General features: G+C 42.2%; 1 protein-coding gene across 3 annotated transcripts; it reads right to left on the bottom strand.

Annotated features, from left to right (window-relative positions):
* Positions 1-36,064: 36,064 nt before the first annotated feature.
* On the bottom strand, positions 36,065-131,860 carry LOC124711128 (retinitis pigmentosa 1-like 1 protein). Of its 3 annotated transcripts, XM_047241020.1 has the most exons (6): positions 131,781-131,860; positions 90,381-90,542; positions 55,091-55,843; positions 54,779-54,979; positions 44,786-44,968; positions 36,065-36,912 (listed from the first exon to the last, which is right to left on the bottom strand). In XM_047241020.1, the coding sequence occupies exons 1-6, from the start codon at positions 131,817-131,819 to the stop codon at positions 36,673-36,675; spliced, it is 1,578 nt and encodes a 525-aa protein (XP_047096976.1). In that variant the 5' UTR covers positions 131,820-131,860; the 3' UTR covers positions 36,065-36,672. The 3 variants fall into 3 exon arrangements, with proteins under 3 accessions (XP_047096976.1, XP_047096975.1, XP_047096978.1); XM_047241019.1 differs by having other exon boundaries at positions 54,779-55,843; XM_047241022.1 differs by lacking the exon at positions 55,091-55,843.
* Between the last annotated feature and the right edge of the window lie 12,319 nt (positions 131,861-144,179).

Genomic DNA, 144,179 nt, shown 5'->3' with positions numbered 1-144,179 from the left:
TCATGTAATGTTACTTCCCTTTCATTCAGGACAGTAATGTCATCAGCGAATCTTATCGTGGATATACTTTCACCTTGAGTTTTAATACCACTCCTAAACCTTTCTTTTATTTCCACCATTGTTACTTAGACGTAGAGATTGAACAGTAGGAGCTAAAGACTACATCCTTGTCGTACACCCATCTTAATCCGAGCACTTCGTTCTCGGTCGTTCACTCTTATTATTCCGTCTTGGCTCTTGCACGTCATGTGTACTACCCGTCTCTCCCTATAGCTTACTCCTATTTTTCTCCCAATTTCGAACATCTTGCACCATTTGACATTGTCAAACCCTTTTTCCAGGTCGACAAATGCCATGAACGTGTCTTGATTTTCTTTAGTCTTGCATCCATTACCAACCACAACGTCAGAATTGCCTCTCTGGTGCCTCTACCTTTCAGAAGGCCAGACTAATCGTCATCTAACACATCCCCAATTTTCTTTCCCATTCTTCTGTATATTATTCCTGCAAGTAACATTGATGTATGAGTTGTTAAGCAGATTGTGCGATAATTGTCAGTGTTTGCGGTCTTCGGGATTGTGTGGATGATATTTCTCTGAAAGTCATATGATATGTCGCTAGACTCATACATTCAACACACCAACGTGAATAGTCGTGTTGTTAGCACTTCTCCAAGGCTTTTTGGAAATTCTGATGGAATGTCTTCTATCCCTTCTGCCTTATTTGATTTTGAGTCGTCCAAAGCTCTGTGAAACTCAAATTCTACTACTGGCTCCCCTATCTCTTCTAAATCGACTCCTGTTCCTTCTTCTATCACATCAGACAAATCTTCCTCCTCATAGAGGTCTTAAATTCCACTTTCCACCTTTCCAGTTTCTCCTCTGCGTGTGATAGTGGAATTCCCGTTGCACTCTTAATGCTGCCATCCTTGCTTTTATTGTCACCGCAGGTTGTTTTGACTTTCCTATATGCTGCGTCAGTCCTTCCGACAATCATTTATTTTTCAGTTTCTGCATATTTTTCATGCAGCTATTTCGTCTTAGCTTCCCCGCATTTCCTATTTATTTCATTCCGCAGCGACTTGTATTTCGGTATTCCTGAATTTCGCTGAACATTTTTGTAGTTCCTCCTTTCTTCGATGAGGTGAAGTATTTTTTTCTCTTACCCATGGTTTCTTCACTGTTAGTTTCTTTGTACCTACGCTTTTCTTTCCGGCATCTGTGAGTTCTCGTTTTAAAGCTGTCAATTCCTCTTCAACTGTACTGCCGACTGAGCTATTTCTTATTGCTGAAGTTACAGACCTAGAGAACTTCAAGAGTATCTCGTTATTCCTCAGTACTTCCGTATGCCGCTTCTTTATGTATTGTTTCTTCCTTACTAATCTCTTAAACTTCACCCTACTTTTCATCAGTACTAGTCTGTGAGCTGAGTCTATATCTACTCCTGGGTAAGTATTACAATCTACTGACTGATTTCGCAACCTCTGCCTGACCATGATGTAAACGAACTGAAATCTTCCCATATCTCGTGGCTGTTTCCAAGTACACCTCCTCCTCATGTGATTCTTGAAATGAGTATTCGGTATTACGAGCTGTAATTTATTACAAAACACAAATAGTCTTACGTCTCCCTCATTTCTTGTCCCAAGCCCGTATTCTTCTGTAACCATTTCTTTAGATTTTCGTCTCGATTTACGTACTGTATTACCGTTTCAGTACTCTCGTATATATTTTCTATTCCTTCGTCTTCAGTTTGCGACGCCGGCGTGTATAACTGAACTATCGTTGTCGGTGTTGGTTTGCCGTCGATTCTGATAAGAGTAACCCTATCACTGAACTCTTCACAGTAACACACACTCTGCTATACCTTCCTAATCATAACGAATCCTACTCCTGTTATAACATTTTCTGCTGCTATTGATATTACCCTATACTCATCTGACCAGAAGTCTTTGCCTTCTGTCCATTTCACTTCACTGACCACTTTTATATCTAGCTTTAGCCTTTCCATTTCGCTTTTCACATTTTCTAGCTTCCCTACCACGTTTCAGCTTCTGAAATTCTACACCGCGACTCGTAGAGCATTATCCTTCCGTTGGTTGCCAGTATTTTTCTCATGGTCACCTCCCCCTTCGGATACCCATCCCTGATATCTGAATGAGGGTCTATTTCGGAATTTTTTCCAATGGAGAGGTCATCATGACACCTTTTCAATTACATTACTAGCGCATTAGATCTTTAAAATCCAGAGCTGACTGGAGGGCTCTGCCCACAATGCTTCGAAGGTTCTCAGTTGCGGAGAGATCCGGCGACTTTACCTGTGATGGTACTGTCTGCCAGGCTTGAACCCTAGCAGTAGAAATTATCGTCGTGTGCGTCTGACATCCTCTGCCTATATCCAGATCCCGCTACAGCTACTGCCGGGTCTGGGTGCTGACGAGTCCTCTCCATTTGGCTCGGTCCTCCCACCACTTTTCTTCCTCCACTTGCTGCCAGGTCACACCTCTCCTTTCCACAGATATTCTCACTCCCATTTTTCACCGTGTTCTTGGGCGCCCTCTACGTCTTTTCCCACCCATCTTTAGTTCTTCCATTATTTTCGGGAGCCTCTGCCCAAGCATCTTCTTGACATGCCCATACCATCTTAATCTCCCTTTTTTCAATTTCTTCTCTCTTACTTTCTTGTTTAAGGTCCTTTCTAATCTCTACATTCCTTACTCTGTCCGTTCTTGTTTTTCCCTTAACTGCTCCGAGAAATTTCATTTCCTCTGCTTGCAGTCTGCTCCAGTCCCTTTCTGTCATTGTTCACGTTTCTCCACCATAGGTGACAATAGGGAAGTAATAATTCTTATACATAAGGAGTTTTGCTTTTTCTGAAACTTCGTCATCCCAAATCAGGTGTTTTATTGTTTGGTAGAAATTACCGCCCTTCTATAATCTCCTATTAATTTCGTTAGTTTTTCTTCCATCCCTAGATATTTCACTCCCTAGATAAGTGAAACTTTCTACCACTTTGAGGGGTTCTCCATTCAAGGTAATATATCCGTTGATCCCTTTCTCTCTTCCAAATACCATTATTTCACTCTTATCTTTATTTATTTTTAATCCATACCTTTTCATTATTTCCTTCCATCATCAAGTTGTAACTGTACATCTACCTCTTTATCACCCCATATTACCATACATCTGCAAAAATCATCTTTTGTCTTTTTCTTTTACTATATCTTTAACTGTCCTATTGATTCTCCCCATCACAACATTAAAAATTGCAGGAGATAGAATACTTCCTTGTTTAAGTCCTTGTCTCATTTCGTAGTATTCACAATTCCCCAACGGTGTGCTAATTCTACAATTGTGTCCTCTGTACATTGTCTTTATTACATTAATGTATCCATCTTCTATATCTATCTACTTCATTTATTCCCAAAGTCTTTCCCTGTTAACTGAGTCATATGCCTTTTTAATGTCTATAGAAACCATTATCATCCTTTTGTTATACTCCCGATTTTTTTCCTTCAGTTGACGGATAGAAAATATCAGGTGGATCGTGCTTCTTCCTTTCGTAAACCCATGCTGTTTTCACTCTGCTCCTTTTCTATCTTTTCACTTAATCTATTTAGTTAAAATCTTGCTTAAATGTAAGCCAGGATGGTTGGCATGAAGGGCATCAAAATGGGGGGGGGGGGGGAGTGGAGAATCATCGACACACCACTACGGTGTAAGGTTGACGCGGATGACAGCCGAAGGGGTCCTGTTACGAAATGAAACGTCACCGCTGACCATCACTCCTCGCTGTCGGGCCTTTTGCCGGGCGACAGTTTCCTTGGTAACCGACCGCTGTCCGGGGCGTCTCCAGTCACATCTTCGCTGGTCGTCACGACTCATTTCGAAGCGGGATTCATCACTGAAGACAACTCCACTCCAGTCAATAATATTCCAGGCCAAACGTGTTACACATCACTGCAAACGAGGTTGCCTGTATACAGAGGTCAGTGCTGGCCGACGCAATGGGCGCTGTGGGCTCAGCACCCTTTCTGTGAGACGCATGTTAAAAGTCCTTGTGGTCACTGAAACACCCGTTGCACGTCGGATTGATGATAGTGATGATTTCGGGGCTCTGATGCCTCTCTGACGATTGCTCGGTCCTCACTTCTGACGTCTCACTAGATCAACCGCTTCATTCTTGACGCTTTGTTCGACTATAGTTCACCCACTCCTGCCAACATCGTGAAGTAATGGCATCGCTCCTTTCCAAATGTCGAGCATCTTTGAGGGCAACTACACATCCTCTCTCAAATGCTGGTATCTGAGTGTGTTGTTCACTCGCTTGTCTGCGAGGCGTAGTTACTGTCCAACTGAGTACACACAATGGAATTCGCAAAGACTTTATGCCCTGGTATCGACATGGCCCCTGTTTTCTATGGCTGCTAGCCGCGTGGCTGCGCTGCAGCGTCACACGTTCATCCATCGGACGCTGAAGTTTACAATTTTCTATTTTCCGTCGAATTTGGTTTTTATTTTTTGAGTCGTTAATTTTCTGGTTGGATGATGCGGCCCTCCACGAATTCCTATCCTGTGCCAACCTCTTCATCTCAGAGAAGCATTTGCAACCTACTTTCTCAATGAAATGAGAGAAAATATGGAGAAAGGAGGAGTTGCCATATATGTCAAAAGTTATCATTGTGCAAAAAGTATAGAAACAAAAAGTTTTGTGTAGAGAAACATATAGAAGCATGTGCCTGTGAGCTTAAATTAAATAAAGGCACATTCATAATTGTAGCTGTATATAGGTCCCCATCAGGAAATTTTCATCTATTTCTGAAAAATTTGGACTCCTTGTTGTGCTATCTGTCAGACAGGGGGAAGCAAATTATTATTTGTGGAGACTTCAATGTAGATTCTCTGAAAGAGGGTATTACTCGGTTCTTTCAATTTGACACCCGTTATTGATTTTCCTACTCGGGTGGTAAAGGATAGCAGCTCACTGATAGATAACTTCTTTATAGACCAAGATAAGTTTAACCAGATAAATGCTCAGCCTGTTGAGAATGGTCTTTCTGATCATGGTGCACAGCTAGTTACAATATATGACATAGCTCCATTCAGCAATACTAAACAGTCCTCCAAAGTAGTACGTTAAGTCAACGATTTAACAATTGCAAATTTCAGGGAAAGCCTACAGCAGTTAGACTGGGATGAGGTGTACCGTGAACCTGATGCCAATTTAAAATATAATTTATTTCATGACATTTTTGTAAATGCATTTGAAAACTGCTTCCCCAAGAAAATAGTTAAATATACTCGTAAGAAACCTTGTAACAAACCATGGCTTACTAAGGGTATAAAAATATCTTGTAACCGGAAAAGGGAAATGTATCTGACAGCAAGAAAGAGTAGTGACCCAGAAACTATCAAAAATTATAAAAACTACTGTGTTTTATTAAGAAAAATTATTAAAAAATCCAGGAGTATGTGTATCATGTCTGAAATCAGCAACTCTGATAATAATATTAAAACAATTTGGAATATTATTAAAACAGAAACAGGTCAACCAAGAGCAGAGGAAGACAGTATTACCATCAAATTGAATGAAAACTTTATGAACAAAAAGTCAGAAGTTGAAAATATTTTTAATAATCATTTTCTAAATGTTGTGGATATACACTCCTGGAAATGGAAAAAAGAACATTGACACCGGTGTGTCAGACCCACCATACTTGCTCCGGACACTGCGAGAGGGCTGTACAAGCAATGTTCACACGCACGGCACAGCGGACACACCAGGAACCGCGGTGTTGGCCGTCGAATGGCGCTAGCTGCGCAGCATTTGTGCACCGCCGCCGTCAGTGTCAGCCAGTTTGCCGTGGCATACGGAGCTCCATCGCAGTCTTTAACACTGGTAGCATGCCGCGACAGCGTGGACGTGAACCGTATGTGCAGTTGACGGACTTTGAGCGAGGGCGTATAGTGGGCATGCGGAAGGCCGGGTGGACGTACCGCCGAATTGCTCAACACGTGGGGCGTGAGGTCTCCACAGTACATCGATGTTGTCGCCAGTGGTCGGCGGAAGGTGCACGTGCCCGTCGACCTGGGACCGGACCGCAGCGACGCACGGATGCACGCCAAGACCGTAGGATCCTACGCAGTGCCGTAGGGGACCGCACCGCCACTTCCCAGCAAATTAGGGACACTGTTTCTCCTGGGGTATCGGCGAGGACCATTCGCAACCGTCTCCATGAAGCTGGGCTACGGTCTCGCACACCGTTAGGCCGTCTTCCGCTCACGCCCCAACATCGTGCAGCCCGCCTCCAGTGGTGTCGCGACAGGCGTGAATGGAGGGACGAATGGAGACGTGTCGTCTTCAGCGATGAGAGTCGCTTCTGCCTTGGTGCCAATGATGGTCGTATGCGTGTTTGGCGCCGTGCAGGTGAGCGCCACAATCAGGACTGCATACGACCGAGGCACACAGGGTCAACACCCGGCATCATGGTGTGGGGAGCGATCTCCTACACTGGCCGTACACCACTGGTGATCGTCGAGGGGACACTGAATAGTGCACGGTACATCCAAACCGTCATCGAACCCATCGTTCTAGCATTCCTAGACCGGCAAGGGAACTTGCTGTTCCAACAGGACAATGCACGTCCGCATGTATCCCGTGCCACCCAACGTGCTCTAGAAGGTGTAAGTCAACTACCCTGGCCAGCAAGATCTCCGGATCTGTCCCCCATTGAGCATGTTTGGGACTGGATGAAGCGTCGTCTCACGCGGTCTGCACGTCCAGCACGAACGCTGGTCCAACTGAGGCGCCAGGTGGAAATGGCATGGCAAGCCGTTCCACAGGACTACATCCAGCATCTCTACGATCGTCTCCATGGGAGAATAGCAGCCTGCATTGCTGCGAAAGGTGGATATACACTGTACTAGTGCCGACATTGTGCATGCTCTGTTGCCTGTGTCTATGTGCCTGTGGTTCTGTCAGTGTGATCATGTGATGTATCTGACCCCAGGAATGTGTCAATAAAGTTTCCCCTTCCTGGGACAATGAATTCACGGTGTTCTTATTTCAATTTCCAGGAGTGTAGTAGGATCCAGGTGTTCATTAGAAGATGCTAGGCTGTTAATGGAAGAGGCCATACCTATGCAATTTGATACAATTGAAATCTCACCCACTTCTCCCTCTGAAATTAGGAAAATAATAAACTTGCTTAAAAGCAAAAACTCAAATGGAATTGATGGCATTTCCAGCAAAATACTAAAAGCTTGTTCTCAACAAATAAGTAAGATTCTCATCCACCTGTGTAATAGCTCTCTGGAACAGGGCATTTTCCCTGATAGACTGAAATATGCTATTGTTATACCTTTGCATAAAAAGGGGGATAGATCTGATGTCAACAATTACCGTCCAATCTCCCTTCTAACAGCTTTATCCAAGATTTTTGAGAAAGTAATGTATTCAAGAGTAGCTTCACATATCTGTAAAAATGAAGTACTAACAAAATGTCAGTTTGGTTTCCAGAAAGGTTTTTCAACAGAAAATGCCATATATGCTTTCACCAGTCAAATTTTGAATGATCTGAATAACCGAACACCACCCATTGGGATTTTTTGTGATCTCTCAAAGGCTTTTGATTGTGTAAATCATGAAATTCTGCTAGACAAGCTCAAGTATTGTGGCATGAGTGGGACAGTGCACAAATGGTTTAATTTGTACCTAAGTGGAAGAGTGCAGAAAGTTAAAATAAGTAGTTCTCGTAACATGCAAAGATCAGCATATTCCCCAAACTGGGGAACTATCAGGAATGGGGTTCCACAAGGGTCAGTCTTGGGTCCTTTGTTGTTCTTATTATATATTAATGACTTACCATTCTATATTCATGAAGAGGCAACGTTAGTTCTCTTTGCTGATGATACACATATAGTAATCACACCTGACAAACAAGAATTAACTGATGAAATTGTCAATACTGTATTTCAGAAAATTACTAAGTGGTTCCTTGTAAATGGACTCTCACTGAATTTTGATAAGACACAGTACATACAGTTCCGTACAAGGAATGGTATGACGCCATTAATAAATATAGACCTTAATCAGAAGCATATAGCTAAGGTAGAATATTACAAATTTTTAGGTGTGTCCATTGATGAGAGATTAAATTGGAAGAAACACATTGATGATCTGCTGAAACGTTTGAGTTCAGCTACTTATGCAATAAGGGTCATTGCAAATTTTGGTGATAAACATCTTAGTAAATTAGCTTACTACGGTAATTTTCACTCATTGCTTTCATATGGCATCATATTTTGGGGGAATTCATCACTGAGGAATAAAGTGTTTATTGCACAAAAGCGTGTAATCAGAATAATAGCTGGAGTCCACCCAAGATCATCCTGGAGACATTTATTTAAGGATTTAGGGATATTCACAGTAGCTTCTCAGTATAGATACTCTCTTATGAAATTTGTTATTAACAACCAAACCCAATTCAAAAGTAATAGCAGTGTGCGTAACTACAATACTAGGAGAAAGGATGATCTTCACTATTCAAGATTAAATCTAAGTTTGGCACAGAAAGGGGTGAATTATACTGGCACTAAAGTCTTTGGTCACTTACCAAATAGTATCAAAAGTCTGACAGATAACCAACAAGTATTTAAGAAGAAATTAAAAGAATTTCTGAATGACAACTCCTTCTACTCCATAGAGGAATTTTTAGATATAAATTAAGAAAAAAAAAGAAAAAAATATTTAAAAAATAAAAAAAATAAAAATAAAAAATAAAGAAAAACAAAAAACACAAAAAAATAAAGTTGTTATATTAACTTAAGTATGTTGTTAAATTAACCTAATTATGTCATGTATTAGAAAATTCGACTCGTTCCACATCATTACGAAATATCGTATTTATGATCCATGGAACTAGTATTAATCTAATCTAACCTACTCTAATTTGTTGGATGTCTTCCAATCTTCTCTTTCTATACAGTTTTTACCGTCTACAGCTCTCTCTAGCACCGTGGAAGATATTCCCTGTTGCCGTAACAGATGTCCTATCATCCTCGTCTCTGTACTTGTCAGTTTCATCAGTTTGTGACCAATTTGCAGTTGTACTTCTCTGACACGCGAAATTCAGTACTGCCGACGTATTATAAGGAATGAATTCTTCCGCATTTACTATGTGCGAAATGGAAGTAGCCTTGTTCCGAAAAGGTGTGATGTTCTGATATTTTTCTAAATTTGTTTGTGGACTGCACAGGATCGATTCCGTGTACTGTCTGCCGTCCTGGGTGTGATCACGCGGATTTGTTCTTTACGTAAGGTTTCTTGTCTTCCATATGTGCACAAGTTTTCGTTATCATGACTAACGCAGCTTTATCCTGTGGTCAACTAGACAGGTAGCAGTTTCAATCGTTAATACGTCAGCTGATTTCTATTACAGAAATATTTGATATCTCTCTGGCAAACGAAGAAAGTTTACATACTTCCAGTGGTCCTGTAGACATCATACTGACAAAAATATGGCAGCAAAACAAAAGATTTTTTAAGTGCCTTGGCTTCCTTATCTCGCTCACAGGCTAGTCACCAGCCAACGAGAATCTGTTTCTGTATTTACACACATAAAATATACAGTGTATAGTGAAGGGTTAGTGTGGCCGGATTTTTGTCCGATACCCTCGTGGAGCGACATGCGAAATATGAACCTTGCCTTGGTGGCGTGCCTTTAGTGTTTCAAAGATACACGTAGCTGCACTCTAGGTGGAGCCACATCGGAAGGGTATCACTGGAGTGGCCACAGTAACATGTGATTCCCGAAGGGAGGTGCGGTGTTTTCAGTAGATACTCGGGAAAAGAGGGCAAAATTTAGGCTGGACGACTGATGTGACGTGGCAACATTGGCCAACGACGTTGCTTTGTTGGTAATGCAGACTGGTAAATGTAAGGAGATCTACAGCGTTATATTTTATGACGTCCAGATCTATCGTAAGGTTTAATGACAACATCCTCTTAGGTGAGTTACACCGGAAGTAAAATTGGGCTTCAATCAAGTCTCTGATCGGAGCCTATTCAGGAGGATGTTGTCTTCAGAAAAAAAAACAGTTGTCCTGTGTTTGTATGGTGTCTGTACAGTGAATAAATATTGCTTACAATGTTGACTGCAACACTTTGTGGTCAGAAAGTTCCAAATAAAGTTTGCACTTCCATCAAAAATGAATAAGGTCCAAATCAACAAGCTGCAATATGACTATTCTTAGTTACGGCTCTACAGACACCCTTACTTATACAACGCAATGTAAGACTTTAATATCTGTAATACTTTCAATATTGCCTTTTGGTTAACCTTTGCGTTGTTGAATCCAACTTGAATCCTCCTAGCAACATTTAATATTTGCCTGATAACCAACACAGAAATCCAACCTCAAGTTTTCGTATATGACGATACTAAATTTCGCTCAGCAACGCCACAGCATCGCGAACCCAGTACTTAAAATGTCGAATAGCCGCAGACTCAAAACTTTCGAAGTAACTTACCATCTATGATCTGAAAATGATGTACCAAGAGTGTCTTCGTCAACATATACCAGAAGCGAAATTCGATTGATCAAGCCGATTGGGATTAGGAAAAATAAAATTTACTTTAATTTCTTCCATATGGGCATTGTGCTATACGTGAGAGGTGTTCGTTTCTACTATCTGATAAAATTAGTACTACAGTTAATTAAACTTATGGCCGGCGGCTGTGTCCGAGCGGTTGTAGGCGCTTCAGTCTGGAACCGCGCGCCCGCTACGGTCGCTGGTTCGAATCATGCCTCGGGCATGGATGTGTGTGGTGTTGGTTAGGTTTAAGTAGTTAGGTTTAAGTAGTTCTAAGTCCTAGGAGACTGATGACCTCAGATGTTAAGTCCCATAGTTCCCAGAGCCATTTTTTTTAAACTTATGAAAGGTGTGAATTTGAAATAATGATTTGAGATTTGCGTTAGCTTTATAATTATAATTGTGTTTTAAAATTTCTAACGTCTGACATAGTTCAAGATTACTGTTATTCGAAATAACTATTACTCCCAACACAGTCGCACAAAGGAAAGTTTGTTAACATACGTCTGTGAAGGCATAGAAAACGTAAAAAGTATCTGGTGAATGAGATAGCGGCTTGCTAAACCCGATCATCAATCAAAACAACACTTAAACAAAACGGGATCCACTCCACATTGATTGTAATTGCGATCGCCACTCTGATACCCAATCGATAACATTGCTTAAGCAACCACTCTATTCCAATATAGCTCACCAGTTCCTAAAGAAACATGTTACCTCGTGTTGCCGATTCGATGTATTAGAGAGGAGCTGCATATACTTGTTATAATTACTTCGGCAATGTAAGTCCCTTATCGCTTTCACGCATGGTTCCCTCTCTTGCTCTGAGAATATGTTAACCCTGCTACCCTTATTACCACACCATAGCACTCACGAGTAAAACTCACCTTCCCTTCGCAGCAAACCAAACGGAATAGACTGAAGCAGAACGCATTGTTTTCACCTAAAACGAGCAAGCCATGTGTGGCGACCACGTCCTCCCTTTTCATTTGCCGAAGCCACATATGCCTCGCACATCTCATTCTGGAAACATTCCCCAGGCTGTGGCTAAGCCATGTCTCCGCAGTATCCTTTCTATCAGGAGTGCTAGTTCTGCAAGTTTCGCAGGAGAGCTTATGTACATTTTGGAAGGTGGGAGACGAGATACTGGCAGAAGTAAAGCTGTGAGAGCGGGTGTGAGTCGTGCTTCGGTAGCTCAGGTGGTAGAACACTTGCCCGCGAAAGGCAAAGGTCCCGAGTTCGAGTCTCGGTCGGTGCACACAGTTTTAATCTGCCAGGAAATTTCATATCAGCGCACACTCCGCTGCAGAGTGAAAATCTCATTCTGGAATGTAATCAATAATAATAATAACAATAATAATAATAATGATGTAATAAATTCCCATGAACTGGTGTGAAGAGTGTAGTGAACTTATGGTCACACCCATGATGCACCGATGACTAAAATATTATTACTATTGCAGTCCGCGGGATCGAATGCTTCCAGATAGCGTCGCTGGCGCGTGGCACAGTAAAGACTGTAAAGACAGTACTCGTGGAGTACACTGAAAATAAAATAGTTCCACTTTCTTCCAACATGTGAGAACATGACACTGTAAGAAATCATAGGTTCACCCTTCGTTGCCGGTGGTGAACCGCCAATGGAGGGTGAAGCTTCGACAATGCCAGCCACTCGTGGTAGCGAAATGTCAGTAAAATAATTAGATGAACGTCGGTCGAAGAACCCGATACAAAAGCCACTAGGCAGTTGGCCAACAAGTGGCCACAAAAGCCTTAACAATTTTGTAATATTTTGAAAATTAATTGAAAATAATTAAAGAAATATCATACAGCAAAGGTTATAGTCCTATCCTAATTGACAATATACACAGCAGAAAGAAGAGACAGAGGGTAAAAGCACTTCAGTATCCTCCTCAAAAAGCGTCAAACGACGTTGAAAACACATGTGCCCTATTCTATATACAGGAAAGACCAAACAGACAGTCGCCAGCAAACTAAAGTCCAGAAAATATACTCCAGCTTTTTATGCAAGGTTTACTGTTGCCCACGTTTTGTTCAACAGTGAAGACAAGATGCTACCCTTCGAATAGAGTGGAATTTGTAGGATTTCCTGCAATCTGCCTGGCAAATTATATGTAGGTCAATCAGGCAGGGCTATAACTATTAGACTGAATGAGTGTGATAGGAGCTGGAGGCTGCAAAAGAAACAGTCTCTGCAGAGTATGCCGTGAATGAATGTCATTCTTATCATATTAAATGTGATATTGTTCGTGAAGGAATTAAAGGCAGAAGACTCGAAACTGTGGCAGTTAACAAACGCCAGTCAAAGAATCCTGATCTGGTCCTTAATGGCGACACTTTCATCATTCACCTTTACTAAAGTAGCAGCAGGCAGTTAATATATTTCTCACCATTAAATAATATGTTTGTAATAACTGTTCCCCACTCAGATTCCACAGAGTGTTTTCTCCCTTTTGCATCCACCCCCCCCCCCCTCCCCCCATCTTTATCGACTGGTTCATCACAATCATCAGTGACCCTTTAACAGTAACCTGTACCAGTGCTCAATTATACAGCGATTTTGATTTTATACACTACCATTCTTTCAATCGTTGACAATAATTATGTATAAAGAAATATAAGCTTTATTTGTTTAGCGCTTCTTTGTGAATTAAATTCAGCTTGTGTTTTTGTATCGATATGTATAGTCGTAATATGTTGCAGATTTTTGAAAACCCGCCTTTGTGCAGCTGTAAGCCCTCGCTGATGTGTGGACTAACTGTTCAATATGAAATTACTAGATGGTCACCTAGAAAGCCGAAAACTGCTTCATAATCTCACTATAAAATAAATATTATTGTGAAACATCAATATTGCGTATTCAAGTTATTAATAAACTTGTTAATTTTTCAAAATTTCATATATATATCCGATCAGCCTACTACTATCAAACTATTTTTCAAGTCATCCGTAATGTACTACATATTATATTTTCCTGTGATACACCTGAATTTAAATTTTCCATCTGTTATTCTGTTGTCTAACAGATACCTCATAGTCATTCAATTGCCGATTTATTAATATTTTTTATCGGTTCTAGCTCTAGTGTTCCTAACGTATATATTCACGTGCGCCAATTGCATTGGAATAATGCGATTATATTTCTAAGGAATGATATTTTGTTATAAAAGTTTTTGTTCAATTTTATCAAATAAAGACATGTTTGGAGACCGTGGCTATTATATGAAATTAATTGTTGATGGTGTACAGCGATCAGCCACAAATTCGTTTCAGATTACTTTATTTAAAAATAAATACTTTATTTGAAAGGAAAGTAAGCTAAAACAAATGTAGTGCTGGTTGCTGTCACCATCAACGATTTATAACATTGTTGTGTAGTACTGACTCCCTTGATAGACATGAATTTGCGGGACCAGCAACTTCAAGTAACTGATTACACACATACTTAGGTTAACGTTGCAAAATTGTGTTCATTGTACAGTATTTGTTACCACTGCACGAAATGACACATTGTTATGGAAGCACATTTCCTCTGGAAGATGCAATGCGACGAACATCATGGCGAACGAGGCGGCCAGAGACCTCTGGCGGTACCTTGCCTCCACCACTTGGGTGTTAGCTGGAAAGCAGCACCATCTCGCGGTAGCCGGGTGAAACTTCTACGGCTCTGCCGCGAATTCTGAACCGAGCGTGAAGGTGCTGTGGTAAGCCATTTGACTCGTAATCTGGACAACTATACAAATCCTCTCCCGGTTATCCTAAATCACCTAAGGTGAATACCGGAATGTTTCTTTGAATGCGCACTGTCGGTTTCCTTCCTCATGGTCTCGCATTCCCTGCTTGCGATCCATCTCCGATGAGCACATCGTCGACAGGACGATAACGAACGACGCTGGAACGCATACAGTGACACAACCTCAGTATTTATATTTACATCTATACTCCATGAGTCACAATATGATGTGTGTCTGCTACTCACCCTCCGAGTTTCCTTAATTTATACACCGAAATGTACGCGGGAAGAACGAGTTCTTTGATTTATCCGTCTGTATCATTTAGCGACATGTACATCGCAGGAAGTAATATGTTGCTTGACTCTTCATGGAACGTAGTCTCTCTGAGTTTGAACAGCAAACTACTCCGTGATGTACAAAGTGTCAGCAAATAAAATGTTTTTATCGCTTTCATGTTTACTATTCTAGCCAATGACGAAGCGTGATTCTCTTATTTCGATATTTCCTAAGTCCTCTACTAAACCTACCTGTAGACGGTAGCAGATGGACAAGCCACAGGCAAAAGTCTGACCAAATTTTTAAATTTTTTAGTATACAACTCCGTTCCTACAATTTCTGACATAATTATCGTGAGATGGATATTTTTCTGGACAGATAATGTCATAATCAATAAAGCCGAAAATGTAAAATTTTTGGGACTGAACATAGGTTAAAAGCAGTCTTGAAAGAATTTAGTTCTGTGAAAACCGATGTCTTCTATAATAGGTGCACAGGAGGTGACGCAGAATAGCAAATATTATTTCCTTTGATTATTGTGATACATAAAACCAGGAAAGATCGACCAGAACAATCTGCGAATTTATTTAACGCATCGTTCAATGTTGTAAGCTTTCCATAGAAACATACCTATAAACGAAAATACTGAAAATTCCTTTTTTAAAGACTTTCTCCTCGTGTTACATGTTCTTTAGACATCGTATTCAATTGTTGAGCAATACTGACTGTTGGTTTACTCTCTGTTGCACAGGTGAATTGTGTCGTGAAGTAAAACTTTAAACTTATTGAAATGCTGAATCTGAAATAATCGAAACAAACCTAATTAAAAGTAACTAAATATGCACTCAGTGAAAACTGTTCAACTGAAACTCAATGCTAAAGTACGTTAAAAAAGTTGCGTTACATGAAGTGCAATTTCTGAGTTGAAATGTACACCAAAATAAACTGCTGCCCTAATCAGAAGAAAAATAATTGTTTGAAATGACCGACACTGTTCACTATAAATTAACCTGCTTACTTAGCAGCGAAAGGCCAGGCCTTCTGGAATTTATTAGCAATTTTTTGTTATTCAAGGAAAACGACGTTATTCAGTAAATGTCCGTACGCAACGAAAGAATCGTAAATAAACTGTCTTGTAGTGCCCCTTTCCTACCTGCCAGGGTTCTTAGGAAACTATATAAACACAAATGTAGTGTGGTTTTCTGGTTATTGTCGATTTTTATGGCACTACACAAGCTCTTTATTATAAAAACTATATTACAAATAAATATGAACTTAGTACTCACACTCATCCGATATCAAATTCCGAAGTGTCGTTTGCTGGCCGCTTGCTGCGCTGCTATCGCAAGACGTAACAAAAATGAGACGAAGTGTCGTGAATGTTATGTTAGACTGTTTCTGTACGTTGTTTTGAAGCCACAGTGAGCAGGCGTGCGCTATTTTAAGTAGCCCAAAATATTACCAGACTGCTGGTACAAATGCTGCTTCTTCTTCATTATTTCTGTAGTGTGCACGCAACAGTTTTTTTAAATACTAAAAATTACCGTGATTACGTAAATAACATGGTGTCAAGAAGGCAATTTCGAAGAGATTTTCTGTTCTTGATTGCGTATTTAATCTTTGAATGCGGTACATTTGACCTCGTTAATGTATCTAGTTTTTTGTTGGTACATTTCGAATTACCGGGAAAAGAAGAGTGTGACGTGTAATGGGTGCTTCAATAGTCCCATTAATTTCTTTCTACTGTATTTGTACCGATGGCAAATAAAGCTGTTTCTTATTCGTCACATTTTCAGCTTCCAACTCGTATGGACAACATTTTTAATGTTCATGTTTGTAAAAGCCTACATACGCGTTCTTTGTTAGGCCATAAAAGTGTGCAACGAGGAAAGAGGCAAGGCATGCTATCCATATCTTACGCATGTCGACAAAATGAAAGATTACTGAAATGTCAACGAAATAGAACTACATAGGGGTTGACAGAAAATATAGCGTCAAGTGATAGAAATAAAACCACTACAACCACTACAATAAAAGTATACAGCGCTAACACAGTTCATGTATACAACAGAAAATATTGCTTGAACGGCTTCATTTAGGATGAAACGCAATCCTTTAAACTTTAGATTGCTGTCGGATCGATTACTACATCCGTAAAGAAGGCAAGCTGTTGATTTTTGATACAGCTGCGTCCCCATACAGTGAAAGCACTAGATGCTGGTTGAGATACGACCACGAAAGTCAACAGATATCCCCAGCAGTCAAAACTGGGTACGGGAATGTCAGAGTGACGTCACTAAGAAGTACCATCGCGGTGGAAAAATGGAGCTGTAAATGCTGTGAACCTAATTTTTTGGGCTATGTAAGATGGTGGACGTCAGCTTCACCTTTTTCTTTTACCTCCATGCACAGCGCGCTCTTTCATCTTTGTCCGAGTATACTAAAAGTGAATTATTTTCAATGTCAGGAAACAGATGAAAACCTTACAGTGCCTCTGAATTTTGACTTTGACATCTCTATGCGTAAACTCCCGTATGATAATTACGGAAGATAATGTAGATTCACTCAGAGACATCTGCAACATTCTGTCAGGAAACACTAATCCCACTGTGCTACCATACAAACATTAGATCTTGCCGAATACGTCCTCGGTACTGGTAGTAGTACTGTATGTGCCACCAGAACGAGTTGTATCTGTGGTGACTAACATGTGGTTCCCGGTAGTTGTAAAGCCAACAGCCTGTCGTATTAAAATATAATATGACGTGTAACATTAGCACATGGCCTCGCTACGCTACTAGGAGCAGCTGAAAGCAAGGGGTAACTACAGCTGTTACTGTTCCCGAAGATATACAGGCTTACTGTATATATTCCGAAGGTAAAATACTTTCTCATTCTGGTATCTGGTGCTTTATTGGCCAGGGCATAAAGTGTCACATTCCTTAATCGGGTGGTTTCATCAGAGAAATACACTCCTGGAAATGGAAAAAAGAACACATTGACACCGGTGTGTCAGACTCACGATACTTGCTCCGGACACTGCGAGAGGGCTGTACAAGCAATGATGACACGCACGGTACAGCGGACACACCAGGAACCGCGGTGTTGGCCGCCGAATGGCGCTAGCTGCGCAGCATTTGTGCACCGCCGCCGTCAGTGTCAGCCAGTTTGCCGTGGCATACGGAGCTCCATCGCAGTCTTTAACACTGGTAGCATGCCACGACAGCGTGGACGTGAACCGTATGTGCAGTTGACGGACTTTGAGCGAGGGCGTATAGTGGGCATGCGGGAGGCCGGGTGGACGTACCGCCGAATTGCTCAACACGTGGGGCGTGAGGTCTCCACAGTACATCGATGTTGTCGCCAGTGGTCGGCGGAAGGTGCACGTGCCCGTCGACCTGGGACCGGACCGCAGCGACGCACGGATGCACGCCAAGACCGTAGGATCCTACGCAGTGCCGTAGGGGACCGCACCGCCACTTCCTAGCAAATTAGGGACACTGTTGCTCCTGGGGTATCGGCGAGGACCATTCGCAACCGTCTCCATGAAGCTAGGCTACGGTCCCGCACACCGTTAGGCCGTCTTCCGCTCACGCCCCAACATCGTGCAGCCCGCCTCCAGTGGTGTCGCGACAGGCGTGAATGGAAGGACGAATGGAGACGTGTCGTCTTCAGCGATGAGAGTCGCTTCTGCCTTGGTGCCAATGATGGTCGTATGCGTGTTTGGCGCCGTGCAGGTGAGCGCCACAATCAGGACTGCATACGACCGAGGCACACAGGGCCAACACCCGGCATCATGGTGTGGGGAGCGATCTCCTACACTGGCCGTACACCACTGGTGATCGTCGAGGGGACACTGAATAGTGCACGGTACATCCAAACCGTCATCGAACCCATCGTTCTAGCATTCCTAGACCGGCAAGGGAACTTGCTGTTCCAACAGGACAATGCACGTCCGCATGTATCCCGTGCCACCCAACGTGCTCTAGAAGGTGTAAGTCAACTACCCTGGCCAGTAACATCTCCGGATCTGTCCCCCATTGAGCATGTTTGGGACTGGATGAAGCGTCGTCTCACGCGGTCTGCACGTCCAGCACGAACGCTGGTCCAACTGAGGAACCAGGTGGAAATGGCATGGCAAGCCGTTCCACAGGACTACATCCAGCATCTCTACGATCGTCTACATGGGAGAATAGCAGCCTGCATTGCTGCGAAAGGTGGATATACACTGTACTAGTGGCGACATTGTGCATGCTCTGTTGCCTGTGTCTATGTGCCTGTGGTTCTGTCAGTGTGATCATGTGATGTATCTGATCCCAGGAATGTGTCAATAAAGTTTACCCTTCCTGGGACAATGAATTCACGGTGTTCTTATTTCAATTTCCAGGAGTGTAGTTACCTTCAGGTGTGTCCCAGGTAAGTGTGACACGACAGCTTTTATCCCCCATACACATAAATGATCTGACGGACAGGATGGGCAGCAACTCGCGAACGTTTGCTGATGAAGCTGTGCTGTAAGGGAAGATGTAGTCGCTGAGTCATACTAGGGGGATACAAAACGACTTGGGCAGAATTTTTGGATGATGGGACGAATGATAAATTGCGTTAAATGGAGACACAATAGTGTTTAAATTCCCGTCGACAACGAGGTCATTACAGTGTAGACACTTGTCAATTAATGCAGATGAGCAGGGAAACCAATTCTCTAAAGTTCTAATATAGCATTAGTAGCTTGCTGATTGACACTATCACGGCGATGAAATATCGAGGCGTAAAGTTGGAAAGTGATCCGAAATGGAACGAGCACTTGAGAAAGGCAGAAGGGAAGTCGAATGCTCGGCTTTCGTTTATTGGGAGAATATTAGAAAAGTGTACGTCATCTGTAAAAGAGCCCGCACTTAGAACACTAGTGCAACCTATCCTTGAGTACAGCTCGCGCGTGTGGGATCCCCACCAGATCGGATTAAAGAAAGACATCGCAACATTTCAGGAGGGTGCTGCTAGATTTGCTACCGGTAGGTTCGATCAGCACGCAAGTGCTTCACGAAAGCAAATGGGCATTGCTGGGGGGACTACTGAGAAATAAAATTCTTTTTCTGACCGTTTTCGCAGCAGCTATATATGTTAATTACAGTAGCTTAAAATAAAAATACCTTTTCCATGCTGCACATTAAGTATTTTATTTATCTTGTGCACCCAGACGCGTTTCGCCTTAGTTACATGGCATCTTCAGTGGGTGTCTTGAAATATTACACGATCATCTCATTTGCACATCTCGGTTGTCGTTTGCACATACAGGTTTACGGATTCGAAACAGTTCATTGAGATTTTTATAATAAAATGGAAAAGTTCTTATAGATCAGCGTCTGATATATTTTTTGTAAGCCAAACAGCTTTCTGTCATGTAACAAATTGTATGAAAGTTTGGAGGTTTCCTTTTGGTCACTGTTTCCAAACCATAGCACTTTAACCACAATTTTTGTGTCTAGATTGTCATTCGTTTCTGTAAGTGTTGCCAGCAGTGTCAGGTTTTACTTTCAGTTGCTTTTTTTCTGTGACGACATGTGTGCTGACGTAATTTTGTGTGTGTGTGGGTGAGTGTGTGTATGTGTGTGTGTATTTCTTTATTTTAATACAGAAATTACACTTATCCTTACGGATAAACAGCAATACACTGACAAAAGACAAGAGTTGATTTCACAAAACAATACTGAAAAACTGAAATCAGAGGCAACATACAGATTTCAGGCAAAGGTAAAAAAATATTTAAAAATGTAGTCTACACAAAATAGATGACAGGAAGAAGAAAAATTAATACTGAGTAATCCCACTGCACCCATCCTTTGATGTTAACCAAATATTCATAAGCCAAATATCCCACTGAGCTTGACTGTAAATCGCAAAAAAGCTCCTACACACTAACTTGCAAGACAATTGCTCAAATGATTGTCTGAAACCCATAAAAAAAAGACGCCAGAACTGTAAGAAACAACTCACAGCTAATACTACTCATAAAAGCTACAAAAATCCCAGACACAACTACCCTTTCCTTTTCAACATAGAAAATACATGCTTTGACGACCATCTGCAGGAACAATATACATCATACACCAAAACCTCAAGGATAACAGACAACTGCCAGATGAACACATCACAGAAATGCACACATTGCTGGAACTGATAACTACGCAGATCTACTTTCCGTTTAATAATGGTACTATTAACAAGAATATGGGCTATCAATAGCATCCCTTGTGTCAAGCGCGATAGCCAACATTTTAATAAACCATGAAGGAAACTTGATTTTTAAAGGCGTTATCACAAGTAATTATAATATACTTTATTGTATAAGGTACGTGGGTGATATTCGTTGTTTAACTGGTGAACCTCCAGGACAAATTTATAAATTGCCTGTAGATATAAATACAATACACCAAAATGGAATGTAGTCGAATTAAATCGGGCGATCCTGAGGGAATTAGATTAGGAAATGAGACACTTAAAGTAGTAAAGGAGTTTTGCTATTTGGGGAGCGAAATAACTGATGATGTCGATGTAGAGAGGATATAAAATGTAGACCGGTAATGGCAAGGAAAGCGTTTCTGAAGAAGAGAAATTCGTTAACATCGAGTATAGATTTGTCAGGTAGTCGTTTCTGAAAGTATTTGTATGGAGTGTAGCCATGTATGGAAGTTAAACATGGACGATAAATAGTTTGGACAAGAAGGGAATAGAAGCTTTCGAAATGTGGTGCTACAGAAGAATACTGAAGATTAGATGGGTAGATCACATAACTAATGAGGAGGTATTGAATAGAATTGGGGAGAAGAGGAGTTTGTGACACAACTTGACAAGAAGAAGGAACCAGTTGGTAGAACATGTTCTGAGGCATCAAGGGATCACAAATTAAGCATTGGAGGGCAGCGTGGAGGGTAAAAATCGTAGAGGGAGACAAAGAGATGAATACACTAAACAGATTCAGAAGGATGTAGGTTGCAGTAAGTACTGGGAGATGAAGAAGCTTGCACAGGATAGAGTAGCATGGAGAGTTGCATCAAACCAGTCTCAGGACTGAAGACAACAACAACAACACCAAAAGAGGAAAATTACAACGGAAAAATCATGACAACCAAATGAACTTTTTAGTTATAACCATTAAAAAGAAACAAGCAGCATAGCTTTGGATTTCACCGTAAGTATACTGCAGTGGACACTATCTTACATCAGACTTCAAATCACCTACACTCAAAAAAGCAATCGGGATTCACATACACGCTTTGTAGGCTCAGTGCAGTACAACTAAGCACAGAAACCTACCAGGAAAAGCTAGACATCACCACACAAACAACAGCATACAATGAGTACATTAATAATCTAGTCGCAAAATTAAACAAGAATTAAACAACAAATACAGCCAATAAACATAACACATAAGCTGCCAAAACAAACAGCGCAACGGAACACCAAACAAAGAACCACACACAGCAACAGATCAATAATGACACAAAGAATACATCAAAACAAGAAAGAAGATTCACGATGGTGCGCAGTGACCAAAACTACAAACTCACACATGAAATAACGAGCATTTTCAAAAGACAAGGCATAAAAATAGTATTCAAAACAGACAGTTCAATCAAAAATGCATTCGAAATATAATAAAAGACAAATACATCTACCAGAAATCAGGAATGTACCAACTATAACGCGACATATATAATACAAGATATGTTGGACAAATTAGCAGAACATTCGACACCCAGTAAAACGAACATCGTGTTATATTTCAAGACACGCATTGAAGATGCATCGTAACTAAGGTGGAACGCCTTTGGGCAAACGAGATTAAAAAAATTAAAAAATCTTAATGTGCAGCATGCACTGGGATTTGAAGCTCACTGTAGAAAGATCCTACTCCGCCAACGCACATTTCGCGCAAGGATCACGAAGATAAGGCTAACTAGGACTCATACGAACCCATACAGCCTGTCGTTTCCTTATCTCCATTTGCTAGTGAAACAGAAAAGGAAATGACTAGTAGCTGTACTGTATCCTCCGCCATGCATTATGCGGTAATTTGCAGAGTATGTACGTAAATGTGATGGATAAATTAGAGATTTTAAAAAGAGAAATGGATAGAATGAAGTTAGAAATAGAGGGAACTAATGAAATTTCGTTGCAGGAGAGACAGGAATTATTTTCAAGTCAGTACCGCACTATCAATACATGATGAATTAATGGTAATGGAGGAGTATATCTAAAACCGTGCAACTAAATACCAATGCGTGTAAGCTGCTATGAACGGCATAGTGAACGTATTGTCACAGCCAAGATAGACACAAACCCAACACACACGGCAGTACGTGTCTGCTTGCTCCGCTGATGTTGAATAGATGATAAGAAAGCCTAAAGAGTTAAAATAAATTATTCAGGCCATTAATGAGGACGAAAATTTGATAGTGCTGTGAGGAGGGGGGGGGGGGGACTGGATTTCTATACCGGGAAACGGAAGAGAAGGAAAAATAGTAGCAAAACATTGAGTTAGGGAAAGTAACGAGAGAGGAAGGGGCCTGGTTTGCACAGAGCATAAATTATTCTTTGGAAACACTTGATTTATGTATTATTAAACACGTGTGTATACCTGGAACTAGAACTGGATAATGTAAGACTTCCCAGATTTTTAAATATTAGAAGAAGAGCTCTTTTGTGACACGCGATACGTCGACCGTTCTAAGTGCCAGACTTCAGAATTGTCTGGAGACTCAAAAAGAGAAAGTATCTCTTTTTATACAACGTAACTAAACTGTATCCTAAAAATGTAGATGGTATTCTGATAGTACATAATTATGCTGTTGACCTCATCAATGCGAAAATAATGAGACAAATTAGAAAATAAATAATGTATTCAGAATGTTCTCAATGCCGTTCCAGGGAACTGCCTGGTTCAAAGGGCCAATAAGAATGTTTTAGTTTCAAGTACCATTAATACTGAGGCACTACGTTTTATTTATGATAACCGAGTTACAGAAATAGAGCAATAATGATTTAACTAGTAGAACTGTGTCAACAAAAACCATTTCTCACATGTTTTAAATTTTTTACAAAAGAATAACAAAATTAAATTCAAGAAAAATTTTTCAGTATTAACTTCTGTTGCTTACGGAACTCCATTCTTAGGAACTGATCCTGCAGAGTTTACTTTATAGAACTCCTTGTGCTTTTGAGAAAGAAACTGCAACATCGCAGTACTTCTTTTCGTTTTGCAGCAGACTGCCGTGGCTGTTGTTTCAGATGAAGGACGAAGTGGAGCATCAGTCAAGGTCCAAACTTATTTTCAAGTCACTGACGTTTCTCCATTCCATTCTTCTGCTTCAGAATAAGAATTTTTAATAGCTGTTTGAAATGAGTGACCATGAATCACCTCGATAACACTACATTTGTATATCTTACACACCTGCATTGACAACAAAGTTTCAGCAGCGTCTAGAACTCAAAGATGTCAGTTGTAAGTGTAGGAATTACGTAGAATGGGTCCACAACTTTAGCTGGCTCAGCAGTCTTGTGTACATCTTTTGGAAGAAAATCTCTACGCATCTTTACTATGCGCGATCTAGAACTGAACGTTTGAAATTTTTTTATGATGTGGAATTTGAAAGAAGTGTAGGAAGATGCAACAGAGTACCGAGTACACGACAGCACAGAAAAACGTTTTGCGAAAGCATGCACCTAGAAAGTTTGACATTTCCATTTACTCTCTCTCTCTCTCTCTCTCTCTGTATCTCTCACTCTCTCTCTGTATCTCTCTCTATCTCCTTCTCCCTCGTCCCCGTCTTTCTCTCTCTATACTCTCTCTCTTTTTCTCTCACTTCTCTGTCTCTCGCTAGATATCTCGACATTCAATTTAATCGGCTCATGTAGACAAAAATCGGAGGGTAATTGCTCTCACATTCTAGTGACATTTCGTGACCGCTATTTTGTAATTACGTTTTGTAACTGTGCAGGAAACGTAAGACGAAAATCTATGGCCAGTTCGCTCAGACAGCAGGAATTCGACTTCCAGTTTAGACAGAGATCACTGGCCCACTAAATGTATCTCATTATTATATATTTGAAAGTTTTTCTGTTATTTAACAAAAAACTCTAACATGAGAAGTGTAAGATACTCGATCAACAGAGAGGCAAATAAATAGAGACGGACGTCGAACTGTCTAATAATCCATGGAAAATTAGAGAACTTGGTAAGACTGCTCATCTCATCTTAGAGAAAGACAAAAAAAATACAACGAGAATAAAAAAAATACGGACAATTAACTGTGGAACACATTCTTTAATTGCATGATGACGAAATATTACAAGCAATCACTTCTTCTTGTGAACTGATAATTTTTCCTAAATTTTCTTTTTGTTTCGCTCATTAAAATTTTGGTTTGGCCTCCTACTAAGAATCTCTATTATATGTGCAGGTAGCAGCACGAAAATACTTGATACAAGTTACGAGACAACCGTACGTTTGAAGGAATTATTGTCTCTAAACCGAAATATTACAGCGAAAATAAAACCTCCACACATAATACACAATTAATAGTGTGATTCTCCCTCTTATTTGTTGATAATTCCATCCCACAGACGATATTGTGGAGACTGTAAATAAATGAGCTATCTGGGCTACCATTTGTGATATTTCTCTCTTGAGGGAACGTAACAGTTCTATCGCTTTTTATCACTAGTTTACAAGAATTTAAACACATTAAAGTTGGTTTCCCACCATAATAAAGTCATTTTAGCTGTACTGTTGACAGTAAGTAGGCAGTGATAACGATATCTGGTATAATCTGTCAACGTCACGGATTGTATTTTGCTGCGTGGATAAATAAACCAACTTCTAAATAAGGACTACTTGAAGGAGTCGATATATGTTTCTGGAGAAAGGACACAATACCTTTACAAGGATACAGTAACATTACTTAACGTGAAAGACCAATAGATAAGACTGACAGCTCTTACTTCTTTCATTTTATTTCTAACTTAAAGCGTAAATTTAAATAACTGACATTCGGATTAGTTACAGTCAAGGTAATAAAAGTACAGTTTTTAACTGAATAAATTTCGATATCTTCTACGTTTTGAGTAAACCATTTAAAACCTTAAGAAAGAAAAGAAAAGAAATATAACGAATCCAAAATACTCGCGAAATACCGAAACACAAGAATTTAATTTCTCAACTTCCATTTTCTTCGCTGTCGAGGAAGAATTTATAATGACTTGTTCCTTCTACCAAGGTGGCACCTGTGAATAACCCACGACGGTTAGTTTTAGTAATTTTAAAGTTTCCTGCTGCTGATTACTCTTTTAACTGTACCGTGGTAAACACGTATTCGTGGATCTCATTACACTTTCTTGAGGCCAAAGCTCCTTTCGGAATAATGCAAAACGCGCTAAATTTACGTATCAGCCGTGGCTGAAAGAAATCTGGAAGTGGTGATGCCTATTTTAGGAAAATGTACTAACTGGCACTAGTAGTCTATTCTCATGGTGCTTTTGTATCGTTGAGAGCGGGTATTCGAACTCAACCGAAGACAGATCAGGAACTTTACAATGTTTGTTCTGCTTGCATATTATTTTACGTTTATTAAGTTGTGGCAACACTCTGACATGTAGCGTAGCGAGGTCAAGGCTACATTGGAAGTTGGTAGTCTGTCAGGTGGCTAGGCCAAGGAATGTGTCATGACAAAAAGCTGTTTTCTAAAATGAAGGCTGTAGAGATTGGTTGATATGTAACATAACCTGAGATGTAGATTAGGTTGGAAGGTGATACAAGCAGTTGTGATCACATAGGCCATAAATTATTAAAAAAGATTCTACTCGTGATACAAGACCTTCCTGAAGACGCAGTGAAACAAACAATGTATGACTTCTTTCGTGCCCATTGATGCTATCAAATGAAGAAATTCATTAAATATAACATAAAGTAGCGGATTGGTAGTTAACTCACTGAAATTTTTACATATATGACAATACATGCTATGCTACTAATGCTTGACGTTGTTTATTGCATTGTAATGGACCAACATTAATAATTTTTTACTATAATCATTGTTACTCAGCAAGTGAGTGTGATGAAACCAACGAATGTAGATACAATAACTTCGTTACTATGGAAGATTGATATGCAGTTTACCACCTTAGCAAAAGTGAAACGTGACAGTTGTGAGCTGATGAAGCCAACGAATGTGTTGCCGTGAGAAGAATTATAATACATCTTGCGGACATATTTTACGAATTTTGCGGTTGCTTCATTTTCGTATTATCGCACTGATAATTTTTCGATGATGTATATAGAATGCAGTTCCTTTATCGCCAGTTTACGTTTGCAGACAGCTTATTTTGTTGCAAACTGCTCTCCATTGTTTCGCATATTTTAATGTAAACAGTCATCCTCGTATACGTTGTAGTAAATGGTAACGTTTCAGGCCTACAGTTTGCGATCACGTATACCTATATCATGTATTTCATGTCTTTGAAATCTCTTGGTAGCTTACGTTTTTCCAGTGAAACTGCAGCCCGTCATTCAAACTCTGTATTTCATGCTCCAATCACCATTCGGTGTGAAATGACTAAGAGATTAATTCCACTTACTAAATGGCACAATCTTGTCGATGCAGGAACTCGTTCACACAGCCTATATGCGTTGAATACGTACAGGTCTCCGTATTGTAGAAACAAATGAACAATTCAAAGATTATGCAGCCCTGTAGCCAGTCTGTGGAAAATCTACTGAACATTTTGATTTTACAGAAATATTTAATAGTTATGCATTAATTAATATTTATTTACTAAAAATGATGCACTGTTATGCTGCCGATAAGACGTTCTTAATTCATTGTACAACTGTGTTTGAGAACTCTGTTATTATTTTCCGTGAACTCAACGTGTAGCTTTCTCATGAGCTATTGAGATCTTTACAGTCCCAATTTATAGCGATAATTGGGTATCTGTCCTCCCTATACTTATTGACAATGGCAGACAGAGTTTTGCGTACTTAGAACGATAAAGTATGGAACATCTGGGCGTAGTAAGTCTTCCTATTTGATATCACACGAACATGCTACCTGTACCGTGAAAAAACGGCATTACGTCTTTTATTAACACTCGCATCTTCTCTGGTATGACCAGGAAGCCTCGGTAACTGAACGTTGTTTAGTTAATTAACTGTTTCGGTCATTTTCTTTCAAATTAATGCTTCTATATGGTAAATGTAATTTTTTCCATTATTCTTACAAATCACGCTAGCTTAACCACATGTTCAGTACGGTGTTGAATGGTCCACCTACTCAAAATACGTGATTTATTCATTTAGTTATTTTACGATATTGCTAATACTTTATTTTGAACTGAAAGGCACTTAATTAACCCTTATTATCTGCTCTACAAGTATTATCATGCTCAGGACACTGAGGATATCTAGCAACAGGCGCTATTTGAGTGTCATAATGCTTTATTTTTTAATGTAAATCACTGTTTTGTTACCAGCAAAACTCCGATTCTTTAAAGAAACGAACTTCAATGTACAGAACAACTTCTAACGTCTGATTACTTTACAAATGAGCTAATGTGTTAAATATTTGACATTAAGCATGTAAGTGTGAAAAAATTTAGGAAAGACATGAAATTATGCTTATAGTTCGTTGGAAATCGTTGAGTGCTCTCATTATCAAATACTGAATGGCTCTGAGCACTATGAGACTTCACTTCTGAGGTCATCAGTCCCCTAGAACTTAGATTTACTTACACCTAACTAAGCTAAGGACATCACACACATCCATGCCCGAGGCAGGATTCGAACCTGCGACCGTAGCGGTCGCCCGGTTCCAGACTGCAGCGCCTAGAACCGCTCGGCCACTCCGGCCGGTCAAATACTGAATGAATATAGTGTGGATAATATGCGCTACATTTAAGTAAAATCTATTTTCTAACGTCTTTCAATGTTTATGACGTCGTATCTCTTCAACTACGCGCTGGACAGTGATATAATTTTGCAGGTACATTCAATGGTACATATAGAAACTGTCGGCAAAATATGTTACCAATAAAGTCGGCAGTAAAGAAGTAGTAAAATGTCATACCTCGAGTCGGTAGTAAAGAAGTAATAAAAGTCACATCTGATGTTGAAATTTTACTGCGCACCATTTTAAGCAGAAGCTAGTTTTTCACGCATCTTCATGTTAATGTAGGCATATTTCCTGAAATGTGTGTCGCACAATGTTATAATTTTGCATGTACGTTCAGTGATAAATGTAAACTGAAACTCTGTTGTGAAAAGAGTTAGTAGTGTACGAGTAATAAAATAACGAGTCATGCCAGATACTGGAGTTCAACTGCATGAGCAGCGAAAATCTAGAAAGCTAAAACTGTTTTTATTTCATAATTCTTTTTTTTACCTTGGGGTGGGAGTGTGGGGAGGCGTCAGCGAGTAAAATTTCCTAAAGGTTAAAAATTATGTGTAAAATTTGTTGGAATTCAGTAAATGCTTTCATTCTAAAGTGCTGGACTAATACAGTCTATATTTATGCGTGACATCAGTTACGCTGCCTCACGACAAACACGCAGTTTCTAACTGTAACAACTGTCTTATTGTGTTACACTTTTGACGCAAGGTTATACCTCTTAATGAGTAGATTATGATGGCATTTTAGGTAATAATAGCATGAAATATTAAAACTCAAAGTCTTGTGGCCGCCGGAAACCGTTTGATAGGCCACCTGCAACCTGAATTGCGATTTAGTAATGTAGATAGTGACATTACTCACCTGTTTTTGCTTCGCTTTGATTACTCACTACATTAGATATCCTTTAAGATGAGTTCTGAAAGTGTTTTTATGTGGTTATCCGTTATTCTATGTACATGCTAAGTAACAACTGACCTCGTTTTCTAATGAATTCTAAAATACATCTCTTTGTAATAGGTCTTGAATATTATTAAGAAATTGCTTAGTTGCCCGATGAAATAGTCATGTCAGAATTCACTTTTCATGTTTTTACCAGTCTGTGAATTAAATTGCAGTAGCTCACACAGCTACTGCGAGAAATGGCTTCCACGACAAGGTAGTTCATGAGTGAGGTTTGTTTATACGTAATTCTTCTGCTACCTGTCACGATTTTCTTTTACTTTTCACACACACGACTTGCTGTACACTTTGAACATCGAAATTATATTACATAAACAAAACAGTTACAAAGATGTTCCTACAAGTAGTCAACAGAGATAACATTATAGGTCTTCCGCAGAGTATGGTGTGCTTTTGTACAGAGGTTATTTATCTTAACAATTTGGATTGTGCTTATTTCTATATCTTACTATTTTTATTGAAGTGTACTGTCGAAACACCTGAATAAATTCACTGATTCACTTTCAAGGTCTTAGTTTAATATTTTATCTTCGTATGTTCTGTAATATGAATATATCTAGAGTTCTGCTAGCAAATCCATTTTATGTCCTTTATATAGCCGGTGGAGTGCCTTGACATTTTGCTCTGTTTTTCCAAATGGGTACTATGTATGTGTGTTGCTACGGCTGATGTAGTTTTTCTGTTGTGTGTAGGCTTTCATGTGCTCTGCGTACATGGTGTTGAAATTTCAGCCTGTTTGTCCTAGGTAGAACATGGAGCATTCCTGGCGTGTAAAATGAGCATAAGTAAATTATGATCTAAACAATTATGATCAATAAGTTCTGTAAAAAAGCAATCATACTCTGTGGAAGACCTATAACGTTATTACTGTTGACTACTTGTAGTAATATCTTTGTAACTGTTTTGTTTACGTAAGATATTATCGATGTTTAAAGTGTACAGCAGGTTATGTGTGATGTGTAGTGTGCGTGAGACTCTGTACAAACGGAGCATAAGAAAACTGTTGGTACAAATTATTCTAAATTTCGCCACTAACTTAACAAAAAGACCCACAACCAACTATAAAATCTCGTGTATCTTATATATTGCAGTAGAGTCAATGAAGTGAAGCAGACTCGAACACACAGACAATATCACATAGAAATGGCATAACAAACGCAAAAAAACGTACTGCAAAATGGGAATCATTTCCCGGAACGCATGGTGTGAAAAGTAAAATAACGAAAATCGTGGCTGGCAGCAGAAGAATTATTTATAAACAAACCGATTGTTTTCACAGTCGCAGGCTTTCAGAACCATTTATAATGGATCAAATCAGTTCATGAATTATTTCCTTTCGCTTTACATCAGTAAACTTGCACAATGGTCAGGTCACTGTTTTTTGGAAAAGTGTACAACGTTGTATGTCCATCCATCAGTGCAAGATATCGTCCTCTTTTTCCAAGTTCCTGTTTTGTCTGCATCTCGATAGCTGTGAAGGTTGTCATTAATCTTACAATCAGAAGATTCGTTTACAGCATTCAGGTGTGGCACATGAGATATTAACTTCACGCTCGTCATACGTAAGCAGTCCTTCCATTTTTTTGCATTTAAGAGAAAATGTTTTATTTGCATTTCACGTCAGCTCAAGTGCTACAACACTGTGTCGTGCTTCTGGTGGCTAATCAGTCACTGATAAAACTAACATCAGAGCCCTTTTTTGTTCTTTAAACTACTTATTACTACTATTTTATTTCTTTGTTTTCAGCTATTTTCTGGTTTTGGACTTAATATTTCTATCTGTAGATAGCAGTCTACACACTTGTCTCAGAAAACTCACCTATGCATAGATGCTCATATTTAAAGCTGTTAAATTATTCTTCATTTCCTTTGAATCCAGCTGCTGCAGGTTATTTATTTCTTAATTTTAAAGCATTTCTGTTCCTCGACTTTCCTTAGTGTCCTTTTTCCATCTTTTTCCTTGATACAATCAAAATAGCGTTGTTTGTAACATAATTGTAATAATAAACAACATTATCTTCAGAGTTGCAATCTTGGTTAAAGTTTATCAATGCTCTCGTTGTTACATTTGATAATTTTAGATTTAATTTAAATTTGCATATGTAAACTGAGTTTATAATAATGTAAATTTTACTATAGATCTTCCGTTTAAAATAAAGGTTATAAATGTCTATCTTTTATAAAACCGCATATGTACAGATTCGCCCTTTCTGACTGCTTTTTGTTGATGAAAATTACGTATATCAAGCCATGCTCCATTTGAATAACATGACGTACATTTTTTTCTACGTTCTACATCATCAAATGCTTCATTTTCGACTACTGGCTATTCATTTCCTGCCTAATGACGCACTCTGGTCATGGACAGCATTCTGCCGTGTTCAGAGTGGAGCTGAAATACAAGTGCAGACATAACATTCCTATTTCCCTGATTTGTCCTCATGTGAAGGTTCAGGGGATAGAACCAGGTAAGTCAGTTTTTACGAAATTCGAGGAAACGCTCTTTTATTATAAACTGTGATTACATCAATATATAAGAACATACCATACTTTTTATGTAATAAATTAAATATCTCGGTTTCATCGAATGTGGAAACAGTGTTATTACATCTGAAGCACACCCAGAACGAACTAATTCCTCAAAATGTTGACAAACGTCACTCTGTAAGTGGAAATAGACAGGCAATTCAAGCAAAACAGACGCAGTAATTCCGTAATAATCACGGCCAAACAAATGTCTGGTTGTGGTAATACCAGTATTCATATCACGGACAGCTGCCTGAATAACTTCACAGTACTAGGACAGAATAACTTAATGAGACCTTGCAAATCGTTATACTACAGTCTCGAAATTGACAGAAGTTGTTCCAGCTGGATTACAACGAACATAAGATAACTATAAAGCTATTGTGCACTAGAAAGTTAAGGAATTCTGGAGTTAAAAATACCGTTACGAGCAGGTATCGTCAGTTCAGACATTGTCATGGTGTCCTTATGATGTCAGTTTGCATTCCTCCGTGATAAGTCCTTTGATATTTCAACATACGACAGTACCTGATTCAGATGATGCTATCTTAATAGGCTGAGACTTGAAAGGGAATTTTGCAGCGTACTTTGAGTACAGCAGTGTTTTCCGTTCCTTGATTACCACTGTTCACAGTCAAAAACGATGGCTTACATGTGGATGCTACTATCATTTCCTTCAAATTTTCAGGTGTTTCAATCAGTGCCTTTACGTTCCATAATCCTACGTTTTTATCGCACTGCAAGTACGAATGACAACGATCAGGGAACGTAATTTTTATCTTCTTGGGGTCACTAATTTGATTGATAGTTAGGTAATGAATGAAGGGACACACGGTGAAATTTTTACTTTGACCACCAACAGAACCACAAAATATAGAAGATGTCCCAGTAAGTATAGTCAATATTCACAAAGAAGTCCGATAAACATCTGCTCGCCTTAAGAGCTATGAGCACTTGTTCATCTTCTACTGAACCAGTACTGATACCTCTTAACTTATGCGCTTTAGAGCATGCTCTGAATGACCGGACATCACCCACTGGTATTTTTTGTGATCTCTCAAAGGCCTTTGATTGTGTAAATCATGGAATTCTTCTAGATAAGCTAAACAATTATTGTCTGAGTGGGGCAGTGCACAAATGGTTTAATTCATACTTAACTGGAAGAATGCAGAAAGTTGAAATAAGTGGTTCATGTAATGTTAAAACAACAGCTGATTCTTCAAACTGGGGGGGGGGGGGCTATCAAGTATGGGGTCCCACAGGGTTCGGTCTTAGGTCCTTTACTGTTCTTGATATACATTAATGACTTACCATTCCAAGTTCTTTTTGCCGATGATACAAGTATAGTAATAACATCCAAAAACCAAGAACTAAGTGATGTAACTGTAAATGATGTTTTTCACAAAATTATTAAGTGGTTCTCAGCAAACGGACTCTCTTTAAATTTTGATAAAACACAGTATATACAGTTCCGTACAGTAAATGGCACAACTCCAGTAATAAATATAGACTTTGAACAGAAGTCAGTAGCTAAGGTAGAATTTTCAAAATTTTTAGGTGTGTCCATTGATGAGAGGTTAAAGTGGAAGCAACACATTGATGGTCTGCTGAAATGTCTGAGTTCAGCTATTAGGATTATTGCAAATTTTGGTAATAAGAATCTCAGTAAATTAGCTTACTATGCCTACTTTCATTCACTGCTTTCGTATGGCATCATATTCTGGGGTAATTCATCATTGAGTAGAAAAGTATACATTGCTCAAAAACGTGTAATCAGAATAATTGCTGGAGCCCACCCATGGTCATCCTGCAGACATCTATTTAAGGATCTAGGGATCCTCACAGTAACCTCACAGTATATATATTCACATATGAAATTTGTTGTTACTAATCCAACCCAGTTCAAAAGTAATAGCAGTGTGCATAGCTATAACACCAGGAGAAAGGATGATCTTCACTATGCAAGGTTAAGTCTGACTTTGGCACAGAAAGGGGTAAATTATGCTGCCACAAAAGTCTTTGGTCACCTACCAAACAGCATTTAAAAATAAATTAAAAAAATTTCTAGATGACAATTCCTTCTACTCATTGGATGAATTTTTAGATATAAATTAAGGGGAAAAAACTTAAACATTAGTGTCATGCAATATTTTGTGTATGTGTTAACTTGTACAGACATCTTTTATTAACCTGACATGTTCCACATCATTACGAAGTGTCGTATTCATGGTCTATGGAACAAGTATTAATCTAATCTAATCATGTTATTGCTGTCATTATCACTAAACAGTGATCATTCTTTTTTTCTTTATTGTGATTTCATTCCCCTACCCCATATGGGTAGGGAGGGCTGGCAGTGGCACAGTCCGCCGGCCTTCAGTTGAGTGACATGACAACAAAAGGAGAAAACTATACAAATAAAGAAGATAAAAGGGGGACATAGTAACAGAATAAGTGGAGACAATGACCATTCGTCATGGGACACCCTTTATAAAGCTCTTCATCGTCCTGACACAAGGCATGAGTCATGAGTGAAAAAAGGAATGACATCACTTCATTTGCGTATTTTTTCGCAGTGCATTCAGGAGGAGCATAAAAGAAAAATGGTTTTCTTGTGTCAAGAATATCGATACTGATCGAATACATCAGAAGTTGCCACCCAACATATACATCATTGGATGCCGTATTTGGTAAAGATACATTTTTTGCAAAGTCTATGTAGATAGCGACCTTATTGTTGTTTTTCCTTGCCTCAAGTTCATTGGGGGGGGGGTGAGTTCATCAGTATTCCGTTTGTTCTGCCCTATTGTGGCCGGATGAGAGCACTGATTTGTCTGCTCCTTTCCCTTGAAAAATTGACGTAACTGGTTCTTTCCTCTTATAGAAAATCTCTGGAAATGTTTAGGATTTTTTTTTCTCTTTTAGCCTTTTAACATTCATGTATGATCAGTCTGAATTGGACTGTAGCTGTAATTCGGTTTCGAGAAAAGAGTGACTTACCTGGCATTTTTTTCACTGACCCTTTACGCTTGTTTTCAGTCATTGAAACCTGCACTGTCAAAGGTCATTTACGTCCACTTTAAAGTTGGTGTATCTCCCTTGGAATGCATTGCCGGCCATGTCTCCGTATGATATTTCTTCCTCCTTAACATCTCAGGGACCATTACCTGCAGTTTGCTACCATTTCGCAAAATCACCCTGTATAAGTAATGTTAGGTAATGGGAGAGATTGAGGCGCTGAGAGTACAAAAGGAGATACAAATGGTATTTCACAAAAAAATGATCTAAATACAAATTTGGTAAGCGAAAGTGTGGATCTATTCTGAGTAAAAGAAGTACAAGCGATTTCTTGCATATACAGGCACTCTGTGATGACAAAGTTTAAGCTCGAAGCCAATGCCTGGGCTGCATTTGTGATACAAGCAGTACAAGCGAATTGTCGAACAGAAGGAGAACTGCTGATACCTGTAATGAAGTTTCTAGTACGTATTTTTTTAAAAGTACAGCAATAGCCTAATGTGTGTGCTTTCAAGAGTACTCATGGTAATATTTGATGCATGTTTAAACAGGCCGTGTTTTCAAATACTGGATTTATATCTTGAGGCAAAATCGACATTCTGAGACAATAGACCACAAGGTCCTTGACCCTGGTGATACATACCGCTTATTGAATTTGATAAGGATTTTGGTCTGTCTGAAAAGGCAAATGAACACTTCCGGAGCGCTGAGGTCACCAGCCACCCCTACCTGTGCCGTGGCAAAGAAAAGCTGTATTTTGCATACAGCCAGGCCGATAGCCCGTTCATGAGCCTGTACCACAGGCGTTAAGTTGATTTTAGTCTCCCACAGAGAGAATGGCTGTCCTAATTACGGCTTCTTCACAGATCTTTACATCACATGCTACCCTTTCACTGAGCGCCGTTGTTGGTATCTTCTTTTATTAGTCTTCGTTAGTGGATGAAGGAGAATAATTTATATATTTCAATGAATTCTCAATGCAATAGCAGGTAATGAATAAATCGCAATTTATTGTCTTCTTGAAGTAGATTCTCCGATCTTAAAATGAAATGACATTAGAAACGCTGACTGCCAATGTTTTGAAAGACGAAACAGCATTGTTTGTCTCATGATAATTATTTTAAATACAATTGTACGGATATTTTCACCATTATCTCTTGAATATTCTTTCTTTTGTCTACTGCCTATTGTTCAAAATAGGATACTGTGAAACACAAAAGAAAATACAATATTGTATCAAATATTAATGGCATGTATAAGAAGTATCCAAGAAAGTCAGGAAACATTCCCCCATCTCGTGATGTTATGCTATGCATATTGGAAACAATTTGAATGCGTCCATGCGGTTACTGCAGCCATACTGCTACCTCAATACCAAACATATCAGTCACGAATAAGGGGTGAAGCTTATTTTCAAAGTGTGGAATAGCAAAAGGCCTACGAAGAAATTCTCCACATTGAATTTTTGTCTCCATAAAGAGTTCTTCACTGTGGTTCGTATTACACTCCACCCTATCTTCTGAGAGCTTACATTCTAGCCCTCTCGCTGGCGGTGTGTGGAGGACGGAGCGAAACTCGCGCCGTCGCGGGTGCTGCCCTCAGACGGAGGGAGCTGGAAGCGGGAGGTTCGCCGACTGTGGGGGACCAGCGCTGGCGTCATCGTCGCTGACGCTGCCGCTGGCCTTGGCGCTGACGTCAGAGGCCGGCTTGGGCCCCACGTGGAAGACGACTGGGGACAGCTGCACTTCCTCCGTGTCCTCCGAGGCGGCCCGGCGCTCGCGCGCTCCGTGCTCCTGGGGGCGGTAGGAGCCGTCGTCGGCCGCCTCCGTGCCCTCGTCCTGTAACAGTGAGCGCAGGTTTTACTGCCGCAGCTGCAGGTGCTCCACTCCACCCATCATACACTCTGGAAGTCGCAAAAGCTCCCTCAAATTCCATCATATCCAGTTTACATCCTTGTGCAACAAGTATCTTCTTTAGATAAGCTCTTTTCAAAATCCAGGCTATGCTATTGGATGAACTACTTGCAGATTCAAGCTACAAGACTTTTACCTAATAATTTACGAACCAACCGTAGCTTGTGAACTAGCATACAGAGCCAACATAATAAGCACCCAAAAGAAAGCCTACAGCAGACTACATTGCTGGTTGAACATCTTGTAACACCATAGCTTAGACACTATGTTCCTTTTGTTGATTCATTTAGTTTTCTACTTTGTTCAACATCCCATCGTTGAACTTCTATAATTAGTGTACGGTTAATTTGATACTGTAATGAAGTATAATCTCTGTAATGATATGTTTTGTCTTTCTTACATAATCTCTTTGGGTATCTTTAAAATTAAATAATTTTGTTTAAATAATTTTTTCTAGAAATGTCAATATGTGCAAATGTTCTGTTTTAATTAACATGTTTGGTTACTGTTATGTAAACTGCTGATCCTCCCTTAGGGTTCTTAGTTATCCTGTATGTAAAAGTTGTTGTGGTTCCCCTCGGGAACGGAACTTAGTAGCGCACGCAAGTTGTGGTTGGCCTAAGTAGAAAAGGTGGAACAATAGTCAGTTGGGGACGAGCTACCAAACTGTGCACTGCCCAAGTAAAACTTGTATATTGTGCTGGCTCCGAGAGAGGCTTTTCCTGCCGCTTTCCTATGCCTCAGATGGGTGGATAAAGAGCTGGAACTATTCTGGAATTGATGTCTATCATCGCCACCAAGAAATGACAGAGTCCCGTAATTCTACCTGCAAATCCACCTATCAACATGCAGTTGCCACCACATTGCGCAATCACTGTAATGGAACACTGTAGTCATGTACACTGAAGGATCAGCTTACTGGATGTCTTAGTGTTCACAAATATAAGGTAACTTATAACTGAATTTATGTACCTACCTTGATTTTTTTTTCCTATCACAACACCGCTCAGGTTCCTCTCCATTTGAACTATGATTACCGAGTGTCCTAGTTTGTGGAAAAAATGAAAGCCTCAAAGCCAAATAGTTAATTAAATAATGTTGTTTGATCTTCGGTAAGAAGGGAGTATTCAGATTTACTGTGGATTAATGAAATTGTGGGAGGTAGCAAATGTAGTCTTGTGAAAGCCTACCAGTGATGGAAACAGTCCAATTTAAAGTTTGTTTGGAGTTTGAAAGTTACTTATTTAATCATTTACTTGAAAATAGAAGACTGTGGTAATAAAGACAATTTGCTGTTTCTTTTAAAAACTAAAAGTTCTTAAAACTGAGGCTTATAAAGTTTTGCTTAGTTAATGATCATAGTTCTGCCTCTAGTAAATTTTAAAAGGTGAATCAGTTTCTTGTAAATTTGTCAACATTGTGTCTCACTGCAGTAAAAGTCGTGAATTGCAGTTGTGGAAAGTTGGATGCTTGCTAAGCACTTGTTTCTTTTGGGTATTGAAAGTGCATATTAGTAGTGTAATAAGATCCACAGGTTATCCTTTACCACTACTTATGAAAACAATAATTTCCTTATTCAAAAGACAGTGAGAAGTAACCTGTTAGTGAATTCCATTTAACTTTCATTCGAAATAGAATAATATTTAGTTGAGAGATATTTGACCTGTGACCAGTTCATAATTTTGCAGTGAATTACATTTATAATTTTAGGTCAGCTAGGAAAATGTTTGAACAATAATACTGAACCTATGTCCAATTAATGATTCTGCAGTGAATATTAATAGTAATGATATAAAGACCATTCAGTTTGAATAAGCCCTAAAAGTAATAGCGTGTTTCGTTATCTGTTATATTTATGCAAATAGTTTGTTCTGCTCTGTCAGCTCAAATCTTACCGTCAACATATGCGGGTTTCAGAGTTCACTGCACTCGCGTGTAGCAAAGTATAGGTTGTGTTTGTCCGTTAAGGTTACTCATACTTAATTTCTGGAACAAGAATGTCAATCATCCTCTTGCCTAATTAGGCTGGCGATTGTTTTTGAACAGTGTAGACAGGCAAAAATATTGTTTGTTACTGTTCGAATATTTACGTAATTCTGACTTTCATTTCCGATAAGCCATTTCCGTTGGGTACAACACGGTCAACCTAACGAAATTCCACTCGGAGGGTAACACTACTCTGTTGCATTATACCATAATAGCTTTCATAAGATAGTTTTATTTCACAACCTGCCTCCAGCTTCGAGGTTATGGTATAGTTGTAGCAGACGCCAGTGTTTTATGTGGCTTTTTCCGTGACAGGACTGTTTGTTCTGTTGGGGCCTACTACGTAATAATCCAAACTTGGTATTTGATTACATAAGCTACGTAAATGCTGTTGCAGTGTTATAATCTCTCCATCAATATCCACCTCTACATAGACTTGATCCAAACCTTCCTGTCCTATAGCAATACCCTCAATATTTGTTCCAACCACCTTCTGTCAATCCTTTCAAACAATTGAATACAATACATTCAATTGATCTACCAGAACCCATACTCCTCTGTCTGAATTCCATGCTAACTTATACAATCTCTGTCCCTCCTCATCCATATGGAATACCTACAAATGTGATACACATCCTGCAAACTTTGTACAAAAAAAATCAATCGTTACCTCTGTAGTTACCAATTTTTGCAAGTTATTGTGAGTTGACGATAAATAAAAATGAGTTTTCTAACATCGTCAGTGTACAATCGCTCTTTTCAATACTTTAGAGATTTCAAATATATTTTATCATTTTAATGTTTTTAAAACTATCCTACTAACTTTTTATAACAGATTGGTGCAAAAGTTAGTAGCGCTTTTGTTTTGCTTGTTAGCACTCTCGTTCTTACGGGCTTATTTATCGATTGTCATTACTGATTTGTAGTTCACTTTTGCTATCTGAGGTTATTACGTATTGTCACTTTGCCATTTGGAGATAGCGAGTGGAACTGTGGATGCTACAACATAAAGAGCCAAGTGGAGAGGTCGGAATATTTCCGAGATAGTCTTCTGTATGAGTTCAGCAGAGATGTGAGAGTAGTGGAGGCGGCAAGAAAAATTTGTGTCATGTATGGGGATAATCCCATTGGAGAGAGCACGTCAATAAAATGGTTTTCTCGTTTTAAGGAGGATGGTTTTGGCATCTCCTCATACAGGGAGACCATCGGGGTTTGATGAAGATCGTTTAAACGCAAAATGGTTCAAATGGCTCTGAGCACTATGGGACTCAACTGCTGAGGTCATTAGTCCCCTAGAACTTAGAACTAGTTAAACCTAACTAACCTAAGGACATCACACACATCCATGCCCGAGGCAGGATTCGAACCTGCGACCGTAGCGGTCTCGCGGTTCCAGACTGCAGCGCCAGAACCGCACGGCCACTTCGGCCGGCTTTTAAACGCACTAATCCACAATTATCGACGTCAGTGTACTCGAGAACTGCCAGATGTGACGAATTGTGATCATTCGCGCGACATTTGCAAGCAATGGGGAAGGTTCAAGACAAGATGTACGGGCACCTCATGCTCTAAGTCGAAATCACGAAAATCAGAATGGACCATTGCTATCCAGTATCATTACTGGGGACGGAAAATAGCTTGTATCTTTAAGCTAACATAACGAAAAGAAAGGCATGGTCGAGCCCAAACAGAGCAGCAAGCTAACATAATGACAGAAAGGAATGGTCGAGTCCAAACAACGCAACTCCCCATACAAAGACACGCGCACATCCACAAAAGATAATGTTATGCATCTGGTGTAACCATTGTTGTTGACATTTATTGTGAACAACTGATACGTCTTGCAGACTAAATCCAAGAACAACTACCAGGAAGACAGTGTCACGTGACGCTACTGCACGATAACGCCCGCTCGTATTCTGCTAGACTGGACCGACAAATACCGCTATACGGGAGATGGGTTGGGAAGTCATTTTGACCTAACATGGGTCAACGAGTTCATTGCCTCAAAACCACATGATTCCTACAGTCGTGGAATCGAGAAGTTACGCCAGCGTTGGCAGATTGTCGTAGACAGTGAAGGAGAATATACAGGGTGATTCAAAAAGAATACCACAACTTTAGGAATTTAAAACTCTGCAACGACAAAAGGCAGAGCTAAGCACTATCTGTCGGTGAATTAAGGGAGCTATAAAGTTTCATTTAGTTGTACATTTGTTCGCTTGAGGCGCTGTTGACTAGGCGTCAGCGTCAGTTGATGCTAAGATGGCGACCGCTCAACAGAAAGCTTTTTGTGTTATTGAGTACGGCAGAAGTGAATCGACGACAGTTGTTCAGCGTGCATTTCGAACGAAGTATGGTGTTAAACCTCCTGACAGGTGGTGTATTAAACGTTGGTATAAACAGTTTACAGAGAATGGGTGTTTGTGCAAAGGGAAAAGTTCTGGACGGCCGAGAACGAGTGATGAAAATGTAGCACGCATCCAGCAAGCATTTTTTCGCAGCCCAGGAAAATCAACTCGCAGAGCTAGCAGAGAGCTGCAAATTCCACAATCGACTGTATGGAGAGTCCTACGAAAAAGGTTAGTTATGAAACCTTACCGTCTGAAATTTGTTCAAGCACTGTCTGCAGCTGATAAGATTAAAAGAATCGATTTCTGTGATTTTATCCTTGCTCAAATGGAAACAGATGAATCTTTCGTTTCAAAGATTGTGTTTAGTGATGAAGCAACTTTCCACACTAACGGGAAAGTCAACCGTCACAATATCTGTATATGGGGCACTGAGAATCAGCGGGAAACCACTCAGTATGAACGTGACTCGCCTAAGGTGAACGTTTTCTGTGCCATTTCAGCCAATAAAGTTTTTGGTCCCTTTTTCTTCGAAGGTGCTACTGTAACTGGACTACAGTATCTGGAGATGTTAGAGAATTGGCTGTTCCCTCAGCTCGAACAAGAAGCACAACAATTCATATTTCAGCAGGATGGAGCGCCACCACATTGGCACTTATCTGTCCGTAACTACCTGAACATCAACTACCCGAGGCGATGGATCGGCCGCCAGGCAGCCCGTGACAGAGCACTTCATCACTGGCCTCCAAGAAGCCCTGATCTTACCCCCTGCGATTTTTTCTTATGGGGGGTATGTTAAGGATATGGTGTTTCGGCCACCTCTCCCAGCCACCATTGATGATTTGAAACGAGAAATAACAGCAGCTATCCAAACTGTTACGCCTGATATGCTACAGAGAGTGTGGAACGAGTTGGAGTATCGGGTTGATATTGCTCGTGTGTCTGGAGGGGGCCATATTGCACATCTCTGAACTTGTTTTTGAGTGAAAAAAAACCTTTTTAAATACTCTTTGTAATGATGTACAACAGAAGGTTATATTATGTTTCTTTCATTAAATACACATTTTTAAAGTTGTGGTATTCTTTTTGAATCACCCTGTATTATTGATGACTAACGTCTCTGTCAAGTGTATCTGTTGTGTTTATTAAACTTAGGGAAGGGCGCTACGGACTTTTGCACCAATCTGATAAATTCTCTTGGCTGAAGAACGACAATATACAGCAGGCTGTTCAGACAGAGGGAATGAAATAATAATAACCCTTTGGCATTAGGAGTTGTTGCTGCAAGTAGCATCAATGGCTATAGGCAAACAGGCCCGGGCCAGTCTTCCCACCAATAACTGAGAAATGTTTCAGATGTACATCAACGTACTTCAACCCGTTCTAAACATATGCATATGTCAGTAAAATAGGCATCCGTCTTACTAGTCACTGGCAATCTCCAACTTTGAAATTAATGAAGCAACTGTTCACTCACATGGTTTGCTGAGTGCCTGGCTTCATAGAGGAAAACGTACATTTCGAAGCAATAACATCCATCTGCGTTACTATGATCGGGATCTCAGAGACAGCTGATCTGAATCTCAGAGATGGAATAAAAGATTCGCCACGGCGATTTTTAGTGGAAATGGAGGGAAATTTGTTGTGCACTTTTCTTCGTCATTAGGACACGAGCCACTGTCTTGCATTAAAACTCAAACATCTCCGAAGTGTCTCATGGTATGAAGGTGAAGTAATATTGACAGAGCAACATGTGTTTTAAAGGAAGCCAGTCCGTCATTGAACGAATTTTAAATTTTCCCTTCCTTATTCACTAAAAAATTACGTATAAATTCCACAGAAATTACCCATTTCGGCCGTCACGAGATATCGTGTGTATCGTGGTTACGAATGCTACACCGGTGGTAATGCAAGGTTTGACGACATGACAAAAGTAGTCACGTGAGACGGTGTACTTACTTACCCGTCATTACAGCAGGGCTCACAGGAGCTGCCCCTAATTCAGTTTCTCATGAATGTATCTCAATACGGAAAGATGTCCATCGTTCAGGACCAAACGTATCAATACATTGACAGGAGTTATAACATGTTTGCGTAAAAACAAATGTAGTGTTTACAGAGAGCATGAAACACTACATGATGTCCAGAGAGTAAAAAATAAAGCCTTAGCAAAACCATTCTTTAATAATATATAATACTGTTTTACGACACTTTTTCGCGTAGTAAGTGAACTAATTAAATGAACATAAACTAGCGTTACAAATATTTTACCATCTGATAATTCTTAGCTACAATCATTTACTTTGTGATAAAGCTACAATGATTTATATGTTTATCACAATTACCATAGTCTGACTTGTTGGTCTAGTGCTAAAGTACGGACCTGGAGACCAAGATCAATGAATCGAATCCCGATCAAGTAACAAAATTTTTGTATCTACCTTTGCGCTAGACTTTACCTCTCAATGATTCGAAGGCATGCCGAGAACTCCACTTCGTACGGATTCCTGTTAAACTGTAGTTATTCATTCTCCAGTGGGATTGCTGCGGTGGGTTAAGGGCGTGCAAGTGGACGAAGTAGCGGCCAGTTGAAAGAAACTGCAAACACGTGCGTGAACAACCCTCTTGAAGGACTCGTAGCGAATCATGCCGTATGAATTACCTTTGTTTTTTATAACTAACTTATTACCCTCAAACTAGTTTTAAATATTTTAATTTGTCCCACATCCTTGACTGATGCTTCATTAACGATTTTTGGAATGAAGCATGTTAGTCTAAGTATATTACTTATTGCGCAAAATTTATATCCATTGCTAGATGAGTAGTCCATCTGCTCCATACCGCTTTCTGTCAGTCTCCTTCTGCCACCTCTCTCTGTCCATTTTCTCCCTCCCCCCTTCTCTACATTCATCTCTTCCTGCCCCTCTGTCTGTCCATCTGCTCCTCCTGGCCCTAGTCCTTCTCCATCTGCTCTTTCCCCTCTGTCCTTCACTTTGTTCCCTCTCTCTCTCCGTCTTCTATTCCCTTTCTCTGTTCATTACCTCCTGCCCATTTTCCTGTCCTCCTCCACCCTCTCTTAGTCTATTTCCTCCTCCCCCATAGCTGTGTACTTCTCCTTTTTTCCCCTCCCTGTCTGTCCATCTTTTTTCACCGCAACTCTGCGTACCTCATCACCCCAATAGGAGGTTGCTCTTTCTTACTCCCACCATATCTGTCTCCAAATAGTAAGTAATATTTGTGTCAAGTTTCTCTGAAATCGATCCAGTGGTTTAGGAGGAGATGTGGAACATCTATCCACTATTATAATGTGTATTGATTGCATTTCCTGGCATCCACAAAGACGGCAAATTACACCACTTTTCCTTTTTCTTTTCCATGTCAGTACAGGTCTAGTTGAGGGGCAACAAATAAAACACAACTTTATCCCTCGCTGCCCCTGTTAGACGTGCCGCGCTACTCACGTGCTGCTCCACGACGTTGTCCCTCCAGTCGGTGCCGTTGTCCGCCCTCTCGTCGTAGTCCTCCGCTGGAGTCTCCGTGTGCTGCTCCGGACGGTACGATCCGTCGTCCGAGGCCTCCGTAGGCTCCACTGGGGGCGTCACCGAGTTCTGGCCGCTGTCCGCCCGCTCGTCGAAGTCCTCCCCCTGCAACCAAAGTGCTACTCGTGTTTCTCCAGCAGACAGGAAATAAAGATACACTACTGGCCATTAAAATTGCTACACCACGAAGATGACGTGCTACAGACGCGAAATTTAACCGACAAGAAGAACAAGCTGTGATATACAAATGATTAGCTTTTCAGAGCATTCACACAAGGTTGGTTCCGGTGGCGACACCTACAACGTGCTGACATGAGGAAAGTTTCCAACCGATTTCTCATGCACAAACAGCAGTTGACCGGCGTTGCCTGGTGAAACGTTGTTGTGATGCCTCGTGTAAGGAGGAGAATGGGTATCATCACGTTTCCGACTTTGATAAAGGTCGGATTGTAGCCTATCGCGATTGCGGTTTATCGGATCCCTACATTGCTGCTCGTGTTGGTCGAGATCCAGTAACTACTAGCAGGATGTGGAATCGATGGGTTCAGGAGGGTAATACGGAACGCCGTGCTGGTTCCCAACGGCCTCGTATCACTAGCTGTCGAGATGACAGGCATCTTATCCGCATGGCTGTAACGGATCGTGGAGCCACTTCTCGATCCCTGAGTCAACAGATGGGGACGTTTGCAAGACAACAACCATCTGCACGAACAGTTCGACGAATTTTTGCAGCTGCGTGGACTATCGGCTCGGAGACCATGGCTGCGATTACCCTTGACGCTGCAGCACAGACAGGAGCGCCTGCGATGGCGTACTCAACGATGAACCTTGGTGCACGAATGTCAAAACGTAATTTTTTCGGATGAATCCAGGTTCTGTTTACAGCATCATGTGGTCGCATACGTGTTTGGCGACATCTCGGTGAACGCACATTGGAAGCGTGTATTCGTCATCGCCATACTGGCGTGTCACCCGGCGTGACGGTATAGGGTGCCATTGGTTACACGTCTCGGTCACCTCTTGTTCGCATTGACGGCAATTTTAACAGTGGACGTTACATTTCAGATTTGTTACGACCCGTGCTCTACCCTTCATTCGACTCCTGCGAAACCCTACAATTCATCAGGATAATGCACGATCGCATGTTGCAGGTCCTGTACGGGCCTTTCTGGATAGAGAAAGTGTTCGACTGCAGCCCTGGCCAGCACATTCTCCAGATCTCTCACCAATTGAAAACGTCTGGTCAATGGAGGCCGAGCAACTGGCCCGTCACAGTACGCCAGTCTCTACTCTTGATGAACTGTGGTATCGTGTTGAAGCTGCATGTGCAGCTGTACCTGTACACGCCATCCAAGCTCTGTTTGACTCAATGCCCAGGCGTATCAAGGCTATTATTGCGGCCAGAGGTGGTTGTTCTGGTTACTGATTTCTCAGGATCTATGCACCCAAATTGCGTGAAAATGTAAACACGTCAATTCTAGAATAATATATTTGTCCAATGAACACCCGTTTATCATCTGCATTTCTTCTTGGCGTAGCAATTTTAATGGCTAGTAGTGTAGCTTAGATACGCGTGTTCAAAATGGACCATGTTTTATATATATTCACAATTTGATACGGTCGATACTAAGACACATCAAGCGCAGATCTATATGGTTTCCCAGGAGGAATGACTGCTGTATAGATGTATGGTAGGAGCGATAATTTGGAACAAGAAACTTATATTCTGAACGGTTCCGTGACAGAACGCAAATTGTCATCGGTGTGGTCAGCCTGATGTACACATAAATAAAAGTTTTCGTAGATGACTCTCTACAGCTGTTAAATATTTTCAAAAGAAAAAGGCATAGTTGTGCCATCAGCTGTGCAATTGTACGTACATACGACGAAAATATATTTTTGATCCATTGATGTACAATATTTCTCACCAGTGAAGATGGCTGTAATAACAGAAACCGGCAGTGAATCAACATACAGCTGATGGCTCAAATATGCTTTTTCAAAATTATTAGCGTATGTTCACCAAGACGATTACACATGAAAAAGAAAAGTGAAGTACCAGACATGTGGTACATTCACGTTAAAAAACCTTTAAAACAGCCTTTGCTGCCTTCGTTCAACACTGACGCAAGGCGTCCCTCAAGGTTTTGTTCTTAGTCCGCTTTTTCTGATCTTTGTTTATGATTTGCTCATCGGTGTCAACATTCCAGCAGTTCTTTTTGCGGATGATATATTTGTGCACAAGTTGAGTAGGGAAGATACATATGAGCGTACCACCAGTCCCGAAACAAATGTACATTAAGTGTGTTCTATGTTGGATATCATTAAGAAAGAGATTTATGTCCTTATGAAGTTTCTTACTTCAAATGAGCGTTCGTTCCTGCCATATCCCTAAAAATTGGACATTCCTCTTGGGACACTCTGTACATTCTAGGATCTGTTCAAGGCTTTCATGGGAAGCTCAGAATTTGTGAACCACAGTTTGCCATCACATATCGTGTAATATGTGATGTATATGAAGGGCTTATATCAATAGTGATATAAGTCCATTACCTCCACTTTTCTGCCTATAATGCTTCTGAAATAAATGATCCAAACAAACAGAAAGAAATGTTCATCTCTAGCAAGAAGCCATATGCTTGAATATTTCTGGTATCTCAACTGCAGATTTTTCAGCGCTCATTTAACTTTACTATTCTGCATCTCAATATGAACAAAAATGGGCTTGGACCAATATTGAAATAAGTCCTTCATATAGGGATAAACAGTCATGACATCCCAAGGGAGCATAATTCTTACCAACACCCTTAGTGTTCTCAGGCACAGCAGTCTGTCACAAAAAAGAGGAAAGTGTACTCAATGGCTGATGATTATACAGTCCTAACTGAGACAGTCTGTAATGAGTCTGTTTCATTTCCCTTTGTTATATTTTAGGTTCCTTCATTATGTGTCATTCCCACTCACCACTGTTATATTTTTTTACTACATGCACCTACATTTCAGTCTGTTTTGTGCAGGTAGTATGTCACAGCTCGAGAGTAATTGAAAAAAACTAAAATTTCAGAATCATCAAGAGCTGATGATAAGTCTTTATTAACTATCTGTTTCACTCAACTGATAGTCTTTAGTTATCATAAAACGATTTATTGTGTCAGAAAAAAATCATACACTTTACAACAGTCTGTCTGGCAACATTGTTCAAAAAACGGATAGGACAGCTGGTTTCCTACAACGGCAAAACCTTTTTATATATCTCATAGTACTCCAGCATAGTGACTATATCCGCAATCACAACGGATTTGATAGAAATATAGACAGAAACAGTCAGATTATTGAACGTTCTCACATTACTGACAAGGCGAACTGCTTGCTAGGAAACTGAGTGGATCATTGTGTGAAATGACCCAAACCATGTCTCTGTTTCACTTATTAAATTGAAGTTATCGTATGTGTAACAGTATAATTTATGTAACATTTATCATTAGAGGGCTCACTTCGAAGAATGATCACGACGAAGTAGAACCATAAAACATATGCAGCTTTCAACAGCTTTTGAACGTAATATCAGTTTCAAGTACTCACACGTAGGCAATTAAACGACGTCAAATTGTCCAGCAGCGCGTTGCACCCCTTTTCAACCTGATGCCAGCGGCCATCCTGACTAATAAGCAACCAACCGACAATTGTTGGAATTTTAGGAGAAGGATCCAAGGAGCGTGTATCTGTCACGTTAGTATCGGAGAAGAACTCAATGTGGCAGATGTCAGGTGAACCAAGAAAACGAAGCAATCCTAAAACTATTTTGGCGAGATTTGGATTCGGGGGCGAGCTGCAGTGTCTCGTTCAATGTACACGTGCCTATTGGAAACTGTAGGTGGACAAACAGGAGTGCATGGTCAGATAGCAAGTTTCTGTTAGAGCACTGCGTCCACACATTAAAGCTGCATGAGCGGCAGTGGGTCTCTGTCATTCACTTTTCACGCAGGTGGGCGTCACTCTGGTGGTAGTTCTCTCACTCGCCTTCCCCCAGGCGAGATCGGGCAGCATGCGAAACAAAAGCGTGGTCTACGTGGGGAAGAAAACATGGGGATTAGAAACTTCACATCACAACACTAGGTGTAGCGGTAACTGAAGGAAGCTACACACACTGTGACCGAAGGAACCTACACACACTGTGACTTGGCCGCCTACGCGCAGGTGGGCACAGCTTAATGATACTTATTTAACTTACAATGTCAGGACATCAGCATGTCTGAAGCAATAGACTTTGTGAGTGAAAAGAGTGTTAAATGCCTGGACAGACAAAATGACAAGACTAATACTGATCTTGCTTCATTTTACCCTCATATGTCACGGGGACTACGTAACGTACGTGCATAAGATATGTTGATAATCCTGAGAGAAAGTAAAACAGAATAACAGGATCTGCCGAATGGTATGAACAACGTAGTGAGTACCGAATGCGTATGAGAGTAAACCGAAGAAAGACGAAAGTAATGAGAAGTAGCAGAAATGAGAAGACTGGAAAACGTAATATCAGAATTGGGGATAATAATAGACGAAGAAAGGGAAAGCTGCTACCTAGGCAACAAAGTAACCCATAATGGGCGGAGCAAGGAGACCGTAAGAAGCAGGCTAACACTGACAAAAAGGGCACTGCTGGCTAAGAAAGTTTCGTAGTATCAAATGCAGGCCTCAGTTTGAGAAAGAAATTTCTGGGAATGTTCGTTTGAAGCACAGCATTGTATGGTCGTGAAACATGGACTGTTGGGAAACTGAAACGGAAGAGATGTGGTGCACATGTGAATATTGAAAATTAAGTGATCTAATAAAGTAAGGAATGAGGAGGTTCTCCGCAGAATCGTCGAGGAAAGGAATGTATGGAAAACACCAACAAGTAGAAGGGTCGGGATAATAGGATATCTGTTAAGACATCAAGGAATAACTTTCATGGTGCTAGCGGAAGCTGTAGAGATTAAAAACTGTAGAGGAAGACAGAGACTGGAAAATACCCAGAAAGTAATTGAGGAGTTAGGCTGGAAGTGCTAACCGAAAAGGTTGGCACAGAAGAGGAATTCGTGACGGGCCGCGTCAAGCCAGTCAAAAGACAAATGAGGGGAGAGGAGAATTATAGACGGTGTGGCATATGGAGGTTCGGTTCGATCCTGGAAGCGTTTATAGGTAGGCGACCATTCACAATAAGAATGAATTCCACGTTAGAGCTCTGGTCCGCCACAAATTTTCATGTGTCACACATGGATACTGTATCTATACCTGACACAGCTAATGTCAAAGAACTCACCACCAGCGAATAATTTCGTACAACTGAGTGAATTCTGTATGGACATACTCTTCTAGCATACAGCTGTCCGCCCTGGTAGCTGAGTGGTCAGCGTGACAGACTGTCAATCCTAAGGGCCCGGGGTTCGATTCCCGGCTGGTTCGGAAATTTTCTCCGCTCAGGGACTGGGTGTTGTGTTGTCCTAATCATCATCATTTCATCCCCATCGACGCGCAGGCCGCCGAAGTGGCGTCAAATCGAAAGACCTGCACCAGGCGAACGGTCTACCCGACGGGAGGCCCTAGCCACACGACATTTCCATTTATAGCATACAGCTTCTGTTACACTCTTCGCTATTTGCTCGCTCTCTCGCACACCGCAGCTAAGTGAGGATCTGGCAGTTTACCTGGGATGGAAGTACCTACAGTACACCATTCTGTGCCTCCGCAACTCATGTCGAGTTCCCACAAAGTGGCCAAGATACCGTGAACCTTGCCCATTTCACTGTCGCACCAGGACAAGGTCTGAGGTCATGCCCATATTATGACATTTGTACTGTTGACATGTACATCTTTCCTGCAACTCAATAGCTAGTTCTAATCCAGCCGGTCATGACTTCATTTTTCAGTAACACGGAGACATGTTATTTACTGGAAGTGATTTGTTGGAAAAATCAGGAGGTTGCACCAAAGAAATTTTATTTCCTTACTAGTTACAGAGACGTTGCGCCCTTCTACAGAAGATTATAGCTATTGCTTAAGCCAGCAGTCCGGGCTTCCCAGTCACGGCACCACTCCAAACGCAGCCAGTTGTGTTATGGTGTTAACGACAGCCTATTGTTCCGACGGTAATTTCCTACTAGCCGACCACTAGTGCGTGATAAGACAAAATGTTGCACGGAGTTCATTGTATATATAAACTGGTACACCTGCCTAGTATCGTGTAGGGCCACCGCGAGATCGCATAAGTGCCACAACACGACGTGGTTTGGGCTCGAATAATGTCTGAAGCATTGCTGGAGGGAAGTGACACCATGAATCCTGCAGGGATGTCCATAAATTCGTAAGAGTACTAGGCGGTGGAGATCTCTTCTGAACAGCACGTTGCAAAGCACCCCAGATATGCTCACTAATGTTCTTGTCTGGGAAGTTTGGGGGCTAGCGGAAGTGTTTAAACTCAGAATAATGTTTATGGAGCCACACTGTAGCAATTCTGGACGTGTGGGGTGTCGCATTGTCCTGATGGAATTGCTCAAGTCCGTCAGAATGCACAATGGACATGAGTGGAAGCAAGTGATCAGGAAGGATGTTTACGAACAAGCTACCACTCAGACTGGTATCTAGACGTCCCATATCAGTCCAACTGCACACGCACCACACTCTTACAAAGCCTGGACCAGTCTGAACAGCCCCCTGCAGACGTGCAGCGTCCATGACTTCATGAGCTTCTCCTTCCACTCGATACTATTTGAAACGAGACTCGTCCGACCGGGCAACATGTTTCCTGTCATCAACAGTCGAATGTCGATGTTGACAGGCCCAGACGAGGCGTAAAGCTTTATGTCGTGCAGTCATGCAGGGCACACGAGTGCACCTTCGACTCCGAAAGCTCACATCGATGACGTTTCGTTGAATAATTCTCACGCTTACACTTGTTGATGGCCCAGCATTGAAATGTGCAGCACTTTCCGGAAGGGTTGCACTTCTGACACGTTGAACGAATCTCTTCAGTCGTCGTTGGTCTCATTCTTGTAGGATCTTCTTCCGGCCTCATCGAGATTTGACGTTTTACCGAATTCCTGATATTCACGGTATACTCGTGAAATGGTCGTACGGGAAAATCCCCACTTCATCGCTACGTCGGAGATGGTATGTCCCATCGCTCGAGTGTCGACTGTAACACCATGTTCAACCTCACTTATGTCATGATAACCTGCCATTGTAACAGCAGTAACCGGTCTAACAACTGCGCCAGACACTTGTTGTCTTACGTAGGTGCTGCCGATCGCAGCGCCGTATTCTGTCTGTTTACATATCTGTGTGTTTGAATACGCTCTCGTATACAAGTTTCTTTCGCGCTTCAGTGTATATTCTCAAAAAAGGACACAGATGTTATAGGTTTAGTACGTAAATGGTGTACAATGTGGTCATTCTCGCTTGTGGTGGTCACACGTAGTCGTCCGGAACTTTGACGGCAACTATGTATGCCCCGCGTCTCAATGTAGTCCGACATCGGGTAACTGCCACATCCGAATACCACACAGTTCAGGATGTTCCACGACTTACCCAGCTGGCCAAATGGAGACCTACAAGGAAACGCCTTTCAAGCTCTGTCAAGTGCTGATACCCCTGTCTCTGACTACTCAGTCTCCTTCATAGTGATCGCTTATGCTCTGACGTCCGTTATAGGTCCTACCAGGTCTGGCGACAACACTTAACAAGAACAACACTAAATACTAACAATACAGCCGGCCGGAGTGGCTGAGTGGTTCTGGAACCGCGCGACCGCTACGGTCGCAGGTTCGAATCCTGCCTCGGGCATGGATGTGTGTCATGTCCTTAGGTTAGTTAGGTTTAAGTAGTTCTAAGTTCTAGGGGACTGATGACCTCAGAAGTTAAGTCCCATAGTGGTCAGAGACACTAACAATACTAATGCACTGTGGTGGCATATCTACTTGCCACAACAGCTTCCAGGTCTAATGTTTTACATACTCGGCAACAGTGTGTACTTGTACAGTTACACGGAAGTGACAAAAGTAGTAGAATGGCAATATGCACACACACACACACACACACACACACACACACACACACTCACACTCACAACCACCCACCCACCCTTACACACCCACACACACACACACTCACACACACACACACACACACATACACACACACACTTGTGTGTGTGTGTGTGTGTGTGTGTGTGTGTGTGTGTGTGTGTATGTGTGTATGTATGTTAGGTCATTCAGTGTTTCCAGATCCACAGTGTCATGTTATGCCGAGAACACCAAATTTCAGGCATTAACCTCTCGCCGTGATCGACGCAGTGGCCGACAACCTTCACCTAACGACGGAGAGTAGCGGCGTTTGACTCGAGTTGTCGGTGCTAAAAGACAAGCAAACCTTTGAGAAATAGCGACAGAAATCAATGTGGGACGTACAATGAACGTATCCGTTAGGACAGCGCGGTGAAATTCGGCTGCAGACGACCAACGCTAGTGCCTTTGCTAACAGAATGACACCGCCAGCAGCACCTCTCTTGTTCTCTTGGCCATATCGGTTAGACCATAGACGTCTGGAAAAGCCTGGTCCTATGAGTACTGACTTCAATTGCTAAGAGTTGATGGTAGGGTTCGAGTGTGGCGCAGTCCCCACGATGAGATGGACGCAAGTTGAGGAAGAGGCACTGTATAAGCTGGTGGTGACTTCATAACAGTGTTGAATGTGCTTACATGGAAATGATTGGGTACTCTGGTCCAACTTAACGGATCATTGACTGTAAATAGTTGTGTCCGCCTACTTTGACAGCCATTCACGTACGGATGACAATGCACCAAGTCACCAGACCTCATTTATTCGCGATTGATTTGAAGACCATTCGGGACAATTCGATCGAATTAATTACTCACACAGATCGCCCTAGATGTGTCCCATTGTACTTTTGTGGGACATAACCGAGAGGTCAGTTCGTGAACGAAATCCTGCCTCGGAAAAACTTCCGTTACTGTGGCTGGCTATAGAAGCAGCCTGGCCCAGTATTTCTACCGGGGATTCACAACGACTTGTTGAGTAAATGCCACGTCGAGTTGCTGCGCTACGTTGGGCAAAAGGACGTTGAAAGGTGGCTACACTGAGTCACAGCGCCAGAGATTGCGCCAAAGAGTATGATTCCGCTGCCTCCACTGGGCAGTGGCAGTTCAGAGGTTGCCGTGGGCAGTGCTTGTTGAGAGGATGTCGATAGCAGTTCCAGTTGAGGGCATGTCGTGTGCAGTTGTTCTGTTGGACGAGACAGCAGATGCTTTTCGATTGGGGGTGTCGTAATGATCTCAGTGTATTTTTCGTCAATATATGTGAAGGTAACAAAAGATTTTTATTTCAAATTTCCTAAATAACAATGCCTCTTGGTCACACGTTCAGTCAACAAAGCATCTGGCTTGTGTTCATGTATTAGACTGTAATTCTGGTTTCTATATGCAATCATAGTATTTCTGGATTTTTTAATTACTTCATTGTAAATGGTGTTTAAAATATCTTGTCGTATTGAGGAAAAACCGTGCCAGATGTGTACGTTGAATCACACTTCCTCACACAGAACAGTTATACTTGTACTTTGTTGTTTCGTAGCTTTTATAGTTGCTGGGGACTTAATTATTTAATTGTGTTAACGGAAATTTCCTTTCATACTTTATTATTATTCTCCGCAGTCAGATTGCGTACTAATACTACTCAGGGCCAACCGGTTACGGGGCTTCGTAAATGGACATAGAGCGACTAAAATTATTTGCATTATATTTAATTAAGCCCCCTGCAACGTTCGACACGATATTGTGAGGGATTCCATGACTTTTGTCACCTCAGTGTATATTCATGAAGCAGAACTGTGCTAGCAATGTTTTCGGCGGCGGTACCTACCTTGTGGTGTTCCGGCCTGTACGACCCATCATCAGAAGCCTCTGACGTTTCTTCGCTGGGCGTGGCGCAGTCGCCGCCGGCGGTCACCGACCCCTCCGTCCAGTACCTGTCCCAGTCCTGCGCTGCCTCTGGAGCAGGCGTCTCGTACTTTTCCGGGTGGTAGGCTCCGTCGTCGCTCTGCTGCATTTTCTCCTCCAATGTCTGTAAACGGTACACATCACTATGAGTTCCTCTTACAGTTCTCTTGTTTGCTCCTGGCTTACGCAGCGCACCACCAATCCCATCCGGGTCCGAGTTCCCGCTGTGACTTACGGTATCAATGTGGCCGACGTAAGAAGCTGCTCCGTACTGAAAACTATCGGCTCTTTCGTGTCGCCCCACGCGTGTGGTGGGTGTTTGCCTCCCCACGTCTACAACACCATTGTAGACGTCCGGTTGTAGCTGGATGGCAGCGTTAAGCTCAGGCTCCTTCTGAGCGTCTGATTCACTAAATGACCTCTCATGGATCTCAGGGTGGTATAGTCCATCGTCCTCCTGAGAGATGTCGCCGACATTTGCCTGATACGATCCGTCATCCTCTTCGGTGCTGCGGTAAGAACCGTCGTCACCGACGACCTTCTCGTACGTTTCTGGGTTATAGTCACCTTCATGATCTTCACTATGCGCGCTTGGGTCAGGATGATACAAGCCATCGTCTCCCACAGTTTTTTCGGCAACGTCCGGGTGATAGGCTCCGTCGTCCCCAACGACAGATTCGTAAAGTTGTGGATTGTATAATCCATCATCTCCCACGCTTCTCTCGTACTCGGGCCGATACGATCCGTCTTCTCCTACAGACTGTCCATCACTTTCTGTGTGGTACGAACCGTCGTCCCCGACAGTTTTCTCGGCAATCTCGGGGTGGTAGGACCCGTCGTCGTGTTCCTCCAGATCAGCCTGTGGGTGGTACATACCGTCGTCGAAGCTCTCAACCGTTTCATATTTCTTCGCATCGTAAGTTCCTTCCCCAACTGACTCGTCCGTCTCGTATTTATCTGGAATGTAGGCGCCTGCATCGTCTGCTCCCTGAAATACATCTCTTTTCATCAGTTTCTATAAAAAGATGTACAGTCACAATATTTTATTCTATGCTCTTGCTTCTACCTTTTCCTGCAATCACTGCTCTTAATAAATATTTCAGCGAATGACGTTATGAACCAATCAATATACTCTCTTTTTTAAGCTGACCGTATCATTAACTACCACAAACACAAGAGAAATACAGAATTTAAATGAGACAAAATTATTGTCAAAAATAATTCCTAGATAATGTTTTCAGATTCTTAATATGAGAAAACCAAGATGTTATAGGTCTTAATGTAACACATCTGAAACTCTTGTCTCAAGTGAAGAAAAATTTCATATCGAACGGAAGAATTTACCACAGCCAATTTGAAATTAGGCATTAAAATCAGAAACGGAAATACAAAAATAGTGGATAATGAATGCGAGTAAAACAAAACTGCACTAGTTTGCATTGAAGTCATAGAAACCGTCGATGAGCAATTGTATTTCTGGTAGTTTGGAGGCAGTTTATTATAATGAGCCGGGCGAAGTGGTCGTGCGGTTCTGGGCGCTACAGTCTGGAACCGAGCGACCGCTACGATCGCAGGTTCGAATCCTGCCTCGGGCATTGATGTGTGTGATGTCCTTAGGTTGGTTAGGTTTAATTAGTTCTAAGTTCTAGGTGACTGATGACCTAGAAGTTAAGTCACATAGTGCTCAGAGCCATTTGAACCATTTTGTTATAATGACTTTGATGTTGTGTGACAGTACAACTGAAAGATTCTATAGTCCATGTTTTATTCAGTTACAGTAGCCTTATCTTTACCTGAGTAGTGATAAATTTGTCTTTAAGCAGTACTTTGAGCACAGGGCTTACCCAGCCAATCAAATAGCTTGCTACCGAGTTTAGAGTTTGGTTGGACACTGTGGACAGGCGTCTTCTACGCCTGAGGTAAGAACATCGCATTACTTGTTGAAGCCATAGAGACAGTAGAAACGTTTATTGTGTTTTACTGAGAGGAACATTTAGAAGCTGCTTCGTCCAGGTTCATTGGCGATAGCAGCGTTGTTTGGTCGCGTTACAATGGCGTAATTATATATTACATTATTTTCAGATTCATTTCTGGGGCTTACTTTGCAGCTGCGTGTTCATGTCAGGAAGATTAGATCTTTGGTTGATTCGAGTCGTTTCTTGACTAAACGAGATTCAGTGTATACTTTTCATTGAGTCATCCAAGCATATTGATCGTCTGTTACATTACTTTTTCGCTCTCTAAAAGGTATTACGGGCGATAGAAAGGATATGGGGTCGACTGCTGTCTTAGGTATATGTGTGGTATTGTACATTCAAATGTTACTTATTATTCACGAACTTTTCCTATCCATTTTCTGAATATTAAGCGATTGCAAAATCAAAACTGTCATGATTGTTTTTCCCATCAAGTCATTGTTTTCACTCAATAGCGCGTGCGCTCGTTTAAGCGTTGTTCTCCTAGCACCATATACGAGAGCAAAATAATTGAAATGAAGCGATTTCAGCAGAATTAATCTTTCGGGAAACTGCCTTCAGTAATCGCATTATTTTCCGGTATTTTGTACAATTTCTAGCTAAATAAGGTGATTGAAAGTCGCAGTGAACTTCAGTATACGTGTTGCAACCATGAATCATTTTCATTTTGTTAGACGTTAGAACACACTGCATGCAGTCATATATGCACTAGACGTCACATCGCTTTGTCAAATTTCATAGACAGGGAAATAATTTTGGGGTTTTAATAACTGTGTTATGACTTGGTATTCACTCACACACTGAGTTCTGTGACTGGATGGGCAGGAAAAGAAATAAGCAGTGGAGTAAGAATGGACTGCAGTCCTTTTGGTAAGACAGGCAGAGTTCTCAAAACAGCATATCCGATTTGTCTACAGACGCAAACATACAATCGCGCCACCCTGAATCATGGGGAAATAGCTGCTTCATGCGCGTGACATTAGTGACACGGAAACATAGCGCTTGCCTGACCTCTGGCAGCAAAAGGTCAAGGCGCTGCAGCCAAACCTGCTGGCAGGCTTGATCCTCTGAATGGAGAGTGAAGTCACGCGGACCTAGGCGCCGGACTCTAAGCTGCAACGAAGAAACAGCACATATTCTTACCAGTTGGCTGAACTGTTCAACTTGGCACCTACATCCGTTTATGAAGTTATACGAGGGAGTCAATACGTTTCAGAGAGGAATGAAAGACAGTGAGTTCCCATAAATCGTCTATTTTCTTGTGTATACACAACTGGCAATTAATTATGCAACACCAAGAAGAAATGCAGATGATAAACTGGTATCATCATCATCATCCTCATCATTTAAGACTGATTATGCCTTTCAGCGTTCAGTCTGCAGCATAGTCCCCCTTATAAAATTCCTCCATGATCCCCTATTCAGTGCTAATATTGGTGCCTCTTCTGATGTTAAGCCTATTACTTCAAAATCATTCTTAACCGAATCCAGGTACCTTCTCCTTGCTCTATCCCTACTCATCCTACCCTCTACTGCTGAACCCATGAGTCTCTTGGGTAACATTGCTTCTCCCATGCTTGTAACATGACCCCACCATCTAAGCCTGTTCGCCCTGACTGCTACATCTATAGAGTTCATTCCCAGTTTTTCTTTGATTTCCTCATTGTGGACACCCTCCTGCCATTGTTCCCATCACTAGTACCTGCAATGATCCCAGCTACTTTCATACCCGTAACCTCAACCCTATTGATAAAGTAACCTGAGTCCACCCAGCTATCGCTCCCATACAACAAAGTTGGTCGAAAGATTGAACGGTGCACAGATAACTTAGTCTTGGTACTGACTTCCTTCTTGCAGAAGAGAGTAGATCGTAGCTGAGCGGTCACTGCATTAGCTTTGCTACACCTTGCTTCCAGTTCTTTCACTATGTTGCCATCCTGTGAGAATATGCATCCTAAGTGCTTGAAACCGTCCACCTGTTCTAACTTTGTTCCTCCTATTTGGCACTCTATCCGTTTATATCTCTTTCCCACGGGTATTCATTGGACAAATATATTATACTAGAACTGGCATGTGAACACATTTTCACGCAATTTGGGTGCATAAATCCTGAGAAATCAGTACCCAGAACAACAACCTCTCGCCAATATAACGGCCTTGATACGCCTGGGCATTGAGTCAAACAGAGCTTGGATGGCGTGTACAGGTACAGCTGCCCATGCAGCTTCAACACGACACCACAGTTCATCAAAGATAGTGACTTGCGCATTGTGACGAGCCAGTTGCTCGGCCACCATTGAGCAGACGTTTTCATTTGGTGAGAGATGTGGAGAATGTGCTGGCCAGGGCAGCAGTCGAACATTTTCTGTATCCAGAAAGGCCCGTACAGGACCTGCAACATGCGGTCGTGCATTATCCTGCTGAAATGTAGGGTTTAGAAGGGATCGAATGAAGGGTAGAGCCTCGGGTCGTAACACATCTAAAATATAACGTCCACTGTTCAAAGTGCCGTCAATGCGAACAAGATGTGAGCGAAACGTGTAACCAATGGCATCTCATACTATCACGCCGGGTGATAAGCCAGTATGACGATGACGAATACACACTTCCAATGTGCGTTCACTGCGATGTCGCCAAACACCGATGCGACCATCATGATGCTGTAAACAGAACCTGGATTCATGCGAAAAAATGACGTTTTGCCATTTGTGCACCCAGGTTCGTCGTTGAGTACACCATCGCAGGTGCTCCTGTCTCTGATGCAGCGTCAAGGGTAACCGCAGCCACGGTCTCCGAGCTGATAGTCCATGCTGCTGCAAACGTCGTCGAACTGTTCGTGCAGATGGTTGTTGTCTTGCAAACGTCCCCATCTGTTGACGCAGGGATCGAGACGTGCCTGCACGATCCGTTACAGCCATGCGGATAAGATTCCTGTCATCTCGATTGCTAGTGATACGAGGCCGTTGGGATTTAGCACGGCGTTCCGTATTACCCTTCTGAACACACCGATTCCGTATTCTGCTAACAGTCATTGGACCTCGACCAAAGCGAGCAGCAATGTCGCGATACGATAAACCGCAATCGCGATAGGCTACAATCCGACCTTTATCAAAGTCGGAAACGTGATGGTACGCATTTCTCCACCTCACACGAGGCATCACAACAACGTTTCACCAGGCAACGCCAGTCAACTGCTATTTGTGTATGAGAAATAGGTTGGAAACTTTCGTCATGCCAGCACGTTGTAGTGTGCCGCCACCGGCGCCAACCTTGTGTGAATTCTTTGAAAAGCTAATCATTTGCATATCACAACATGTTCTTCCTGTCGGTTAAATTTCGCGTCTCGAGCTCGTCATCTTCGAGGTGCAGCAATTTTATTGGCCAGTACTGCATAAAGAATATACACTGAGGCGACAAAAGTCATGGGAGACGTCCTGATATCGGTTCGGGCATCCTTTTGCCCGACGTAGAGTAGCAACGCGCCGTGACATGGATTCAACAAGTCGTTGGAAGTCCTCTGCAGAAGTATTGAGCCATACTGCCTCTATAGGTATAAAGGCATGCTGGTAAAGTAGTTTGTACACGAACTGACCTGTCGATAAACGTTCGATGGGACTGACGTAAGGCTATCTGGTGGCCAAATCATTCACTCGAATTATCCGGAATGTACTTTAAACTAATCGCGATCAATCGTAGCCCAGTGACACGACATCGTTGTTTCGGAGCATGAGTGGCTCCAAGTAGCCAAAAATAACGATTTCCAGTAAATTATCGATTTAGTTGAACCAGGAGACCCAGTCAGTTCCACGTAAACGCTGACCACACCACCATGGAGCCACAACCAACTAGCACAATGCCTTGTTGGCAAGTTCTGTCCATGGCTTCGTGGGGTCTGTGTCACTCTCGACTCCACCATCAGCTCTTATCAACTGACATGGAGACTCATCTGAGCAGGTCATCGTGATAGAGTCATCTAGGGTCCAACCAACCAATACGGTCATTAGCGTGGTGCTGCAGGCGATGTGATAATAGCAAAGGTACCCGCGGCTGCCGTCTGCTGTCATAGCCCATTAACGGCAAATTTTACGGCACTGTCATAACGTATGCGTTCTTCGTACATCTCACATCGACTTCTGCGGTTATTTTACGCAGTGTTGCTCGTCTGTTAGCAGTGACAACACTACGTAAGTGCCATAGATCCCTGCGATGTTCGCGGTAAGAGACAATGCCTGAAATGTATTATCTCTGCAACTTCGCTTCCGCCGTTGTACAATAGACGGTAGTAGCGGAAAGTGGGGTTCGGGTGGTTGGCCATAGATGTAATACAATAAGCTTAGACATCTGTAAGCATAATGCGATAAAAATATTAGTTCATTTGTGATTGCATCATAAGGTTATTCTCGAATAAGTACGTCAACTTACGTACCCATTTGTCGTCATTTATGGGAAGTTTTAATTTTCTGCTTTAACATGAAGAAATCTGCGGTTGTGGCTCTTAAAATGTTGGGTAAGACCAATGGTGAGGGAATTATTAGTGGAAGGACGTGCAGAGAATGTTTTCAACGCCTTAAGAACGGTGATCTTGATGTCGAAGACCGGCATGGCGGTGGAAGACAGAACGTTTTCGTAGCTACTGAAAGAGACGAAGACAGTCACAGGACACCATTATAGGAAGCAGTGCGTTCGAGCCCAGTACTGAAACACAAACGGCCACAATACAGCGATAGACACGTAAAAGGTAATTTTGCAGCAGGTCAGTGCTCGACCCCGTGTCGCAAAACCCGTGAAAATATACATGGAAACGTTGAAATGAGAAGTCCTATCCCTCCCGCAGTATTCTCCATACGTTGCTCTCTCTGACTACCACATTATTCGATCAGTGGCATACAGTCTGACTGATCAGCGCTTCCGATCATATGAACAAGTGCACAATTGAATCGATTCATGGATCCCCACAAAAGACGCGCAGTTCTTCCGCCACGGGATTCGTATGCTATCCGAAAGATGGGACAAGTAGTGGCCAGCAATAGGAAATACTATGAATCATATTTTTTTTGTAACTTGTTCACAATAAAGTCCCGAACTTCGAGAAGAAAACGGCGTAAAAAGTAAAGTTGTAGACCTAGTAGTAATCCTGGCACACACTTGACACTTTGGATCTCGGAATATTGAATTCCACAACGATTTACGAAATGCACTGTCCCATGCGTCTAACTCCAACTACCATTCCGCATTCAAAGTCTATTGATTCCCGTCGTGCGACCAGAAAATGGCTTTCGACCTCGAAAGCCATTTCATATGAATCACCTGAGTAAAAATGACAATTCTGCCAGTGCACTGCCCATTTATATGTTATGTACGCGTTACTATCGCCTTCTATATAGCCCATGACAGATGTAATTATTCTAAGTAAGTGAACCCAATGGAGCAAATGGAACGATCACAAATTTGACGGGCTACTTTCAAACTGGAAGATTTTTTCCCTTCTAAACCGAACCGCTTTCTTGAGTAATTCATAGATTTTTCAGCCAAAAACCGAGCTACGTGGCAGGAGGTGGGACAGAGGGGGGGGGGGTGCTCAATAGCAAATATTTTGGAGGCATTTCCAGTACCTTCAGCAGCCTTACATCCAGCAGAAACCTCTTGGGAACCTTGGTCAGAGCCGGGAGAAAGGAACTATTTTTAATCTAGTTAGAGGTATATCCCGGAAAGAGCATTTAAAGCCTAGTGTGTTTGAAAGTGTGTTTGTTTAGGTAAATGTTGAGTAAAATTATATGATAGACAAAAATTTCCTCACGTCATCAGGATTTTATGCTCATAGTACTCTACCCGAGGATTTGACTCTCACGTCTACAAGAAAGTGTTATCCGGTAAACTTAGTAGTAAGATTCAGCCACTTTCAACAAAAGTTTTGTGGGTATGTGACATCGTCGTCATGTTGTTTTACCGACCACTGTGGTGCAGATAAGAAGGCAAGGAACTGCAGCTCCAGTCAGACGATGTTGTGGTGCCCCTCCACTATGGTAACAGAAGAGGATTGGTGAACATTCTGTACTCTAAACAGCACAGTGGATGTTCACTGTTCCACGAGGATAACGGGAGACACAGCAGTTTGTTATGGGTTAGCTGATGACAGTCATCACCAGGTCCGTGAACTGTATGCCAAACGACATGCACAAAGAAGCTCTATTCCATATGCAAGAATGTTCATAATGCTGTTTCAGAGAACTATAGACATCTGATCATTCGCAGTAAAGACAACGAACTGTGATGGATCTAGCAAAGTTCGCACGCCAGAGGTGGAAGAACAAGTAGTGGCACATGTAGAAAATGATCCTGAAAATAGTGCGCAAACCGGAGTTAGTGTAGGTATCAGCCGCAGTCTTGCGTGGTCAGCTCCGCGCGAGCAGTTGCTTTATCTCTATCATACGCAATGTGTACAAGCTCTTCGCTCAGAAGGCCACCTTGCCAAATTACAGTTGTGCTAACGGCTTCTAGAACAGATTACTGCATTTTTTTAAAGATGAGGGAGGATTCACTAGAGGTGGGCTAGCAAATTACAATAATACCCACGTTTAGGCAAATGCAAATCCTCTAGCAATCATAGAGGTGAAGGCATCAGAATCGCTTCAGTATCAATGTATGGTAGGAAATTGTCAGTGACAGATTCTTAGGGCCATATACTTTAAGAATCAGTTTAAGAGGTTCTTCGCGATGAACTACCGACGCCACTGGAGAAGGTTACCCTTGCTCAAAGGCAACAACTGTAATTTATGCTCGACAGGGCACCACACAGGTTGTACGCCGCTCTCTCTGCCAACGTTTCATGGCTGATGGATTGGTCCAGGAGATCCGATAGATGGTCTTTCCATTCGTCGGCTTGAATTCGTTAGATTTCGGAGCGTGGGGACATTTACATGCAGTGATATGATTCTAACCCATCGACAATGTGCAGACGACAGAAACGTGTGACCAACGTATCTGATACAGTCCGAACGGAACCAGGTGTATTTGAAAGAGTGTGTGATTCAGTGTCGACAAGGGCTGAAGGATGTGTCAGGATGAGTGGTAACCACACGCACCACTGTCTACAGTATCTAATTCTACGTAACAGACAGATGGGAGAGAGAGGGCAGTTTGGCCTATATCTTAACAAGTATTGGTTTCCGGACATGCCATCATAGTAACGTTTCTTTTAGTTTTGACGTTTCTACCTTCTGTAGTAATATGGGAGAGTTTTTGTTAACAACCTGTGTTTACTACTGTGACAGTGATTCCAGGTCCTAAATTTAATTCTTCCGCTTTTGTCAATTTTTGTGACACTGAAATCCGGGATGATGGCTGGAGTGCGGGTGTAGTTTTTGTATTAATTGCTGTCGAATGGCACTTGCAAATGAGGGGTAAGACAGTACAGTGACATAGTATTTTGCTTCTATGGTGCACGATGATCGCCTGCGACAAATCAGTGAGCTAGGTGCCTTCAGCGGCTGTGTTCACTGCATGCCGGCGTGGAGTGTTAGTGCCTGCAGCGGAGACGATGGGAGCGTGCACCCACCATTCGCGATTCATGTTGGCAGACTACTCCGCAGTTTCAATTTCCTCTCGTGTCTTTCTCTTAGAGGTAATTGGCTGTCTAGCGAACTTACAGCAACTGTATACTTCTGCCGCACTCATTATACTGTTGCGCCACCGCTGGCTTGCTACGTTGTTCGAGTCGAGTTTGCTATTCGTGTCCCCGAAGCATCTGCTGATGGGGCGCCCCGTCTCAGACCTCTATACAATGTAAGTCTATCAAAAATATTGGTAACTAACTCCCACGAAGGGGAATTTGAGGTCGTCCACTCACGGACAAAAGTGTTTACAGTGTTTGACTACTTGGTTACTGTTGAACGTAGAATTCATTGGCGTCTACGACTGGACTATAAAATTTATAAAATAATATTGGCTTCAGTCATGTTTATTTTCCAATATTTATTGAAACTACATATTTTGATACGATGCTGTTATAATCAGGTGCCGAGCTGTATTTATTCATCAGCTGTTAATTACAGTTTAAAGTGAACTGCCAAAAACGTTTATGCTGGCTGTAGTGTAAAGTTGTGATGAAATCTTTCTAAACAGGTTCAAATGGTTCAAATGGCTCTGAGCACTATGGGACTTAACAGCTGTGGTCATCAGTCCCCTAGAACTTAGAACTACTTAAACCTAACTAAACTAAGGACATCACACACATCCATGCCCGAGGCAGGATTCGAACCTGCGACCGTAGCAGTCGCCCGGTTCCGGACTGCGCGCCTAGAACCGCGAGACCACCGCGGCCGGCTCTAAACAGGTGTAACAGCGATTCAGAACATAACATTACTAGCACATGCAGCATAACTTTTTTCTCGGGCTTCACGTGAATTAACTACTGGCGTATGAACAACAGTCCGGCACCTGATATGGCAGTATGGCGTCGAAACGCGTCCTGCCAACAAACACTGAAAATAAACGTGACTGATGCTGATAAGGTGTTATTTCGTAAACTTGATTGATGTGTCACACCTGGAGCCCCACATTTCATGCACCACCTGCGTAAATAGCAGACGCTGAATCACTCTTTTGCATTGGCGGTTGACTGTTAGGTAGCCGTTTCGAGTCTTGGTACGCATGTTGTTGTTGTTGTGGTCTTCCGTCCTGAGACTGGTTTGATGCAGCTCTCCATGCTACTCTATCCTGTGCAAGCTTCTTCATCTCCCAGTACCTACTGCAACCTACATCCTTCTGTATCTGTTTAGTGTATTCTTCTCTTGGTCTCCCCCTACGATTTTTACCCTCCACGCTGCCCTCCAATACTAAATTGGTGATCCCAGAACACGTCCTACCAACCGATCCCTTCTACTGGTCAAGTTGTGCCACAAGCTTCTCTTCTCCCCAATCCTATTCAATACTTCCTCATTAGTTATGTGATCTACCCATTTAATCTTCAGCATTCTTCTGTAGCACCACATTTCGAAAGCTTCTATTCTCTTCTTGTCCAAACTATTTACCGTCCATGTTTCACTTCCATACATCGCTACACTCCATACAAATACTTTCAGAAATGACTTCCTGACACTTAAATCTATACTCGAAGTTAACAAATTTCTCTTCTTCAGAAACGCTTTCCTTGCCATTGCCAGTCTACATTTTGTATCCTCTCTACTTCAACCATCATCAGTTATTTTGCTCCCCAAATAGCAAAACTCCTTTACTATTTTAAGTGTCTTATTTCCTAATCTAATATTCTCAACATCACCCGACTTAATTCGACTACATTCCATTATACTCGTTTTGCTTTTGTTGATGTTCATCTTATATCCTCCCTTCAAGACACTGTCCATTCCGTTCAACTGCTCTTCCAAGTCCTTTGCTGTCTCTGACAGAATTACAATGTCATCGGTGAACCTCAAAGTTTTTATTTCTTCTCCATGGATTTTAATACCTACTCCGAATTTTTCTTTTGTTTCCTTTACTGCTTGCTCAATATACAGATTGAATAACACCGGGGAGAAGCTACAACCCTGTCTTACTCCTTTCCCAACCACTGCTTCCCTTTCATGTCCCTCGACTCTTATAACTGCCATCTGGTTTCTGTACAAATTGTAAATAGCCTTTCGCTCCCTGTATTTTACCCCTGCCACCTTTAGGATTTGAAAGAGAGTATTCCAATCAACATTGTCAAAAGCTTTTTCTAAGTCTACAAATGCTAGAAACGTAGGTTTGCCTTTCCTTAATCTTTCTTCTAAGATAAGTCGTAAGGTCAGTATTGCCTCACGTGTTCCAGTATTTCTACGCTTAATGCTTTTATATAACTGATGATTACCAGCTCGAGTACAAACAACGGAAATCAGAATGTAATGGACATATCTATTGAGGGATCTGTACAAAATACGCAGAACACATATTTCATTCAAAATGCTAGCGCGGTGACGCACAGGTATGACAGGTTGTATTGTGAAGGACGGTGGCTGAAGGTTTCGGCCAGCCGTCCAGATTGAGGGTTTCACTGAGGGCAAAGGGTAGAACGATTCCCTTGAAAGAGCACGCCCGATTTCCTTCTCGACCTTCCAGCAATTCTTCTCCATTGGTGGTGTATTATACCTTATCCTTCCTTCTCAATTAACAATAAACGCATGCAAATCACCTTGTGTACACAGTCCGCAGGCAATACACATTGGCACACACACACACACACACAATAACAAACTTCTGGATAATTAACTACTTAAGAAAAATAGTAAACTGCATAAAAAAGCTTTGGCAGAAGGAGAGGAAGTAGATAATAATATACATCTCCATACTACAGAATTGTTTTATCTATTGTAAGGAGCTGTCACGAAAGAGAAACTGAAAGACGACACAAACTGATACTGACGTTGTCTGACCACATACACATACAGTCGCGCCTCACTACACACACATACACCCACGCCTCCCACGGACAAACAAAGGGACACCTCAGCAGTATACGTCAGAGGGCACAATAATTTGTGGTGGAAGTGAACATGTTTATGAAAGAACAGGAGGTGCAGAAAGGAAATGTTTCCAACAGTGACGAGTGTCAGTTTCAGTACGAAATGTCTTCATGATCATCAATTGTTGCTGAGACAAAAAGTGTCATACTCCGCCGTTCTCTGCATCAGAGGGTTATACTCGATCAAGGCCATGAAAAGAAGCCAGAGATAGTTCTATGTAATAATAAAACAAAGTCAGGAGTCGTTTCTCCTGACCAGAAAGCACGTACATGTAAGTGCACGAGCCGGCCGGGGTGGCCGAGCGGTTCTAGGCGCTACAGTCTGGAACCGCGCGACCTCTACGGACGCAGGTTCGAATCCTGCCTCGGGCATGGATGTGTGTGATGTCCTTTGGTTAGTTAGGTTTAATTAGTTCTAAGTTCTAGGTGACTGATGACCTTAGAAGTTAAGGCCCATAGTTCAAATGGTTCAAATGGCTCTGAGCACTATGGGACTTAACATCTATGGTCATCAGTCCCCTAGAACTTAGAACTACTTAAACCTAACTAACCTAAGGACATCACACAACACCCAGTCATCACGAGGCATAGAAAATCCCTGACCCCGCCGGGAATCGAACCCGGGAGCCCGGGCGCGGGAAGCGAGAACGCTACCGCACGACCACGAGCTGCGGACTAAGACCCATAGTGCTCAGAGCCATTTGAACCATTTTGTAAGTGCACGAGACGGTGAAGACGGTAACCTTTTGACTGTGTACAGATGCAATGGGTGTAACACTAAAAATACTATGTGTTTTTATTTTCACAGGAACATCCCAAATAACATGAAGGCAGATCTGACAAAAGGGGAATTTTTCTCAAGAATGAGAACAGAAAATGTTAAATCTCCATATAGAGAAGCTACAAGCCGTGGCATGCTGTAGAAGTACTCGCTAACAGCTGTATGTGTGTACTGGAAGATCAGCATAGGATGGTGTTTCGTGCGCCCACGTAGATTAGACAGAAAAAGCGATCAAACACACAGTAAATGCACAAAAAAATCACAAACACCAAATGTACTTATTTGTAAGGCGTATATTTCCAGGAGCATAACTTCTGGCGTAAGCCCAGTAAAACTGAAACTTTAATGGCTAATCTTGGAAAAAGAATTTTCTGTTATTTTACTTCATGTAGTAAAATGAGGATTAAATATGATAATAGCTAAACTCTAAGAAAGAAAAGAAAAGAGGCACGCCCCGCGACGGAAATATACGAATGGTACAGAAATTAGTAGATGTGATGCTCATTTGCAGACAAACAAATGATAACAGTTTCATAAAAATTAGATTAGCTATTCAAGAGAAAGATGTTCACTAATTGAGCAAGTCAATAACGCGTTGGTCCACCTCTGGCCCCTATAAAAGTAGCTACTTAACATTGGCTCACAGATTTGTTGGATGTCCTCTCGAGGGATATCGTGCAAAATTCTGCCCTACTGGCGAATTACATCGTCAGTTTCCCGAACTGATTGGAGAGAGGTACGGCGATCTTGATGGACGAGGTTGTGTTTGACAATCAGAAAAACAAACAATAGAAACTTTCGCCGTGTGCGGGCGGTCATTATCTTGCTGAGATGTCAGCTCATGATGACTTACCATGTAAGGCAACAAAAGTGGCAGTAAAATATCATCGACGTAGCCCTGTGGTGTAAGGGTGCAGCAGATGACAAACAAAGGGGTCCTGCTATCAAAAATCATGGCATCCAATACTCACTCCTGGTTGTGAGGCCGTACGGCGGACGAAAGTCAGGTTGGTAACCGACCACTGCCCAGGACATGTCCAGACTCGTCTCCGCTGGTCATAGGGGCTCATTTCGAAGCGGGACTCATCACTGAAGACAATTCAAATACATCCAATGAAATTTCAGGCCGAATGTCCCCAACACCACTGCATACGTGCTTGCTGGTGTCCAGAGGACTATAGTAGTCGGCGAAAGGGGCGCCGTGAGCTCAGCCCCCTTTCCCCCGTGAAGCGTCTGTTAATGATTCTTGTGGTCGCTGGAGCACTAGCTGTACGTCAGAACGATGGTAATTATGAATACGGGGCTCTGAGTGTTTCTCTGCCGCCTCCTCTGTCCGCACGTTCTGCTGTCCCGCTAGATCTATCGCTCCGTTCTTGGCGTTGTATTCGGCCAAGGTTCATCCATTCCTGTTAACATCGTCGAATATTGGGACTGCTCCTGTTCAAATGTCGGGCGATTACTCCAGCTGGCTTCTATGAGCCCAACTACATGTCGCACCAAACATTCTGGCTTCTGCATATGTTGTCACGAGCCTGTCTGCGAGACATACACTATGTGATCAAAAGTAGCCGAACACCTGGCGGAAAATGACTTACAAGTTCGTGGCGTCCTCCATCGGTAATGCTGGAATTCCATATGGCATTGGCCCACCATTAGCCTTGTTGACAGCTTCCATTCTCGTAGGCGTACTTTCAATCAGGTGCTGAAAGGTTTCTTGGGGAATGGCAGCCTTTTCTTCACGGAGTGCTGCACTGAGGAGAGGTATCGATATCGGTCGGCGAGGCATGGCACGACGTCGGCGTTCCAAAACATCCCAAAGGTGTTCAAATGGCTCTGAGCACTATGGGACTTAACTTATGTGGTCATCAGTCCCCTAGAACTTAGAACTACTTAAACCTAAGTAACCTAAGGACATCACACACATCCATGCTCGAGGCAGGATTCGAACCTGCGACTGTAGCGGTTGCGCGGTTCCAGAATGTAGCGCCTAGAACCGCTCGGCCACTCCGGCCGGCCCCAAAGGTGTTCTATAGGATTCAGGTCAGTACTCTGTGCAGGCCTGTCCATTACAACGATGTTATTGTCGCGTAACCACTCGCCACAGCAGGCCGTACACTATGAACAGGTGTTGAAAGATGCAATCGCCATCCCTGAATTGCTCTTCAACAGTGGGAAGTATGAAGATGCTTAAAACATCAATGTAGGCCATCGGTGTGATAGTGCCACGCAAAACAACAAGGGGTGCAAGCCCCCTCCATGAAAAAACACGACGACACCATAACACCACCGCCTCCAAATTTCACTGTTGGCACTACACATGCTGGCAGATGACGTTCAGCAGGCATTCGCCATACCCACACGCTGCCATTGGATCGCCACATTGTTTAACGTGATTCGTCACTCCACACAACGTTTTTCCACTGTTAAATCGTCCAATGTTTACGCTCATTACACCAAGCGAAGGCTCGTTAGGCATTTACCGGCGTCATGTGTGGCTTATGAGCAGCCGCTCGACCATGAAATCCAAGTTTTCTCGCCTCCCGCCTAACTGTCGTAGTACTTGCAGTGGAACCTGATGCAATCTGGAGTTCCTGTGTGATGGTCTGGATGGATGCCTGCCTGTTATACATTACGACAGTCTTCAATTGTCAGCAGTCTCTGCCAATCAAAAGACGAGGTCGGCCTGTATGCTTTTGTGATGTACGTGTGTCTTCACGTTTCTACTTCACCATCACATCGGAAACAGTGGAAGTAGGGATAATTAGTAGTGTGAAAATACCGCGTACAGACGTATGACACAAGTGACACCCAATCACCTGACCACGTTCTAAGTCGGTGAGTTCCGCGGAGCGCCGCATTCTGCTCTCACACAGTGTCTAATGACTACTGAGGTCACTGATATGGAGTACCTGGTAGTAGCTGGCAGCACAGTGCATCTGGTCCGGGGGGTGGTCCGGATACTTTTGAACACATAGTGTAGTTATTGTCTAACTGAGTACCAGGCATGAAATTCGCAAATACTTTATGCGCTGGCATCGATATCTCGCACGTTTACTAACCTTCCCAGTTAAGCGATGAAACTGCGCTGCAGCATCATACATTCATGCATCGGTCACCAATGCTTTGCACTTTTCTTAGATACCTATAATAATTTGTGACCAGTTTGCATAACGTTCTCGCTTCCCGTGCCCGGTTTCCCGGGTTCGATTCCCGGCGGGGTCAGGGATTTTCTCTGCCTCGTGATGACTGGGTGCTGTGTGATGTTCTTGGGTTAGTTAGGTTTAAGTAGTTCTAAGTTCTAGAGGACTGATGACCATAGTTGTTAAGTCCCATAGTGCTCAGAGCCATTTGAACCATTTTTGAAGTTTGCATAACCTCTTCATCGTGCGTCGTTATTTTCGTCTTAGAGTGTTCTATCTTAATGACTTTGTGTCACAAAACTCATAATTTGATAATAATGTTTGAATAAATTCGTGTGTTATGAGGTAGGGGCCTTAAAAACCCCACTTATGCATTTTTGCGACTTCAGCCGGTAATGGATACAATGGTCAAAATAAATAATAAAATCACAGCAATATATATAGAACCAACGATTAGCGACCATGCGCGAATATCAGTGATTGTTATTGCGAATTTATTACTTCCATGCCAAAAAAGATATTTTATATTTTGAAAGGGATCATGCTTGGAACAAAAAAGGAATCTGGAGCGGTATTGATAATATCAAGTATGCAGTCTGGTAACATCGAACATGAAGCTGTAAGGAGAATCACACTGTACCGTATGTCTGGCAGCAATTCAAATCTAGTCGGCGCTTCCCGTGGTGACGAAACACACTCCACATGGAAAAACACTTCAAGGATAGGTGTCGCTGCAGAGACTGCGGAGTTCCCGCAAAAGGCAGCCCAACGGAGCAAGAACTTTGTATGGCATGAACCGTTTTTCTGGGCCTGGAGAGGGTACTCCACTGTTGTTTCGGTAATCAGCACAAAAGATCGATTTGATGCAGGTCTGTCTTTGATGACTGCCGGCTGTCCTATTCATTGCAGCACAACTGCTACATCCCACCCCACCGGCGACCTGCCTTATACATTTATACCTAGGCCTGCCCCTGGCATTCTTTTCTTCCACCAGCCCCTAAAAACACAGTTTTCAGTAGCGACTCATTTCGAAATGTTCTCTTCTTCGATTTCTTTACTGGCCATTTCCATTAGGCATTCTTCTAATTGGCTCGTCGCAGAGCGTCATTTGTTTTTTACTCGACCTCTAAATTTGATCACCATCAGTCTCGTTGTAATAGTTGTAACACCCTAATGAACCCCAAAACCCAATTACGAGAGACCATCACGATGTAAAGTAGGGAAAAATTATCCTGGCAGGTACGACAACTTTGCGATGATATAACACCAGAAAGTCTTGATAAACACCTACATTAAGCATTACACAGTGTGTTTTGGTAGAAACGAAGAAGAAAGAAACGTCATCTTTAGTTATTTGCCAAACATCTAAGTAATAATTGCAAATTAAAATACCATGAAAGTTAAGTCCAAAGAAATATCGGTCAGAGATAACTTTTATGTGGATGAGAGTTGTAAACGCAACGAAGAAATTCAATGTGTCTACAATACGAATTCACGGAAAAAGTAAGTCGCTTGCTGGCTATCGTGCTATCAAGTCGTAGGAGACCAGCTCTTGCCATAGTTGAGCGAACGGAGCGCGACGAGATTGGTTTACTTTCAAGAGTCGTTGTTGCGTGACGTAGACGCACGGATTTTGTGCACTGATATTCAGACTAGAGACTTGAACCGAGGTAGTATGCTGACTGTGTATAGCGAGTTGTTGGACTTTATTAACGGAAGTAGGCAATATTGGACTCAACATTCATATAAGTGAACTTATAGAAAGGAATGGACAAAGTTTCAAAAGATTATAATACAACGTTTAGTTTACGGATACCTATGCAAAAGTAAAGTTCCGTGGTGAGGTATCCAGACCATTCAAAATCAGAACAGGATTAAGACAAGGAGATGGGTTGTCACCTACCCTATTCAACTGTGTGTTAGAAAAAGTTATTAGAGAGTGGAGGAAGAAAACGACTGAAGAAGGAATACAAAAAATCAGATTAGGAAGAATAAAGGATGGATTAGAAGTAGATTGCCTCGCTTTTGCTGATGACTTAGCGATTCTGGCAGGAAGTTTGGAAGAAGCAGTCAAACAGATCAATATTCTGAATGAAACAGCAGAAAAAGCAGGACTGAAAATCTTCTTTGAAAAGACAGAGTACCTAACCAATGTAAAAGAGGCACCGAACAATATGATTACAAAGTATGGCCAGATAAAGAAGGTTTCTAATTTCAAATATTTAGGGGAAATCATCCAGCCCAATGCTTCAGATAAAGAAGGAAATAAAACAAGACCAAGAAAAATGGAAATGGCATTCCAGCTAACAAAGAATGTGTACAACAAGAAGTCAGTATCAATTAACGCAAAAATAAGGCACTACAACACTGTGATTAAGCCAGAGTGTCTGTATGCATCTGAATGTTTAGCAATGAACACTAACAAGGAAATGGAAGCTATAGCAAAAAAGGAGCGAAAAATCATTAGAAGAGTACTTGGGCCGAGGTTTGAGAATGGGACTTGGAAGCTTAGAAGTAATAGAGAAGTGTATGACAAAATTGAGAAAGTGGGAGATACTATGAGGAAGAGAAGAGTAAGCTTTTACGCCCATTTGAAAAGAATGAATGATGAAAGGCTGACAAAGAAAATATTCATGTTTTTTGACAAGAACCCCAGAACCCAAATTACCTGGTTCAAAGAAGTCAAAGCAGACTTAGAGGAGATGGGTACAGGAGAAGATGATATAACCAACAGAGACTTAATAAGAGACAAAATTCAACATTTTGAAGGATTTGAAGTGAAGAAGAGAAGAACTGGAGGAACAGTGTGGACAGAAGACCGAAGGGAGCAGCACAGAGCGAGGATGAAGACATATTGGAAGAAGAGAAAAGAGGAGGAGCGCAATAGGAGAAATGTACATTGAAAAATAGTTGTTTAACGCGGTCCCTAGACGGCCAAAATCGGAAAAAAAACAACGTTTAGTCTAGAGTAGGAGACATTGACAGGAATACATGCAGAAGATACAATTGCGCCGAGGGTTACAGCTGTCGTAATTGTCACGATACTTGAAACTAACAGAACTGCCAGTGCTAATTAACCGTGTGTGCGTGTGGCGTGATGGTTATAAAGTATTTAGCGAAAAGGAACAATAAAATTGTTCGTCAAAAGTGGAAATTCAACGTGTCACCTCCATCATTCTATGAATATTTGGTAATTGCTCATCAAAAGTTAATGAACAGTGACTATTTAACTTGGAAGTAAATTCGTGGACTGTTAGTTGTGAGAAGGAAGGTTTGGACATACATAATATTACGACGCAAGATGATTAAGACATTGTTAAAGAGTATCTGTGGATCTCGCGTCATATAGAGCGAACAATTTTACTTAGCAACGAACAAACAACGTTCAATACGATCTGCAATTGAACTTTTTCCTCACTTTTGGTGATGTGGACGATGCGCATGAGGGAAGATTCATCAATTACTGCACTAAAAGTGTTAACCGGGCACATAATAATTCAACTTCAAACCGTAAGAGACAGAGTGCGCAGTTCGCATTAATAAGGAAACTTTGCGGACTCGCAATCAGACTTTAATCATTACGCGAGGAACGATTTCTTAAGAGCTTTTTCAGATCTTGCCTCTCGTTAGCCGACGGAGACATCCATCATCGCGCGTCGCGTCACGACTCCACAGACCGAGCTGTAGCAGTAACAGCTCCACGGCTCCACGGCGTCTACAACACCAGCACGCGGCGGAGAGGGAACGTCACATAGTACCGTGTGTTTTGCACTTGTACTCTTTGACTTAGCGTGCGCTAGCCGGTGAGCAGTACCGTCAAATATTTTTTGTTGCACGCCTTTTTGTGGAGGCCTGGGGATCTGTGGAGTCGCGGCGACAATGCTTGCAGTGACTAGCGAGCAAAGTCACTAGTTGTTCCCGACTGACTAAAATCTGACGAAAGGGTCGCTGGAAACGGACAAGTAAAGCTGAAGTCGAAAATATTTAAACAGTTGTATTCGAGAGCGTTTCGTGTTGAACAGAAGTTAATTCATGGTATCAGATTGGGACTTATACAGCTGAGATCCAATTGCCAGCAAGGATACTGGCGTAATTTATGGGCGACATTACTGTCTTATAATGAGATTCGTATTGGACTAACATGAACGGATAGTGGCTGCTATGGATTAAATTGCCTTTGATTTGTTACTTGTGTCAGTGTGACTGAGAAGGACACACACTGCACAAAAGAACTGAAGGATCACTTTTTGAAACGTCTTCATTCCGTCCCCACAGGCAGAAGCCAGAGCAGCAGCTTAGCGCCATTCAGCTTAAGGGTGTCTTGGGGTTGATTTCCTGCAGGCGCTTAGGAGGTGGTCACGGGTTATCTCTGCACAGGTACATTTTAAAAGCGGTCAACAAAGATGTGTGGGTGGTACTGACGGCGTTGCGCAATTGGAAAATCTTAGTGGGATCGTTTTACGTTTTATTTATGCACGTGTCAATGTCTTCTCCCCCCCCCCCCCCCCGACCCCACTCCCCTGTCCCATCACATCGACCTGTGATCATGCCACAGTACAGAGCGAAACAGGAGAGCTGAACAAGGGAAACACGTTTTACTGCTTTGAATCGGGTTCAAATTTCGTCGAATGGTCTTCTGCGGTTTCACCCTGTATGCCAGAGAAAAGTTTGGTCGCACTACATTCTAAAGGAGTCATGCCATGTGCAATAGTTTTGCAGGCCCACGAAGTCCTTAGAGGAGGGTTGCATCGTCTGGGAGTGTCAGCAATGTCGAAGTTGTCATGAACGTCGCACAGGAAATGCTTGTGAATGAACACCCAATGGAGATAGTGGTTTCACTGATGCCCTTTATGCCAACTCCTGAGACCTTTTCTTGTCAGTACTGCCAGGCAATGTATCTGAAATTTTTCTGTCGGCTTCTCACAAAAAAAAAAAAAAATAAATAAAAAAAAATATATATATATATAAAATGCTGGATTTCAACACTGGGCATTGTGGTTATGACCTCTATCGCAGAGGCTTCAAGAGAAGAGGTAATATGTGGGTAACACGGCATGTGACGACATTCCTATCATATGATTCGTCCAATGTGGCACTGAGCAGAATTTTGGTGAAATTTGGTGCCACTGTGACTTCATAAACGTACCCATCTGAGCTACGGCGTTTTTTTCGCTTGAGTCGACACCTTGCTGTCTGAAGCGTCAGCCAGCCCCAGGGTGACGTCACAGGGCGCCAGGGTTTTGTACCGTGACAGAGGATGGTTGTAGGCACCTTTGAGTCAGAATTCTAACTTCGAAGGTGGAATGGAGGAAGATGACGGGGTTTAAAATGTCACAATTTAGCTCTTATGTACAGGTTATTTCTGTTCTTTTTAAGTGTTATTATATATACTGGTCACAATGTTAATTCGGAGATAAAAACCAAAAACGCTAGTTTAGAGGACTAATAAGATGAAAAATGAAGAAGTGCTCCGGAGATTCGGTCAGGAAAGCAATACCTCGGCAACAGTGACTAGGAGGAAGATGGTAGGGCATCTGTTAAGAGACCGGGGAATAACCTCCATCTTACGAAAATAAACTGTACAGATCAAAAACTGTAGGGAGACTGAGAGTATGGAGTATATCCCACAAATAAACGATGAGCTTGAAAGAAAGTGCTGCTCTGAGTTGCATCAGAATCCGTCGCTCCCTTCACACTATCCCCAAAAGAATGATTACGACACAACTGATGAAACATATTTGAGCGTGGAAACTAAGAATTATTAATGTAAAAACAGGATTTAATTTTTTAATCTTCTCCACAAATTTCACAATGTACAAAAAATTATTCACCCTGGAGGTATCACACTCATAGGCTCGACAATGGCCGAAATTCGAGGAGGGAAAGATTCCACAAGATTCCTCATATACTTCATATCTAGCTGATGCGACCCATTGATGGTTAGATCACGCACAGCTACCTAGCTGCCAAGATGATGATTGCTATGTTTCACCTACTGCTGCAAGTAGTCTCATTTGTCTATGGCATTAGGATCGGGAGGTATATTGGACCAGCCCGCCTCTGTAGCTCCACTGCACGTGTCTGGTTGCTGAGCGGAGAACACTGGTTCGATCCCGGTACTCCCAGAGACTTCTCCTTCCTGGGAAAACCGGAATGCGGTGCACTCGGTCTCGTGAGATTAGTTACTGAGGAGCCGCTTGGTTGGTAAGTAGCCTCTCTAAGTCAAGAAAACCAATAACGACTGGGAGAAGCGTGCTGACCCTCCTTACTGTATTCAGATGACGCTGTTGTCGGAGGACGACATGGTCGGTCATGATTTTTGCTTTTTTTTTCAATTATTCAAAATGACAGTCACAATCGCAATATTTATTTTGCCACCAATCAGTTTCAACCCGCGATGGGCTCATCTTCAGGGAAATTTACACCATTTGGTCGCTCGCTGGAATCGTCACCCTGCCTGTGCACGGTTGTGATAGTTAACAACCGTGCACAGGCAGGGTGACGACCCCAGCGAGCGACCAAATGGTGTAAATTTCCCTGAAGATGAGCCCATCGCGGGTTGAAACTGATTGGTGGCAAAATAAATATTGCGATTGTGACTGTCATTTTGAGTAATTGGGTATAAGTATCCAGAATGAGATTTTCACTCTGCAGCGGAGTGTGCGCTGATATGAAACTTCCTGGCAGATTAAAACTGTGCCGGACCGAGACTCAAACTCTGGACCTTTGCCTTTTGCGGGCAGATGCTCTACCAACTGAGCTACCCAAGCACGACACACGCCCCGTCCTCACAGCTTCACTTCTGCCAGTATCTCGCCTCCGAGTTCGAGTCTCGGTCCGGCACGCAATCTGCCAGGAAGTTTCATATCAGCGCACACTCCGCTGCACAGTGAAAATGTCATTCTGGAAACATCCCTCAGGGTGTGGCTAGGCCATGTCTCCGCCATATCCTTTCTTTCAGGAGTGCTAGTTCTGCAGGTTTCGCAGGAGAGCTTCTGTAAGGTTTGGAAGGTAGGAGACGAGATACTGGTAGAAGTAAAGCTGTGAGGACGGGGCGTGAGTCGTGCTTGGGTAGCTCAGATGGTATGCCGGCACGGTAGCTCAGCGTGTTCGGTCAGAGAGTTAGCAGCCCTCTGTAATAAAAAGAAACTGAGTGAACCGATCAAAAACGAACTTAAAACGGATGTCTTACGACGTCCGCACCGAGCATACACAAAAAAAAAAAAATATATATATATATATATATATATATATATATATATATATATATATATATATATATATATATATATATATATAGAAAATGGTAGAGCACCTGCCCGCGAATGGCAAAGGTCCCGAGTTCGAGTCTCGGTCCGGCACAAAGTTTTAATCTGCCAGGAAGTTGCGATTATGAGTATATTAATCGCTTTTATCTCCATACAACTGTGTTGTCTAAAATTTTTTGCTCGTTTACTTGATACAGTGAACCAGTCGATGGACGATGCGATGAGTGTTAGTCAAACTAGGAATGAATGTTTGCCGCTTTTGACTGTCGTATTGTTTGACGGTAGTATCTTCAGCATAATTATCACAAATATGTAGAAAAAATTGCAACATTTAGTTACTGGGTACATTGAAATGAACATTCTGAAAAAAATGGCTCTGAGCACTATGGGACTTAACATCTATGGTCATCAGTCCCCTAGAACTTAGAACTACGTAAACCTAAGTAACCTAAGGACATCACACAACACCCAGTCATCACGAGGCAGAGAAAAGGCCTGACCCCGCCGGGAAGCGAGAACGCTACCGCACGACCACGAGCTGCGGACAATGAACATTCTGATTAACCATCTGTGTAGTCATAGTGTTTGTAGCTGCTGTGCAATTGTTAAAAGTATGTAAAATTCGTGTTTTCTGCCACTAACAAACAAGTATATCACCATACGGGTTTCGTTTTGTTGATGTAAGATATCACCTTTTCTATGAAATGAAACACGTTTACAATACTGATTTGCTTTCTAGATCTAAAACAGTTCGTTAGGAAATATGTTAACTTCTTTTGTTTTTATTGATTATCCTATTACATCTGAAAGTGTCGGCTGCTTTTGCAACGAAATGTGTTATAACTCGAAGGCAAATCAAAACTGAAAATGTGCTTAATTCCAGACCATTGTCAGACCTGGTGGTCTACTGGTAAAGCGCGTGCGTGGAAACCGAGAAGTCGAGGTGTCGAATGCCAGTTGTGCCAAGGAAATTTTCAGTCTGCCTTTAGTTTACATTCACCTCTAAACGATGGGAATACTCGCTATGAATGAGGTTTGGATTCCACCCTAAACTGTGGGTACCCTTTTACTGTGTGGATAAATGGGGTAGGATGCGGAAGATAGCTGATGTGCGGTTCTCTTGAAGGATTGCACTCGGCCATTGAGCTACATGAAATTATTATTATTCTAGAACACTGACAATGTTTTCTTTCAGTAAGTGGAAACAGTCATGGTGGTATAAATATGTAATTTTTAGCAGTTGCAGAGACAGATTTTAAATACCTTTCATAATCCTGCATTACGCTCATGGTAAAGAGCGTGGGTTGGCCCAAGACTTGGTAGGAATAACAGCAAAATAACCCTGAAACATCACAGAACCACCTCACGGCTGAATTACCCTTCCCCACATTGTGCTTTAAACGCTTTATTGGCCCGTTGGGGCAACTGACGTTTTGCATCATTCGAAAAGTGGCAAAATTGGAGCTGTTAGGACCAAACAATTCGCCTACAATATGCTGCTGTCTAGTTTCTTTGTTGTTTGGTTTAATGAAGCTTTACGTGCCCCTTTGTCCGGTAACCGACTCCAAATGTTAAGCTATTCCTCAATAGCGTGCATTTCCCTCCGCAGTACAATCTCGGAAACTGCTTGAGATGGACTAGCATTCACTGATACGCAGCGGCAGTTCGTGCCAGATTTGAAAGCGACAGCTACTGACAAGACGCGACACTCGTCTTCTGCCTCTGTTGGTTAAGATATTTCCACGAGCAGTGCTCTTGTAGCGTGTTAAATTGTTGCGAGTGGCTCACCATTCCTTGTGACACGTATGACAGTCCACGGTGATAAAGAAGAAAATCTGGCCACTTCGTTCACGGTGCGGTCTTAGGTGCGTCCAGACATCACAACTCGTTTCTGCGATTGTGTCACATCTCCACGTCTACACATTTCTCTGTGTTGATTTCTTATAACCGATTGACACATAGGCGACTCTACGGCGACTTCCATCAGCGGTAGAGGGCCAATAGAAAGGAGCGACAGAAAAAAACACAGTTCCTCGATTTAGTGAGAATTCGTTTGATCATTCTGTCTGTAGTAGCTTCAGCTGTATTGTAAGTTGGTGACATTTGACGTGCAAGGAAGCATTTGTAGTCTATACTGCGTGTTCCGTAAGAGGGGGTAAAAAGGTAACAGGACACAGAAAATTCTCACTGAACAATTTGGGGTAGGGAACGGTGGTCGGAAAAGCCAGTTTAAGGAGCTGTGGAAGTAAATTTGTCTCCTCTTTGTCTTGCATTACTTTTTTCCAGCTTATTTACAACTAACATGCGTACAGGTTTACACGTAATCTGCTGTTTATTTACAAGGGTTGGAACTTTAGCAGTGGCAATTATCTATTTACGGCTCGTACAAAATAGATACGTATTTCAAAGATTTACTGACCTTCAAAGTAGTCACCAGCATTGTGCATAACCCGTTGCCAGCGATGTGGAAGTCGTAGGATACTCTCAGCAGTGCCAGTTGTGTTGACAGTTCATTTTTGGGACACAACCTACGACCAGCCTAAAGACAGAAGTGATGACACTTTCTGCAGGACCTGAACATCATTTTGCAAGACATTGCTCAAGCACGTGCAGTGCAAGTTGTTACTGATTTGTTTGACTGATGGGGCTGCTAAGTGCTATACCACCTACTGCACTCCCATGACTTAAGCCCTCGTGAGCTCAACTCGATCGCTAAACTGAAGGAAACACTTGACGGCATTCGCTTCAGAACTGCTACAAATTCGTCGGGCAATAGACCGCGCTGCTCGAACTGTCAACACAACTGGCACTGCTGAGAGTATCCTACGACTTCCACATCACTGGCAACGGGTTATGCACAATGCTGGTGACTACTTTGAAGGTCAGTAAAACTTTAAAACAGGTATCTGTTTTGTACGAGCTGTAAATAGATAGTTGCCACTATTAAAGTTCCAACCCTCGTACAAGTACATTCTTTGTTTCCTGCAAGGAAACAAGAAGAACGAGCCTCATTACTAAGAAGTCATGATGTAGGTTTTGTTTACTTTATTTGTCCGTAAGGCGGCTCTGCTGTATCGTATTTACATTGTCTCATGGCAGAACGTGCTATGAGTCAACGACAGACACATTCATTACCTAGGGCGATTCATAGACGTACAGTACAATACGATGGAACAGCACCGGTACAGTTTCGCAGACTCACAAACACTCACCTTTTGTATGGGGAAGTACGTTGCAATACTCTCGCTGCTGAGAGGTTGTACAGGGAACGATTTCCAAACAGGCGTCATACGTCAGGATGAGTGTTCATTTCTCTCCATCGACGAATTCGGGAGACTGATTCATTGGAAAGAAGAAGCGAGGGACCTGGCAACATGAGGACCATTCGCACACCAGGTTTTGAAGAGGAGGTGCTGGAACGTGTTGCAGCGGACCCCAGTACGAGTAATCGTCATACTGCACGTGAAATGCGCGCTGCATATACTAGCGTGCGGCGCGTACGCTACGAACAATAATTACATCCGTATCACCCACAACAAGTCCATGCTATTCTTGTGACTGACTTTGCACCAAAGGTCTCATTGTGTCAGTGACTGCTCCAACAGTGGACTTATCGTTCATATTTCCTCCAGATCGTGCTGTCTACTGACGAGGCCTCATTTTAGCGCGATGGAATTTAGAACAGCAGGAACAGCCATGTGTGGGATGAGGAAAATCCTCACACTGTAGTAGAGTCACAGCGTTTTGTTGTAATATCTGGGCCGGCAGTGTAGGCGACAATCTCATTTACCCATATCTTCTACCTGCCCGTGTGAATGGCCACATGTACTTGGGGTTCGCACAAAGGGTACTACCTGAGTTGTTGCAGAACGTAATCCTGACTGTTCATGTGGACGCAGCATGACGTCGACCGCCTCAATTCAATGTGGATGTCCGCAATCATCTCGGTGCTGTATTTCCTAGCCGCTGGACTGGAAGGGGGTGTCCTGTTCCATGGCCCGAATGTGCCTGATTATTTCCAATGGGGATATCTGAAGTCACTTGTCTATGGGACCCCAGTGAACACGGAGATGGAATTAGATCCCCGAATCGGAGCTATGATGTGACTCGAAACACACCAGGGATATTTGTCAGGGTGTATCAAAATCTTGTTCGCCGATGTCATGCTTGCACTGAGGCTGATGGTCGTCAGTTCAGCACATTTTGTAACAAACAGTACAAATAGTATGCTCATTGTGACAATGATGGTATTTGCAGTCAAGTGTAACTAATGTAAATTCAAAAGTAGACAGTAACGCGATTTTATTCCTGTTATCTCCTTAAGATGGCTTCTACGACCCCGGGCTTCCTACCACAAATTGTTCAGTCGTTCATCCTCTGTGTCCTGTGAAATTTTTGCCGCTCTTACGGAAACGCTTGTATAAACTATTGGCCATTAAAATTGCTACACCACGAAGATGACGTGCTAAGGCGCGAAATTTAACCGACAGGAAGAAGATGCTGTGATATGCAAATGATTAGCTTTTCAGAGCATTCACAAAAGGTTGTCGTCGATGGCGACTCCTACAACGTGCTGACATGAGGAAAGTTTCCAACCGATTTCTCATACACAAACAGCAGTCGACCGGTGTAGCCTGCTGAAATGTTGTTGTCATGCCTCGTGTAAGGTGGAGAAATGCGTACCATCACGTTTCCGACTGTGATAAAGGTCGGATTGTAGCCTATCGCGATTCCGGTTTATCGTATCGCGACAGTGCTGCTGGCGTTGGTCGAGATCCAATGACTGTTGGCACAATATTGAATCGGTGTGTTCAGGAGTGTAATACGGAACGCCGTGCTGGATCCCAACGGCCTCGTATCACTAGCAGTCGAGATGACAGGCATCTTATTCGCATGGCTGTAACGGATCGCGCAGCCACGTCTCGATCCCTGAGTCAACAGGTGGCGGCGTTTGCACGAACAGTTCGACTAATTTTTCCAGCCGCATGGACTTTCAGCTCCGTGACCATGGCTGCGGTTACCCTTGACGCTGCATCACAGACAGGAGCGCCTCCGTTGGTGTACTCAACGACGAACCTGGGTGCACGAATGGCAAAACGTCATTTTTTCGGATGAATCCAGGTTCTGTTTACAGAAACATTTACAGAAACATGATGGTCACATCCGTGATTGGCGACATCACGGTGAACGCACATTGGAAGCGTGTATTCGTCATCGCCATACTGGCGTGTTACCAGGCGTGATGGTATAGGGTGCCATTGGTTACATGTCTCGGCCACCTCTTGTTCGCATTGACAACACTTTGAACAGTGGACGCAATTTTTCAGATGTGTTACGACCCGTGGTTCTACCCTTCATTCGATCTCTGTGAAACCCTACGTTTCAGCAGGATAATGCACGACCGCGTGTTGCAGCTCCTGTGCGGGCCTTTCTGGATACAGAAAATGTTCGACTGCTGCCCTGTCCAGCACATTCTCCAGATCTCTCACCAACCGAAAACGTCTGGTCAAAGGTGGCCGAGCAACTGGCTCGTCACAATACGCCAGTCACTACTCTTGATGAACTGTGGTATCGTGCTGAAGCTGCGTGGGCAGCTGTACCTGTACACGCCATACAAGCTCTGTTTGACTCAATGCCCGGGCGTATCAATGTTGTTATTATGGCCAGAGGTGGTATTTCTGGGATCTATGCACCGAAATTGCGTGAAAATGTAATCAGGCGTCAGTTCCAGTATAATATATTTGTTAAATGAATACCCGTTTTTCATCTGCATTTCTTCTTGATGTATCAATTTTAATGCCCAGTAGTGTACATTGCTTTGGTTTACAATATTTATTGGTTTGGTGCATAAATTAGCAGCGTTTTACCATAAGTTTATAAACACTATCGATACGCACAACTGTGATTTCAGTCACCAACAATATATTCTCATTCACTATTTAAAGAGCCTGCCAACACTGGGGTAACTATTAGATTCCGCCTCTGCAGAAATAACGTAGTTTTGAGGCAAAGGGTTGTTTGACAGAGAGCAGAAAATTTGAAAATATGAGGGTGCAAGATCAGGTGAATAAGGTGGTTGCGTAATGACTTCGCAAAACAGTGCCGATACAGTGTTTTTTGTCAGTCTAGCATCATGCGAGAGGACGTTATCTTGGAGTAGCATCACTTCACGCTGTCTTCCTGGTCGTTGTTCTTGGACTGCGTCTGCAACAGGGGTCAGCTGTCGTCAATAAATGTCAACAGTGATGGTTACACCTCAAGGAAGTACACCACACCGTCGCTGTTTCACCAGATGCATAACATTATCTTTTATGGATGCACAAAAGTCTTTGAACGGAGAGTAACTGTTTCTTTTGGGCTCATCCACATCTTTCTTTTACTTATTTTATCATAAAGAGACCATTTCTCCTTTTCATAAATGAAAAAGTGTGGGAATAATGGGTGGTGTTCACGATCCAATTTATGATGAACAAGCAGAGATGTACTAATGCCCACCAGCTGATTTTTGCAATTTTTGGTTTAGAGCATGCGATACCCAAACACCCGATTTTTGAACCTTCCTCATAACATGAAAATGTCGCACTATTGTGAAATGACCACGGTTCATCACATTTGCCAGTTCTCGAGTACTGACGTGGGTCATTGTCTATTAATGCTTTTAAATGGTCTTCATCAAACCCCGATGGTCTTTCTCAAAGTGAAGAGTCACTTATGTCAAAATTATCCTCCTTAAATCGTGTCCAGTGGCATTATCCCACACACGGCGCAGATGTTTCTGGCTGCCCCTGCTGCTGTCACCCCTCTATTGAACTCAAACAGATGAGAATATCGGAAAATTTTCGATTTCTCCACTTAACACTCAACTTTCTATCGTTCGCAGCTGCACTCACTATCTCCAGACGACAAAATATCAATATGTAAACTAAATAGCAACAGTGAACTACAAACAAAAATTAAAATTGATAAAACAAAACCCTTAGCAAACTGAATACCAACATGCAAAACAAAAAAGCTACCAACTTATGAATCTGACATATCTTCTTGTCTTTAGATGAGAATAATGCCATGCCACAGTGTTAATATGGCAGTGACATCGAAGTCTTGTAATCTAGTAAAGAGAAGGATGTTTGGTGGGGGGATGTTAATTACAACAGTGATTCACTTTTTGAGGACAGGTTATGCACCGGAATTCATCAGCGTGGCTTAGCATTATATGGGCACCAGTCTAGCGCCGAAATGCATAGAAAAAGCATTTGTTACAATTTTGGGCAGTTTCTTAATGTTATCATTATATAAAGGTAATGTAATAGATACCAATGAACTCCTGGAAGGGTGTTGCAGTCACTGGTTCGTTTTACCTCTTAACAATGCTAGAGCATCAGTAAAACATTTTGGAGGGTTAATATTGTTTTGGCCCTAACGTTACACATAGTGCTGACGCCCTATTTTTCTCTACGAACGATTATGTCCATATATTTTTTAGGAAGGATCACAATGTAGATCCACCGAAAGAGAAGAAGGAAGCAGGTAACAATTTCAGTGAAGTCAAGCATTAAGTAAGTTTTTCATTAAAAAAAAATAATTCTAAAACTTCAAGTTAGGAATAAAATATGTTGGACCACATTCTATTAAAAATAAGTAAAATAAAATAAAAAAAAATACATAGCAAAATATTGCTCGTTACGTGTCTCCTAAATAATATTGCCATTCTGAAAGTCTTGTAGTAAAAACTGAATAAAATTGAAGTACAAAATTGTTATTGTTTTATTAGTATCACGACTACAGTTAACAAAAACTCCCACAGTCCCTTCTTGAGTGATCACACATTTTGAATTGTAATTTATTTATGTGACGAGGTTTGGTCTTCTAGCTTTCTATTTTCTAATTCAAAAGTCGGAACCACTTGGTGTATGTACTCAGTCAGTACAGAAAGTTTGACATCGTTACTTTGTTAATTTTGTTGTAAGAATTTTTACTTGTTTCTTATGTTTAGCGTCTCCAGGATCCTAGTATGTGATATAAGGTAGCAAAAGACACACATTTGCTCCCAAAACTTCGCCAGGTACCTTTTGACGAAGGCGATGCTAACGCACGGTAGGAGGGACAGTGTTAAAAGTAATCAATTTTGTAGAATATGTTAGCAATTTTTTTAGCCATATCTCAGATTACGTATGTAAAAAAGAGTATAACAATTTGCAGAAAAAGTAACAAATAAGTCCACTGTAAAGGAAACGTTTACAGATGATTTCCAGATTTAACCAAAAATATAAAACACAATGACTGAAAACTGGTCTCTCGTATGTTACCACTACCTTCCACCGACTCCTTCCATTCTGCAGCACCTATAGCGCTCCAGAACGACGAGTGAGCTCTTTTAAGGGTCAGACTTAAACGCTCACTGGTGAGTTTTCTTCCAGTTTTCGAATATCAGATACAAACGAATGAATTTTCTGGATGGTTCTGATGCAGTTATTCAGCTTATAACACTACGGTCTGCTACTGCTATACCATAACCTCAAAACTGGAGCCAGTTCATATTGTGAAATTATTTTTGTTCAAGCAATTATAGTATAAAGAAGCAGAGCAGTGCTATCCTCTGAAAGGATTTTATTTCTGTTGACCGTGAAATACCTAACGGAGGTAGCTTATCGGAAGCGAAAAGTCAGAATTACGTAAATAGTTAAACAGTAACAAAGAATATTTTACCTATCCACACTGTTCAAAGGATAAAGAAAACGGTCGCCAGCCTAATTAGGCATAAGAATGAGTAACATTCTTGTTAAAAAAAATGGATAGGAGTAACTTTAACGGACAAACACAACCTATACCTTGCCACACACGAGTGCAATGAACGTGGCACCTGGATATGTTCACGTTAAAGAAAGTGCTAACAGTTATAAGAGAACATGGCTATTTGCATAATGGTAACAGAAAATGACATATACTTTTGACTTCAAGGCTTGGTCAAACTGAATGGTCTCAATAATATTACTATCAATATTCACTGTACAATCTTAAAATAGGCATAGGTTAAATATTACTTTTCAAACATATTCCTATCTGACAAGAATGTAGTTCACTGCAAAATTATGAACTTGTCATAGGTTAAGTCTCTCTCAGCCAAATACTTTTCTATTTAGAATGATAGTTGAATGTATTTCACTAACAAACAATTTCTCACTGAATTTTGAATAAAAGAAGTTACTGTTTTCATAGATAGTTGTCTTTTTATTAATTGTTATTTATCATGAGCATAAAGGATAAACTGTGGATCCTACAGGGTGGCACACGAAATGTGTTACCAGTTTGTTTTTGAATATAAACTTTATTGTCAATACAATCTGAAAAGAACATATACTGCAATGAAGAACCGTCTGTGGAGATTTGTTCTAACTCAACACATGCTCAATATATCCACCATTTCGTTTCCTAACTTCCTTCAAACGAACACTGAAGTTAGTGATTACGCTACAGTACATGTCTTCCGTAATTTCACTGCAAGCTTGAAGAATAAGTCTTCTGAGCTCCATTAAATCACGTGGACGTTTCGGGAAAATTTTTTCCTTTAGGTACCCCCAAAGAAAAAAGTCACGTGGATTGAGGTCTGGACTATTGGGGGGCCATGTCCGTCTCTGAAGCGACCCGGAAACCTTAGTGAAATGATCCGCATGCCGAAATGCTCGTGTAAAAACTTCAACACAGTGTTTGCAGTATGTGGCCTTGCTCCATCTTGCATGAACCACTGCGTGTTGAAGGGCAAGACAGTAGCAAGAAGCTTTGGAATGAAGCTACTGCGAAGCATCCTCAAATAACGCTCGCTGTTCACAGTTTCTTCAAAGAAAAAGGGTCCAATAAGTCCGTGACTGGAAATTGGTGACCACGCTGTAATCCTCGGAGCATAATGTTGTCGTTCATGAAGCACTTGTGGGTTTTCAGTGGCCCAAAAGCGTACATTTTGTTTGTTAACCACACCGTCTAAATGAAAATGCGCCTCGTCTGAAAACCAAACGATGTTGAGAGTTTCTTCCCTATCCTCCGCCCACTGAGCAAACAGTAGTCTCTGCTGCTTGTGTTCTTCAGTGAGCTTCTGTGCACAGGTCATCGTGTATGGTTACATACGGAGGTCACTTTTAAGAATGCATTGAACGGAGCGTCTGGATATTCCCAGTTGCACTGCTACCTTTCAACACGATTTCCTGGGACTTCTCTGTACAGCAACTCGTACCGCTTCAATATTCTCCGGCGAACAAACGGGCTTAGGCTGAGGTCGCTTCACTTCCAATACTGTTCCTTCCTGTACACATTTATTGTACAACCTGTGGATGGTGTTCTTGCAAGGGACCCATCTTGTATTAAACTGTTGTCGGAAACGCCTCTGAGTCACAACAAGGCTTTTCGTTTCGTGAAAAAGTAACACAATTGCCGATCGTTGCTGTGTAGTCAGTCTTGAATTGTCAGCCAATGCTGCTTACTAGTCTCCTAGCGGCAGTATCGTGACGTACAAGTCATTTTGTAACTCATTTGTTTTTCCAGACTCTGCTGGTACCAAAGACCTTGTAAAAAATAACTAGACTCACTGATGGCGCTGCAGTCGCGGGATAATTTGAACCTTCGGCTGGACGCCATTATAGTGGTTGTAGTCTGATGTGTTGTATTGTTGTTTATGAAGACCCTGATTCTACGTTGTATATTTGTTGGGGCGTACATACAGTATTTGTTACTCGTAATTCTACTGTCAGTACGTTCCAATCAAAAGAAGTACAATGGTGAAGAGTTATGCAGCGATGAATTGTACAAATAAATACGAGAAAGGAACGAATATTACATTTCACAGGTATGTGAATATTTTAAGTTGTTTTGTATGTCAGTGCACTTGCTTAATAAATGTTTTTGTAACACGGTATTAGCATAATGTCTGTGCATCTATTTGCAGGTTTCCTTTCTCAAAACCACAGCTGTTGCAAAAATGGTTACACGCTGTCAGGAGGCAAGATTTCCGACCGACAGAATACCATTTTATATGTTCTGATCATTTTGAAGAAAGTTGGCTGATCGGTAGTGTTTTCATGGTCTAGGTTAGGTTGAAACTTCATAGTTTGGTCGTGAGTTGCCAAAGCACTATGCCATATATAACGCACTTCTCGTCATAAAATCTAAAGCAAGGTAGAGTCAGAAAATATCTATTAACATAGTGGGCAAATCTTCGAGTATTTTGATGCAGCTTGCGTACATCTGTCGTAAATGAACTACGAAAAATGCTAGGGGTCCAGTATATAACTTTTAGCTACGGCAGATTCCATGTAGTACGTAAGATAAATTCATAAACAGTGACTAGTTGCTGTTTGTTCATAAATTAAAGAAGTATATTGTAGTAGCGTATTTAAATGAGGCATTATGTTGGCGACCTAACTCAAGGGAAGCGATTTTATAACCAAACGCGATGTATAAACACCCGAACTCCGCGCGTCAGTTTATCACTGTTATGGCCGCCGCCCAGCTTTTCAGTTTGTCCGCTCTTCACAGTCTACCACTCTTGCGGTTGTGGGGGCCTGGCTGGTACTGCTGTAGAGATACCAGCGGGATATCTAATGTGCGTCGTAAATTGTGAAAGAAACAATTGGTAACATATTTCGTGCACCACCCTGTATTACACCATTAATATGCACTTTTAATACACAAGAGAAACCCAATATTGTACAGAATTTGAACTGAATAGCAAGAATAATTGAAAGTTTCTATAATTAAGTAACTTTTGTGCATTTTAACTACTTTCAAGCAGGGGGTCCATAATCTTGACCACTGTAGCAGAGCAGACTAAAAGCTGAGGACAACAGTATTAGGCTGCTATTGCCAGTGTCGGAGTACCTGCTGTTCTTCGGGTTCTGGGAGGTAGGCCCCGTCCTCGCCGGGCGGTGGCGCTTTGTACAGCCCGTCGTCCTCTGTGGTCGTGGCGGCCGCCCCCACGTCGCCGGCCGGGGCGCATGCGCACAACGACCACGTGGCTAGGACGCATAAGATCGCGGATACCTGCAGGGCAGACAAACCTTACTGTACAAGACTCCTTCACGTAAGTGGTCAAACGCTGAACATTTCACGCCGTTACTGGCTCGCTGCGTCTTTCAGGAAACAAGTACTGGATGTGGCTTCAATTCAAAGAAATAGTATCGGCAGCAGTTGAGAGATTTGTACCAAATAAATTAGCAAACGACGGAGCTGATCCGAGAACTGTTGCAGAAACAACGGAACAAACATGCCAAATCTAAACAGAAGGAAAATCCCCAAGATTGGCGGTCCTTTACAGAAGCTCAAAACTTAGCGCGGAGTTCAGTGCGAGACGCCTATAAGAGTTTCCACAACGAAACTTAGTCTCCAAACCTGGCAGAAAATCCAAAGAGATTCTGGTCGTATGTGAAGTATGTTAGCGGCAAGAAGCAATCAGTGCCTTCTCTGCGCGATAACAATGGAGATACTATCGAAGACAGTGCTTCCAAAGCAGATCTACTAAACACAGCCTTCCGAAATTCCTTCTCAAAAGAAGAGGAAGTAAATATTCCAGAATTCGAACCGAGAACAGCTGCCAACATGAGTAACGTAGAAGTAAATATCCTCGGAGTAGTGAAACAACTTAAATCACTTAATAAAAGCAAGTCTTCTGGTCCAGACTGTATACCACTCAGGTTCCTTTCAGAGTATGCTGATGCATTAGCTCCATACTTAACAATCATATAGAACCGTTCGCTCGACGAAAGATACGTACCCAAAGACTGGAATGTTGCACAGTTCACACCAATATTCAAGAAAGGTAGTAGGAGTAATCCAATAAATTACAGGCCCATAAAAACTTTGAGGTTCGCCGATGACATTGTAATTCTGTCAGGGACAGCAGAGGACTTGGAAGAGCAGCTGAACGGAATGGACAGTGTCTTGAAAGGAGGGTATAAGATAAACATCAACAAAAGCAAAACGAGGATAATGGGATGTAGTCGAATTAAGTCGGGTGATGCTGAGGTAATTAGGTTATGAAATGAGACACTTAAAGTAGTAAAGGAGTTTTGCTCTTTGGGGAGCAAAATAACTGATGATGGTCGAAGTAGGGAGGATATGAAATGTAGAATGGCAATGGCAATGGCAAGGAAAGCGTTTCTGAAGAAGAAATATTTGTTAATATCGAGTATAGTTTTAAGCGTCAGGAAGTCGTTTCTGAAAGTATTTGTATGGAGTGTAGCCATGTATGGAAGTGAAACATGGACGATAAATAGTTTAAACAAGAAGAGAATAGAAGCTTTCGAAATGTGGCGCTACAGAAGAATGCTCAAGATTAGATGGGTAGATCACATAACTAATGAGGAGGTATTGAATAGAATAGGGGAGAAGAGGAGTTTGTGGCACAACATGACTAGAAGAAGAGATCGGTTGGTAGGACATGTTCTGAGACATCGAGGGATCACAAATTTAGTATTGGGGGGCATCGTGGAGGGTAAAAATCGTAGAGGGAGACCAAGAGATGAATACACTAAGCAGATTCAGAAGAAGTAGTTTGCAGTATGTACTGGGAGATGAAGGAGCTTGCACAGGATAGAGTAGCATGGAGAGCTGCATCAAACCAGTCTCAGGACTGAAGACCACAACAACAACAACATCGTAAACGTCGATATGGAGCAGGATTTTAGAACATATACTGTGTTCGAACATTAAGAATTACCTCGAAGGAACGGTCTATAGGCACACAGTCAACATGGGTTTAGAAAACATCGTTCCTGTGAAACACAACTTGCTCTTTATTCACATGAAGTGCTGAGTGCTATTGACAACGGATTTCAGATCGATTCCGTATTCCTGAATTTCCGAACGGCTTTTGACACTGTAACACACAAGCGGCTCGTAGTGAAATTGCGTGCTTATGGAATATCGTCTCAGTTATGTGACGGGATTTGGGATTTCGTGTCAGAGAGGTCACAGTTCGTAGTAATTGACAGAGAGTCATAGAGTAAAACAGAAGTGATTTCTGGCGTTTCCCAAGGTAGTGTTACAGGCCCTTTCATATAGATAAACGATTTGGGAGACAATCTGAGCAGTCGTCTTAGGTTGTTTTCAGATGACGCTGTCGTTTATCGACTAATAAAGTCATCAGAAGACAAAAAAACTGAAAAACGATTTAGAAAAAATATCTGAATGGTGAGAAAAGTGGCAGATGACCCTACATAACGAAAAGTGTGAGGGCATCCACATGAGTGCTGAAAGGAACTCGTTAAACTTCGGTTACACGATAAACCAGTCTAATATAAAAGCCGTAAATTCAACTAAATACCTAGGTAATACAATTACGAACAACTTAAATTGGAAGGAACACGTAGAAAATGTTGTGGGGAAGGCTAACCAAAGGCTGCGTTTTATTGGCAGGACACTTAGAAAATGTAACAGACCTACTAAGGAGACTGCCTACACTACGCTTGTCCGTCCTCTTTTAGAATACTGTTGCGCGGTGTGGGATCCTTACCAGATAGGACTGACGGAGTACATCGACAAAGTTCAAAGAAAGGCAGCACGTTTTGTATTATCGCGAAATATGGGAGAGAATGTCAAAGAAATGATACTTGATTTGGTCTGGAAATCATTAAAGGAAAGGCTTTTTTCGTTGCGACGGAATCTTCTCACCAAATTCCAAGCACCAACTTTCTCCTCCGAATGCGAAAATATTTTGTTGACACCGAACTATATAGGGAGAAACAATCACCGCGATAAAATAAGAAAAATCAGAGCTCGTATGGAAAGATATAGCTGTTCGTTCTTCCCGCGCGCTATACGAGATTGGAATAGTAGAGATTTGTGAAGGTGGTTCGATGAACCCTCTGCCAGGCACTTAAATGTGGTTTGCAGATTATCCATGTGGTTTTGAATGTAGGTGTACGTTGGGCGTCCAATAATGTGTTACTGAAAACAGGTTGGTTTTATTCACGATTCCAAATTACTATATTATTCTCCGCTCTTTTGGGTAGAAAACCCTATTTTTCGACATAACCTCCGTTCAGTTTGGCTCCTTGCACCACCTTACTGGGATGACGTGTATGCCCGCTTGGTACCGCTCTACTGGTCGACACCGGAGCCAACGCCTTGCTGCATCAGTAGCTTCCCAATCATGCGCGTCGTGCTTCCACGTGCATTCTTCATTGAGCCAGACAGATGGAAGTCGGAATGTGTGAGATCCGAGCTGTAGGGTGGTCGAGGAATAATAAGCCAAATAAGTTTCATGAGCTCGACTCCGGTCCGCAGACTTGTGTGCGGCCTCGCGTTGTCATCGAGAAGGAGAAGTTCGTTTGCATTTTTGTGGCGGAGAACAAGCGGAAGTCGTTTTCTCAACTTCCTGCGGGTAGCACAGTGCCCTTCAGAGCTGATCGTTTCATCATGTGGGAAAACATCAAACAGAATAACCCCTTCAGAGTCCTAGAAGACCGTGGGCATGACTTTACCGGCTGAGGTTACAGCTTTGAACTTGTTCTTAGTAGGAGAGGGGGCGTGGCGCAAGTCCAAGGATTGCCATTTTGTCTCCGGTTCGAAGTGATGAATCCATATCTCATCAAACGTGATGATATTCGACAAAAAACTGACGCGATCAGACTCTTAAAGCGCTAGCAGTTCCACGCAGATGGTCCTTAGTTACTCTTTACGGTCTTATGTAAAGCGGCAGGGAACCCAGGGGACACACGCCTATGAGTACCACAACATGTGGACTATATCATCACTGCCAACTGAGACGTCCGGTTGAGCAGCAGTGTGTTTCGTTGTGACCCTTCAGTCATCTCGAATGAGAGTGTCCGCACGTTCCAATATTACAGGTGTCATACCTGTGTGCGGCCGGCCGGCACGTGGGAGATCGGACAGATTTTCGCTACCTCGTTACGATAATCACAGTCGCCTCACCCAACGATTCACCGTGCTTTTGTTAACTGGCAGGTTCCCGTAGACATTCTGCAAGTGCATATGAATGCCTGCGATGCTCTGGCTTTCCATCAGAATAATCTCAATGAGAGCTCTCTGGTTGGAACTCACCTCCGTTACGGACGCCATTTTGAGGGCCATGTATAGTGTCACCACATCCCGCAGGTTAGCCAAGAGCGCTAATGCGCTGCTTCCTGGACTCGGGTAAGCGCGCCGGCCCCAGATCGAATCCGCCCGCCAGATTAACGACGAGGGCCGGTGTGCCGGGCAGCCTGGATGTGGTTTTTAGTCGGTTCTCCACATCCCTCTAGGTGAATACCGGACTGGTTCCCACGTCCCGCCTCAGTTACACGACTCACAGACATTTGCAACACATCCGCACTTTTCCATGATTTACACTAGACGCAGACAGATGGGGTACTCTGATTCCGTCCCGGGGGGGGGGGGGGGTATGGGGTGGTGGCAGGAAGGGCATCTGGCCACCCCTTCATATTAACAAGCCAAATTCGATTTAACCATGCCAACTCCGCGCAGAATGCGGGAGAAAGGCGCAAGCGATAGAATAGAATAGTATAGCGTCACTACCCATCAGAACCTCGTGAAACTGTACGGTCTCAAGTGGGAGCATTTCAATAAAAATTGAGAATTTTTTCAACCGAAATTTTCCGAGAAAAGGTAGTGTTATAGTACTTACTGAACGCCTCTCATATAAAGCGGTAAATCCGGGTTCGAAAATTTTCATTTGTCACCAGTAGGTAATACCTTCATACCAAATGCAGCTAATGCCCAAAAGGTTCGGAAAATACGAATAAATTTCTTAAGTACATATTAAAATGTATTTTGTTCTCAAATTTGTCACTGTGCGACGGCTCAGGTATTTGTGGAACGAATACATTGTTAGCTTATACTCCTTGGCGGTAGATGTCGGTAGTCTCCTGTGTACTTGAATACCGTCACGTGCTGCGAAACGGCTACTCCGCAACAAAATGTAATTTCGTGCTTTCCGTGATTACAGTGCAAAGGCATTTGAGGTTGAGTTACCAAACTGATCCTCGGGATGAATGGAACATTAGCAGATAGTATCGACAGTTTGTAGACACAGGATGTGTATGTGAAGGAAAAAGTCCTTCCCACATTTCCGACTAAAATCTCACACCAAATCAAACCGCTCTTCAACGTAGTCCAACTGAAACAACTAGTCGTGCCAATGGGGAGTTACAGCTGTCTACAACAACAATTTGGGGTGTTTCGAGACGTCGGTTGGTTATGAATACGCACAGGTTGCAGCTGTTAAAGCCTTAACGTCATGACGACAAACTCAAACGTGTGGCATTTTCTGACGTACTTCAGAATGCTGTTGACAGTTTTGTAGTACAGGACTGCTATTATTTTCTATGCGGCTATTTGGTGATAGTGCTGCGGTATACGATAAGGTGTCGGAATTGGGTGACTGTAGCAGGATACAAGATAACTCAGACAGCATTTTTAGTTGGTGTGACGAATGACACCTAACTCTAAGTATACAAAAGTGTAAGTCAATGTCGATGCATGGGAAAATCAAACCCATAATCTTCGGATATAGCATTAATAGTGTTCTGCTTGACATAGTCACATCGTTTAAATAATTGGGCGTAACGTTGCAAAGCTATCTGAAATGGAACGAGCATGTCAGGATAGGGTGGGCGAATTGTCATTACGGTTTACGGGGAGAAGGTTGGGAAAGTATTGTTCATCTGTCAAGCAGAGCGCTTGTAAGACATTAGTGCGACCTATCCTTGAGCTGCTTGGTTTGTTACCAGTAGGTTCGAACAACGCACAGCTGTTACAGTGATGCTTCAGGAAATCAAATGGGAATCCTTGGAGGAAAGCCGGCTGGGGTGGCCGAGCGGTTCTAGGCGCTTCAGTCTGGAACCGCGTGACCGCTACGGTCGCAGGTTCGAATCCTGCCTCGGGCATGGATGTGTGTGATGTCCTTAGGTTGGTTAGGTTTAAGTAGTTCTAAGTTCTAGGGGACTGATGACCTCAGATGTTAAGTCCCATAGTGCTCGGAGCCTTTTGAACCATTTTGAACCTTGGAGGAAAGACGATGTTCTTTCCGCGAAACGTTCCTGAGAAAATTTAGAGAACTGTCATTTGAAGCTGACTGCAGAACGGTTATACTGCCGCCAACATACAATTTATTTAAGGACCACGAAGATAGGAGACGTGAAATTAGCGTTTACACGGAAGCGTATAGTCAGTTGTTTTTCCCTTGCTCTATTTGCGAGTGGAATAGGAAAGGATATGATTAGTAGCGGTGCAGGGTACCCTCCGCCACGCACTGCAGGTAGGCTGCGGAGTATGTATGCATACGTAGACAATGATAACACATACGCACAACGCATTGTGTTCACTGATGAGACGCTTTTTCACCTTAGTGGCAAAGTAAAAGAACACAATGTGCGAATTAGGGCTTACAGAACCCACATGCACACAACATGTACACCAAAATTTCGTGCAATATCCTACTCCTCTGTTTACGGCCCATTCTTCTTTGACGGAAGTACGTGTAACGGTTAGCAGTACCTTGTTATGTTATAAAACCGGTTGTTCTCGGGACTGAAGGAGGACAACTTCATTTTTCAACAAGACGGGCACCCACTCACTTGAGTCGCCAAGTGTGTGAATATCTGAATGAAACTGTTTCGAGCCGTTGGATTGGTCTCAAACAGCTGCGAAAACTTTTTACAGCTGGCTTTCAAGGTCACCGGATTTCACGCACTTGTGACTTCTTCCTGTGAGATTTCATTAAGAAGAACGACTATGCACCAACGCTACCACAGAACCTAGAAGAGTTGAAGAACAGGAACCATGCTGCCTTAACATGAGTGTTTACCCGAGTACGGTATGAATTCGAGTATCGATGTTGTATTGTTCGTGTCGCTGATGAAGAACATATTGAATATCTGTAATCTAAACTTGAAAGATTCGTAAATATGTGTCCCAAACTTCATAGTGGTACTTCTTACACGTTAATAAAAATGTGCGTTCGGAATACGTACATTCTTTTGAAACACCCTCGGTTTGCCTCTTCGTACAAAAGGCGAGCGACCGCATTACACATGATTAGAACAGCGTGTTCAGATTGATACCGAGACAGCCGTCTGCATGTGAGCAGAAGGTTTATGGTGGCCAGCAGCTGTGGAACCACCATTACATAGCAAAAAAAAAAAAAAAAAAAAAAAAAAAAAAAAAAAAAAAAAAAAAAAAAAAAAAAACTAAAGACATATGAAAAGTCAAGTAGTATGAGATGGGAGGCTGTGCTATCAACATGGCCATTTTGGAAGCCGCCATCTTCGATGCAACTCGTAATTTTCAAATCGAAGGGGGACACACGACATATCAGACATATAGAGAATTAGGTTACACGAGGACTACTGGTGGTCTTCGTTCGAACATAGCTTCATTCATTCTCGTGTTTTGATTGATTTTTCTTCCTTACAGGTGTCTTGAGAGCTGATGTCGTTAGCGTAGCCTAAACCCATGGAGATCGTCTTGGTAGCTACTGGGGGATTTCAAGCAACGCCACACATGCAGACAACCCATCTCGAAAAATTTGATGAAACTGGCTGCATCGCAGACAAACCGAAGAGTGGACGATCGTAAAGCGCTAAGAATGTTCTGCTTCTCTTAACTGAGAGACTAGAGAGCAATACTCGCCACATCTTGAAGGAAATTGTGGCCAGCTGTAGGCTGTTGTGCGTTTGGGTGGGCCATATTTTACGTCAAGTTTTAGCGGCATTAGCATTACCGTCTACATTGCTGCAATGTGGCTGCAAGACACGGAAATTTTACGGCATTTACATGTCCATCCTTCTGATTGGAGGTCTGAGGGACTTCGGCCATTCACTTATGTATTAAAATGAAACACCCACAGCCGATTTGTGAGGTTATTTATTATATGGCTGCCAGATTCGTTGTTTCAGTGCACCATCTCCAGGCCTTATTTGATGGTGAGGGGTAACTGATGGTTTGAGACACGACATCGTTGTTACAGGTAGTCTGCGGAAACCAGTTCATAGTTGTTGGCCACTGATGACTCGTGTATACGATTGGAGTTAAACCCCACAGCGTCAGTTAAGGCCTGGAGATGGTGCACTGAAACACCGAAACTGGCAGCCATATAATAAATAACATCACAAGGACGGCTGTAGGCGCTCTGTTTTATTACATTTTTTGGTACGGCTGGAAAATTTTGCTGATACTGCACTCTGTTGCAGTTAGATGCCGTGGGGTTGCCAGTGTTGTCCACCAAGTGTGGAGAATATTTTGTAACGCAGGCCAAGATCTATCTTTGTCGGTCACGTTTCTCAACGGAAATAATATCGTAACACCTTTGCTCGAAAGTTCCTGCACGTACATAAAGTCACATGTTTTACAGTTGTTTGTTGTCATGAGCTTGTTCTGAACAGCAACGGAAAAGTAGACAAACGAGAACTACGAATTTTGTAAATGCGATACATCTACCACCAAAGCTAAGGTACGTCGAAAGTAATGCATACAAGGATCACAGCCTGAAAAAATAGTTGGGAAACTAGTGTGGAAGAACTGAAAAATCATTCTTTGATGAAGCGTACAAGAAATTCCGAAGTCTTTGATACTATACCAGATACAAAGCAACGTAGCGCAAATGGCTCTTCAACTACATGGTGTGAGTTTGAAGTTCAAGATGATTCTAATGGCTCTGAGCACTATGGGACTTAACTTATGAGGTCAACAGCCCCCTAGAACTTAGAACTACTTAAACCTAACTAACCTAAAGACATGACACACATCCATGCCCGAGGTAGGATTCGAACCTGCGACCGTAGCGGTTGCTCGGTTCCAGACTGAAACGCCAAGAACCGCTCGGCCACTCCGGGCGGTGAGTTTGAAGTACCTGAAGCAGAAGTTGATAGTGTAAACAGTGGTGTGAACAATAATGAAATAGAAATAGAATTTGTATTCTTTTTTCAAACCTCTCGTAATGAAAACCTTTAGTCTTTGTGCCAAAGCATTGCATACTTCTGGTACCATGAGGCTTATTGATGAACAGTGAACTTTAATGAGGTAAGGCCGTGGATTCAGAAAAACCCTTGATAGTCTAGATCTAAAATTAATGTTATTTGATTACTAGTTTCGTCTTATCAACAAGCCACCTTCAGATCATCGCCCAATACATTGATTAGTGTACGACTGCCCAATGGCATCATAATTTTTATGAGACGGGTAGTTCGTTATTCAGTCCAATGGAACAATGATACAAATTATCCCAGGATAATCGGTCGTCATATGTAATACAAACTGACAGAATCAGACAGTATACATATATGGATAATGCGATCATATTTATCATGTTATGTTACTCTAGAGTCGTGAGCAGTGAGTGTTATGGACTCTGTATAACGAGATACCTGTTCCACACAAGAAACAAGTAGTATGTAATCTCCATACATTAATATAAACATCATATGTGACTCATGGCACAAGCCTCGGTAGACAAAAAAGGGCTCTTGGTTTTTATATGTTTTAGTCGTTTTCCTCCATTTTGTTTCATTAATTTGTTAAATGAATTAATTTCTGACCAATTCCGGTATCTTCAGTCTGATACCTCGCTCTCTCATACGTGGCCTATTACACGCGTTTCGCCTTGCTTTCGTGTTGCCCGGGACTCAGAGCAGTCAAAACAGGTGCACTCTTTACTTTATCCAATTTTGGTTTCATTTCTTTCCAAACTACGTTCCATAGCATTCTGCCCTTTGTCCCTCACATAACTTCATATTTATTAAATTTTTCTTAATGTTATTTTGAACGTAGTGGTTTACGTCTCAACCTCTGGAGTTAAAATGCGAAATTCGTTCTAAAGCATGCACATTTAGCACTATTTTGGAACGATCGGGACCTTTCCTTTAAAGTATATAATAACAATATTTTTGTGAGAAACATTAAAGTTTTAATCCTTACGTATCTCATGTAGACAATCTACTGGCCTCTGTAGATCGTGCATGACGCTGCAGCTTGTCATAATGCAACATCTGTGAGTCAATGGTCTGTGGACAGTAATATTCCAGAAACGAAGTGGCTGGCCCATTGTCTAGACCTGAAACCAAAGGAGGGTCGTCGCGCAGATGCGCAAAACTATAGGCCTACATCTCTGAAATCGATCTGTCGTAGAGTTTTTGAACATGTTTTTTGCTCGCGTATCGTGTCATTTCTCAAAACCCAGAATCTACTCTGTAGGAATCAACATGGATTCCGGAATCAGCGATCGTGTGAGACCCAACTCGCTGTATTTGTTCATGAGACCCAGAAAATATTAGATACATGCTCCCAGGTAGAAGCCACTTTCCTTGACTTCCGGAAGGCGTTCGATACAGTTCCGCACTGTCGCCTGATAAACAAAGTAAGAGCCTACGGAATATCAGACCAGCTGTGTGGCTGGATTGAAGAGTTTTTAGCAAACAGAACACAGCATGTTGTTATCAATGAAGAGACGTCTACAGACGTTAAAGTAACCTCTGGCGTACCACAGGAGAGTGTTACGGGACCATTGCTTTCCACAATGTATATAAATCACCTAGTAGATAGTGTCGGAAGTTCCATGCGGCTTTTCGCGGATGATGCGGTAGTATACAGAGAAGTTGCAGCATTAGAAAATTGCAGCAAAATGCAGGAAGATCTGCAGCGGATAGGCACTTGGTGCAGGAAGTGGCAACTGAACCTTCACATAGACAAATGTAATGTCTTGCGAATGCATAGAAAGAAGGATCCTTTATTGTATGATTATATGATAGCGGAACAAACACTGGTAGCAGTTACTTCTGTAAATTATCTGGGAGTATGCGTGCAGAACGATTTGAAGTGGAATGATCATATAAAATTAACTGTTGGTAAGGCGGGTGCCACGTTGAGATTCATTGGGAGAGTCCTTAGAAAATGTAGTCCATCAACAAATGAGGTGGCTTACAAAACACTCGTTGGACCTATACTTGAGTATTGCTCATCAGTGTGAGATCCGTACCTGGTTGGGTTGACAGAGGAGATAGAGAAGGTCCAAAGAAGAGCGGCGCGTTTCGTCACAGGGTTATTTGGTAACCGTGATAGCGTTACGGAGATGTTTAGCAAACTCAAGTGGGAGACTCTGCAAGAGAGGCGCTCTGCATCGCGATGTAGCTTGCTGTCCAGGTTTCGAGAGCGTGCGTTTCTGGATGAGGTATCGAATATATTGCTTCCCCCTACTTATACCTCCCGAGAAGATCACGAATGTAAATTTTAGAGAGATTCGAGTGCGCACGGAGGCTTTTCGGCAGTCGTTCTTCCCTCGAACCATACGCGACTGGAACAGGAAAGGGAGATAATGTGTGTGTGTGGTTTGAGGTTTTCGGGCGCTAAACAGCATGGTCATCAGCGCCCAAACGCATAGAAACAGCAACACATGCGGTGAAGGGACGAAGACGGACAGCGAACAAGGAGAACGGCTAAAAGACACAGACCTGGCGCAGTTCCAAATCCTCACATACAGAGGCAAAACAAGAGGAGAAGAAATGCACTAAAAGAAGGAAAGGAAACACAAGGAAAAGAGAACAGAAATCGAAGTGAAACAAGTAGGTAATCGTGACTGGCGGACTCTTGCCTAATACCTGGGTGAGCCAGTCACCCAGCAGCACATTAAAATCCTCTCCCTAAAATCCGAGGCAACCAATTGGACAGGACACAAAACCGTAAGACCTTAACCACAGTCGTTGCCTCGTATTGCAAAATAGAGGGCAAATCCGGTGGCAAGGAAACCACCGCCCTCTGGTCAGAGAATAAAAGACAGTCAAGTAAAATGTGGCGGACAGTAATCTGGACGCCACAAGCACTGCAGATTGGGGGGTCCTCCCGCCGGAGTAAAAAACCGTGCGGTAAGGGACTCTGCCCGATGCGGAGGCGGGCGAGGAGAACCTCATCCCGCCTGCATGACTGGTAGGACGTACGCCATGGCCGCGTGGTGGCCTTGACCAAACGCAGCTCATTTTCACCGACTGCCAGCCACTCCTCTTCCCATTGACGCATAACACGAAAACGCAAAAGGGAGGTAACAGCATGGAGGGGGACGGCACATTCAACAACGTGAGGGAGGGAACATGCATCTTTGGCAGCCACATCCGCCAGTTCGTTTCCCGTAATACCCACGTGCCCCGGCGCCCATATAAAGAAACCTCCTTCCCCTGCCGTTGCCGGTGGAGTAGGGCATCGTGTATGTTCTGGACGACCGTATCCACTGGGTACAAGTGTTGCATGGTCTGAAGGGTACTCAGGGAGTCAGAACAGATGAGAAACTTAAGACTGGGAACACATCTCATCTGCTCCAATGGCCGCAAGATCGCAAGCAATTCGGCATTAAAGATGGTAAACGCCGCAGGAAGCCGTAACTTGACGACTCGATCAGGGAAAACAACAGCACAACCAACAGAGTCCCCCTGTTTAGAGCCATCCGTAAATACTGGTACATGGTCGGGATGCTGGTTTGAAATATCGTAAAATAAGGAGGTAAAAACAAACGCAGGAGTGCAGCTCCTCCGGTACTCTGACAAGTCTAAAAGGACGCTGGGCCTCTGGAGCAATAAGGGAGGCAGGCGGGTAAAACCCTGGAGTTAGGGTGCCACACCCTCCACACCAAGGGACTCTAGCAAACGCTTGGCACGAATCCCAAAATGACAGTGGCACATAAAGTGCCCTCTGCCACACACCGTTGGGTGGCTTGCGGAGTATAAATGTAGATGTAGATGTAGATCACGTTAATTTGTGATGAGAATGTCAACGTCACTGTAGACTTCAGCCTTCTCCTCTGGAGAGGAATAGGCTGCCACATCTTCGCCAACTCTCGCACACCTCACGGAAAGTGTTCCCAGAAGAATTCGAGGCAACCTCCGAGTTAGTTTTCAACAAAAGCTGCGTTTCCGTGCAGCGGCCAGCAGTGACTCGCGGACGTAAGGAGAGGGGGCACAGAAGCGCAGCTGGTCTCTTCGCAAGAAGCGGTCCCCCCAAGGTCGAGCGCCTTGTGTTCACCTGCCGACGTTGGGAATGCCGCGCACTGCCAGAGACAAGAAGCCGGTCCGGAGTCGCTTCTCCTTACCGGGAGCTACCGCGCCTCGCCTCCCGACGCCACGATTTATGGCCGCGGTGGACGCCTCCAGCGGACGCCGAATGCAAAGTGGCCGCGCTAATGGCGGGTAATGCGGCCCGCCGGGCCTCATTCGCATGCGCCGCCACTTGTCCAAGTGGAGCTCCGCCGGGCGGCGTATGAATGTCAGTGACGCGCCGCGGTGACTTCCTTTTGGAGCGGTGGCGCGTCTGCGTTGTTCCAGCGCGAAGGTCAGGTGCGGGGGGACGAGGAATGCCAGAGTTGAACGCCTCTCTGAGAGCGAGGTCGTCGGTGATGCAGCGCTTTGAGCTCGGCTGGAGTGGGAAAGGCGCAGAGATGGTGCTCTGGCCGCGTCTCAGGATTCTAGGAAGGCGCCCGGCATTCGTCTTACACGTTAGGTAAACCGTCGAAAAACTGTCTAATTTCTTGTTGCTTCCATACTTGAGATCACGTTGCCAATTATTTTGTGGCGGATTACAAAATCTATCTACATTACTAAACAGCCAGCACGGTTCATTGTTCTTGGTGCATATATTGTTACAAGGACTATCCAAAGATGATAAGAACTGGAAGTACAAAAGATGATATTAGCGTAAACTGCTTGGGATTCGCTGATGATCTTCCTCTCTTAGCCAACACCGTTCAAGAAGCCAGGCAACAAGTGAAATCACTACAAGAAATAGCAGAGGAAGTAGGCATTAGAATATCATTTGAAAAAACAGAGATTATGCTAACTGATCCACCACTTGCAAATAAAATTACAATAGGAGAACAGGAAATCAAAATTGTTGATAAATTTAAATATTTAGGCGAATTGCCGCCGCTGTGGCCGTGCAGTTCTAGGCGTTTCAGTCCGGAACCGCGCGACTGCTACGGGCGTAGTTCGAATCCTGCCTCTGGCATGGATGTGTGTGATATCCTTAGGTTAGTTAGGTTTAAATAGTTCTAAGTTCTAGGGGACTGATGACCTCAGAAGTTGAGTCCCATAGTGCTCAGAGGCAAGTGAACCATTTAGGCGAAATAATAACATACATCTAAATGAGAAGCCATCATGGCAGAATAGAATAAAAAACCTGACCTACGAAAATTACATTACCAAAACTACATGCAACAACAAAAGCCTATCTATAGATGCAAAATTAAAACACTACAAAACAGTTACACAACCAGAAATAACGTATGCAGCTGAAACTATCTTCAAAGCAACTAATACAGCAGAAATTGACAGAATACTAAAGATAGAAAGAAGAATAATTAGGACATGTATAAATAAACAGTATAAAATAAATGGAGATTGGAGAACAGCATCACATGAAACAGTATATAAGAAAATAGAACCAGTCATGAGCACGATCAGGTAGAAACGCATCTCATTCTTTGGACATCTGATGAGAACTCCAGAAAACAGAATTAGTAAAAAAATAATTCAAAAATTGTGGAATAGCCAGAGCGACATTAAATGGATCACAGAAATTAAGGAAGATATAAAAGACCTCCAAATTACAGTAGACGACCTAAAAAACAAGACAGAGAAAACCAGAATACTGCAAGACCCGCTAACCAGACTACAAATGAAAATCAATAAAAGGAGTACAGGAAGAGTGGTCTCAGATGAATAAGAAAGAAAATATCTGAAAGAATGAAGAAATATTGGGCAGACAGAAGAGCAAAACACCTTTCATACAAGAATAGACTCTAATAATTATATTACCTAAATATCATATTAAGTTACTGTTGAGCCAAATTTTATCCCTGTGTAGCAACTTGTTTACAAATTTGTATTTTTGACTAGAGTGTCCAATGAAGGCCATAAAATAAATAATAAAACATGTTGTCTTTCTAATAGCTTCCAGAGGCAACAAAAATTTGGTATCCGGATTTCATACAATTACTGACTGAACTAAAAAATTTAAAATGCTGCGATAAACTTTTGTTTATAACCTTATCTTACAGGTGTAACACCCTAAGACAATGATTACAGCTAGAAACTGGATACAGCTTTAAGCAGTGTAATTAACGACACACCAGTTACCCAGACTACATTCATCCAATATTCGTAGATGAGAGTACTTAGCGACTTCCGAAAAACTTCATACAAACACTGAAGAGCCAAAGAAACTGGTACACCTGCTTAATAACATATAGGGCCCCCCTCGAGCACGCAGAAGTGCCGCAACACGACGTGGCATGGACTCGGCTAATGTCTGAAGTAGTGCTGGAGCGAATTGATACCATGGATCCTTCAGGGCTGTCCACAAATCTGTGAAAGTACAAGGGGGTGGAGATCTCTTCTGAACAGCACGTTGCCAGGCATCCCGGGTATGCTCAGTTATGTTCATGTCTGGGGAGTCTGGCGGCCAGCAGAGGTGTCTAAACTCAGAAGGGTGTTCTTGTAGCCACTCTGTAGCTATAATGCACCTGTGGGGTGCCACATCATTGTGCTGGAGTTGCCCAAGTCCGTCGGAATGCACAATGGAAATGAATGGATTCAGGTGATCAGACAGGATGCTTATGTATCTGTCACCTGTCAGAGTCATATCTAGATATATCCGGGGTCTCACATCACTCCAACCACACACGCCTCACACCATTACAGAGCCTCTACCAGCTTGAACAGTCCCCTCATGACATGCATGGTCCATGGATTCATGGGGATGTCTCACCATACCCGCACATGTCCATCCGCTCGATACAATTTGAAACGAGACACATCTGTCCAGGTAACATGTTTCCAGTCATCAACAGTCCAATGTCGGAGTCGACGGGCCCAAGCGAGGCGTAATCGTTGATGTCGTGCAGTCATCAAGGTTATACCAGTGGGCCTTCGGATCCCAAAGCCTGTGTCAATGATGTTTCGTCAAATAGTTCGCACGCTGACACTCGTTGATGATCTAGCACTGAAATCATGTGCGGAAGGGTTGCACTTTTGTCACGTTGAAGGATTCATTTCATTCGTCGTTTGTCCTTTTCTTGCAGGCTCTTTTTCTGGCGGTAGCGATATCGGAGATTTGATGTTTTACTGGATTCCTGATATTCGCGGTACACTCTTGAAATTGTTGTATGGGAAAATCTCCACTTTATCGCTATCCCGGAGGTGCTGTGTCCCATCGCTCATTCACCAACTGCAACACCACGATCAAACTCAGTTAAGTCTTGATAAAAATCTTGATAACTAGCAGTTGTAGCAGCAGTAACCGATCTAACAACTGCGCCAGACACGTGTTGTCTTACATAGGCGTTGCCACCTGCAGCGCCGTATTATGCTTGTTTACATATATCACTATTTGAATACGCATGCTTCTACCAGCTGCTTTCGAGCGGTCTCTATGTTCTTCCTTAGAATGATGAAAGGGAGCATGTTTATCATTTACTTCTTCTTTGCTGCTTACGCAGAAAAACTACAGCACCAAGCACGACGGTTTAATTCATTACTTCTTCACTGCTAACTCTGTTCGCAGCACATTATGCTAACAGTATCAACATATACCACTGGATGTATATGTAAAATTATGTACGAACTTCAATATATACCAAAATCGCGAGAAGTTCGCAGGTTATATCAGACAGAAGTGGGCTACAAAGCTAGCAGAGAACTTTCAAGGAAAGGGCGTGGGGTAGATGATGGGAATCGGTGAAGAGACTAATGGAGAAGTAGTTTAAGGTGCGAGGTAAACCGTACTAAAGTCTTTCACGGTGGTGGACCCTCGTTAAAGAGATATAGTCCTCAGAAAGTGGAGAAGCATGGGTTCGATTATAGTCTACAGTGAATTTTGACTTTATACTCTCTTTCTTTATTCTTGCTCTACTTTCATTCCGGTTAACAATTTTAATTAACATAGTATCTAAACAGACGAACCAGAGATAGAAAATATACTCCTGGAAATGGAAAACAGAACACATTGACACCGGTGTGTCAGACCCACCATACTTGCTCCGGACACTGCGAGAGGGCTGTACAAGCAATGATCACACGCACGGCACAGCGGACACACCAGGAAACGCGGTGTTGGCCGTCGAATGGCGCTAGCTGCGCAGCATTTGTGCACCGCCGCCGTCAGTGTCAGCCAGTTTGCCGTGGCATACGGAGCTCCATCGCAGTCTTTAACACTGGTAGCATGCCGCGACAGCGTGGACGTGAACCGTATATGCAGTTGACGGACTTTGAGCGAGTGCGTATAGTGTGCATGCTGGAGGCCGGGTGGACGTACCGCCGAATTGCTCAACACGTGGGGCGTGAGGTCTCCACAGTACATCGATGTTGTCGCCAATGGTCGGCGGAAGGTGCACGTGCCCGTCGACCTGGGACCGGACCGCAGCGATGCACGGATGCACGCCAAGACCGTAGGATCCTACGCAGTGCCGTAGGGGACCGCACCGCCACTTCCCAGGAAATTAAGGACACTGTTGCTCCTGGGGTATCGGCGAGGACCATTCGCAACCATCTTCATGAAGCTGGGCTACGGTCCCGCACACCGTTAGGCCGTCTTCCGCTCACGCCCCAACATCGTGCAGCCCGCCTCCAGTGGTGTCGCGACAGGCGTGAATGGAGGGACGAATGGAGACGTGTCGTCTTCAACGATGAGAATCGCTTCTGCCTTGGTGCCAATGATGGTCGTATGCGTGTTTGGCGCCGTGCAGGTGAGCGCCACAATCAGGAGAGCATACGACCGAGGCACACAGGGCCAACACCCGGCATCATGGTGTGGGGAGCTATCTCCTACACTGGCCGTACACCACTGGTGATCGTCGAGGGGACACTGAATAGTGCACGGTACATCCAAACCGTCATCGAACCCATCGTTCTACCATTCCTAGACCGGCAAGGGAACTTGCTGTTCCAACAGGACAATGCACGTCCGCATGTATCCCGTGCCACCCAACGTGCTCTAGAAGGTGTAAGTCAACTACCCTGGCCAGCAAGATCTCCGGATCTGTCCCCCATTGAGCATGTTTGGGACTGGATGAAGCGTCGTCTCAGGCGGTCTGCACGTCCAGCACGAACGCTGGTCCAACTGAGGCGCCAGGTGGAAATGGCATGGCAAGCCGTTCCACAGGACTACATCCAGCATCTCTACGATCGTCTCCATGGGAGAATAGCAGCCTGCATTGCTGCGAAAGGTGGATATACACTGTACTAGTGCCGACATTGTGCATGCTCTGTTGCCTGTGTCTGTGTGCCTGTGGTTCTGTCAGTGTGATCATGTGATGTATCTGACCCCAGGAATGTGTCAATAAAGTTTCCCCTTCCTGGGACAATGAATTCACGGTGTTCTTATTTCAATTTCCAGGAGTGTAGATATAATTTCATATTTAATGTGCACCATATCCGAAACAATTCACTTATTGTGGTATTACATTTATATTTTTTAGACTGATAGACCTACTAAAAATTAATTGTCCTTACTTCATGAACATTGAACGATACCTTGCCACATCGGCATTTAATTAAAAAAAAATTAAGGTGACGCTGATGTCATTAATATTGTGCAATATTGGTTCTTCATATATTAATTTAGTAGCAATAGCCCGATGTCTAAAGAATTCATCGGTTGAAACTGCCTGGCAGATTAAAACTGTGTGCCAGACCGAGACTCGAACTCGGGACCTTTTGCCTTTCGCGGGCAAGTGCTCTACTGGCGGAAGTAAAGCTGTGAGGATCGAGCGTGAGTCGTGCTTCGGTAGCTCAGTTGGTAGAGCACTTGCCCGGGAAAGGCAGAAGGTCCCGAGTTCGAGTCTCGGTCCGGCACACAGTTTTAATCTGCCAGGAAGTTTCGTATCAGCGCACACTCCGCTGCAGAGTGAAAATCTCATTCTGAATTCGTCGGTTATTTCACTTATTTTCTGTCTCCTAGCACAGCGTATAACTCGCTTACGAGACTACAAACAATAAAATAATCACGCAGTTGGTACTCAATCAAACTCCTCAACCACGTCTATTTGACATCGTAGACACTTGGCCGACTCGCCACTACCAGAAACTGACTTGTTAAACTAACCACTGCTGGCGTTAGGTCTGTGCTCAAACTGATACCCCCTGATCCAGAGGATGGTCTCTGCCATATCAGAGTACATTCCTGTCACATTCCAATTTGTTGTCCAGTTTCTGCCACGACTCGTATCCTCTCCTTGTGAGACAAACTGTCTGTTGTTGTGGTCTTCAGTCCTGAGACTGGTTTGATGCAGCTCTCCATGCTACTCTATCCTATGCAAGCTTCTTCATCTCCCAGTACCTACTGCAACCTACATTCTTTTGAATCTGCTTAGTGTATTCATCTGTTGGTCTCCCTCTACGATTTTTACCCTCCACGTTTCCCTCCAACACTAAATCGGTGATCGCTTGATGCCTCAGAACATATCCTACCAACCGATCCCTTCTTTTAGTCAAGTTGTGCCACAAACTTCGCTTCTTCCGAATCCATTATGTGATTTACCCATCTAATCTTCAGCATTCTTCCGTAGCACCACATTTCGAAAGCTTCTATTCTCTTTTTATCCAAACTATTTATCGTCCATGTTTCACTTCCATACATGGCTACACTCCATACAAATACTTTCATCAACGACTTCCTGACACTTAAATCTATACTCGATGTGAACAAATTTCTCTTCTTCAGAAACGCTTTCTTTCCCATTGCCAGTCTACATTTTATATCCTCTCTACTTCGACCATCATCAGTTATTTTGCTCCCCAAATAGCAAAACTCCTTTACTACTTTAAGTGTCTCATTTCCTAATCTAATTCCCTCAGCATCACCCGACTTAATTCGACTACTTTCCATTATCCTCGTTTTGCTTATGTTGATGTTCATCTTATATCCTTCTTTCAAGACTCTGTCCATTCCGTTCAACTGTTCTTCCAAGTCCTTTGCTGTCTCTGACAGAATTACAATGTCATTAGCAAACCTCAAAGTTTTTATTTCTTCTCCATGGATTTTAATACCTTCTCCAAATTTTTCTTTTGTTTCCTTCACTGCTTGCTCAATATACAGATTGAATAGCATCGGGGACAGGCTACAACCCTGTCTCACTCCCTGCCCATCCACTGTTTCCCTTTCATGCCCCTCGACTCTTATACCTGCCATCTGGTTTCTGTACAAATTGTAAATAGCCTTTCGCTCCCTGTATTTTACCCCTGCCACCTTCAGAATTTGAAAGAGAGTATTCCACTCAACATTGTCAAAAGCTTTCTCTTTGTCTACAAATGCTAGAAACGTAGGGTTGCCTTTCCTTAATCTTTCTTCTAAGATAAGTCGTAGGGTCAGTATTGCTTCTCGTGTTCCAAAGTTTCTACGGAATCCAAACTGATCTTCCCCGAAGTCGGCTTCTACTAGTTTTTCCATTCGTCTGTAAAGAATTCGCGTCAGTATTTTGCAGCTGTGGCTTATCAAACTGATTGTTCGGTAATTTTCACATCTGTCAACACTTGCTTTCTTTCGGATAGGAATTATTATATTCTTCTTGAAGTCTGAGGGTATTTCGCCTGTCTCATACATCTTGCTCACCAGATGGCAGAGTTTTGTTAGGCCTGGCTCTCCCAAGGCTGTCGTTAGTTCTAATGGAATGTTGTCTACTCCCGGGGCCTTGTTTCGACTTAGGTCTTTCAGTGCTACAAACTGTCTATGAAACAAGTTTCAGAAACTGTCTATGAAACTTGTTTTTTAGAAGTTACCGAATGAAGAATTTATTATGTACGAACAAGTCGTGCAGTTTGAATAAACGCAAATTACATTAGAGTTTTATCAAAATGTATGGCATCAGAATGAATGGGGCTAGCGGTCTCTAGTGCAGATGCAGGTCGACAGTGCATGTGACACAGAATCTGTGCAATTAGTTCTGAATATCAATTACAGCAAGATCAAAATTATGTGTAACCAAAATGTCGAAAATGAATTAGTAAATATTTACAGCGATGTCATGGAAGCAGTACTTGAAGTGTTATATTTTGCGCAGTTGCAAAGGAAGACTGGAGAGCCCATGTGTCTGGATCTAGAAGTGTTGTTCGGATCGTAAAGATGACGCTAGGTTGCAGTAAATGCTAAAGACGGTGTTGAGAGGAAGAACTGTGTGGTTATTAGTTAATAATGATGTGTATAAAAGTTAAGCAGGAGGAGCGAGTGTGAGCCCTTCTAATGTGACTAAAACCGAAGTTAATAATTAGAAATTACGGCAATTAACACGCAATAGGTGACAGAAGTAAACTCTGAAACTGTGGGCGAGAAAAGAAACAGCACCAATTACATGATAACTTCGCCTGAATGATGAAATTGTCAGCGTGGGTTGTAAAAATATGGGCGTGGAATGCATTATTAGGAACATTCATTATTGGTAAACAAACTGAGTTTATGGACCTCGTGTATTTATAGCAGGTCATGATCATGCGTAATTATCAATTCCTTGGCTATGAACTACAGACACGTCGCGGAAAATAGTTATGTGTTGTAAGTTGTCTCCCTCAAAATCCGATCACCGAACAACTAAATAAACCGCAATCGATGTAAAATTTGAAATGGAGAGCTTACAAGAGCAAAAAAGCGCCTTTATGGCAGAGGTGAAGTGAAACATGGACGGTTGGTAGAACGTGTTCTGAGGCATCGAGGGATCACCAATTTAGTATTGGGGGGCAGCATGGAGGGTAAAAATCGTAGAGGGAGACCAAGAGATGAATACACTAAGCAGATTCAGAAGGAGAAAGTATTTGTATGGAGTGTAGCCATGTATGGAAGTGAAACATGTACGGTAGATAGTCTGGAAAAGAAGAGAATAGAAGCTTTCGAAATGTGGTGCTACAGAAGAATGCTGGAGGTTAAATGGATAGATCACATAAGTAATGAGTAGGTATTGAATAGAACTGGGGAGAAGAGGATTTTGTGGCACAACTTGACTAGAAGAAGGGACCGGTTGGTATGACATGTTCTGAGGCATCAAGGGATCACCAATTTAGTACTGGAAGGCAGCGTGGAGGGTAAAAATCGTAGAGGGAGGATGTAGGCTGCAGTAGGTACTGGGAGATGAAGAAGCTTGCACAGGATAGAGTAGCATGGAGAGCTCCATCAAACCAGTCTCAGGACTGAAGACCACAACAACAACAACATCGCAGAGGTCGCTAATACAAGTTTGTGTAGAGGACTTTTACTTGCAGGTGCGTCTGTTCGAATCCTGGTGGTGGAAAACATTCACTGCCAGTATTTAGTCGGCAAGTGGAGGGAGGTGATGTTGTAAACTTCTTGACTACTAGTCCTTGCGCAAATGTCCTGGATTAAATTCCAAAACTCTCCGAATTGTCTCATGAAGTGAGAGCCCGTGACGCTATTCGATGGTGATACGCCGGTCGGAAGAGGACGTCAAGTTCGGCGACCACCTTGCCTTCCCTTCACCCGTTACAACATAAATCCAACGCTACACTGTTAATGCACTCATCACAGCCATGCGCGTGGCCGGCCGGTGTGGCCGAGCGGTTCTAGGCGATTCAGTCTGGGACTGCGTGACCGCTACGGTCGCAGGTTCGAATCTTGCTTCGGGCATGGATGTGTGTGATGTCCTTAGGTTAGTTAGGTTTAAGTAGTTCTAAGTTCTAGGGGGCTGATGACCTCAGATGTTAAGTCCCATAGTGTTCAGAGCCATTTGAACCATATGCGTGACACACACTTTGCATTTCGTAGCATGTCGGAGGAAGGCTACGGCAAACCATCTCCACTAAGACGTGGCTTACAACGTACAACAACGATTCAGTTGTTCTACATCTGCTCCGCTACTCTCATTTTCAGAGTGCTAGACAACAGAAAGAGAATGCATAAATTGCAGAATAAAAATGGCTTAAGGCCTTTAGGGAAAGTAGATCATGTTTTCAAAATTAATGTCCCAAAGTGTTTGTAAATAATGTTTTATGATCAGTGTGCGTTACTAGTTCTGACTTACAGATATAGATTTCTAACATGAACGCCATACAAAAACCTGTTTTCTCAGTTTACAGTGACGAGACGCACGGTTGGACTAACCAGGAAAGATACGAAAACAAAGAAACAGATTAATGACCAATCTAAGTGGAATATGTAATTATTACTCTACTGGATTCTGGAGATTGGCGAGAAATGTAGTCAGAGGAATTGATGGCAAGTAGATTATTGATGTTCTTTCGTGGAATCCAGGAGATAAGAAACGTCCGTGATGGCAACCCACTGAAAGGCGATTCGATAACATTAGAAAATGTGGTTTCACTGATTGATTCCACTATCACCGGCGTCTCACAGCTGGCAACGGAAACTCACATCTCCGACGAACGCCGATACAGGCCGCGCGAGGTCCCGGCAGATCCAATGAAGGGTGCCCGCTGTTCCACGCCCTCAGCAGCTGCGACTGAGAGCGTCCTCGGCCACCACATTAAAGAATTGGCGGCGGCAGCTACACGTCCAGTCTCAGTCGCAGTCGTTGGCAGTCTTCAGTCTTAGTCAGCTTTCGACAGTTCGCTCGTACATTAGTAGCGGGAACCTCGCCCTGCATAATGCTTCTTGCAATAGTTGGACTTCATTGCCTGTTTGCTCTTGGAGAAAGCTATAAATTGAATAAAACTTCTGTTTGTTGTATTTAAGTGTCACTAATCATTTCTGATCCTTAAACTTCTTGACGGAATAAAACTCAGTGCCGGACCGAGACTTGAACTCGGGATCGTAGCCTTTCGCTGCCAAGTGCTCTACCAACTGATCAACCCAAGCACGACACACGACCCATCCTCACAGCTTCAATACTGCCAGTACCTCGTCTCCTACCTTCCAACCTACACAGAAGCTCTCCTGCAAACCTTGTAGAACTAGCACTCTTGGAAGAAAGGATATTGCGGAGACATGACTTAGCCACAGCCTGGGGGATGTTTCCAGAATGGGATTTTCACTCTGCAGCGGAGTGTGCGCTGATATGAAACTTCCTAGCAGATTAAAACTAAGTGGTGGACCGAGACTTGAACTCAGGACATTTGCCTTTCGTGGGCAAGTTCTCTACCAAACTGTGAAGACCGCTGGTGAGTTGTGCTTGGGTAGCACAGTTAGCCGGCACGGTAGGTCAGCGTGCTCGGTCAGAGGGTTTAACTGCCCTTTGTAATAAAAAGACTGAGTTAATCGATTAATAACGAACTTAAAAAAAAATGGCTCTGAGCACTAAGGGACTTAACATCTATGGTCATCAGTCCCCTAGAACTTAGAACTACTTAAACCTAACAAACCTAAGGACATCACACAACACCCAGTTATCACGCGGCAGAGAAAATCCCTGACCCCGCCGGGAATCGAACCCGGGAACCCGGGCGCGGGAAGCGAGAACGCTACCTCACGACCACGAGCTGCGGACAACAACGAACTTAAATGGGTGTCTTACGACGTCCGCACCGAGCAAATGCAACGTACGAAATCTAACAAAATGAGATTAAAAGAAGTTGGTAGAGCAGTTGCCTGCAAAATACAAAGGTCCTGAGTTCGAATCTCGGTCCAGCACATAGTTTTAATCTGCTAGAAAGTTTCATATCTGCACACACTCCGCTGCAGAGTGAAAATCTCATTTTTGTTCCTGTCCAGATCCCATAGGACGACAGCTGCTGCGCCACGCTGTGGCTAACCTCCCCTTACCGTTGTGTTTGAAGCAGTACACATCAGAAAACGTCTATGAGCAAAACGTATGTGTGTGTAAAGGTCTACTAAACACTTTTGTTTGGCAGTGGACGCCGAACATCATCTGAGGCGTTAAGTAGCTGAAATATGATAAAACGTTCGTTTGATTTTAACGTTGCCTTCTAATAGAAGAATGAAACGGCAGATACATTTAGGAACTCAAGTATTCAAGGAACTGAAAACTGGAGTAAGGTAAAATAAACACGAATCATTACATGTGTGACATTCTAGCTAACAGTTGAGACATGACATTTGCAAGGGGGTACTTCTTATTGACATATTTCATGTTTTTTAGTGCCCATGTGAATTCCTCTTTTTGGGTTGAAACACCGTCTGACAAAAAAAGGTGAGGTAACTAGGAGACATTGTTGGATGATAATGTAGCTTCTTACATGCACGCGCCATCGGGATGGGATGTAAACGATAACAATTGCAGTTCTCTGTGACAGGTAGTGCGGGAAATAGTGTCAAATCTCGTTTAGCGCCGTTACCAGGTATACAAGTGTCGTGTACAGCGTCAGCCGTTGTGATCGCTGTGAAGGACGCGGAGAGACCGTGTACTCAGGTGACACAGCGCTATTGGCACCTGACAGAGTTTGAAAGGGGCCACATTGTGGGTATCCGTTTGTCTGGTCCGTCGAATCGTGCGATATCCTGATTTGATGGAATTCGAATGTGTCATTGACCTGATGACCGACTGCATGAGAACGTCAGGGTAGGCATACTGGTCGAATGCCGCAAAGGAGGGATCGCACCGTAACCCTTTGATACGTGTACCTGCCGTCCAAGAACAAGTAATGGACTCAGGTGTCATCCCGCACAATTGGTCGAAAATTAAGAGCGGCCGGGCTGGGAAATTATCGTCCCATCCTTAAGCTGTCGCTGACACTACCATACGAACAGCTGCTTTTGGAGTGATGTCATGACTGCGAAGCACGGACTGCTGAGGAATGGCGTAGCATTGTGTTCTTCTCGGTTCTGCACTTGCCCACATGACCATCGTCATCGAGTATGGTGGCGACCGGGGGAGAGGCCCCTTTCTTCCAATGTCTTGGTGACGCACACTGTTAGTTACTCCTGGCATCACGGTGTGAGGAGCCATCGGGTACGGCTTCAAATGGTTCATATGGGCCCTGAGCACTATGGGCCTTAACATCTGTCCCCTAGAACTTAGAACTTACTTAAACCTAACTAACCTAAGGACATCACTCACATCCATGCCCGAGGCAGGATTCGAACCAGCGACCGTAGCAGCAGCGCGATTCCTGACTGAAGCGCCTAGAACCGCTCGGCCACAACGGCCGGCCCATCGGGTATGACTTCAGGTCATTGCCGGTAGTGGGTGACGAAAGTTTAGCGGTAAAGCGGTACATCCAGGTATTCTGTATCCTCGTGTGATATATGTCATGCGACAGTAGAGCTATTTTTCAACGTGACTGCGATCGTCGACACCTGGCATTTGCCTCTGTGAACAATCTGAGTGATTTGTAGGGACTCCCATGGCCAGCAAGAAACTCATATGTCAATAGGCCTATGTTTTCATTAGGCGGTGCCCCAGAGCTCCTATACATATTTGAAAAATGTCATATTATGGCCTTGAGCTGCTAGTAAGAAACTTAAATTTCACAACTAGTTTCAGTAGTCTGAGCATCATCAGGTTCCCATATATCAAATAACATAAGACGTAAGTAACATTGCAGGCTTAAACTGTCACGAATCTGTTGTTATTGTTGTTGTAAAGTACGAATCTGTCAAGTGATGTAAATTAATAGCAACAACACATAACGGATGTTTTCAACCTCAGATATGTATCTGATAGAACATACGAGGTGTGGCTAGAAAAAAACCGGACTAGTACTGGTGAAACAATAAAACGAATGCAATAAGGCTGAAAGTCGCGTGGCCTGTCACGTGACTCTCGCTCCGCCTACTGCTCGAGTTTCATCTGCCTCCTGCACTCAGTCTGCCCGTGGCGTCTGTTTTAAGTAGTTGACGTTTTGTCTGTGCGTCGGAAAATGTTGAGTGTACAGAAAGAACAGCGTGTTAACATCAAATCTTGTTTCAAATTAGGAAAATCTGCAAGTGAAACGTTTGCAATGTTACAACAAGTGTACGGCGATGATTGTTTATCGCGAACACAAGTGTTTGAGTGGTTTAAACGATTTAAAGATGGCCGCGAAGACACCAGTGATGACACTCGCACTGGCAGACCATTGTCAGCAAAAACTGATGCAAACATTGAAAAGATCGGTAAACTTGTTCGACAAGATCGCCGTTTAACAATCAGAGCAGTGTCTGAGTGAACAGGAGTTGACAAGGAAAGTGTTAGGCAGATTCTTCATGAAAGTTTCAACATGAACAAAGTGTGTTCAAAAATGGTTCCAAAGTGTCTCACAATTGAACAGAAGGAACGCCGAAGAATGATTTGTTCTGACATCCTGGAAAACATTGAAAGTGATCCCACCTTCTTACAAAATGTTATTACTTGCGATGAATCGTGGTTTTTTACTTACGATTCCGAAACTAAACGCCAATCGATGCATTGGAAAACTCCTGGTTCTCCACGACAAAAAAAAGCACGAATGTCAAAATCGAAATTCAAGGCAATGATGATTGTTGTTTTTTTTTTGACATCAAAGGGATTGTGCACATTGATTGGGTACCAGTGGGACAAACAGTGAATCAGCATTACTACATTAGCGTCCTGGCTACCCTACGTGAGCGAGTACGGAGAAAACGGAACGATTTGTGGAGAAAAAAGTCATGGATCCTTCACCAAGACAATGCCCCAGCTCACAGTGCGTTGTCAGTGAAGACGTTTTTGGCAAAACACAACATTCCCATCTTAGATGATCCACCCTACTCACCTAATTTGGCCCCCTGTGATTTTTTTCTTTTCCCTAAAGTCAAGTCAGCTTTGAAAGGAACTAGATTTCAGACTGTTGAAGCAGTAAAAGAAAAAGCGACGGAAGTAATGTATGGACTTACCGAAAATGATCTGCAGCATTGCTATGAACAGTGGAAAATTCGTATGGAGCGGTGTAGAGACCGAGGAGGAGAGTACATTGAAGGAGATAACATGAAATTGTAAATAATTGTAAATAAATGTGTTTTCCAGCATCAGTCCGGTTTTTTTCTAGCCGCACCTCGTACGTGATACGTGGGACTGGTTCGGACGTGAACTCCGTCCCAGTGCCAGACTCAAGGATGTCAAGAACCAATTACAACAAATTACAGATCGAAACTTGTCACCATTAAAAAAGTTAAGCGATCAAGACTGCTTCCAGTGTATTTATAATAATCGCAGATCGCTGTTTTCCTATATAAGGACTGGGCCAGCGTGCCTCAAGAGAGGATACAGCGGCTTAATGACAGCCTCCCCAACCGTATCAGTGCATCCACCGAGGCCAGAGGGGTGTAACGTCGCAGTCATAAGTCGGCTCATACCGCAAAATTCTTAGCAAATTTGATTCTAATTTGCAATCACTGAAATAACGTACGATACTCTCTCAACCCGTGAAGTTTCATTTCGTTTCCTTCTACCATTAAAAGTGTTTTACTTTTTTGGTTAGTTGGTGTATCAATAGTTTATTGCGAGGTAATAGTTGAGAGACGAACAGTGGCATGGAATCTGGCGTTCTATCGCCGAGGCTGCATCTGCCTTCGAAGTTACGAACGTGGTCCACTCACACTATGCGTGCTGCCTCTGGTTTTCTACCAAGTGTTTTGTAAGCATTACTGTACGGCGGAAATATTTACGGGGGAAGCAGGCGTTGAACTATTGTCGCCAGCGGCTTTGCTCTTTCGTTGCTGCTTTTACTAATGCGATACCATATCCTCTGCAAATGAGTCAGTTTACGTAACTTTTCAGTTTGTCATGTACCAAGGTTGTACCACAGTTTAAGTGTCAGTTATACCGGGTGATCAAAAAGTCAGTATAAATTTGAAAACTGAATAAATCACGGAATAACGTAGATAGAGAGGTACAAATTGACACACATACTTGGAATGACATTGGGTTTTATTAGAACCCAAAAAATACAAACTTTCATAAAATGTCCGACAGATGGCGCTTCATCTGATAAGAGTAGCAATAATTCGCATAACAAATTAAGACAAAGCAAAGATGATGTTCTTTACAGGAAATGCTCAATATGTCCACCACCATTCCTCAACAATAGGTGTAGTCGAGAAATAATGTTGTGAACAGCACAGTAAAGCATGTCCGGAGTTATGGTGAGGCATTGGCGTCGGATGTTGTCTTTCAGCATCCCTAAAGATGTCGGTCGATCACGATACACTTGCGACTTCAGGTAACCAACGCCAATAATCGCACGGACCGAGGTCTGGGGACCTGGGAGGCCAAGCATGATGAAAGTGGCGGCTGAGCACACGATTATCACCAAACGACGCTCGCAAGAGATCTTTCACGCGTCTAGCAATGTGGGGTGGAGCGCCATCCTGCATAATCATCGTACGTTCCAGCAGGTGTTTATCAGCCAGGCTCGGGATGATGCGATTCTGTAACATATAGGCGTAACTCTCACCCATCACGATAGCAGTTTTGCTGTCCAGTGCCATCTGTCGGACATTTTGTGAACTTAGTTTCTTATTTTTGTTCTAATAAAACGCCGTGTCATTCCAAGCATGTGTGTCAATTTTTACCTCTCTATCTACATTTCTCCGTGGTTTATTAAGTTTTCAAATTTATACTGACTTTTTGATCACCCTGTAGAGCCCTCATCAAGTCCGATCATACTATTCTATCCATTACAGATAAAATAGTGAAATAGGACAAACAGTTCACTTAAGTACCAACGCTTCCGTAGGTAACAAGGCTCGTCCCGGCGTTTCTGTTTTTCATTAAAAGTACTCTCTCGTTTAGAGACGTACGATATTGTAGAACCTACCACGAACCGTCTGTACTACTCACACAAGCAACGATCTTATTTTGACAGACTCAACTGATTGATCGTCTGGAAGAACTCCCTAATACTTTCTGCAGGAGCCATTTGGCAAGAACAGTCAACTAAATTTAAACGTAGCTCAGGATGGTTCCTGTAGCGACGCATAGGCTGTGAAACAACCTCTGATCACAGTTTGACAGGGATACCCTTACGCCTAATGCATAATATCAGTTAGAACTAGTAGTCGTGCTTTATGAGCATCGGTATCTTTCACAAGACTGTCTCATTTACCTCATCACCGTGCAAAACGCATCCGATGGTTTAGAGAACGGTGAAACTGGATGGATAAATGAAGCAAACTTGTTTCAGTGATGCGTGAAGGATCCGTTGCAGCTTCATTGATGGTCTACCAGAATAGCGGTAGCTACCGAGTTCTACGAGTTGACACTTCCTCTTGGAAGAGATATGAGGCTTCACCTAGCGTCACGTGGTTGGGCGAAGTCTAGAAGGTACTGACATAAGTGATAGTGGAGTAGGAACTAATTTCGTTAACAGTGCAAAGGCGTCAGGACCTGATGAAGCACAAGTGTGATACTATATAGACGATCCGAAATAACTTCCTTGCTTCTCCTCCTAGCAACTGTTTGTCGCAGGTCGTTGGAGATAGTAATGTTTCAAACAGTTGGAAAAAAATGGCAGATTTTTTCCGTTTCCAGTACGTCGGATATACGCGCATAAATATAGGTCTATGTCTCTGACGTCAGTCACTTGCAGAAACACGGAATGCGCTTAATGCCCTGTTGTTATGATTATTTGGAGAAGATACAGTTTTTACTCCTTGACTTCCAGAAGACGGTTTCGCACTATCTTTTATTGAACAAAATATGAGCTTAAGGAGTATCCAAGCAAGTTTGCAACTGGATTCAACACGTTACACCTGATAGAACTCGCCGTATTGTTCGTAATTCGTCGACATCTTCAGATGTAGAAGTACCTTCTGGAAGACCCCGAGATTGCTACAGGACCCTTACCGCTCACGACGTACGTATAAGCGATCAGGCCGATACCGTCGGAATCTCTGTGGAGTTCTTCAGTGATAATGCTGTTTCTACGGGAAATATTAATGATCAGTGGAAACCACCACAGATGTCTTAATACACACGACCGGTCTTGTTATTTTAGAATATCGGGTTACGTGTTGTGGTCGTATCACAAAACGTCTGGTTGTCATATGTAACGTTAGACCTAATGATGTAAAACCACGAAAGCGGTCGTAACCTTATAAATTTCTACTGAAACAGCTGTGGCACTTTTCAGTAGTCATTAATATTCATGTCTACTAGCGGCGGAGCTCAACATAATGAAGACAGTGATCAGTAAAATCTAAAACTTTCTAGAGAAATACAGGAAGAGATGTAGAAGGCTACTGCTTGGTGTTAGGATTGGCAATTAATCCCAGGCACAAACAAGCATAGTGCTTTTATTGGTGGAAGGGTTGTTCTTATTCGATTACACTATCGGATATGAATCAGTGGCAACTAGCCAGCAGGAATGATTTAAACCGGAATGATTTAAATTGGAACGACTACGTAAAACTACTTATTGGAATAACTTACGTCAGAGTATAATTCATATGATGAACCCTAAATAAATGTAATTCGTTCAAGAAACAAGTGGTTTACAAAACATTCGTCCGACTGATTCTTAAATGATTTTCACAGTCTGTGACCCAAACCAGGCGGAATTAACACAAGAGATACAGAAAATTCAGAGAAGTGTTACACGTTTCGTCACTGATTCGTTTAGTAAGCGTGAGTGCTCCACGAAATACCCACAGAACTCCAAAGAATATGCTGCAAACGCAGCGTTAAGTATCGTTGAGATCCTTACCAGTAAAACTCCAAGAGCTTACGTTCCACGTAGAGTCAGTTTGGATGCTGATGCTGCCTGACAAAACAGCATTTGTTAACAGAGACATATTACCAGCTGAAAATCTGTCACAGCAGTCGATATCCCATCTCTGCAGCATCTCCTCGATATAACTCAAGCTCTTAAGAAGACATCGGCAGTCTTTTCACCCGCACTCTGCTTCCCTTTTGAAGAGGAAAGAGCGTAAACCATAATGCTACCTAACGTGTCCTCCATCAAACGCCAAAAGGTAGCTCGTGAAATAGAAATGTAGAGGCGGAACTGAGAAGTAAACAGGAAAGAAATACAAGGTCTGCCACAATCTCTGCACTACTCGAGCCAGAAACATTTCAAATACGTTACGCATTCTGGTTCGTAGTCTCCTTTCCGGAGACACCACTGGGCATGAAACAAAGGGAAGAGAAGATATTACGTCGATGAGGTAAAGAAAGTTATTGAAAACTGTGACTCCATCGAGCTCGTCTCTTCCAACAAATGCCGAGACGTCAGCTATAGTCAAACACAGGTTTCAGCACTCAATTATACACAGTAAAGATCCCAGCCGTACGAGTAACTAATAATGTAGTACATTTAAGAGAATATTCGAAAATAAAAAGCCCTAAATCAAATAATGTTTAGAACATGCGACTGCATATAACATGGGCATTGAGGAGAATCACTTACCTTATGAATACAGTTTTCAAAACAACTAACAGTTAATGTTTCAAAATACTAACACTGATGAACAAGTAATAGTTTCATAATATTTACCAAATGCTTGGAAAACTGTTTTCTGAGTTTCATTCAGGACAGGCAGCACTCATAATTATGACAAGTGGAAATAATACAGAGCATGTACAGTGAGAATACTGAGGAAATTGTGGGGCGTGAAGGAAGCAGTAGAACTGATGAGAAAGATGAATCGAAAATGTAAATAGTTGGTTGTATTTTGTATTCCTGCTGCACGTTATTGATGCATAGGAGGCATGTAGTCATCAACAGTAATACTGAAGGTAGGTGCGTGGCTGCCTAATCTTACAGAAATGTTACGTAAATCAAGAACAAAAAGTAAAAAACGACGCTTGAGGACTAGTGTTAATATCCTGACAACAACATACACGTTATGCAAACCAAATCTTACGAGCAATCGTTCAAATATTATTGCTTTCTTGGCTGACATACGAAGTAGGTTAGGTACTTTTTCCTTTATAATACCTATATCAACTAGGGAGACAAAACTATGAATGGATTTAACAACTCCTCCAACTACGTTTTCCTCCAACTTTAGGGTATGAATAAATAAATTTCAAGTGAACAGTACGACCGCTCTGGTCTTTGTTACCTGCACACCTCGTATGATACTCGAGCTGTAGAAAAATAGGGAATAAAAACTGCTACAAAATCTGAATCTCTTTCCATGCATATTTGTTAGTATTTGAAAGATTGACTGCTAATTGTTCTGAAGACTGTATTTATGCAGTAAAAATACTGGATGTTGCGTTTGAAGACGTAGGCTCAAACCGAATCTGCCTCCACAATTTTAATTTCACGATAGTTTCAGACGAATCCTGGCAGCTATTCCGCTAAAACGAGGTGGAAAGGGCACACATTGTTGCTTCGGAATTTGTAAAATCTCCGCAGGGAATTGCAACTGAACGATTATTGCAGTCAGTGTGTAGAGCCTTTGAGATTGGAGCCATACTTCGAGCCTCTCAAAGGTAGTAAGGACAGATAAATATGAGAAGGACCAAACAAGTAGTTTTCCAGCTGATGTACAGAGGCAGATGATCAGAACTGTATACCAGAAACCGAAAAAACTATGGAGCTGGGTTTGCGAAAGGTAAAGACACTAGAGAGGCAGTTCTACCGTCACGTATGATGTCGGAAGCATAATCATGGAGAAATAGAGAGACTTTTGTCGGCCCATGAAAGGAACGACCTATAATGCTATGTATAGTAAGGTGTTTAAAATCCTCAGCAAACAGTCATACGATGTGAGGAAAAGCCGGCAATTTGCAATGCGTAAAAGAACCGAGAGTGAATAATAAGAATTAAGCACCACGAGTGAAGTGCTCAGATGATGATAGGCGCAAGTCAGTATAAAGTCTCTCTCCTCAGCCTGTTCAAAAGTATATCGAAGAAGCAATGAGGAAAATGAAAGAGAGATTCAGAAGGGTGATTAAAGGTCAGGGTAGAAGGGTATCATCAATAATATTCGCTGAATACGTTGGTTATCCTCTGTGAAAATTGGAAGAATTAAAGAACCTGGTGAATGGAATGAACAGTCTACTGGCAACAGAATATAGATTTAGACTAAACCAAAGAAAGTGAAGAGTATTGACGAGTATCGGAAATAAGATTAACGACACACTTAAAGCTAACATTAGGGGCTGCATAGAAGATGAACTACAGTTCCACTACCTTGTATACAAAGTGACGTATGACGAAGGAAGCAAGGAGAACTTAAACAGCAGAAAGCCAAAGTGGGAATTACGCTGTAAAAGCCGGCCGCAGTGTCCGAGCGGTTCTAGGCGCTTCGTTCCGGAACCGCGTGACTGCTATAGGCGCAGGTTCGAATCCTGCCTCGGGCATGGATGTGTGTGATGTCCTTAGGTTAGTTAGGTTTAAGTAGTTCTAAGTTCTAGGGGGCTGATGACCTCAGATGTTAAGTCCCATAGTGCTCAGAGCCATTTGAGCAATTTTTTACTCTGTAAATGAACTCTAAGTCATACATGGGCCTTAATTTAACAAATACATTTCTTTTAATATTTGTTTGAGATTGTTGGGGGCGATCTGAAGCATCAAGTTTGTCAAGATCACTAGCAATTCTTTTTATTACTATTACCGATTTCAATAGATCTACGCTGTAATCATCGTATATTGTAACGTTTTATTTGACCCAATATCTCTATGTGACTTTCAGTATAGTGGCAAACGTGTATACCAAATAATGTTACAACATCAGATGATGACAGGGTAGATCTGTCGTAGTAATAAAATGAATTGTTAGCGATCTTGGCAAATTTGATTCTTCAAGCATAATATTTCTGTGAATATTCGTCTACCGCACATAATTTTGCTAAAATGAATCATCAATACGAGGAAAAACACCAGATTAACAGAATCAAAGAGATTTAGTTTGTGTACCACAAAAGGATGCTGAAAATTAAGTAGACTGTTAAGATAAAAAAAATTGAGGTGTTACGCAGAATCGGCGGTCAAAAGCAATCTGTGGCAAACACTGACTAGAAGAAACATGACGATGAGACGTGTGTTAAGAGATTAGAGAGTAACACCTAGAAGTTGACAGCATTAACTTTAAAAAAAAGTTTACTCATGTGTGTCTGTTTTTCGCCACCTGTTCTTTACAAATAATTGACTTCCTTCACCTATATTTTCGAAAAATCGAAAGCATAATCACATCTTTCCTTCTTTATTTAGTATTTTGCTTGTAGATTGATTCTTTCACTGTGATCTTCAGAAAGTTGTTTAGATGCAAATATACTACTTCGTATATCCGTAAGCAAGTAACTACCATTAGAAATTCGCTTCTTTGCGTTTTAGAAATTCACTTTCGCGATCGATGGGCTTAGTTTATGTAGGAAAGATTACGCGCTAATTCAATACATATTCTGGTTGGTAATTATCGTGATCTTCTATTGAACAGTACGGAGAACTACAAATGGAAATGATTCTGAGGAAAATAAATAACAATCAGCCGCATTTAGCATCACCTTATGGTGTAGACGTCTACAGCGTTTCGACTAATCCAGGTGGTCATAATAGGGGTGATGACATACTTTGATATACCATGACGCTATCAGGGCAAATAAACATGAAATATATAGAGACAGCCTTTTAAAATGTATTCCCCTATTAACGAGACTGGCAAATTTATTTGGTGCATATTTTGTAAACCAGTGCTCCATCGTTGCTATGAGGCAGAACTATTAACAAACGTAACGACTATTCGGAAATGAACATTTCTACATTATATGCACCCCCTTTTTTTTTTGCTCATCAGTCTACTGACTGGTTTGATGCGGCCCGCCACGAATTCCTTTCCTGTGATAACCTCTTCATCTCAGAGTAGCACTTGCAACCTACGTCCTCAATTATTTGTTTGACGTATTCCAATCTCTGTCTTCCTCTACAGTTTTTGCCCTCTACAGCTCCCTCTAGTACCATGGAAGTCATTCCCTCATGTCTTAGCAGATGTCCTATCATCCTGTCCCTTCTCCTTATCAGTGTTTTCCACATATTCCTTTCCTCTCCGATTCTGCGTAGAACCTCCTCATTCCTTACCTTATCAGTCCACCTAATTTTCAACATTCGTCTATAGCACCACATCTCAAATGCTTCGATTCTCTTCTGTTCCGGTTTTCCCACAGTCCATGTTTCACCACCATACAATGCTGTACTCCAGACCTACATCCTCAGAAATTTCTTCCTCGAATAAAGGCCGGTATTTGATATTAGTAGACTTCTCTTGGCCAGAAATGCCTTTTTTTGCCATAGCGAGTCTGCTTTTGATGTCCTCCTTGCTCCGTCCGTCATTAATTATTTTACTGCCTAGGTAGCAGAATTCCTTAACTTCATTGACTTCGTGACCATCAATTCTGATGTTAAGTTTCTCGCTGTTCTCATTTCTACTACTTCTCATTACCTTCGTCTTTCTCCGATTTGCTCTCAAACCATACTGTGTACTCATTAGACTGTTCATTCCGTTCAGCAGATCATTTAATTCTTCTTCACTTTCACTCAGGATAGCAATGTCATCAGCGAATCGTATCATTGATATCCTTTCACCTTGAATTTTAATTCCACTCCTGAACCTTTCTTTTATTTCCATCATTACTTCCTCAATGTACAGATTGAAGATCAAGGCTACAGCCTTGTCTTACACCCTTCTTAATACGAGCACTTCGTTCTTGATCGTCAACTCTTATTATTCCCTCTTGGTTGTTGTACATATTGTATATAACCCGTCTCTCCCTATAGCTTACCCCTACTTTTTTCAGAATCTCGAACAGCTTGCACCATTTTATATTGTCGAACGCTTTTTCCAGGTCGACAAATCCTATGAAAGTGTCCTTATTTTTCTTTAGCCTTGCTTCCATTATTAGCCGTAACGTCAGAATTGCCTCTCTCGTCCCTTTACTTTTCCTAAAGCCAAACTGATCGTCACCTAGCGGATTCTCAATTTTCTTTTCCATTCTTCTGTTAGAGTTATAAGATTGCTCATATGTGTGACGAATTGTTTTTTCTTGACTTGTTAGAGTAAGGCAGAATATCGACTTCCAGTTGTGTTCTTCCTCTGTGAAAAGCTTCATCAAAGTTCATCAACCAAGTGGCAGTGGACAGGGAATTTAGTTCAGACGCAGGAGAAGGCGTGAACGCAGAAGCACATGGACGCAAATGAACTCTACATTGAACATGATCACTACTAGTTAAACATGTGAAGTAAACAAAAGTTTTCAGCTCAGAATGGTTTCCCCAGTGACAGAGTACACGATATTTTCTGAGGGTGCGAGCAATCACATCTGTTGCAAAATGTTTGTCCACAGTTAATGAGATTTTCGAGTTCATTAAAGTTTTCAGAGTGTGAGGACACATCTTCAGGTCGTGAAACAGACTAGCTCTAACACCTTCTGAAAAATAGTTCCTCAGTATTATAGGTCAGTAAGCTTCAATAACTGGACGCACAACGTTCATAAGAATGGGCATCTGTCAGCACGGTAAAATTCAGGACCGAAAAAATAAATTGGCAAGCGTTCGTTAAATTAAAAGAAAAGGCACTTAGTATTCGTATTATTACCTGGACTTAAGATTACTTTTTTTGGTCAATACTCTTTTCTGCCATGCAGGAAGTTAATCATTGAATACCATCAACGGAACAGAAACTTTCGTAAAGTGGATGTACTGTAAAGTGAATGACAAATGAGGTAGTCCTTTAGCATGCCAGCAGAGAGTCACCTGTCAGAACTGTCCACTATGACTAAGTAGAGAAAGACGTAAGTTACTTAGGATCCAAGTTACAAATAAAGTGAAGTATACCTATTATAGCAGCAGTTAATTGAATACGAAATTGAAAGCGGAAGAGGAACGACAAGAAAACGGACGTCCTGGTTGCGAAACGGTGGACAAAGAAGGGACTGCGTGATACTCACTCATTGGGACACGCCGCAGGAAACCGAGAACCTACGAAATATATGTGGGTAAATATCCGTTAGTGGATATGCACATTAATGTGAAAAATGACACTTTTTAGTTCGGAAAATACTAATCACGAGTTTTTTGTTAAAAAACTGTCTTTCTTCGATTTAGGCTCTCCATACTACAGGGAACCCAGTATGTGGGGAAGTTCAAGGACGAAGGGAAATAAAATTGGACATAATTTCATTCAACTGCATTTAGATCTGTTTAGTCAACGTTTCGAGTCGCTATGACACGAGTTCTTCCTTAGGTTGTGTGAATACACATTGTCCACCAGATTAAGACCGCCCGTAAATGGAGGCGCGAATCAAAGGGTGTTACGCAGAATCATGCCGTCACAGCCAAAATTAATTGCAAATAAATTGCTGTTCTAACAAATGCCATCCAAAGTAGAAGACATTTATTGAAACAAAAAGTGTTTCAGAAATGTCTAAATTTGAATGCTTTCGCACAGGGGAAGAGAGGTTTAGTAACTGTAGTAGGAAACTGTGCTGACATATCATAATGACTGAAAGCGAGTGGCAAATTGTGCAAGGATAATCGTGATCGGTGGAACATACGTTTCCTACCAACATACCTGCTTCCGAATGCTCACAGGGACTAGATCGTCCCACTTTCTCGTTATGCTGCAAAGTGGTGTGTTTACGGTTAATTTGAAGTCACCAGGCCAACGATTTTTCTTTTCTATATAATGATATATTGAGTACGTTATTTATACGCATTTTACGCTGTTATGCTTCGGTTTTGAAGAGATAAGTCCAGTGAGGATATGTCTGAAGATTTCTTACGTTATTAGTACATACACAGTGTGTCCCAGGAGGAATGCTCAATATTCAGAGTTATGACAAGAACTATCATTCGAAGCAAAAAAGTGTAGTAACAACCATGGGCTCTAAAATGCATGCCCTAGGAGCTGTGAACAATTTTTCATCTTCGCAACTGAGAAACAAATCTCTTCTACTGCAAGCTCTTTGCTTTCCATATTTTGATAGGTGGTAGTATAGACGAAAAGGAGAAAAAGTTGTCCAACAAACATGGACTCACAAGTGCATACCTTCAGAGCTGTGAGGACATATTCACGTTTGCTATTGCGAAACGCGTTACTCCTGTTGAAGAAGTGCATATAACTCTTAAGGCAGGCACTTTAGAGCCCATGACCACAATACTTTATTTGTTTTGGTCCATTCCACCACCTCTCAAAATATGGGCAGCAAATAATTGACAGTAGAAGAGAAATTTATATGAAAACGTGTCAGGTATGCATTTTATAGCCCATATTAATTAGGCTTTTTTTTTTTACTTCGAATGATCAGTCCTGTCACATTCCTTAATAGTGGCCAGTCCTCCTGGGATACCCTGTATACTGTTAGCTACATATTTTCAATTATAAACTATCGCTGAAGTGTGTCGTACATGCAAAATGAGCATGAGCGCTGTGGTGACTAAGTATTTGCATTATCTTTCATATTTTCTCTTAGTGCACTCAACAGTCTACCTACACTTCAAGTGGAGCTATAATAATTTAATAATTACTTGTAATGTTACCAAGTAGCTTTCCTCCTCGCTCTCGTAAGACAATTGTAAGTCATACGTAAGATAATAAGACCGGTTTGGCAAACCAGGAATTGGTGTTCTTGAAGACGTGCAGCTTCAAACAGTAGGAGACTAGCATCCAATAAACAGCACAAGAAGACGGTACAGACACTGAAGCAGACGGAAGGAAGAAATAAGAATTAGTATCATTTAAACTCACTGCAAGGAGTCATTAGACGTCATCCTCGCTTTGAAAAAGCTCCTACATGTTAATTTCAAAACATTAATGTCTGACACAGTATTATTGATCGTCAATTTATTCCTACATATCTCCCTCATTGGAAGGATTTATTTTATTCCAGTCCTGCTGAACATATTAGTTCCACATAAAATTATGTTAAAACTCAAAATATTAGGCGAAAATTAGAATCTTTGGTTTACTCACAATGCATTCAAGAAACATTTCGAAAAGAGGGTGTGTGTAAAGTGTCTTGAAAATAGTTTATAAAATAAACGTACACAAAATTAAAGCAATTATTAATGGAATAGAATCAAATTAAGCCTGATGGTGCGAGGGGAATGGGATTAGGAAATAGAAGACGAGTTTTGCTATGATGAAAGAAGTAAAATGAATATAAAATACGTTTTGGCAATAACAAAATAAAATTTCCTGAAAAACAGAGATTCGTTAACGTGACGTATGAAATTAAGTGTTAGCTAGTGGTTTTTGGAATTACTTTCCTGGATTGTGGTCTTATATGAAAGTGCAATATAGACAAGGAGTAGTATCGACAAAAAGAAAATAGACGCTATTGAGATGTGATGCTACAGGAGACTGCTGAAAATTATATGAGTGAGTCGGGTAAGAACTGTAGTGGTTATGAAAGAAAGATATAAGATGGACGTCAGCAGAAGCAAAACGAGGATAATGGAATGTAGTCGAATTAAATCGGGTGATGCTGCGGGAATTAGATTAGGAAATGAGAGGCTTAAAATAGTAAAGGAGTTGTGCTATTTGGGGAGCAAAATAACTGATGATGGTCGAAGTAGATAGGATATGAAATGTAGACTGGTAATGGCAAGGAAAGCGTTTCTGAAGAAGAGAAATTTGTTAACAGCGAGTATAGATTTCAATGTCAGGAAGTTGTTTCTGAAAGTATTTGTAGGGAGTGTAGCCATGTATGGAAGTGAAACGTGGACGATAAATAGCTTAGACAAGAAGAGAACAGAAGATTTCGAAATGTGGTGCTACAGAAGGATGCTGAAGATTAGATGGGTAGATCACATAACTAATGAGGAGGTATTGAACAGAACTGAAGAGAAATTTGTGGCACAACGTGACTAGAAGAAGGGATCGGTTGGTAGGGCATATTCTGAGGCAACAACGGATCACCAATTTAGCATTGGAGGGCAGTCTGGAGGGTAAAAATGGTAGAGGGAGACCAGGAGATGAATACACTAAACAGATTCAGAAGGATGTAGGTTGCAGTAGGTACTGGGAGATGAAGAAGCTTGCACAGGATAGAGTATCATGGAGAGCTGCATCAAACCAGTCTCTGGACTGAAGACCACAACAACAACATTAATCGAAAATGAGACAAAATCAGCTTTATGGCATAATTTGATTACAAGAAGAAACATTTTGATTGAACTCATCCAGAGATATCTAGTAGTACATAAGGCAGTGGTAGAAGGAAGTGTAGAGGATGAAAATGTAAAGAGAGACCAGGTAAGCGGATACAGATTGTTGTAGGTTGCAGTAGTTATACAGAGATGAAGAGACTTCCAGTAGCATGTAGAGCTCCATCGAACAAGTCCTCAGACGAAAGAACCCAACAGCAACAAGGAATATAGATGGTAATCGCGTCATGGAATGGCTAATGGAGCATTTGTCAGTGGTGCGTGGGTTACGTACTGTTATTGGAACCGTGCGTGTGGGGTTGGCCAGCCTGCCGGCGGTACTTACCCGCAGCGCGGCGGTCGTGTTGCGGCTGCGCGGCGGCATAGCGTCGGCTGGGCAGCGTCTGGCGTGCTGAGCGCGGCGCTCGGCGGTCAGTCAGTGCTGCCAGCCGCCTTCCCCACCACCTCCCCCACCACGGCGCCGAGGCGACCCCGACCGCGCCCACAAGATCTGCCGCGGCCTGATGAAATTCTGATCGCCTGGACCGCGGCCGGCGAGCGACAGGTGCCCGCACTTTCGGGGAAATACCAATTTTTTCCACGTCGACAACTGGTTCAGGTATTCGCAGAAGACGCACTTCCTGGAAGACTCTCCCGTCAGTATGGTGTAATTATTTCTGGAAAGCTACAATCTTCTCGAAAATCAACTAAAATTTGCCCGGCGTTTACAGTTTCTAATGAACAAACAAAGCACATGCCTTATCGATACAGCTGATTATTAGACACACACACGAATTCTTCAGTACAGAAGTTATATCGCTATAATACAAGGAACTGTCGAATTTGGTATTTATATAATTATTATTTCCAAGTGATTGAGGCCCCATGAGATTAGTATGTAGATTAACACATCCACAACTTTCGCGGCGACAATTATCGTTTTGACCTGCAAGCTACACTACTGGCCATTAAAATTGCTACACCACGAAGATGACGTGCTACAGACGAGAAATTTAACCAATAGGAAGAAGATGCTGTGATATGCAAATGATTAGCTTTTCAGAGCATTCACATAAGGTTGGCGCCGGTGGCGACACCTACAACGTGTTGACATGAGGAAAGTTTCCAACCGATTTCTCATACACAAACAGCAATTGACCGGCTTTGCCTGGTGGAATGTTGCGATGCCTCGTGTAGTGAGGAGAAATGCGTATCATCACATTTCCGACTTCGATAAAGGTCGGATTGTAGCCTATCGCGATTGCGGTTTATCGTATCGCGGCATTGCTGCTCACGTTGGTCGAGATCCAATGACTGTTAACAGAATATGGAATCGGTGGGTTCAGTAGGGTACTACGGAACGCTGTGCTGTATCCCAACGGCCTCGTATCACTAGCAGTTGAGATAACAGTCATCTTATCCGCACGGCTGTAACAGATCGTGCAGCTACGTCTCGATCCCTGAGTCAACAGAAGGGGACGTTTCCAAGGCAACGACCATATGCACGAGCAGTTCGACGACGTTTGCAGCAGCATGGACTATCACCTTGGAGACCAGGGCTGCGGTTACCCTTGACGCTGCATCACAGACAGGAGCTCCTGCGATGGTGTACTCAAAGACGAAGCTGGATGCACGAATGTGCAAAACGTCATTTTTTCGGATGAATCCAGGTTCTGTTTACAGCACCATGATGGTCGCATCCGTGTTTGACTACACCGCGGTGAACGCACGTTGGAAGCGTGTATTCGTCGTCACCATACTGGCGTATCACCCGGCGTGATGGTATGGGGTGCCATTGGTTCCACGTCTCGGTCACCTCTTGTTCGCATGGACGGCACTTTGAACAGTCGGCGTTACATTTCAGATGCGTTACGACCCGTGGCTCCACCCTTCATTCGATCCCTGCGAAACCCTACATTTCAGCAGTATAATGCACGATCGCATGTTGCAGGTCCTTTACGGGCCTTTCTGGGTACAGAAAATATTCGACTGCTGCCCCAGCCAGCCCATTCTCCAGATCTCTCACCAATTGAACACGTCTGGTCAATGGTGGCCGAGCAACTGGCTCGTCACAATACGCCAGTCACTACTCTTGATGAGCTGTGGCATCGTTTTGAAGCTGCATGGGCAGCTGTACCTGTACACGCCATCCAAGCTATGTTTGACTCAATGCCGAGGCGTATCAAGGCCGTTATTACTCCCAGAGGTGGTTGTTCTGGGTACTGATTTCTCAGGATCTCTGCACCCAAATTTCGTAAAAATGTAATCACATGTCAGTTCTAGTATAATATATATGTCCAATAAATACCCGTTTATCATCTGCATTTCTTCTTGGTGTAGCATTTTTAATGGCGAGTAGTTTATTTGTTTTTCGTTTTGAATACTTTTGTGTGTTTGTACCAACGAATAACTTAAAAAATGCGGTGTCACCGCCAGACACCACACTTGCTAGGTGGTAGCCTTTAAATCGGCCGCGGTCCGTTAGTATACGTCGGACCCGCGTGTCGCCATTATCAGTGATTGCAGACCGAGCGCCGCCACACGGCAGGTCCTGAGAGAGACTCCCTAGCACTCGCCCCAGTTGTACAGCCGACTTTGCTAGCGATGGTTCACTGACTACATACGCTCTCATTTGCAGAGACGACAGTTTAGCATAGCCTTCAGCTACGTCATTTGCTACGACCTAGCAAGGCGCCATATTCAGTTACAATTGAGATTGATATTGTGAATCATGTACCTTCAAGAGCGACGTTCATCATTAATGGATTAAAGTAAAGAATCAAACTAATTACGTCCGCTTTCTGAATTCTAATTCCTTGTCATGTTCCAGACCTCACGTCAGTATAGTTCTTCCCTCCTCACGCCAGCCTGCTTGATCTAAAACGCGTGCATTTCGGCCTCCTCTAGTAACACGGTGTTGGCTCTTCTGCCACCACAACAAAAAACTTTGTGCAGTGCTGTTTATCATACTAACCAAATCGTTATCATCATTACGTACATTTACAGGGGTTCCGTAACCAGGCAATTTAAAGGTGGTCGTACCATCTTCTTCCTGGTCATCCTATACTTCTTATACCATTTTATGTGTAGTCGTAAGTTCTCCTTGGCATTCGACTTTGATCAATATGTGGTATAGGTCATGCCAACCCTTTTTGTACTGTTTGATCTTTTCCATTATTCTCGAAACATCTCAGGTTTCTCTTATAATCTTTGAATTTTTACCTAAGCAAAGGTCTTAGAAGTTTCATTTCTGCCCCTTTAATTCTCTGTAATTGTTTGGTCGTTAAAGTTCATACTTCGGATCCGCGGAGTATTATTAAACTTAAGTACTGTCTCTCTCTTGGTTATGTTCAGGACCGTTCACTTAAACACACCAAACAAATGTACTTTATATTGTAGTTTCTTTAAAGGATCATTATCATGAACAAGAGAGATATAACAGCCCAGGTGGCTGAATATTTAAGCTTGTTCTAATATGTTATTCTCGATAATGATTTTAGTTCTAAGATATTCTTTTCCACAAAAGACCGTAGATTTTCTTTTCTTTGCAGATAATTTTAAATTACATTTTATTGTCGTTACTAGCCTTATACATAATACTTGACCCTCTTATGCGGATGGCATGTATATTGTACACAACTCCTCCACCTCCTCCTCCTCCTCTCTTTGTTCACTTCTTCGTCTGTCTGTCGACGTCGTTTCCCAACTTCTATCTGTCTACCTGCTCCTCCCCACTCTATTCACCTCCCCCTCCCCCTCTCTTTGCTTATTTCCTCCACTCCCTCCCTCTGACCATATCCTCCTCCTCCTCTCTCTTCATCTCCACCTCAACAACTTCTTTTTCCAATTGCCTACCACCCCTCTATGCCTTCCACCTACCCCATGCATCTCCACTTCCTCCTCTCTCTCTGTTTATTTCCTCCTCGCCGTCGCTTTATGCTCCTCCTCTATCCATTTCAACCTGTCCCCGGTCACTGGTATGTGTAGCCTCTGCAATACAGTTCGATAGAGCAGCCGATACTACACCCACAACACATCTGTAATGCAGGGCAAGATACACATCAGAGGCATGAAAATTATTTATTTGCCTGTGACAAACAGCCCATCACAGAAAGCACATCAATGAGGCAGACTGATACTACTCCAGTACAACATGCCTGCCACACAGGGCAGCCTACAAGTCCATTAACAGAATACTGTATTTTGACTCTGACATGGAAGTTAACCTGCAAAGCAGGTTCATTTGGCAGGCTAATACTGTTCCCACATAACATTTAAACTACTGTTACATGTGCAACCTTGTTAACAAGCAAAATATTCAGCTGGTATGCAATCTCGTGCCACACACTCTTCAACATGTCTTGTGTGATTGTGCCAATGGCACCTCTGAAGTGTTGTTGTAATGTCACATTATCAGGAACTGCTATTCTGTACACAGTATCTTTCACATACCCCCAACGAAAGAAAGATGAGAGGGTAATGTCAGGCTATCTCAGAGGCCATGGAACTGGGCCATCTCTGCCAGTCCTCCTACTAAGAAAATCATGGACTTCCAGATCCCAATGGGGGGAACAATTTGCTGAAAGATGATAGTGTGTTGCGTACCCTATACATGGGGAACAGCATTATTCACCAACACATCTACGTAAACATATCCATTAACAGGGCTTTCAAGGATGGAAAATGGGCCAATCACTCGATCATGCATTAACCCACTCCAGCCATTAACCTCTGGACTGTTCTGAATGTGCTGTCATACGAATTGAAGATTTTCTGATCCTCACATCCATACATTATGGCAGTTAATTGAGCCACAAACATGAAATGAACCCATATCGGAAAAACGCATGCTCTTCAAGAAATAATTATCCTTATCCTAGAGGTTCTGTATGTCCACTGCATGTTTTTCACTTTCTGGTAGATCATCTGGTTTTAATGCCACAACAAAATTTGATTGTGTATGCATACGCAGACTTCATGAAAATCTATATGCACTTTACTCTTTGGCACTTGAAGCACCACTAAATTTGTCTGATAGATTTTTGTGGCGACCTTGTGAATGTGGTTTGAACAGCCTGCACAGTTTCCTCCGAAACCTATGATCCACTGCTGCTTCTCTGCTTCTGAACCGATCCTGGTGTAAAAAGGTTTCATCGATGTACTGATTAACTTGATACCAGGTGCTTTCTTTCCATAATGGGACACAAACTTTTGCTGCACAGTAGTCAGTGACTGGTTTCTACTAGCCACACAACGCACTGAGCCACACAACGGGGGGTGGAGTTATTTTCATGATAGTATATATATCATACAGTGCTCCTTGTGGCGATGTGGCGGAAATATTGACTGAGAAATTAATGTTTAACGTTGAAATCAGGATATAATTTATGGACACACTGTATAACAAATGTGGTATGTACAAGGGTTGCGCAGAAAGTAGTGCATCACATTTTTTTCTTCAATAATTCTTTATTCAACGTAATGAGATTTACACACACGAAGGAATGGTGTTTCATCTACACATACCATTCTATGGCCTTCCTCCAGCGCGACACAAGGGTGTGTATGCCCTGTCGGTACAAATCCTTGTCCTGGTGGCGGAGCCAGTGCTGCACTGTGTGAAGCACCCCTTCATCGTCCTCAAAATGTCTTCCATGCGTGACATCGTTAATGGCCCAAACAAATGGAAACATTTTATATTCGTTGGCCAAACACTGGCCGAAAATGTAATATATTTGAAATCAGTGTTACCATCACGAAATTACATGGAACGAAACCACTAATGTAAAACACATAATACACATTGGTTTACCATATCCTTCACACTGACTGCCACATTCTGCTCCTAACCAATCAACTGCATCATCCTCTTACTGTCTTCGGGATTTGTAAAGTTATTGTTACAAAGGCGAATTAGATGTAATATGGTGACCTTATTTTGATTTCAAATGATGTTTTCAAATTGTTGCTCTAGGAAAGGGGACACTTTTCTGTATAAGTCAGGTAATCACAAAAGAAAGAGGAGCCCCTGAGAGAGTGCTAGTTATGAATGCATGAAAATCATGTTTCTAATATATATATATTGAATCTGTTTGAAATGAGACAAAAAGTTCTAACGATATAAAACACGAAAAACAAAATTCATCATCTCTCTCTGTTTGTTTAGTTGATTCTGACTTTTCATAACCCCAATGAAATGATGCATTCCAGTTTCTTCTGTCTTGCACTCCCTCCTGCACATTCCAGGCTGGAAGTCATTCTTTTCTGCTGCCACTGATCCATCTCATCCTTTGTCGCCCTCCTCTCGTGGCTTCAAGCATCCCCAGTATTAAGATCCTTTCCAGTGAATCACGCTTTCTCATGATGTGCTCAGAGAGGGTCAGTTTTTGTTTTGGTGTCAGCTTCCAAGGAGGAATCTGGTTTTATTTACTATGATATTGATGTAATTTTTTTGGACCATATAATTATATGTCATCAGAATATGTAGTTGCCAATGCATGCACTTTCCACAACCACAGTCGAGCTTTTCCCTCAAAATAAATAAATAAATAAATAAATACCTTCCTCTCCAGCAGCTCTGCTAGACTGAGGATTTCTCTTCCCAGTACACAAGTCAGGAAGTAGGGAAGGGGAGAGTGGAAGTGGGAGGTGTGGGAGTCATTTTGAATTTACAACAATTTTTGAAATACCTTCCTTTTTTAATTTACCATCATTTTGAATTTAATAAATTTGCATAGTAATTTAATTAATTTGTATGCCAATTAGATTGCAACATTACCATGTCTACATACCAGGGGAGAGGAGGTGGAGGGCAGCCAAGAAGAGCCACCACTTTGAATAAATTTGGTAACAACACAGACTGCACCAGTGCAAGCTTTGCTCCCCTACTCCAAATTCTTCAATTTTTTGACAAACATCCTGTATGGGGTCCATCCTGGAAGTCCACGTTGTGGGCACAGTTTCTGGAATCCCATGCCCGTGAGTTGAACCGCCTTTCACTTTCTTTGTCATCATTAACGTTGCTCTCTTGTCATATCAGGCCATACACCATACCAAAATTTATCACTTCGCTTATGTTGTAAATTTGGTGAATTCAGCAGCATCCATTCTGTCTTCCAATGTGAGCATCTCTTGTAAGTTAAGGTGAACACCTTTAGCTTAGAGGGAATAATGATTAGCAGCATGAAAGTATGGTAGTATCTTCTTAATGCCGTTTAAAAGCAGATTCCAGTTTCCAGTACGCTCAGCTTCAATAAGCTCTTCTGTGAGCGTAACCATGCGATAATATTGCACCCATAATTCAGTTGTTTTTCCTCTTGGTTCAATGCTGCAAATCATATTATCAAACTTAGTTATAACAAGTATGTAACCATCGTTTCCATGGTATTTGAATACTGATTGTCTGTTACGGGGAGCAACAGCTCCTCAATTGTTTTCGTTACTTCTTCTTCGAAGTCAGCCTCCTGAAAGATGTAATATGACAATATCATGAGAACCATTCAGTGAACTCTTACTGCTCGAGCGTACAGATACCCACTCAAAACTTCATCTAAACTGTTTTCAGCAAATATAGCGGACAGTAATTCTCTCAAGTCACTTCCAAACATTATTATATCGATGCATCCCAAAAAGGACATCAGAAGGTGGAGCCAACCTAATCGTACAACGACGACATGTTTTACTGCCTTCGCTTTTAGAATATCCATCGCTGTCAGATAAAGTGGCTGATGGAAAGTGAATAAACACGTTTTTATGCGTTTTTTCAACATTGTTAAAAGAAGTATAAAGATATTGTGTCGAACAAAGTTGGAAGATAATTTGAAAATGGGAGCCACATTATTTTTGAAGGAACCGACTATCGGCTTCTTCCAAGAATCCCTTCCACTTTGACACATCAGTGAATTTCTTCCACTTTCCATGAGGCCACAGAATATCATACCCAAAGAACGATACTTCAAGCACTTAGTGTCTTAGTAATTAAGAATAATTCTGTTTAAGCCAACACCATTTACTTCTTGAGGTGATCAACTGAGGTCACCAGATGTAGACAAAAACGTTATCTAAAAATGGATCAAATGGCTCTGAGAACTATGGGACTTTACATCTATGGTCATCAGTCCCCTAGAACTTAGAATTACTTAAACCTAACTAACCGAAGGACATCACACACAATCATGCCCGAGGTAGGATTCGAACCTCCGACCATAGCGGTTACGTTGTTCCAGAATGAAGCGCCTAGAACCGCATGGCCACACCGGCCGGCTGAAAACGTTGTCTTTTCCGATCAATGCTATAATCAGATGTTTTAGCTGTGTACGGAGTCACTGCCGTGATTGGTCCCATGGAATGGAAGGTATGCAATTCATCAGCCGCGTAGATGTTAAAATCGGCGTTATCAAAGACGAACAGGATGAATACTTCACAGTTATGTTAGAATGTTCAGGTCGTGCAATAGAGGACGTCAAATAGGAGTTCTTCCATATATGGAACTATGAATCCAGTTTCACTAAGAGTTCCGACAATAAGTCTGCAACCGAACCTTTTTTACATGAATATACTGACCCCAATCAATAATGATGATAGAAATGATAGTGGCCTTACAGAAGAAATCACTGCATGTTTGATAGCACCAAGCAACACACATTTTGTGTTTATCTAGGGTTCCTCGTTTCTTTATCAGACGCAACGACTCACAGAAATGAAGCAATAATTCAAGGATCACTCGTTGGATATCTGACAAGAAGTAATCATATGGGTCTACTGTATCACACGCCTGAGTATGGATGTCCTCACGAAGGGGGTTGGGGAATGGGAGCTGGCTGTTGGCAAGAGATCTGCTAGGAGAAGGAGATTTTCAGATAGTTTTACTATTGGTGTTTGTAATAGATATGACCAACTGTCAGAGTCTAGTGGAGAGGAATCTCTAGTAGCTGTAGATGTAGGAAGTATGCAGCAGACCTCAGCAGTTACGGTGGCTAGGACAGTTGCAAAGTCTAAGAGAAAGAAGAAGGTTCTGCTGTTAGGTAGTTCTCATGGTAGAGGTGTAGGCCAGCAGTTGCAGGAAGTTTTGGGGAGTGAGTACCAGGTCATCAGCATTGTGAAGCCTAATGCAGGATTGGCTCAGGTGACTTTTAACATAGGGGGGTTATGTAGGGATTTTACTAAAGAGGATCAGGTAGTGATTGTGGGTGGGGCTGGTAATAGTATTGATAGGGACGGGGAGTATGACATAGATGGTGACCTGGAAAAGATAGCCACTCAGACTGGCAACACGAATGTGCATTTCGTGGAACTGTTTCAGCGTCACGATCGGCCTCATCTTAATACAGCCGTCAGGCGTAATAACATGAGACTTGGGGGTGCGCTGATGACAGAAGGCATGAGTCACATTTCAGTGGTGTCGGTGGAGTCTATCAGTAGGACGGGTTTCACTAGACATGGCCTGCACCTCAACAGGTATGGGAAGGGGAGGTTGGCAAAACTTATAGGTGACAGCATAGGTGGGGGTGGTGGGATCACTCATGGGAAAATTCCGGTAGTTGTGGGTGTTAGAGCTGTACCTTTTTTAGATTGAAGTCAGCTGATAGGTATTCCTGCTTAAGGGAAGTCTCTCTAACAAAGAAACCACTTTCTACAAAGCTTGGGTATCCGATTAATGAGGGAATTAGTATATTTCATCAAAATATACAAGGTATTAGAGATAAAGTTAGTGTACTGCTTATAGATGTTGACTCTGAAATTATTGGTATATCTGAACACTTCTTAAATAAGGAGATAATTCAGAGGCTTCCTTTACCAGGATACAGGTTGGCTGGCAGTTTTTCTAGGAGCTCTTTGCGGTGTGGGGGAGTAGCCATGTATGTGAAAAACGGTATCCCATTTGAGTCAATTGATGTTTCAAAGTACTGCACTGAAAAGGTGTTTGAATGTTGTGCAGGTGTGGTTAAATTTAGTGGAGCTAAACTTCTTACTGTTTTTATTTATAGATCCCCAGACTCCGATTTCACAACATTTTTGCTAAAGCTAGAGGAGGTTCTTGGTTCACTTTATAGGAAATACAAAAAGTTAGTTATATGTGGTGACTTCAATATTAATTGTATAAGTGATTGTGCAAGGAAAAGGATGCTGGTAGACATCCTTAATTCATATAATCTTATGCAAACCGTATTCTTTCCAACGAGAGTGCAAGGGAACAGTAGAACAACCATAGACAATATTTTTGTTCATTCGTCATTATTAGAAGGGCATTCTGTTAGCAAAAAGGTGAATGGCCTTTCAGATCATGATGCACAAATTTTAAGTCTAAAAGATTTTTTTGCTGCAACACATGTTAAATATAGTTACCAACTTTTTAGGAAAGCTGATCCAGTTGCTGTACAGACTTTTGTAAACCTTATCAAGGAACAAGAGTGGCAAGATGTTTATAGTTCTGATACAGTAGACGATAAATATAATGCTTTCCTCAAGACTTTTCTCGTGCTCTTTGAAAGTTGCTTTCCGTTAGAACGTTCAAAACAGGGTACTAGCACAAACAGGCAGCCTGGGTGGCTGACTAAAGGGATAAGAATATCTTGTTGAACAAAGTGGCAATTATATCAAAACGTTAGAAACAGTCAAAATCTAAATGCAGCAGCCCATTACAAACAGTATTGTAAGGTGCTTAAAAAAGTTATTAGGAAGGCAAAAAGTATGTGGTATGCAGATAGAATAGCTAAGTCTCAGGATAAAATTAAAACCATATGGTCAGTCGTAAAGGAAGTGGCTGGTCTGCAGAGACAGGTCGAGAATATAGAATCTGTGCGTAGTGGGGATGTCCGTGTTACTGATAAGTCGCATATATGTACAGTACTTAATAATCACTTTCTGAATATAGCAGGTGAACTAAATAGAAACCTAGTCCCAACAGGTAATCATATAGCGCTCTTAGAAAAAAGTGTGCCGAGACTGTTACCTGAAATGCTCCTCCATGATACTGACAAGAGGGAGATTGAGTTAATAATTAAATCACTAAAGACCAAGAACTCTCATGGATATGACGGGGTATCTAGCAGAATACTGAAGTATTGTTCCACGTATGTTAGCTCAGTACTTAGCCATATCTGTAACTTTTCCTTTAGGAGTGGTCGGTTTCCTGACCGATTAAAGTACTCGTTAGTGAAGCCAATTTATAAAAAGGGAGACAGGGATAATGTGGACAATTATAGACCTATTTCTATGCCATCGGTGTTTGCTAAAGTTATCGAGAGGGTTGTATATACAAGTTACTGCAGCATTTAAATTCACATAATTTGCTGTCAAATGTACAGTTTGGTTTTAGAAATGGCTTAACAACTGAAAATGCTATAGTCTCTTTTCTCTGTGAGGTTTTGGACGGATTAAATAAAAGGTTGCGAACGTTAGGTGTTTTCTTTGATTTAACGAAGGCTTTTGACTGTGTTGACCACAAAATATTACTGCAGGAGTTGGAACATTATGGAGTAAGGGGAGTAGCTTACAATTGGTTCGCCTCCTACTTTAAGAACAGAAAGCAGAAGGTAATCCTCCGCAATATTGAGAGTGGTAATGATGTTCAGTCCCAATGGGGCACTGTTAAATGGGGCGTTCCCCAAGGGTCGGTGCTGGGGCCACTGCTGTTCCTTATTTATGTAAATGATGTGCCTTCTAGTATTACAGGTGATTCAAAAATATTTCTGTTTGCTGATGACACCACCTTGGTAGTGAAGGATCTTGTGTGTAATATTGAAACATTATCAAATAATGTAGTTCATGATATAAGTTCGTGGCTTGTGGAAAATAATTTGATGCTAAATCACAGTAAGACTCAGTTTTTACAGTTTCTAACCCACAATTCAACAAGAACTGACATTTTAATCAGACAGAATGGGCATGTTATAAGCGAAACGGAACAGTTCAAGTTCCTAGGCGTACGGATAGATAGTAAGCTGTTGTGGAAAGCCCATGTTCAGGATCTTGTTCAGAAACTAAATGCCGCTTTATTTACCATTAGAACAGTATCTGAAATAAGTGACATTTCAACACGAAAAGTAGCATACTTCGCATATTTTCATACGCTTATGTCATATGGTATTATTTTTTGGGGTAATTCTTCTGATTCAAAAAGGGTATTTTTGGCTCAAAAACGGGCTGTTCGAGCTATGTATGGTGTAAGTTCGAAAACCTCTTGTCGACCCCTATTCAATAGTCTGGGAATTTTGACATTGGCCTCACAGTATGTATTTTCTTTAATGTCGTTTGTTGTTAGCAATATTAGCTTATTCCCAAGAGTTAGCAGCTTTCACTCAGTTAATACTAGGCAGAAATCAAATCTGCATGTGGAATGCACTTCCTTGACTCTTGTGCAGAAAGGAGTGCAGTATTCTGCTGCATCCATTTTCAATAAGCTGCCACAAGAACTCAAAAATCTTAGCAGTAGCCCAAACACTTTAAAGTCTAAACTGAAGAGTTTCCTCATGGCTCACTCCTTCTATTCTGTCGAGGAGCTCCTGGAAGAGATAAAAAATTAAGCAAATTCCAGTGTTACATTCTTGATTTTATTTATTTAAACTAACGACTTGTCGCCTGAATATGTTTCTTATATTTCATTTTATCTGTTTCTACAATCGTGTTATAATTTCATGCATTGACTCGTTCCCTGACCATGGAGACTTCTCCTAAATGTGGTCCCACGGAACAATAAATAAATAAATAAATAAATAAATAAATAAATAAAGTATATTTACAGTCT

Source organism: Schistocerca piceifrons, chromosome 8 (genome assembly GCF_021461385.2).
Source record: "Schistocerca piceifrons isolate TAMUIC-IGC-003096 chromosome 8, iqSchPice1.1, whole genome shotgun sequence".
NCBI classification, from domain to species: domain Eukaryota; kingdom Metazoa; phylum Arthropoda; class Insecta; order Orthoptera; family Acrididae; genus Schistocerca; species Schistocerca piceifrons.
Note: the sequence above shows the minus strand (reverse complement) of the source record. Positions and strands in the feature narration are given on the sequence as shown.

Excerpts from the sequence above, each read along its gene's own strand:
- LOC124711128 (XM_047241019.1), bottom strand. The coding sequence starts at position 131,819 with ATGCCGCCGCGCAGCCGCAACACGACCGCCGCGCTGCGG. Across the intron at positions 90,543-131,780 it reads ACACGACCGCCGCGCTGCGG|GTATCCGCGATCTTATGCGT; the intron begins GTAAGTACCGCC and ends TCTGCCCTGCAG. Across the intron at positions 36,913-44,785 it reads ACAACGTCGTGGAGCAGCAC|GACGAGGGCACGGAGGCGGC; the intron begins GTGAGTAGCGCG and ends TCACTGTTACAG.